The following is a 130,356-nucleotide window of genomic DNA, read 5'->3' as shown; positions in this document are numbered from 1 at the left end:
TGTCGAGAGGGTCAAAAACGTCCCTTGACTCTGAATCCCTTTAACGATAATCATCAAAATCCGCAACTGATGCAGTTCCCTAACCGCACGAAGTGTCTGGCTCGACATGCCCCTCGTAATCCGGTACAGCGTCGCGGTCCACATTCGCAATGCGAAAAGCATCACCTGCGCGACATACAGCATGACTCGCATTAATTCCATACCAACCACCCACATGGAAAAATACCTCGCTAGCAAGATAACCAATCGCAGTAATACCTGCCAAAGACAAATTCGCCAATATATCTGAAAACGGGGGCAACATGTAGCAAATAATATACCATGTGCCCGACTGGATCAAACTCAAAATAGAGAAAGACCGGAATAATCACCGTTTGCAGGGTGGACACAAAAATCAGCATTCCCGCCGTCAAGATGAGGCACATGACATCCACGATATATTTTCTAGAGGGACGACCTCCTCCTTTTATTCGCCCGTCCACCCTGTAGAACATCTTGATAAGCATGTTCAGCCCGGAAGTTAGGTCGTCCACGTAGTTTAGGAAGAGAAGATATGCCCAAAAGATGGCAAAAATTCCGATGGCGAGGGCAAACTGAAACAAAAGTCTAACACTGTACGTGATGTCTTGTGGGTCGTCCGCTATATTTTCCTGGATGCTGATGATAGCCACGAAGCAGCAGAATATCGCCAGAGTAAAGAGGATGAGGGGAACAAGATCCCAAAAATGTCCCTTTTTACGGTGAACGCGTAGTATCTGACATTTCAAGGGGTCCCATTCGATGGGAAGTTTGTAAGTGAAGATGTATCCGTCAGAGAATAGTTGTTGGTAGAGGGCAAGAACCTTCGCCTCCTGCCAGAAATAGTTCTTCATAGTTGAAATTATGCTTCTAGATAAAAGTAAGTGAAATAAAAATTGATGAAATAAATTTCTTCGGGTAGAAAGGAATAGTGAAAGCGGTCAACTTGACCAAGCAACGCAAAATATTCAAGTATTTATTGAGCACGTGTAATAAATTATTCATGCGTCTGGAAGAATAAATCAATCGTGCCGAGGTTATGTGCAAGTTAGAAAAAGATTTTTTATTAAATTATCAAACCGCTCTCCAAAAAAATCTAAGCAATAAATAATTAGGTGACTTAATCCAGTTTATTTTTCTTAGGTGAAGCAAATAATTTTCATGAAAATCAGAAAGAATACGTATTTAACTGTGCCATGTGTTGGCCTAGCTATTTTCAAGCAACTGTAACTATGTATGTAGGTAGATTAAAATAGATCTATTTATCTATGTAGGCGTTAACATCGCCCAAAAAATTACTTGGCGAGATAAGCATAAATGCTCACTTTACTATCTCTGATTATTTATTTGTGCCACGTTAAGACTAGAATTTTTTAGGATTTATTTTTCGCCTATAGTTTCCGTCTAGATATATGTATTTATTTATTTATGTATTTAAATATCTATAATCCTGGTCATGCTCAGGTTTAAAATTTACGGACCAAGATGTTTATTATGAGTTATATAAGGGATTAGACCGGATGGAGTTACCTGTACATAAATATATTAATTAATGCAATTTTATCCTTGAAAATAAGAAAACAAACTAAAAATAAGTTCACCTTTGCGATTGCGATGTCATTTTGAACTTGTTAATTTTACTTCTAAATCTAAATCTATACTACATATGTAGTAATGATACATACAGGGTGGTTCAAATGTCACGCAACAATGGAAAATTTTTCAATGGGAAAAATCCCTAAATCCCCAATAGTTACAAGATTTTGGATTAAGATTTTTTTTAATTATTATCAAAACTGATGGAAAACTGATGACGAAATTCTTAAAACATTGAATTTTAGAGACAAAATTTCGGTAACTAATGGAAATTTACAAATTTTTCCCATCGAAAAATTTTCCATTGTTGCGTGACATTTTAACCACCCTGTACAAGCGGTATGTATCAGTTATTTATTAACATATTTTACGCTTATCTACTTAAATATGTAGCCAGGTATTCAAGAAGATCAGCGCACCAAGTTCATAACATACATATGTACATATTTATCAAGCTTATAGTGCTTACATAATCATTGCCAAATTGCGTAAAAAATCAAAGTAAAAAAAATCGAATTCTTAATAGAAACATATTCATGTTATTTCATTAGAGAATTTAATCTTTAAGGTTCCCGAAGATTGTGTCTGTAGACGTATGTAAATATGTATGTTACTAAATATACCATCGTTCATTATGCTTCCCATAACTTCATATTCCTCCTAAATCTCCCCTTCCACCCCAATTTCTTAAAAATCTTCATCACATCCCTTCCAACTTTCAAAATCGTGTACACACCCAACCACACCGCATCCCTCAAACCAACCCTAACTTCCCATCCAAAAGCGCAACTCGCACCAACCATGGCACCCCCCAAAAGAACAAACACCGTCGCAATATTGCTCCCCATAGTGACCGCTTTCACGCCCCTTATTGACCTCACCTTTACCACCATGTCGCTATACTCCGACCTGAAATAGTACAATCTTCTCAACTCCCCCGCAATCCCGGATTCCTTCAATTGCCAAATCCTTATCAAAATCTCATTTCCCACAAATCCCTCAACATCCCAACCATTATATCTCGAAAAGAAGTCCTCTTCCCCCACAGAAATGAACGATCCTCCAATTTCCCGCGCATATCTCACCTTCCCCAACTCATTCTTAACCCTCCTAATGTCGTTCGACCAGCCGACATAAGCCACTCCTTTCTCTTCGCATTCATCCTGTATCAGGTTCCCCCAAGTGTAGTTATCCTTCCCCTCCAACAAATTCTTACAGCCCGGGAACATTTGAATTGTTCGTACAACCTTCGCGTATAAAAGTCATACTTGTCCCCACTCATTAGGCTTAGATTTAGGCCCCCACTTAATTAGCTGAAAGCTCCCACTTTTTTTGGCGGAACCTCCCACTAGCTGAAATCCTCACTATGTCGGTTTTTTTCGCCACCCAATTAGCTAGTGGTAGCTACTCATTTATCTGATTTCTCACTTAAAGTGATTAAGCCCAAAAACTACTATCTAAAGTTAATTTTATCACCAAAAGGTTACTCCTCTTCATTTACATAGACAACTCGCCTACCCTTGCCATTCACCATTCACCTTCTTCACCCTAGCCATACTAGTAACTTTGTCGATCCTATTTGTTTTCAAAACTAACTTCGATGTTCGAATTAAAATGGCTTGTTCTCAAGTTTTACTTTAGGATAAAGGAAGTGGCAGTCTTGATAGCATATCTGAAGATGAGAATATACCTCCCGCAAAGAAAATTGGTAAGATTAGTGATTGATCAAAAAAACGGAGTTTTGAGAGTAGAACTGAAGCTGAGATTTTTTTTTGAAACAAAGTGAAGATTGGGTGCACCAAGGAAAAAATACTACCCAACAAGGATTGATTCTCAGATACCACTGCCGCCATTCAAGAATATATTCTGCAAACCATAGAATTATTCTGCTGGCCAAATCCCCCGTGGTAGAACTTCAGAGTACCATGAAAGAACACGATCACATTGAGCAAAATAAGTCAAGGTGAATGCATGCCTCATTTAAAATTGTAATGTAGTTAATTTCGATATACTGTACTGAATTACGGAAAAAGGATGGTATTATCCCCACTACAGCTAAGCTGAAAAATTTCTTCGCCTATCTTAAATCTAAATCAAGAATACAATCCTTGTAGAAATCATACACCAGTCCCTATCGGAAACCATTTGTCGTTTCAACTTTTGATTGAGAAAACAAACGTTTCGTACTGGTGGTTTCAACTCCTCGGCTTTTGAATATATGTCAATTATCACCAGCCGTTCACTGCGATACTAGCAATCCAGGAATAATTACACGAAGTTCGCGCACAGGCCAAAACCGTACCTTTAGGTCAAAAGCGCAAGAGGGGAAGGGTTCCTCGAGCTCTCAGGACTACGATTATTATGTAATTTTTTTAAATGTAAATCAGAAATAACATTTTTGAGCTTTTTTATGAGAATTTTTGCATAATCGCTTTAAGTGAGAAATCAGATGAATGAGTGGCTACCACTAGCTAATTGGGTGGCTAAAAAAACCGACATAGTGAGGATTTCAGCTAGTGGGAGGTTCCGCCAAAAAAAGTGGGAGCTTTCAGCTAATTAAGTGGTGCATTAAATTTAGGCCCACTCATTACGTCCTTCCACTCTTTATATCGCCCATGATTATAAATGTATTTGTGATACTCACCCCTCGTTTGGGAATACGTTCGTCGAAAATTTTTATAAATTAGTGTGTAATTAATAAAAAATTCATGACAGTCAGCCACATGCCGTTGAAAAACCTGATCTACAGGAGTGTACACAGTAAAATTTCTTGCCACCAGTTCCGCAAATCCCTTAATCGGTATGGGTGGCAGGGGTGCCGCGATTTTTGAAATGTTCTCCCCCCTGTACGCATTACTTAACACGACTGCGCCCAGAATCCACGGTCCAAAAGTGCAATTTGTATAAATGTAGCTTATCTTCTTGTGACAATCCGAAATATCGATGCCTTGTTCGAGAAAGACCTTGACCCCCATGTAAAACGGGCCCTCCTTAAGGACCAACTTACCTCCGTCCTTCTGCCCAGTCAGAGAGCCACACTTGGTCGTCGTGAATGCCACAAATGCCCCAAAAATGATGTACGTCCCGACCAAGAATATCCAGGATGGGATGTCATACGCAGAAATAAGACCGGAAAATGACATCAATTCTATTTCTGGGATTGAACACGCTATACAATTCAGGACATCTTTCCGCTCAGCAAAAAATATTGTGTCGATGAGTAGCTCAACGCGGGGATGGGTGTGAAGTCGAACGGCGTTTGGAGGACCTAGTGCTGTTAACCTCTTTTGACAATAATCCTGTCTTACCTTGTAATAAATTTCTTCTAGGAACAGATAAGAAGCATTTTTTGAGATAGTGTTAAAAAATAGGATTAATTCTACCCCTAATTCAGCATTGCGAAGGGATTGGGTTAATAAATGCATATTTTGAAAGGTGAGCACGCCACGACGCACGGCATCCGCTAGTTTGTGCATGGTTCCGATATCTCGGCGAGGTTGACGCCCTCTGCCGTTGAGTAGAAGCCAAGGTAGGCTATTGGCGTCCAGGAGGGAACCCTGTTTTGATAAAAATTGCTCCATTTTTTGTGGGGATGAAGTTTCCCAGTTCGTGAAGGGGATCAGTTCTCCGAAGCAGTTCGTCTTACCATTCCGCCAGAGCAGGGATGATGACAAGATGGCGCTGGTTGTTTCTGAAAGTGTGAGAATGCCTACCGTTTGGGCTCCACTGCAGATAAGGTGATCATCCGTAATTGGTATCCAGAGTGACCTGTTGTAGCCGGCGTGTTCTACGAGAACTTCGAATCGATAAGGTTGATAAGTGTATGGTGTTTCGATGCCGATGCAAAATTGGAGTTGCAAATATCTGCAAAAAAAGTTGTTTAATACCAATATTTAAATTATTCGCTCTACCGACTTGGAAATTGGATAATTTAGGCTACATTTAAATATTCGGGGTTTAGTTTCGTCCGGATTTGGTTACTGAAACCCTGTTAATAATTTTACCCGATATAATTCCAAAAATTTTTAAACAGCTATGGAATCCGGAGGATATTTAGGCGATCAGAGTTAAACGGTGAGGTTTGATTTTTTGGCGGGAGAATGTAAAATTGTACGAAACATTGCCAGTTGTAGGTTGAAGAGCGTACTATGTAAGGATATCCCTCGATGGTACCATGATTGGAAAATATAGGTTGACCTGTCCTGGACTCTTCAATCGGGACTATTTCGTACACAATCTGTACCGTTTCATCGTAAAATGTTAAAGTTTCGTCGCCAGTATTGATTGATTTGTTGAACTGATTTGTCCCATTTTTATTTATTCCATTTTGGAATGGTTTCGTCCTTGGCTTCTTCCGAATGACGGTTTCGGAGAGGACGTCGTACCTCGAGAGGACGACAGGATGAGAAAAACCGTCAAAATCTATACCTTCGTAGTTAATCAGGTGAATGAGGCAAGTTGAGAATGGGGTCAGAAATTGGTTAAAGTTGGTAATTACAGATGCTGCCAGTGTCATGCTGCTCAGTAACAATAAAATTGTGTGTAACGAGTCATCAATTTTGGGTGCTTTTGTGTATGTGCATGTAAATATATTTTGGTAATGAATATTCTTTACTTCAGACCAAACGCTGTCTTGTAAAATGCTGATTTATATACTTGAAAACAAGGAAGCATTAGCCTAATTAATTACTTACTTACCAGGAATTAATGTTTCCTGCATGCATGCACTCAGGTTAGAAAATTGCGGAAATCCGTACGGCTGAGTCAAGGTCGAAAGAAACATTTGATTCGTGTCATATGTAAGTTTATTTATAAGTTAAGCATCAAACCGCTTTAAAAAATGCCAGCCAGAATGTCGGGGGGTTCGAGTCTAACATTGTAAAGGACAAATTAATAAAGGTTATTAAATATTTAAAATTTAGTTCTGATATGCATGCATCCCACGTGAAATTTGAAACAGTTCCTGTTTAGACTAATTAATTATGTAAGTTTTCATCTTCCTGCTTACATTTGGTATATTATGTAACAAACTAAAATACAGTAGGAAACCTTCCACATTTGTTTCCATGAAAAAATGAATACCGTAAATAGAAATGTATGCAAGTATACATATTTATGAATATATGCCTACTACATGTACACACATAAAGATATGTATTTTTCGCATCCATTAATACATATACAAAATTAGCCAAGTTTACATATATGTGTACAGTTCTTGGTATTAATTCCAAACCTCTTTACATATTTGTGTTATGGCATGGGTATAAGTGATTTATTTCATTTTGGGCATGGACCCATATCATACATATTCCATTAAATATGAAACCAACTTTAAAATAAGCACACGAAATAAATATCTAATTAAGTACAAATGTAGATATATGACAAGATGTCAAAACAAGGACTTTAAATGCCCACGTTAGTAAATATCTACAAGTTCGGTAGCCTAAGGCTTGAACCTACGTACAGTGTTCATCCAATCCACGTGCACATTTGTAATATCTAAATAGTAGCATTTATTCCTTTCATAAATAGTGCATGTACAGGTACTTATTTATATATGTGTGGGTCATACAGTGTGACATTCATATTGGTCAACTCGTATTCGTTACATGCAGTCCAACCAACTATTAATACAAACCGTTTTCCAAGAAATTTTAGAAAGTAGGAAAGACAGCTAAAAATATGCAGATTACGTAGCCCTTCATACTTAAATTCCAGTTTTTGTGTGTACACTGCATATGTATGTGTGTGCTGTAGGATATAAATAGGGCTGAATGTAAGGGTTAGCTAACCATTTAAACCTTTAAACCCTCCATTTCAACCTTCACTTCTTTGCCAACTCCAGAGCCGGAAAGTTAATTTTCTGCATAGCTCCAGTTAACTAAATAAATTTACGGTTTCATTTCAAGAGAGGCTGCTAATTAAAGAATCAAGAATGACTATTTGTACTATTTCGTAAGTTTTTTTTGTTTGTCAAATATGATAGATTGTTCCCTCTTACAAATATCTTAAAATGTTACTACTTTTCTCAACGTGTAGCCTTCGTTACCAAATCGCCAGCCCGGTGGAGGGATGGAATGTTACCATTCATGGATTGGATAACGAGCGGAAGGAAAAATTTCTTAACAAATTTCCGAAATTCCAGCAGAAAACAGAGGATGTCGCTGTATTTTTGGGACCGGAAGAAGAGCCTACATTTCGACATGGCAGCTGGCAAAATGACGAACCCATCCTTCACATTATTTCCGTCTCCTTCCTCAACACGCTTGCATTTTTAGGTAACAATTGACTTTAATGTGAAAAAATATTTGCCAATATAATCCCAGCACAGTATATTAATGATAATTTGCATATGTGTACATTTTTTTCCCAGGATTCCAAGTGAAGGACTGCATTTCCAAGAGGGACAACCAGACCGGAAAAACCACAATGTGGACACTAGAACTGCAGTAACTTTTTACAGCGATGATACAAAATTTCGACGTTTGCTAGATTTCGTGTGCTTAGATCCTTTCTATATCAAGTAGGTATTCAATTAAATTTTGGGAAGTGTTTCAAAATTAATATTCTTGAAGTTAACATTACAAAATGTTAGTATAATTACGTATTAATACTTTTCTGGAAATAAATCCCACATTCCTGCAACTATCTAAATATATACTGTACTTGCATAATTAATTATTATTTCCCGGGGGTCGGTAACCTTCCCGAGCTACACAGTATGTAACGATTAGGCGCCGACGAAAAGGTACCGAAATGCAACGCTACTTCGTTAATGAAAAGGTACCGAAATTTCGCAGTTAGCACCAAATCAACGCTATTTCATTGCCTACTCATTGGTACTGAATATTCCGTGCGGATTTGGCACCGAAATGTAGGTGTATAATCGGTGCTCGTTAGTGAACGTTGATACCCAACCTGATCGGTACCATTGATAAATTTCGGCGCCGAATCGTTACATTATGGTGTTCAATTTCGTTAGTTTTTCGGTACTAGGATTTGGCAGCTCGGGTTAGGTTTACACTTCAATTAATCACCTTCTTTCTTATTAAGTATTTCGGATACGTTACCGGATACGTTAAAAGAGTAACTTCCCTTTTTAGCATAACATATTAAACTATTCTATGTGTCATATATATATGTATATATGTATGTATGTCGTTCTCTTACATAACCTGAAAAACAAGTAAAAAATTACATGCGGGTAATGTACAGATACATGTTTTTTAATAACAAAGTCTGATAAGTACGTACTAATACTTGCTTGCACCCATATTAATGTGGGACTCTTATGTCTGGGTTAATAAGCAAGGTATTATAAGGTGTTAGATATTATAAGCAATTATCTAGCATAATGATTTCCTCATATTGATAAATATATTTCCCTTTCATCTCGACATTTCAAGTACTTATAGAAAAAATTTCAGAAATTGCAGCCACCTTTAGGTACAATTTAAATGCATAGTTTTCTTGAATCAAGTATGCATGATCTGTGTCAATCTTTTAAATATTCCATAAAATACTTAAAATGCAGAAATTACAACATACCACCAGAGATGGGCCCGGACTAATTTTGGCGTCATCAATTTTGATGATTTTTTCAGAGGCATGACTTCACAATGTTTAAGGAATGGATTAGGAATTCAGATTTATCGACGATGACGACAGCGCGAAAAATGCAGGCGTCACTAATCCGCCTCCAACTACATAGCTCCAATCTTCCATACCACAGTATTCGGCACACTCAACAAGAGTGTTATCGTGTAGTCAATCACACACTCAAAGTATTGTACTTTAGTCTCCTTATTCAAACAAAATAAATTGTTCCCGCCCATCCCAGCATACAACCTGTGCGCCCTAACAGACCTAATCTTCCTCCTGAGGAGTCTCACTTCCCCTCTCAACCCTAGAGCATACCCTCTCCCCTGCAATCTCAAAACCTCCCTCGAATCATCAAACAATTTATGAGTAAGGGGCCACGTAAGATTTACAATCGCCGCAACCACCGCAGATACCGAAGGGTTAAAGACAAACACCATAAACGGCAACAACTTGTAGAAACGTAGCGTAGCAAAATTCGAAAATACAAAGGCAAATAATCCGACCAGCATTAGCGCAATTGTTCCCAGCTCCTGGTATCGCGCGATTGGTTTGTACGCTAGTTGAAGGTGAATATGGGTCCTAAGCAAGCAATGAATTCGGTCCACGTGGTCTATTTTTTGCCGCGAAAGACCAATTCCTTTCGACTGTAGCAATAGGGTCGAGAGGATGTTGTTCATGACTCGCAACCCTGAAAGAAAGAGGAGGATGAGGAAGCTGAAAATGGAGCAAATTTCGAACACATTCATGATCACGACGACATATCGGAGGACGTGAAGGGCCATCATGGCGGGAAAGGTGAGATTTAAAACGGAGGAGATGTCGGTCACTACTAGGTACATTGAATCCCAGCTCATCAACATGTCAGAGACTACGCTGAGGTAGAAGTATCCAACGAAAACGCGAACAGTAGAAAGCAGGGTGATCTTTTCGAGGTCGAAACGCGGTGTGGGATGAGGAACTTGAATACGGCGAATTCCTGTGGATGCAAAAAAAATCTTGTTTTATGCTAAAGATTGAAGCAGGAAGAAATTGCACAACTACTGTTTCCAGGAATTTTTAGAAATTATCCATGTACATAAAATGTGAATATGTGGATAATTAAGTTGAAAACTGAAACTTAATTGAGAATTTTTATAACTGCGGAAAACAACTGTGTTCCACCTTCAAATTGTCTCAATCTGTGAAAATCATATGTTCACAAACAATTCAAATTCAAGTTAAATTTCCATGTACTAACCACAACCCTCAGCCCAGTCCTTTAGATCTCGTTCAATTTTATGCAATTGATTCCACCCAATCGCCGCTCCATCCCCGTAAAGCGTTGTCATTAGATACATCACAAAGCCGAACCAGTTTAGCACCCCTAGAATCGACCTGATCACAACTATGAATAAATGTCTTGATGGGTCAGGGCGAAATATTTGCTGGTAAATAAAGTAGAAAAATGTGGACTGATAAATTATGCTCACGCCCAGCATAAAGTTGACGTGCCAATAAAGGACAGATCTCTCCTTTCTCCAAGAATTTCACTTTCACTCACCCACTGCAACGGAGATTTCGAATAGAAGGTGAACAATTTTTCGTGCTCAGAGAATGCAAGAGCAATGTTTTTTGTCGGCACGTTGTTGGCAGTGGTGCAACATTTGGAATACTTGCGTTTCTTAAATTCACTGTAGAATCGAAATTTATTATAACTATAACAACCGGTTAATGGTAAGTTAAACGCTAAGGTCATAAGTTTAGTAATATGGTCTATCATGAGAGTAAAGGAAATATGCATTTTTCCGTGTTACATATGTACATAAGTACGTCCACCTTATAATATTGATAAAAGTTAAATTATAAAATCAAAATATTTACGTGCCAAAGGTGAATATGCAGTTACAGACGAATTTGATACACACTTATTTTATTTAGCTTGTGAGTTATGTATGTAAGTCGCGTTTTGATTAATCTGACCATGAGTGATACGTATGTAAACTGACGATCTTTATAACATTAGTATATTGAACGAACTGATCTTGAAGGGGTCAGTATTTGATTTAAAGATAGCTGATTTTGTCCACTTGCATTGTCAAGAACCAACGCTGAAAGAGACTAAAGCATTGATTTCAGGCCATCAAGATACACATGCATGTATGTACTTACATACATAATTGAGCCAAATGTTGGCATTTTTATCATAAGTATGTACATACTTACATAAATACACGTAAGCATACAGAAATATTTGTGTTGTATAAATATTTGCATATTATGTAAAAATGTCAACTTTTCTACGATGACTATATTTCTTTTCAATGCAGTCGACATAATCCATACATACATATGTAATTCTACATATATAAGTACGCAACTTTTATATAATCTGAATGCAGCAGTGGTCTATCTAGCGTAGCCTGCTAGAGAAATTATATGTACCAAATACAGATATCTATTTGTGTCTGCCATCTCGGATCAATATGCAAGTTATATATAAGATATACATATATAACTTCCTTCTATAATCTTATCTTATATAATACTTTGCTTGACTTATCAAGTAATTCAAAATCTACATAGGAACCTGCGTACTAATAAACTAGGCAAACATTTTTTTAAAAATAAATACATGCATCCGCTCTTATTGCATCAGTTAGGAATTACTTATTATAGCATCTTCTTCCATTATTTTACTTAAGACGCATATTACACTAAATGTGTTACGACTACATCGCCCCAACTTTCAGTATCACACTATTGGGCACACTTAACAATAACGTTATCGTGTAGTAAATCACATACTGAAAGTAATGCACTTTGGTTTCCTTATTCAAACAAAATATATTATTCCCTCCCACCCCAGCATACAATCTGTGTGCCCTAACAGACCAAATCTTCCTTCTCAGCAATCTCACTTCCCCCCGCAACCCAAAGGCACACCCTCCCCCTAACAATCTCAATACTTCCATAGAATCCTCAAACAACTTGTGGGTGTAGGGCAACGTCAGATTAGCAATTACCCCAACTACCGCCGACACCGATGGGTAAAAGGCAAACACCATAAACGGCAACAACTTGTAGAAACGTAGCGTGGCAAAATTTGAAAATATAAAGACCAACAACCCCATCAGCATTAACGCAATGGTTCCCAATTCCTGGTATCGCGCGATTGGTTTGTACGCTAATTGAAGGTGAACATGTGTTCTTAACAAGTACTCGATTTTGTTCATGAGATCCCCTTTTTGACGAGAAAGTACAATTCCCTTCGATTTTTCGACCAAAATTGAGAGGATTTTGTCCATTACGTGCAATGTTGAGAGAAAAAACAGGATGACGAGGGAGAAAATGGAACAAATTTCGAAAACGTTAATAATAAGGATGACATCTCGGAGGAGATGAAGGGCCATCATGGCGGGAAAGGTGAGACGTAGAAAAGATGAGATGTCCGTCACTACGGGGTACAAAGAGTCCATGTGCATCAATATATTGGAGGCCAGAACGAAGGGGAAGTATGCCGCAAAAACGGGAACGACGGACAGCAGGACGATCTTTTCCAGGTCAAAAAGCGGAGTGGGTGGAGGAACATGGAAGCGATGAATACCTAAAGATAGAAAAATACAATTTTTAATAAATAGAAAACGAGAAGTTCAAGCATTGCAGTTTATTCCAGTAAATTTTCTCAGTGTCAGTGACCGCGGAAGCGTGGGGGCAGAGGGACAATGTCCCCCCACCGTCCACATCATATGTTATACTAACCCCTCCTTCCTCCATCCTTCGGTGTCTCAACGGCTTCCGTGGCCACTGCTCAGTATTGCATGAAAATGTGAAATTATTCACTATAGAATTCTATTTCTCACCATGATTCTCTTTCCAATTTTTCAGGTCGCGTTCAATTTTTTGTAATTGGTTCCACCCAATCGCCGCTCCATCCCCGTATAACGTGGTCATGAGATGCATCACGGATCCGTACCAATTTAGGACCCCTAGCATCGACATGATCACAACTTTGAACAAATGTCTTGAAGGGTCAGGGCGAAATAGTTGCTGGTAAAGAACGTAAGCAAAGCCAGCTTGGTAAGTCACACTAATTGTCAGTATGCAGTTGATATGCCAATACAGGACAGATCTCTCCCTTCGCCACGACTTATATTCAATAATTTCACGTTCGCTCACCCACTGCATCGGACATTTGGAATAGAATTTGAACAATTTCGAGTGCTCGGAGAATGCAAGAACTATATTTTTTGACGACATGGTGTGTGTGTGATGAGTGGTGGAATTTTGGGAATAAATTGGTTTCTTAAATTCACCATAGGATCGAAATTTAGTAAGACGATTGCAGCTTAATAGTACTGAATTTATGTAGTTGGTTATATGATCGACCATCATGCTGGTTATGTGCAAGAAAGGAAAGTATACTATCCTCGCATTTAGGCGTGTCACCTCATTTGCATAAATCTCAATAGCCCATTTTCGGCGATACGAGCTTTCCATGTTGAGTAAACTCTATGACTCTCACGAATGCGTTAAAATATGCAAGTGAGGTGACAGAGCCGAGTACGAAGACAGTAAGTACTTATTTAGTTGTTAAATTCGCTACATATCGCAAGAACTTTGTAACTTGTCAGCTTGGATACTTGTGCTTATCTTAGAACAATATATTGAGGGTATTCATTAGTCCTTCGTATACTTCGTATCATACCCATAAAATATTTAGTTTACGAAGATAAAACAAGCGGTCAAGATTCGTAGAAATCGCAAGCTTAGGATTAATAACGCGATTTTTAGGACAAAACCTTCCGACGCTTACAAAATTTCCTACCTGTCGTAACTTATACGATACGAAGAATACTAAGGATACATACGAAGGAATAATGAATCCCCTCATTATATTAAGTTTCGAATCGATGTGAACAAACTTCAAAACTTAAACACTGATTTCTTGCCGTTTAGATAAATTGGCCAAGTGTTTTTAATTATTAAGGGCTTATCGACAGATCAACATACGTACATGTCTATGTACATTAAATATTGGCATGCAGGTAAAAATGTCCATTTTTGCTGCTTAAACAAGTGTAAATAATTCAGACAGACAAGTTTATATAATGAAGTAGAAGTATATATTATAAATACATATGTATTTATCTTGGAGAATGGGTATTTCGGAAATTAAGAATTTTACAATGCCAATCTTCTGGTTAAGGAAAATGGAATGTTGCTACGCCATTAAGTACGTACATATGTTAATATGTATATATCATGGCGATGATTATAGTTTTAAACATTTTGACTTGTCATGGCATTCAAATTATGCACAATTCTGGAAATAACCTTTTGAAAAAATAATTGCCGTAACATCCATGGTTTTTATTCTGCAAAACAAATTTTCATAATTATGACCAGAGGGCGGATATGTATGTACGTAAATTCCGCAAAATATGTATGCAATATGTGCTTAAAAAACTGGAAATATGCACGCACAAAATATTTTTCAACTAGAATTTTCTACTATATTGATAAAATATAATTTTCAGGTTACCTTAATATCTGAATGAAGAAAAATATTTTTCATTAAAAAACTTCGAAATTATGTACTACATATTTATATCTAGAGAAATACTCGAAATATGAAGGAAAATATGTCTATGCACGAAAAATCCTCAAAATATGTATGAAAATATGTAACATCTATGTACGAAAACCCGAACATATGTGAAATATGGAAAACTTTGTTTGAATATTTTCGATCGTGCTTAGATGGGATGTCGGTATGCGAAGTTTGATCTGATTTGGTATGAAAAAGTTATAAATACATACATATCCGTCCTCTGTTTATGACATGCATGGTATTAGTCTTGGAATTTTGTATAAGGTTAGAAAGTGTACAGTCTTGTATTTCAGTCGGGGTAGTTATGACGGTAATATTTCTCTAATATTAATTTACATTAATTATTGTAATTTATTATTGTTCTTTCCATGTTCATTTATGTATGTACATATGTATCTGCACATACGTAAATACGTCCATACATATGTACATATCTGTATGGATACAAGTTCAGCTTAAAATTCTATCTCATAAATATTTATTTATTTCCATCTGTGCTTAATATTTTGGGAAATATTTGATTGCTTTGCGTACGAATAAATAATATTGGGATTTGAAATCTCTACATACAATTAGGGTTGCCGCGGGTAGCGAAAATGCTGCCCGTTACCCGACCAGCTACCCGCAGCACAACTACCCGTACCCGCACGGGTAGAGTGCATACAAGTCTCAAGTGTCTCAGAAGTGAGCGCAATAGCTGATTGTACTTCATGTGTTAATCAAGTGGACGAGGCATGTTGAGACAAAGCTTCCTGGAACCGTTTTGCCATACCCCTTGAGACACTTGAGAGTTGTATGCACTCTACCCGTTACCCGCTACCCGTTATGAGAATTAGGTTAAAAACAAACCAAACTTCAGAATAAATTTGATTTGATGAATTGTTTGTTCAATTAGGTTAATGAATAGTTTGAGCTATGCAAGTAATGCTATGCAAGTAGCCCATGCCATAATTTGCTCGTCGATGTGACTCGTTATTTCTGAAACCAAAATTTTTGGCTTTCAATTGGATCGTTTTTCAAGCTATGCCGGTATTTCTTAGCCAGCTATGTATCTATCAAAAATTTGAGCCAAAAAATAGGAATTACATGGCACTTATTTTTCCGTTGAATGACAAGTTTAAAGGATACTATTGCAGGGACAGAGTTCAATGTCCACCATGGATTTCGTCCAGTGGAGGAAAAAGATACAGAACATTTACTTATCTAAAAATCAAAGTTTGCTGCCAATATATTTCTTCGAGGGGGCATTCAACGGAAAGTATCACACGATTCCTAATTTTTGGCCTGACATTTTGATACACTCGCTGGACAATCTTGGAATAAATATATATATACCAAAAAATTCAATCTTTAGTTTGATTTTTTTCAAATTTTGAATTAAATGAAGTTGTCATTCAAAAAAATTGTTTACAAATTATTTTTGAGTTTCAATCGGATTCTGGTTTTTCATCTTCAAAGTGCAAATTAAAATCTCGTCAGTCTTACATACTTAAATACAGACAAATATAGGTCAAATTATTACTGATATTTTCGAGCAGGCAAATTATGCTTGGGCAACAATAATTGCTCCGCATTTTCTGGACGTGAAAAGTATTTGAGACCCACATAGGCTTCTGTGGCTTCCGCAAAGACACGCTCGTTATAAATGCTTGTTGCTGGCAAATGACTTTGAAATGGAAAAATAATAAATTGACGCTTTTGTTGGTAAATGGACTAACTTGCTGGTAACTTTCTTTGTGAACATGTTTATGTCGAAAATTAAATCAAAATTAAACTACCCGTTACCCTTGCGGGTAGTTCTCGCTACCCGCAGATAACGGGTACCCGTAAGAATCGTGCGGGTATGCGGGTAACGGGTACCCGACCCGTTACCCGCGGCAACCCTACATACAATATATATATTTCGAAGTAGCGTGGTATGACTGACTGGTCATACGCTGGTTTCTCTATTAGTGATTAAAATTAAATAAGCTAAATATGATTTATTACGAGACCCTGAAACTCATCATGGCATATCCGAGGGTTTAAATTTACGTCAGGGGAAATAAATGCTACGATATACTTAATTGTATCTACATTGCATAAATGAAATGACAACAGAATCACTTTAAATCGATTCAAACTGTCGCCACTTTTCTGTCCGCACAAGCAATCCGTTTCGCACAAGTCTTTACCAAATACTTAACAAGCATGCATGTGCATACAAGCATGAAACTAAATAAACAAATATTCTGCACAAATGCCTTGTTTTTTTTACTCCAGTTTAGAGATGTGCAGGGCAGGCATTTTTTAAAGCCCACCCTACCCTAAGCCCTACTTGAAAAAGCCCTACCCTACCCTATAGGGTAGGGTAAAATCGAAAACCGGGCCTGCCCTACCCTGGAAAAATAAAGCCCGCCCTAGCCCTACCCTAGATTTTCTTAACCAATAAAAGCCCTACCCTACCCTATAGGGCTTCGGGCCCGGGCCCTATCCGTAATTGTTTGTGTTAATCGTTTAATGCAACTAATAATATAAATATATTATATAATGAGTGTAATATTTAAGATTAAGAAAAATTATAATGACAATAAAGCTCCAAAAATGATCTAGTAATTTTTATAAATCAAAGTTAATTTCGATACGGTTCCACCGGATCGTCTTGTTGTGGCTGGTTCTTCTGTGGTCGAACATATTCTTATATCTGTAGAATGTAACGCAAAGTCTTTTTGGCAACTTTCCGCAAAGAAGAAATTTTGTGGCGCCATACCAAGCACATGACTCAGGATGTAAGCATGAAATTGTAAATGTCCATAGAATAATATATTTTGCTTGTGAAACAAGTCGATTGATACAGCAGAAAGATGACAAGATTTTAATTCAAGTCGCGCGTCTCATTTTTGATGTCCTACTTGATGACTGACTTCTTTATAGTAAAACGGAAAAGCCCTACCCTGCCCTACAGCATATTTATGGGCACACAAAAAAAGCCCGCGCGGCCCTATACCCTACCTCAAAAAGCCCTACCCTACCCTACCCTAAAAAACTTTGGGTACTAAAAGCCCGCCCGCCCAAAGCCCTATAGGGTAGGGCAGGGTAGGGTTTTTTTAGGGTATACCCTGCCCTATGCACATCTCTACTCCAGTTGCAAATATCTGGATTCAGACACAAATGTCCATTTAGAAAAGTAAATGGATTGGGAAGACATATTTAACAGGACATCGCAATTCAATTTTCTGACTCCTAATCATTACTACATACCCGTAATTTGATATTAACTAAAGGTATGTTTACTCCATTTTCCACTGCAACAATTTTGACCGCCGCTTCGAAATGTATTTTATTGAATAACATGTATGTACATGCATACATATGTATGTACATGCATACATATGTATGCACAACAGCAAAATATGCAATACATTTGCGACTCGTTAGGCATCCTTGTAATGCAACATGAACAACAACTAAGCATACAATGGAACGGATACATACACTTTCATTGCTGTGCAGAAAATTATGGGACAAATTCTTAAGTCGAGCAAGTTAGCCACTTTCGCCACGCGAAAGAATATACACAGATGGCAGAGGACAGGAGAAGTTTTATAGTTCTAGCACGCGAACGTATAACGAACGAATGCCTAAGGAAAAAGTATGGGACTTGCTACCCCGCCAAAAAATTATCCCAAATACTGATATTTCTGCCTGCCATTCCGGGTCAATATGCAAATTACGTATTATATGAAGATGATTTGCATATTATGTAAGAATGACTACGACGATGACTAAATTTCACTTTTATATAATCTGAATAGAGTAAGAAGCAGTGGTCTATCGAGCATAGCCTGATAGAGAAATTATACCAAATACTGATTCTTATATCTGCCATGGCGGATCAATATGCAAATTATGTATTCTATATGAATAAGACGATACATAACTTCCTTCTATAATCTTATATAATACATTTCTTGACTAATCAAGTAATTTAAAATCTACCAACATATTTGCTAATAAATTACGTAAACCATTTTATAATAAATGCATGCATCCGCTCTTAATGAACCGGTGAGGAATTATTATGTCATTATATTCCATTATTTTGCTTAAAATTGTAAATTATCCGAGGGCGGCCCGAAGGGCCGGCCGACAGATAATTGTAATTATCTGAAGTAACACGGAATCTTGAAGTATTAGTCGTTAGTTATCAGTCAATGGTAGTTGTCTCTTGATATGCCCCAGTCTCCATCTATCCAAAGCCTAAAAAAGAGAAAAAGTAACATGCATGCCTGGGCCCGCTTCTCCCGTCACAGTCCAAAGCCAACATTTTCGAATGATAAGCGCAGTTGTTGGGGAGGTGGGAGGGCGACTAATACTTCAGGATTCCGTGTTACTTCAGATAATTACAATTATCTGTCGGCCGGCCCTTCGGGCCGCCCTCGGATAATTTACAATTATCTTTCAGTACACTTCATCTATCAGTATTAGTCGTTAGTTATCAGTCAATGGTAGTAATACAAAGCTTCATGAGAAAATGTGAAGTCGAAAACATTTATTTAATCAATAAGTTGTATCAATTACATATTCATAACCGCATTCGCAAACTCTTGCCTATCTATAATAGGTCTACGATAATGCTTCGCAAATATTTTAGAATTATTACACCAACCAGCAGCTTTAAAAATTGAGTCAATACAAGCACCTCGGTCATTAGCCTTGGATGTCGAAGAATGTCGAAAACTATGAGCTGAATAAATATTTACATCAATCCCTGCTTTAAATAATACCGTTTTTAACCATCGGCTCAACGTATCACGAGTCGCAGCTCGATGAGGTGGCCGTGTACACACAAAAAGTTTCTCATCCTGTCTTAAATCTTCAGTAACAGTTAAATAATGGGTTAAAGTGCTAACAACACATAATTCATTATCACTAAATTTAGGTAAAACCAGAACAGTTGAATCACCTGGCTTGGTGGATTTTAATTTAGTAATTTTTAATTTAGTATTTAGATTACAATTTCATATGACCCATCACCAAGCAGTTTCATATTAGCTACATTAATTGCAGACAAAGTCTGTACTCTCTGCCCTGTTGTTAGAGCAAGAAGGACAACTTATTTTAATGATAAGTCAATTAAATTTAATCCAGTTGTTTCACCTAAGTTTTTACAAAACCTTAAAACGACATCACAATCCCAAGTTTGTTGGTATTTCGGTTTAGGAGGACGAGAATTTGAAACTCCTTTTAAAAGTCGACATACCAATGGGTGAGAACCCAAACTTTGACCATCAACTTTTCCAATAATCGTAGACAGGGATGAGCGCATCGAATTAATTGTAGTGTAACCTAAACCACTATCAAACAAAGTTGCCAAAAATGATAAAATAGAATTAATCGTAGGGTTCCAAACAGAACACTCATTCTCTACACAATAAGCTTTCCACTTTTTAAAATTTGACTGATACTGCTTCCACGTTGAATCTTGGCAAGACGATTTTAGCAATTTCGTTACATTCTCGGGAAACTGGTTAGATTGCCAGATAAAACAGCTACTAGAAGATTCACCTTCCTACACATAGGATGAGAGGAATTAGTATATGGCGATCTTAAATCGTACGTATTTGCTTTTAATACAAGAATATTTGATAATAGCAGCCTTGAAAATTGAGGGTACCATGATTGCGTGGACCAATCAGGAACGACAACAATGCCAGTGGCATTGTCATTTCTTATTTTACGCAAAACTTTTGATATTTGAGAAAACGGAGGAAATGCATAGAAAAATTCTGACCAATCAATAGTGAATGAATCGACCACCTCGCAATTCGGATCAGGATACCAAGATGCAAATCGTTGACATTTAGTAGACATACTTGTCGCAAATAAGTCTATAAATGAAACTCCAAAAGTTTGGCAAATTAAGTCAAATGACCGGGAGTCGAGTGTAAAATCGCTTTCATCAATTGCTTGTCTCGATTGTCTGTCCGCAATAATATTATCTACCGATTTAATGTATGAGGCAAAAATCCAAATACTTCTCTCTTCGCACCACTCCCAAACGGCCTTTGCCGATTTTAAATTAATTGCGGAACGACAACCTCCAAACTTGTTTATGTATGCGATTGTGGTAGTGTTGTCACTGCGAATCAAAATACTACATCCAGTTAGATTACTGCACAAGGACTTTAACCCGTTCAAAACTGCAATTAATTCCAACGTATTAATGTGTAAGAGCTGTTCCTCTCGTGACCAAAAACCTCTCGTAACTTCGAGATCCGTGTGAGCTCCCCAACCAGTGGTGGAAGAATCAGTGGTCAGAACTACTAAATATTTTTGAAATCGTAAAGGATTATAGCAATGTGGTAGGACAGCCAACCACCATTTCAATTCAAATTTGCACTCCTCATTTAATTCGCATTTTGCCAAGTAATCACCGTTGGATTTTACTAAAGCTGAATTACGCAACATTTCTAAATCCCTGGTATGAATTGTGGAATAATTTACGGCCGGAGAGGCTGCAATTAACTGACCGGTCAACTTAAATAAATCATGAATGTTCATCTTTGGAATATTCAAGAACTTATGTACTTGGAATGAAATTTTTGAAATTTTACGGTCGGGCAACGAAACTCGCATTAATTTTGAATCATAAATAATACCTAAATAGTCTGCCACACGAGCAGAATTGAGCTTAGATTTCTTGACATTAATTTAAAACCCTAGCCATTTAAGTAGTATCTTGGTAGACCTAATGTTTTTCAAACATTCAAATTTAGATTTACCTAGTAATAATAAATCATCCAAGTACTGATTGGAAATATTTCCTTGATTTCTTAGTAATCCCATGATCGGTCTAAAAATCTTCGTAAACAATCTTGGCGCACATGAAATCCCAAAAGGAATACATGTAAATTGAAAAATTTTATTATTAAATTCAAATCTTAGATATTTTTGATGATCCGGATGCACCGGAATCGCATGATAGGCATCCACCAAATCAATTGTCGCCATATAAAAATCCCTCTCAATTAGAGATTCAACATGCTTATAATTTTCGATTTTAAAATGTGGAGAAATGACAAACTCATTTAAATGTTTTAAATTGATAACCAGTCGATTGGAACCAGGATCTCTTTTTGGAACTAAAAATATTCTAGAAATAAACTGACCATCACATGGCTCAACCTCAATAACGGCACCCGTTTCAATTAATTTTTGCACAGCTTTTTGTGCATTAGGAAACTCCTTTTTTGAAAATTTAAATGGTGTAGGAGGCTTATCTTGTACAGGTAAACTTAAAAAAGGAATCTTAAAATTTTCAGCTGCTGCTAATATCTCCTTATCTTTAGTAATTTTACGCCAATTAACAATATGTGAACTTAGCGACCTAGCTCTACTTACTACTGGTGGTGTCGGAATGGTCTCAGTTGAGGTCCTGTTCTGTTCTGTTCAATCTTTTACGTCTGCGGTATATGATATGTGAGCCACATCGTTTCCAATACCAAGACAGGGATAGATACTGACATCAACAACTACAAGGAAAGGTATAGTTAGGGCTGGCATGTCAGGTTTACTAGGATAGGTACTGTAGAGGAAAGGGAGTAATTATTGAAATTGAAAATTGGGGTGGACGGTGAAACAGGATAGGATGTAAATAAGGAGATATTCAAACTATCTTAGGATTTGGCCAGACAATCCTATGCAGATTATCTGCCGGCACCGAACAGTAATTTGTATTTCCATACCAGTTCGTTCCACACTTTTTGCTGCATAATACAACTCAAGAGGAATCGAACTCTCGGCTTTTTGAGTCATGACACTGATGGTCAAGCCTCTAAGCCAAGACGGCAGGTTCGATACATCGATCCCCGTTGGTTTAAATTGTGACGATATTGGGGACGAAGGCCTCCTCTGCCGAAGGAGGCCCGATTGAACTTTAAAGACGAGCCTCTATTAGAATGATAATAATTCCCTCTCGTCCTGTTTGAAAAAGTCGAACCGCCTGATGGCCGTGTAAAACTTGAAGACCTCATTACTGCCGCAGCTGACTTTGTTGCCTTAATGGTATCGCAAATATAGTCTCCAAAAAGAAGCTCTGGAGTGGAAGGCGTGTTGCACACTGCTGCGATGTCATTATTCAAACATGGTCTGATTTCTTGTTTCCGTTTCATATTTAATTCTTGAAATAGTTTTGAATTTAACGCAGCAGCCTGAATAGCGAGTCTCAAAATATCTTGACTTACATTGGTAGGCATTTGCTTTGAATTTTGCATAATTATCTCAGACAGTTTGGCTAATGCGACCGTCGAAGATGAAAGAGTATTTTGCATTTGTTGATTTTGAAAATCAGATTGCTTGATCTTAGGTGATAGAACACCCCAAATCTCTGGATTTACCCTCGGAACTCCCAGTTGTTTGCAATTTTGAGGAGTTAGGAAAAGGTTCTTAATTTCATCAAACTTTTCTTTAGGTAAGGCTGTCTTCGATAAGTTTGTAAAGGATTCAGCAACAGCGCCGTTCAAATCAGGACCAAATTCAGGTTCAAGTTGACTCACATTAAGTATTTCGAGAAGATCCTGAGATGCACCATCTTCAGGCTGGATTGTTATGTCTACAAAAAATGCTTTTTGCCTTATTCAACTCATTGCCAACAACAATTAATTGAAAAATTACCCTTATCTAAATTTAGTAGGTTCTGCATTGCGTCCCCGACCACGTCATCGGACTTTGGCTTTCCATCCTTAACTGGATTAATTAGGAGGTCTCGTATTTCTTGAATTGCTTTAGAATGATTAGCCAGTGTTTTAGCAATTTTATTCTTTTTCTTTGAAGGGTGGCAGGCAGCATCACCAACTTCATTGCTGATAAAAATAATGATACGAAAATTTCAATTTCTAAAATTTTGAAAATTAGGAGTGACCACGTCATCTCTAAAAATATGTGTGCGACCACGTCGTCACACTGGCCAAACAATATATATATATATTCAATTATTGGAGTGACCACGTCATCTCCCAATAAATAAATTTTAAAAAACAAACTTAGGTGAAGGACGCGCTTAAAATATTAAAACAAGAAGCATTACAAAATGTCATAATATCGTTTAATATTTATTAACTTTTACTTCACAGTGGGCCCAACTTTTTCATAATAATTAACAATAAATGTAACTAAACTAACGACTTGATTAACAAATAAGTGCACCGTTACAGGGAGAGTTACTAAAATATGCCAGAACATGAACAAATTTCCTCTATAACAGGTGTCGCGATTTATTGAAAGATAACCAATCACATCTTGCAAGCTTAATATACAAATACTACGTATTTCGAATAATTGTTCCAAATGCCTGAAAGTATAGCTTTTCTCCTGTATTAGTTGGGCCCACGGTGAAGTAAAGGTTAATAAATATTAAACGATATTATGACATTTTGTAATGCTTCTTGTTTTAATATTTTAAGCGCGTCCTTCACCTAAGTTTGTTTTTTAAAATTTATTTATTTAATTATTTTTAGTGATTTGTGAACTTAAATGCATAAAATAATATGCAATTATCAAATCTTAAAAGTTGATAATTCTCCTGTAGGTGGATGCGTGGTATACTAAAGTAATACCCCAGTGGGTGTGGACGTTTGGTATACTTATTTAATCCCCCAGTGGACGCTTGGTATACCAAATTAGTCCCGCAGTGGGTGTGTATGCGGCCCTACTAAATTAGTCTCCCAGGGTATGCATGCGTTAATATTTGTATTTCATGCAATTTGATCGCTGCTAATTGTTTCAGCCAAATATGCTATATGCTAAACACACCTTACATTTCTCGCACACGTTAGCAACCAGTAACCTAACACGTAAATATACATACGTAAATAGGTTGCTTAATGGAAATATTTCAAAAAGCTCTAATTCCGTGAGTTTTCATCCGATTAAGTCCAACAAAGGCTTAAAATTTGCGTATTATCCAGGAGAATAATAAAAATGGCAAGCCCCCGGTCGGAAACACTTCCTTGATGCCAAGAAATGGATTTGAAACTTAGGCATCGGACTTTCTACCTTAAGGAATTAAAATTTCGGAAAAAATAAAAAAAACGTATCTGTAAAACAGAATTCTCTGGTTTTTTTGTTTCAACATGTTTTCCATGCAACGAACGGTTTGGGCTACATCTCAGTGCGACCTTTTCAAAGTTGCAGCTGAATGCATACTTAGGCTTCGCCGTAACCATGGTGATCTTTTAACATGATCTCCTTTTGGTTACTTTTCCTTCACCTAAGAAAAATTGTGCGCGACCACGTCGTCACACTGGCCAAGACTATTTTTTTTGTTATAATTTTCCTCGCTTCTAATCATTAATGGCCCAAGCAAAATACATGAATAGTAGGCTTACCTGTTCCTCTTTTGGGGGGATGACATCTTGGACCGGAAATTTCAACAAAAATTCTGATTTTCCAACAAAAGTCAGGAAACTACGTTTTGGTGATGTGAACCGGGGCTGCATCAAAAAGACTGTGACGGGAGAAGCGGGCCCAGGCTTGCATGTTACTTTTTCTCTTTTTTAGGCTTTGGATAGATGGAGACTGGGGCATATCAAGAGACAACTACCATTGACTGATAACTAACGACTAATACTGATAGATGAAGTGTACTGAAAGATAACTCAAAATACAGTACCTAAATAAACTTAATACATATATCACCGACTACATTGCCCCGACTTTCAGTATCACACTGTTCGGCACACTTAACAATAACGTTATCGTGTAATAAATCACATACTGTAAGTAATGCACTTTAGTTTCCTTATTCAAACAAAATATATTATTCCCTCCCACCCCAGCATACAATCTGTGTGCCCTAACAGACCCAATCTTCCTTCTCAGCAATCTCACTTCCCCCGTAACCTAACGGCACATCCTGCCCCCAACAATCGTAAAATTTCCATCGAATCCTCATATAATTTATGAGTGTAGGGCAACGTCAGATTAACAATTACCCCAACCACCGCTGACACCGATGGGTAAAAGGCAAACACCATAAACGGCAATAACTTGTAGAAACGTAGCGTAGCAAAATTTGAAAATATAAAGACCAACAGCCCCACCAGCATTAGTGCAATGGTTCCCAATTCCTGGTATCGCGCGATTGGTTTGTACGCTAATTGCAGGTGAACATGTGTCCTTAACAAGTATTCGATTTTGTTCATGTTATCCCCTTTTTGACGAGAAAGTACAATTCGCTTCGATTGTTCGACCAGAATGGAGAGGATTTTGTCCATTACGTGCAATCCTGAGAGGAAAAACAGAATGACAAAGGAAAAAATGGAACAAATTTCGAACACGTTGATGACAACGATGATAAATCGGAGGACATGAAGGACCATCATGGCTGGAAAGGTGAGACGTAGAAATGATGAGATGTCCGTCACTACGGGGTACAAAGGGTCCAAGTGCATCAACATGTTGGAGGCCAGGACGAGGGGGAAGTATGCCGCAAAAACGTGAACGATGGACAGCAGGATGATCCTTTCAAGGTCGAAAAGTGGAATGGGTGAAGGAACTTGGAAGCGATGGATACCTGAAGATAGAAAAATACAATTTTTGTATGCATGGTCAGACGATAAGTGGGTCAGTGTTGAAAGGTTACGATTTTCAAATGTGTGTAAATATAAAACGAGAAGTCCCATCATTCCAGTTTGTTCCAGTAAATTTCCTCAGTATTGCCACAAAAATGTGAAATAATTCACAAGGAGGGTACTCACGGCAACCTTCGCATATGTCGAATATCTCGCAATTTGAGCATAGAAACAGAATTTGCGAGACTGTGAGATTTCGCAAAAAATTAGATATAAAGCCATGGGACTTTATTACCCAGCAACGGGACACGTTTTTATTTCGCAAACTCATCCTTACCCAGCAAAAGGAATTACAGAAACCACAATATCAAAATAGGTGTTTATCATAGATTTGTTAAGTTATATTTTTGCGAATCCCCTCAAAATATTTCTTTCTTCACAAGTTTTCTACGTAAACGAGTTGCGATACGAAATACATTATTGTCGTGAGTACGCCCAATACAATTCCATTTCTCACCATGATCCTCCTTCCAATCTTTAAGATCTCTTCCAATTTTATGTAATTGGTTCCATCCAATCGCCGCTCCATCCCCGTACAAAGTTGTCATTAGATGCATCACTGATCCGTAGCAATTTAGCACCCCGAGCATCGACATGATCACAACTTTGAACAAATGTCTTGATGGGTCAGGGCGAAATAGTTGCTGGTAAAGAACGTAAGCAAAGCCAGCTTGGTAAGTCACACTAATTGTCAGTATGCAGTTGATATGCCAATACAGGACAGATCTCTCTTTTCTCCAAGATTTGAATTCAATAACTTCACGTTCACTCACCCATTGCAAGGGGGATTTCGAGTAGAATTTAAACAATTTGTGGTGCTCAGAGAATGCAACAGCAATGTTTTTAGCTGACATGCTGTAGCCAGTAATGGAATCTTGGTAGACTAACTTTTTAAATTCACTACAGAATCGAAATTTAGTACGACAACTGCAACCTAATAGTACTGAATTTATGTACTTAGTTATATGATTGACTAACATGCTGGTTACCTGCAGAAAGGGAAAGTTTTTTTATTTAGTTGTTAAATTTGTTGTATAATTATGTACATGTCGATTTTCTTGATATTTAGATAATTATATTATGGAATCAAAAAAGCTGCCGATAAATACTTAATTATGTATTTTATTTGCGATATATGCAAATCGCATTCTAGTCTTATGAACTTTGGAACTTGCTTATCTTAAAACGTTAATTCGGAAGAAATGTTAAGGTAAGCACTTGATTTACATAAAACCAAAAGTTATCAAGTTTCACATCGATGAGAACTAACTTCAAAGGTATAAGCACTGATTTCTTGATTGTCGTTTATATAAATTGGTCAAATATTTTGAATTATTAAGAGCTTATCGATATATCTACCTACCTAATATGTATATGTATAATATGTGCACCTAGGTAAATGCCCATTTTTGATGCTTGTACATATAAAAAATTTAAATTCAGAAGGGCAAGTTTGTAAATATGTGCATAAATAAGTAAGTGCAATATAAATACTTATCTAGGGAAATGAGTCAGAAATCAACAATTTGACATTACAAATCTTCTGGTCAAGGCAAATTTTAGATTTCGCTATGGCATTAAGTATGCCCTGTTAATCTGTACATATTATCATGATCATTAAACTTTTAAACATTTTGACTACATATGTATGTATGTATATACGTCATGGCATGCAAACTGCGCAAAAATTCTGGAAATAACCTTTGGGAAATATAATTGCAGTAACAATAATCGTTTTTGTTCTACAAACCAAATTTTCATAACCATGACATGCATGGTTTTAGTCCGGCGATGTATGTAGGACGTGACATCATTATTAATATTTGTCCTGCCAAAGCAAACGGTATGTTAACCTCAGGAATATTTGTTCGCAGAACGTATTATATCAAATTTGCATAAAATGATGAGCCAATGGCTAATTAATCTCATAGTCTCACACAAACTAATTTATCCCCTGTAAATTTTTGGCATATTTTCAAATATCACACACCCCCAATCATTTACATATGTATGTCACATGTATGTATGTATTTATGCATGTAGGTGATAGACGCTCTTATCTCGTTCTCCTTGTGTACATATGTATGTAGCGTAGCTTAGCTATGAAAATACTATAATATAAACATGTCATATAATAATTATAAATTTGAGGAGGCTTCGTCGGAATACATGGGTGTGGATTGTAAGAACAACTTATTCAAGCTTCCCATGCTGAACTTGCATCACAATTAGGAAATCAGGATTTTTAACAATTTTTTGGAAGTCGAAAAAACAATGCTCTTCTCAAATTGAAAATGATATTTGTTGCTTTAAAATGTAGTTATGGAATCTAAAAAAAGGGGTATTAATAACATTAATGATGGCCATAGTTGAGGTTCGTGCCATTGTCTTGGTTTATGGCGTCGGAAGTATTTCCTACTTTCATAAATAGTTACTCATTGAACGTTTATTTACAACAAAATGCTACACGGGCTTTAGATGAGTCATTTCTTCCTCCTAGTCAATTCGCTTCGCACAACTCTTTACCAAACTCTTAGCATGCAAATGTACCTGTATGTATGTATAGAAGCATGAAAGTACGAAACTAAATAAATAAATACCATGCACAAATGCTTCGTTTTTCCCACTCTGGTTGAACAATTTAGATATTACCGATATGTCCATTAAGAAAAGCAAATGGATGAAGATGATAAGACCAAGTACAGAAGGGTTTGGCATTTTGGTGGATACGAATTTGACCTTGAATAACCCCGGAACAGTTTGTCGTAGCGGGTCAAAATTTTGACAAGACGAGCACGTTATCCTCAAATAGTTGTGTGCAAAAATTCAACTCTCTACTTTCAAAAATGCCTCCCCCACAGCCCCCAGAAGTTGAGAGAGTCATTTTAACTTTTTCCAAACTCCGTCTCAAAAATTTGGTCTCCATAGAAAAAAAATTTATTTTCAAGTCTTCGAACCCAAAAAAGTCTATTTGACTTATGTCAGGGCATTTTACAGGTATTTCACTATTCGAAATGATTTTATCCCCATTCTAAGTTCAAGGTCGTTTGCAATATCTTGAGTCAACGTTGTCGTTTTCGAAGTCGCTGAGTCATTATGAAAAATCACCTTATTTATTTTTTCACCGTGTAATTTAGGAAAATGTTATTCTAAAAGTGGTTTCAAAACACGGTCCACATCATACTTTGCAGATACGTTCACTTTTTGGGAGACTTTGATAAGTGGGAGGATACCACGACCGGACATTGCACCCACAACCATAAAATGTTTGAAAAAGTTCTCCTCACTGAAAAGCACCAAATTTCTTGAATTTTTTTTCGGCACTTGTCGTGTACTAAGCTCTTCGAACCCAATTAGTAACTTGTAGGGAAAATAGTTCTTCGTCAATTGTCACCAATAACGCACTCTTATTCCTGAACAGAAAATTTAAATAACATTTTTTGCAAACACGGGCGAGATTTTTTCTGGAACAAGTTGAACTGACTGTCTCAGCTTCTGGGGGCTGTGGGGGAGGCATTTTTGAAAGTAGAGAGTTGAATTTTTGCACACAACTATTTGAGGATAACATGCTCGTCTGTTCAAAATTTTGAACCGTTACGACAAACCGTTCCGGGGTTATTCAAGGTCAAATTCGTATCCACCAAAGTGCCAGACCCTGTAGGACATCACAATTTAATTTTCTTTTCTTAATCCTATTCTCATGTTACACATCGGTAATTTTGTTATATATTAACTAAAGGTACGCTTACTCCATTGTCCACTGCCGACTACGGTAATTTTGACCACCGCTTCCAACAATATATATTTTTTAATACCATGTATACATGCATATTTTTGTATTAAGCAGTATAATAGAAAATTTAGAATAAGTATTTGTAATACAGAGGGTTGGGACAGAAGAAGGAGCCACTTGAATTTTGGGGGTGGCGTGTGATACACACTTGCGGCATTTTCAAAATTTGCATATGTCATACCCAGATTGTTTACGAAAATTTTGCACTATTCACATTTTCCCTGTGGTTAAAAATGCCCCTACAGCACCCCCCAGAGTGCGAGGCACTAATAAAAGTGTTTTCCAAAGACATATTGAGCCAGAGAGCGATTGTTGGAAAATTTGCTGCAAATGGATTTATCGTCGATCGAAAGTACGTTTCTAATGTACTTAAAAACGTTGGAATCAAGAGGAGGGCAACAGCGGTTAGAGCTCCACCCACGGAAAGGATACCCAAGATCAGCCTGAACCAAAAAGTTGATCCAGAAAATCAATTTTTTTCGCCAAAACGGTAAATCCACCAACTAAAAGTTACATGGCGAAAATGTTAAACGTTAGTAGGAGAACAGGTTCTAGGGTCATTCGCAATGACCTACAGCGAGTGACTCGTAGGAAATCCCGAGATAATGCTCTCAACCAACTTATTTCTCACAAAATAGCAGCCTACGCGAAGGATTTTAAAAAAAGTTTGTGTATAACAATTATTCCTACTACAGAAACTCTCGATAGTTCCTCTGATATCAATCCGATGTTTTTTTTGGATTCGAGTACTTAAAACAGAGCCTTCTTGAAAGGAAAACGCGTGCGTTTTGATGGACTTTGGAAAAGTGTTCAGGACGAGTGGTACAGAATCACTCTGAAAATGGTGTCAAATGTCATGACTGGTTGGAAAAAGCGACTGAGGCTCGTTGGACAAACTAAAGGGCTTCACATTGAAATATTTACCAAACTTCACAAACGAAAAATAAGGCCGCAATAAATTCAGGTAACATGGCTCCTTCTTCTGTCCCACCCCTCTGTACCAGTATTGCATGTGATCATTGATTGAAACTAGCCAAATTTATCTATGTAAGTAGTAAGTGGTAAAAGTTACCTCAAGGTTAATCGATCCATAATCCATTAATAATGAATAATTTTGACTTCAAACGTTTAACTACAGGTAGCTATCATGATTTATCAAAGGTATAATGTTGCATGTATGTTGTATGTTCAAATGTTTATGCATACATGACATGTATTAAAGTCGGAGAGATGGTCGGATGCCATCGGTCACCAAAGAAACTTTTCTGTTGCTCACCGTGGGAACCTTGTCTTGTTAACGCAAATGTGACAAATACATACATATCTGCAATTTCGAACAGATGTTGATTAATTTTACCCAGAGATGTATATAAATTGATGAAACGAAATCGTATGTACATACATGCAAAATATCGAATACATTTGTTACTCGAGGGTCATCCTTGTGCACTTTCATTGCTGTGCAGAAAATTATGAGACTTCATGAGTCGAGCAACTTAACCACTTTTACCACGTAAAAGAATATACATAGAGGACAGAAGGAGAAGTTTTGTAGTTCTAGCACGTAAACGTACTATATAATGAGTGCCCAAGAAGAAAGTGGGACTTGCTACGCCAACAAACACAATGCCAATGCTCTGGCTGACTTTCACCTGGCCGGTCATAAAACATACATATTTCTTCTTGACTGCTGCAAATTTCCATCTAATTCTTACCGGCACAAATTTACAAAACAGTATTACGCTATTTTCCCAGGGAGACAGCAATGTCAGTAAAGAGCAGCCTACTGGGGGTCAATTTTGACCAGAACGTGCTAATTTACAAAGCAGGAGAGAACATTACTGGGAATCTGATGTTCAACGGGGAGTCAAAAGGGAACAAGTTGTATGGTAATTGATTGGCCACATCTTATTCTCTCAAAATAATCATATGAATTTTTTATAAAGAAATTAATTTTAGACGTTAAACTGACACTGATTCGAACAACGGACTACGTCTTTGTCCCAGAACAAGTGGGGAAAGGAAAAGCGACAAGTTTAAACCATTTTTTAGATACAATTCATTCCACTCCATGTGGATCTTGGAGCCTCCAAAAAAGTCCAGGTATGCGAAAAACACATTGCAATTTGTATGCAAATAATTCAGATGTGAAATAAAAATCCGATTTCCAGCCGACGGAACTTTCCTCCCTGCCGACACCCCCACCAAAATTTCCTTCTCACTCCCCCTCTCTCTCGACTTGTGGTCATCTTTCGTCGTGCACAACGCCTACTCCTGGTACGGCCTCATGCTAACTGCACGCTCCCAGTCGCAGTACGGGCGCAAGGAGACCTTCATCCTAAAACGGGACATTGTCATTATTGGCAACGTGGAAAAAGAAAAGGCCGAATTTTCCGAACCCATTAAGAAAATCAGCAACTCTGTCACCCCGTCGAACGAGGTGGTCAAAATGCGGGTTTGTCTCAAAACGGGGTGTGCCGTCCCGGGTGACAGGGTCCCATTTCGGGTCGAAGTGTGGAACGGGGGGACACTCCCGCTGACTGTGAAGGGGGCCTTGCAGCAGAATATCGGCTACAAATTTACGTCTCGGATGAGAGGACGGCACATGCGGACGAGTGAGGCGCATGTCGTGTGGCAAGGAGAAAGTGAATCATTTCCAGAGGGGAAGTCGGAATGGAGGGGGGTGATGGAGATACCGTACGTAGTGCCGACAGGCTTGGGAAGAGAGGGCACGCAGCGGTGGCCTTATGGGGCAGTTTCCAACAATTCCCCAGACCTCGTTCTGCATATATTTTTATATATTCTTCCGTCCTGAGGGCTGGAAGGACCGTCAGTAAAATTTCGTCGGACCACACCCCTTGGGGGGCGAAATGGCCCCCCGGTTGACCTTTGACATTAAAATTGGCTTAGGTTGTAGGTCAATGTGTGTGTAGTTTACCCTCCAAATTTGGAAGCATTTGGTCAACCACAACGCCGGGCGCCGTATGGCGACACTTGAAAAAACCCCCTTTTCGGCCCTTTTCAACGGCTTATAACTTCGCTACGTGGATCGATACAGCTTAGCGGTTAGGGGGATAACATGACACGTAATCTCGAGACTCATCCCCTGCAAGAAACTTAGATCTACTCTTGTCCCATTCGAAGTCATTGGCTTTTGAATTTTGGAGTAATTAACCATGTCGACATGCCCACATTGTCGACACTTTTGTGTCGATACGATCTAAAATATGTGCTGCCAACAACTTATACATATGGATACTATCCCACATATTTTTTATCATGTCGACACAAAAGTGTCGACAATGTGGGCATGTCGACATGGTTAATTACTCCAAACTTCAAAAGCCAGTGACTTCGAATTGGACAAGAGTAGATCTAAGTTTCTTGCAGGGGATGAGTCTCGAGATTACGTGTCATGTTATCCCCCTAACCGCTAAGCTGTATCGATCCACGTAGCGAAGTTATAAGCCGTTGAAAAGGGCCGAAAAGGGGGTTTTTTCAAGTGTCGCCATACGGCGCCCGGCGTTGTGGTTGACCAAATGCTTCCAAATTTGGAGGGTAAACTACACACACATTGACCTACAACCTAAGCCAATTTTAATGTCAAAGGTCAACCGGGGGGCCATTTCGCCCCCCAAGGGGTGTGGTCCGACGAAATTTTACTGACGGTCCTTCCAGCCCTCAGGACGGAAGAATATATAAAAATATATGCAGAACGAGGTCTGGGGAATTGTTGGAAACTGCCCCATAAAGCCACCGCAGCGTGGAGGGGTGTCCTAATTTCACGGTGAATTATATCCTGCAGGTAAAATTAAGAAATCAAAATGTTCAATATTTGCAATATTGCATAATTATTTATGTGCACCTAAAACTTGGCACAATGAGGATACTCATTACGAGTATTTTAAATAAAACATTGTGAATTACTTTGGAGATTCGCATATGAATTTTCAAGCCAATTGTTTTTGCGAACTTGTGAACTTCGTTTTTTTGCGAATTGGTAGCTCCCAATGTAGCATGAATAAAATTTGCAGGAGATTTTTTTTATAAAAGTGTGAACGAGACTTTGCAGATTTAATTAATTCTTGCAGTTTACCATCTCAAAGTTGGCCAGTTCAAAGATCGAGACGGAAATTCACATCGGCACAGCAGCCGCAGATGAAGGAGCATCTGCAGAATTGCAATCTGGTGGTGACGACATTTCCTTGGCGTACGGTTTGGAGGTGACGAGATCGATCAGCTCGTCACAATACTCGTTGGATTGGGATGCACAATCTTTGTCCAGTGAGGACAGTGGCTGCTGGACAATGCTGGAAGATGGAGACGGAAAATAATTCTAGTATTTACAATCTAGCACAGCAATCCGACCTCAATGTGAGCTTTAAGTTGCATAACCACAGAAATAAATAACTAACGAATTGATTAATATGTACACTATGCAATGCCTGGTTACAACTATTTGGTGACAACAGAACGTTATATGTATGTGCACGTTATACCTGCAAATATTCAATTAACTACTTTGCTCAAATTTACAAAAACTATGTACAACTTTAATCTCATGAAACCTGAATAAAAATCAAATTAAGTATTAAGTAAATTATGTAAATACTAAAGATATTTATCGCTTATATGTATAAATGCATCATTATAAATTACTTTGTCTCCCAGAAGTTCATACTAACGTCATGCCATATTTGTTATTAATAGTTGCATTAGGAAGACAAAGCTACTTAAAGAAGTACATTTTATAGTAATAACTGTCTCAAATGATAAAAAATAAACTCAGGATCAGAAAATAGATGCATACATACGATCGTACACAAAATTCTTGCCATGAACATCAACGTAGCGATCGCTACTTAATAATTTGCTAATTAGTCACGTGAAATGTTGCAAATATCAATTAATTGATTCCACTTAACCACTAAAGCTAATGAGATTACATAGCTTATTATCTACATTTCTACTTATCTACTTATTTATGATTAGTCAATCGTCCACAATTTCACAATTTATGTATACTACCTTCTCAAAAACTACTTTATAGCCATGGACTTAACTTCTGTCGAGGATTTACTCCTCACCTTACTAAAATACCCCCTCCTCGGCGTCCAGATCATCGGGTACGTCCCACTAACCATCACGCAAACCCCAGTACAAACCCCTTCAAAAATTAAATCCACCCCACGCTACACAAAATCCTTACAATTTCGCTGGCTCAGAACCTCCGTCCTCTCGCAACTTGTCCTTCTCGTCTTGTTTTCCGCATTTTCGTACCTCGTCATTGCACCTGACCAACAAACTGATGCGTTCGATCAATACAACAAACTTTCCACCGACTTGGTCATAGTTTCCGTAATATCTTTTCTTTCCCTAACTAACACAATGGGAAACCGGATCTATGGATATTTTACTGTTCGACGTACCCTCGCATTTTGGCAAATGCATTGCCATCAGTTACAAAAAATTGCAAACATATGGAGTCATCCAGAATTCACGAATTTGTTCCGAAAACAAGTCCGGGTTCAGTTTTGCTGGACCATTTTCTTCCTGCATTTACCAATTTCGACAACTCTCTTCGGCGACCTAATCCTTACAAAGGTGTTTGGCTTCCCGAGCAAAACCTCCGTGTTTAAAATTATGCAGACAGAAAATTTCGCCTTATTTTGGGGCCTCGTGTTCTGGATTTACCTCACATATTCACACATCCTTCTCAGCAATTGGATCACATTTTTTGTTAAGATTTACAACCTCGTGTTAAAATGTGTCATCAAGGAAGTGGAGAAAATTGCCAAAAGTAACGATGCGGCCGCGGGCAACTATGCACATGATTTCGTAACTCTTGACAAGATTGAGGAGGTCACTCGGGCATATGACGTCATATCGGGATTGGTGGATTATTTTAACGAAAAATTAAGTGTCCGCTTGGTGGGCGAGGTTTGGATTTGCATCATTTGGATCTTGGGCTGTATATATTTTTCCATAGTTTCCTATAAAATGGCGGAGATTGGGAGCATGTTGACCAACATGTTTGCAGCCGGTATGACGATGAGGACTTTGTACACGTATGGAGACGAGGGCGAGAATTTGGAACAAAATCGGATTCTGCTGATTAAACGGTTATGCGACGTGAACAATTTGGGGAAAGTTGGGACGAAAAAGGTTAATCAATTATTTATTTAGTAAGCAATATGTATTATGAAAATTACTCATGAATACGTATAACGTTTTTTACATATTTTTAGCTAAAATTTCTTAACCGGAAGGTGATCAATTGCAAATTAAGTATAAGTCCAGGAAATTTTTTCACCCTGAATCGGAGCTTCGTGTTATCTGTAAGGAAACCATGTCAGCATTTTTTTCAGTATTGTCGACAAACTTTTTTGTATCGATAGATTTGGTCTGTCCTGATTACTCTGATAATCGTAATGGCCCAGGTGAGAGATTCGGATGAGATGGGAATGCCAAATGCTAAGAGTGGTGAAATCTCCAACTTCAATGCTTCCAAAAAGTAGAATTATGGGAAAAGTGGTATCAGAATCTTAAACAAATTTTAATGAAGGGAGCACGGTGACCAATTGCAAGTCAAGAATTTAGCGGAATGTAGGTAAATGTGTAATAAAAAAATCTGTTATATACATACTTAAGTATGTATATGCAAAAATGCAGCATATGTAAAACGTAAAAAATGTAGACATGTGTAAAAAAATGCAATAGATTAACTAATTTCAAACCAGTTTTCCAAACTGATATCTAAGTACACTTGAATAAAGATTGACTTAACTTATACACACATCTGTACGTATATGTAATGCACGTTGTGCTTATTTTCAGCCATTCAGTCGTTCAGATATAAGTAAAGTGTTATCAAATAGAATCAAATTAGACAGATATTTTAGAGAAAAATCATTGCGTCAATTTTTTTACTAGCATAAATATGTATATAGTTGCGACTTATGTAAATATGTACACAAGTATGTTTAAATCAATTTTGCATTTATTACTTTAAAAAATTATTTGGTTTAGAATCATTGTCAAGGTTGACACATGTATCCCACAAATAAAATGTCGCGGGCATGTCTATAAATGGCTTGCACACAATACAATTCCAAGAAAGGCTGAAATAATTTTTGTGGCAAGAACTATGGAACCAACTGTGCAAACCTCAATTGAAAATGGCTTCACCGAATTGAATATGATGGAACTGATTATACGACAAAATTTCTAGTGAGATATCCTCGGGTATAAAAGCAAAATAATTTCACGTTTATCATCACATTCTCCGAAGATCATTTCCCAACTACATAGAAGACTCACATCAGTCAAGAAATCTCACTAAGAAAATGAAGTTCCTCTTTCCCACCTTGGCATTAGCTTGTATGGTGCTTGGCGCATGTGCACAGGAAACAACGCTTGACCCAGGGACAACCTCTGAACCAGAGACAACCCTTGCCCCAGAGACCACTACAACCACGAGGGCCCCCATCCCCGGATTTGTCCCAGCACCAGCCCCTTCATGGGGTAAGTCGACCAACTAACTCCTAAACTTTTATCGAAAGTAATATCTAGAAATCTTTACTAGTTTCAATCTTGTATAGGTGGAAATTTTCAATCTCCCTGGTTGGGATATGGTCGCTAATACGGATACCATCTAAATATATATTAAAATTCCGAACTTTCTGAAAATCTAAATTTATAAATTTCTTTTCTTTACCTGTTTATTTCTATGAAGTCAATACAACTATCTTTGCATCTGTAGCACAAGCATATTTAGATGTAGCCGACTGAAGACCAGTTGTTCATATTGGTATGCTCAAAACAAAATTCATGTATACTCATGCAAATGCGTATTTCAAGTAGGCATGTATAAATAATAAGTACTTAATGCATATGGACATGATGAAGTATTTGTAACTACGGATAATCATTAACACAAAACAGTACAAATCCAATTAATATTTATATATGCACCATTGAATTCAGAAAATTTTGAGACGGTAATACGCACGGAAATAAATAAATTACAGAAATATGTGAAATTTATGAAAAGTTGTTGGAAAATTAAGGGGTAAGTTTAAGTACATAGGTATGTATGTACGTGGACACAATTAATAATGCATGCAATTATGCACCTATATATTTGCGCATACGTAAATCATCAGCCAGACACGTGTATTATAGTGACAATTTTGCAGTATAGTCAATAGTATTCGTTTAATTCTGGGTGTACTTCAGTTCATTAATTTTGCATTCAATACTATACTTATCTTATAATGACAAGAATTATGAATACATAAAAACGACAGTCAAAATCTCTCTTGTACGAGCAACAAATAAATACCTGGATTATGTCTTTAACATCCTCCTTTAAAAATACATTTGCCCCACCCCCATAAATTTGGTAATATTAAAATTCGAGTCCGACAACAATTCCCACCTGCATATATGTATAAATACATCCGTACGAAAAGTACATACTCCACATACATTTGTACAACAAACAGAAAAAGTTTTACGTCTTACGAAATAAATTAAATGTGTATATAAATCGTATTTAGTTTAATTTTCTAATGTAACGTTGTCAATATCCTGTATTTGTGTGTCTTGGATAATCACATTCGCATTGTACAGATATGCAAATACGGTATTAATAGCACCATTAAATATATGTGTTTATCTCACGTATTATGTATGTGGATAAATTTCCACCAAAAATCGTACCAATAAATTTAGTCCCATAAATAAATATTTTAGCTCGCAATTTACACATTTCAGATTCGCCACAAAAATGATATATCCCACATTTGTAAATTTAACATAAATTAAAGAAAACCAGTATAAGAATTCGTTCAAAAAATAAAAATAATGTGATTCATATTTTTTTTTGTTTTTTACATATTTACATTTGCTAGTGGCATGTATACATACTGTCGCTAGATGTAAAAGTACTCAAAGTAAGTAAAAATTTCGTATTGAATTGAATTGTACAAAAATAAGTAAGAATAATTGAATCATTTTTTTAATCTTAGCTTTCATCGGCACGCTTAAACTTTTTACTTTCGGTGACACCTTCTTCTTCGCCGTGGTGGTCTTCTTTTTTACATTGGGAACGTTTCCTCCTCCCCCTTGCTACGGCAGCGACTTGCTTTTTCCTAACTCCTTCCTTGGGGTGCGGAGGGCTCTTTCTTTTTGAAGTGAATCGACTGGACGCAAATTTGTCCCTATTCTGACAGGAGAATGACATCAATAAAAATTTTGTATATTGCATGTAATCGCAACATGGAAAACGCATAATCACGGAAGATAAGTATGTACATGATCTTACCCATTACTGGCGTTTGCCGTTGGAGGTGGTAATTTTTCTGATTCCAAATCTGTAGAAGGCAAATGTTGCCTGGTAAAGTTAGTGTTACTTTGATCGCTAACTTCGTGATGGAACATTTGCACATCTTGTGACATCTGGGACTGCGATGGGGACACGATATTTTGGCTGGAACGGGGATTTTGTTGAAAAGTTGACTGTCTGCTGAATGTAGGAGTTGACGTGGACGAGTTGTCATCTGTAGTTCCATTGTGATAACTCGTATCAATTAAATCAGTTTCCTGTGGCGTAAAATCCGTGTCACTTCCTGTCCTCTCTTGATAAACTTTCTCCACCCCATTTCGAAGGTGCGCATCTTCAGGAAATGATTTATTTTCAAAAAGTTTGGACACAAGTAGAACGATAAATCCGGCCGCAAAAAATGTTAGAGCAATTGGATAAATCCATACGGAATCTGGGCCTAAAACTGTGAACCAAATTGGCAATTTATCATAGGTTTCAGGACATGATATTGGAAGACGCTCGGGGGGAGGACAGTGGACAACATTATCCTCAGGGACTTGTTTTTCTGCTTGTTTTGGAACGAATTCATGGCTTAATTGAATCAATCCTTTGTCGTTTTTGGAAAATTTATTCAAATTCCAGCCAAAAGCTGACCACGACACGTTATACCCGGCTTGACCATTTGGTTGGATGGTAATTGTCGAACTTAGACTACCGTCTTGTTCTTCGCGATTAGTTTCTGAGGGAGGAAAATGCTGCTTCATAAATTACAGAATTTTAAAGTCAGATAGGCAATTATTTAGTAATACGTACCATCCCATGCAAAATCTTTTGGCATTGCCCACTCTCCATTTTCTGGCAAGAAAAACCGACTCCATCTCACAGACACTGAACTCTCCGATTTGCCATTAATTTCTGCCATACCGCTTTCTTCAACAGGCTCCTCAATACTATCTGTAAAAATAACAAGATGTTGCATTTCGACAGTTATTGGTAATTTTGTAAAATTCTCAAATTTTGTAAAATAATTTTACAAACTTAAAAAGACGCCCTTGATCTTACAGTTATTTAGTAAATTTGGAAAAATTTGTAGGCTAATTTTCCATTTAAATATTTTCTTGGAAATATTGGTAATGTAAACGTACAAATTTACTGTTACTAAGGCGGTCATTAATGGCATCAATATATTCAATGGCTTAAAACTTACATAAGTTAAGGTTTATATCCGAGTAAAATAGTGCCTTTTTGACGATATCACCCCCATCCGAGCAGGTCGCCCAAAAACCACCAACTTTATTAAATGTAGCAGAAATGCATCCTTCCCCACACGATGAGATAATAAAGTTTCCAGCATCGTTGTGAATTTCAGTTTGATTGAACAGCAAACATTCGTCGTGATTCCGACAATACGATAATTTTAGGGAGGGTTTGACATCATCTTTACTTTTGGGAGATATCATGCACTCAATTCGTTTCCGGTCTGAAGATATCCTTTGCTTCACTTGATAATCTGTGTAGGATACAAGTTTACATTTTATTTTACGCCTAAATGATAAAAATTTGCGACATGTTGCTAATAAAATTAATTATTTTATTTGCAAAGTTGATGCTTTACATGATTTTGACTAGAATTTCCGTCCCTAAATAAAAACTTACCTTTCGCCACGAATTTCCAAGCGTGAACTGACCGCCCATTTCCCTCCGTCGCACAGGATATTTCATCCTCTTCATCCTTTTCCGGAATGTAGGAGGCCAACCCTCTGAATCTGAAACGATCTCCGATCCCATTATAGAAATACGTGACGTTAAGCGCTTTCTCCCTTCCATTATACAAACTAAGTTTGAAGGGAAAATTTGCCCCACAGGAAACCGTCATAGTTTCCAATCCCTCCACAATCATTTGTTCGGATGCTGGGTGAACCTCATATCCTACCATTGAAAAATTTGGTATGTAAAAATTTGTGTTTTAAAAACCACAAATTTTTGGATATATCAAAACGTGTTTTATATATGTACCAATTGGAGAACTAATTTCGACCGCTATGGCGTCTTCTGACCCGAACCCGATCTGCGAGCAGGTGAAACTACCCACATATTTTATGAGATCTGTATATCTTCCGGTGGCAGGTCGGATTACGAATCCGTTGCGGGACGCGTCGTACGGAATGTCGACACGTGACGAGGTAAACATCTACAAATTAAGAGTACATGATTTATTTTCACCAATGAATCTGGTCACATATGAATTTTTACCCTCATTTTTTCCACGAAGAGATCCGATGATATCGAGGAGACCGGACATGGGAGCACAATTGCATCATCACCCACAATAGGTTGGACAACATGACTAGATCCGGGTCGCAGATATAGTGACACGTCGGGATTATCGGCTTAATTCAAGTTACATATTCACAATGAAATTTATGTACTTTTTGTATGCAATCTGATTCATTTTATAATAAAAAATCGTTATATACGTTGAAGAAAAAGTTGTATTCCGATCCGGTCCGAATTATGATTAGATGAGCAAGCGTAACGACCTACGATGGAATTTGTGTAATTTGGCAGAGTTAGCCGTGACGTGAATAGAATTCCATTTGTATCATCTGAAATGGTTGATCTCTTAATGTCCCCATTTTTCTGTAAGACAAAGGCATTTTCGTAATCTTCAAATTCCAATTATGACTTCATTTACATTTTCTTTATTTGCATTTATTTAAAAAATTGACTTGTTTATGTACCAATTGGTTCTCATCCCCACTCAAATTTATTTTCCACCCGTTTGGACTTGAACTTGTGCATGATAACACAATCGGAAAATCTTCCCGTCTTGGTGACACTTCGCCACCGGATCCTTGACTAGTGAAGAGTTCTGTCCGTTCGAAAATTGCAAAATATTTTTCCATAAAAATTATTGTGCAAAATTACATATGTAAATATATTGTTTCTCACCCTTCCCATCCTTATCGTACAGCTTAATTACAGAGTCTGATATCACAAAATTTACTAAATTAAGAGATACAACAAAGACTGAAAACAATTTCATTATAAATATTTCCCACAACGACACGAGAGAAGTCGGATCACTTGTCGGTTATGAATATTGGAACGAATGAGCGATGTTGTTAACTCAGGATAAGTTTACATATTCTGGAGTATTACATACGAGTGAAGTATGTACATATGTATGTGTGTGATGATTATGGTAAAGTTAAACGTAGTTAAACCGTTTAACTTAAACGTACATGTAAATAAACTGGTCATGTTAATGTGGAAATAAGGCAACAAATACATACATAACTATGCATACATAAGATATATACGTACATATGCAAGTTTGTATCCAGACGAGGGTGAAAATGAACGCCTGACTTACATGCATGTTGAAAAATACGTGGACAACTACTAACCATCAAATCCCATAATCAAACACCAATCGTATAAATAATACAGTGTAGACAAATTCATTTCAAACCCCATGGAGTTTTTAACATTTTCTTATTATGAGTTCAAAAATGGTCTGCAGTGTTTTCGACGTAATTTATGAGAACGTGGGAAGTGTATCTTATTGAGATTTTCAGGTCAATCTAGCCCAAGATAAAAATTTGAATTTTGTATCTCGTATCGAATCCATAGCAAAGTAATGTTCATCTGTACCCTTGTCAAGGATGAAGTATCTAGCCGACCTAAATATGCCGATTTCGACAATTTTCGAACTGTCTAAATGTAACAATTTTAGAAAATCTGTATAAAAGGTAAAATTTCAGAAATTTACTTTAAATCCCCATTTGTGTACTACTTACATTGCGCTGAATTCAGAATATTATATTACCACGTACTTTGAAAAACTAACAAAATTTCATGAATCTATAACCATTTTTGCAGTGGCAGTAAAGAGAGTGAAAACGTAAACGGGTATGAATTGAATTTTTATACACTGTACATAAATGCATTCATTTTTGGGTACATAGATTCCGAGAATGGTTGAATTATCCATTCCACCGATCCTACATATGCGACCGTATCATACAATACAATCCAGCATACCTGATAAGCACAATAAATCAACAAGTTCCTCCAGACTACGTTTAAACCATTGTTTTATTCACTAAAAAATAATCCTATTTATCGACTTCACATCCGACTCATCCCTTATTTTCTATGCACCTCCCACTTTCCCGACTTAATCATCATATATCCAAACAGCACGGCCATAAAAACCCCTACCGCGCCGAACAGCAGGGGTTGGTAATTTTTCAAAAACTTGTTTGGCCTTCCAAAATTTCCTCTCATTAAAATCAACACAATTCCCATAAGTGGGATAGGATAATGAATCTCCAATATTAAACAATTGACTACCAAATTTAAATAAACCATTACCGCGGCAGCGTGCCCGACATATTTCTTACCCACGAAAAAGATCGACACGACATAAACTGAAAACATCCAGTGGTCGAGCGTGATATGTGTGGAACCTTGCCATCCTTCTCGGATCGAAATTACTAGCCTATGCAGTCCAAAGACAACGCCAATTATGGCATCTACTCCAAGCTTGTAGTGTTTATAGAAATTATCCACGTGTGACACGAGGATAATTAAGGAGGAGGCGATGCCCAGATAGGCCGTGCCGAATTCCCCTGGCGTCGCACCCTCGCCAGAGTTATCATTTTTGTACGAAGCCGCCACATCGGAGGCAAAGACGAGGGCAAGCATTAAAGTTTGAGTTAGGGAGCAGTCTGGGCATCCTAGTGAGCGAGTTGACTTTTTCTCCTCGCCACTTACCAGTAATGTAAATGATTTTTGTCACTAAGACTTCTAATTTGCAGCTAATACAAAATGGATTGATTTCGTTTTGGTGGCAATAAATTCCCAAGTTTGTGCTTTACAATTGCCATGTTGCATAAATTCCATAATAAATCTCGGTGAAAAGTATTGGACTGAAACATAATATGAGTCCATGTTTCAGTTCAATACTTTTCTCTGAGATTTATTATGGAATTTATGCAACATGGCAATTGTAAAGCACAAACTTGGGAATTTATTGCCACCAAAACGAAATCAATCCATTTTGTATTAGCTGCAAATTAGAAGTTTTAGTCGAAATTTTTCTCCTTTTCTGGTTCGCGATGCCCCGTTTGGAGAGTGGGAACGGTCACTCTCAAAACCCAAAGCAACTTTTTACATGCAACTGCCTGCATTGTTTACATGAAAATCAGCTGCTCTCTTCGCCCCGCCCCCCCCCCCCCCCCCTCATTAGCAATAAATCTCTCGGCACACAAGGAGACGCAACCGTCGTCTCTGTCTTTTAGTTATGAGATTTTTTCAACGTATATGCATTCTTAATAGCATCGCCGGCTCGTCGTAATCCCCGGTGAAGACTTTGGCGTATTTTTTGTGCAGGAGCTCTTTCAGCTCCGCCTCTTTATCTTGAAGGTGAGCGACGGCTAGATGTACTTGTTCCGGGATAGCATCGGGGAAGATATCTTTGACGTCAAGGGTTGAAATGACTGTGTTGAACAAGTCGTCATTATTCATCTCTGGGGATTCTGTCTCTTTAGAACGTTTAGATATCAGCAGAAAGATAAATCCGGCCGCAAAAAAGGTGACAGCAATTTGATAAGCCAATACGGAACCTTGTCCTGATACTGGGAACCAATTAATTTAGATTTAGTCTCTAAAATTTGGACTCAATTTTATAATCGCATATATTTGGCAATTTACCATTGACCTCATGACAGGACACTGGAGGACACTTACACTCGGGGGGAGGACAGTGGACAATATTGTCACCAGGGACTTGTTTTTCTGCTTGTTCCGGAACGAATTCATGTCTTAATTGAATCGATCCTTTGTCGTTTTTGGAAAATTTATCCGAATTCCATGCAAGAGCTGACCACGACACGTTATACCCGGTTTGACCAGTGGGTTGGATGGTTATTGTCGAACTTAGACTACCGTCTTGTTCTTCGCGATGAGTTTCTGAAGGAGAAAAATGTTGCTTCATAAATTACAGAATTTTAAAATTACTTATCGTTAGATATGTGGCAATATTTATGTATGCATTACCTTCCCAGGCAAAATCTGTTGGGATTGACCACTCTCCATTTTCTGGCAAGAAAAACCGACTCCATCTCACAGATACTGAGCTCTCCGATTCTCCATTAATTTCTGCCATACGGCTTTCTTTACTTGGTTCATCCATACTATCTGTAAAAGTAATACGATGTTATATTTACCAGAAATTATGTGTGTTTAATGAATTAAAACTTACACAAATTAAGGTTTAAATCTGAGTAATATAGCGATTTTTTGACGATATCACCCCCATCGGAACACGTCGCCCAAAAACCACCGACTTTCATAACTGTAGAAGAAGTGCATCCTTCTCCACACGATGAAATAGTAAAGTTTCCAGCATCGTTGTGATTCTCAGTTTCATTGAACAGCAAACATTCGTCGTGATTCCGACAATAAGATAATTTTAGGGAGGGTTTGACAGCATTTTTACTTTTGGGAGATATCATGCACTCAATTTGTTTCCGGTCGGAGGATATTCTTTGCTTCACTTGGTAATCTGTACGGATTTAAAAATTTTCATTTTATTTTGCGACTATCACACAATGGTGAAAATTTGCAACATATGTATGCATCGAATCGCAATTTTAAAAATTTCCTGCATATATATGTAAATAAATTGTTATTAGAATTTCCACCCAAAAATTGAAACTCACCGGTCGCCACGAATTTCCAAAGATGAATTGACTTCCCATTTCCCTCCGTCGTACAAGATATTCCATCCTGCTCATTCTTTTGCGGAATGTAGGAGGCCACACCCCTAAATCTGAAACGATCGCCGTGCCCATTATAGAAATACGTGACATTGAGCGCTTTTTCACCTCCACTGTATAAACTAAGTTTCAGGGGAGCATTTCCCCCACAGGAAACAGTCATAGTTTCCGATCCCTCCACAATTATTTGTTCCGACGCTGGTTGGATGTCATATTCTAACATTACAAAAAAATATATGTACAAATTTGTACTGTAAATTCAAGTCCTCGAAAATTTCAAAATTTCTTTTATATACCAATTGGAGAAGTAATTTCAACCGATATGGTGGCTTCTAACCCGAAACGGATCTGCGAACAGGTGTAACGTCCCAAATGTTTGTTGAGATCTTTATAACTTCCGGTGGCAGGTCGAATAACGAATCCGTTGAGGGATGCATTATATGGAATGTCGACTCGTGATGAGTAAAACGTCTAGAAAGTTAGGATCCATTTGGTTATCACAAATGAATTTTGATTGTATTTTTACCCCTATTTTCTCCACGTAGAGATCCGACGATACTGAGGAGACCGGACATGGGAGCACAATTGCATCATCACCCACGACAGGATGGACAACATGACTAGATCCGGGTTGTAGATACAGTGACACGTCGGGATTATCGGCTTAATTCAAGTTGTTCAAAATTAACTTTATATATTTATCTTTTGTATTATTTCATTTTCAAAATTGTTAAGTACGTTGAAGAAAAAGTTGTATTCCCATCCGGTCTAAATTTTGGTTGCATGAGCAGACATAACGACCCACAATGGAAGTAGTGTAATTTGGCAGAGTGAGCCTTGAAATGTACAGGGTCCCATTTATATCATCTGAAATGGTTGATCTCTTAATGTCCCTATTTTTCTGTAAGACAAATGGACTTTCATAATCCTCAAAATTTCAATTATGACTTCATTTACATTTTATTTATTTACACTGATTTTATGTAACTTGCATACCAATTGGTTCTCGTCTCCACTCAAATTTATTTTCCATCCGTTTGGACTTGAACTTGTGCATGATAACACAATCGGAAAATCTTCTCGCCTTGGTGACACATTTTTTATTTCGCCACTGGATCCGTGACTACTGAAGAGTTCTGTCCGTTCCAAAATTGCAAAATATTTTTCCATAAAAATTATTGTGCCAAATTACAGAAATATATTATTTCTCACCTTTCCCATCTTTATCGTTCAGCTTAATTACAGAGTCTGATATCGCAAAATTAAGTAAATTAAACGATACAACAAAGACTGAAAATAATTTCATTATAAATATTTCCCACAAAGACACGATGCAAGATGAATCGCTTGTCGGTTATGAACATTGGAACGAATGGGGGATGTTGTTAACTCAGGATAAGATCAAATATTCTATAGTATCACGAGTACCAGTACATATATGAGGACCATGATAAAGTTAAACGTGCATGTAAATAAACCGGTCATGTTATGTATGTATGTGGCGATGAGGCATCAAATACATAACTATGCAGATGCTAGATAATGATGTACAGTCCATGCAAATTCACTTCATACCCCGTGAATCTTTTTGCATCCTTGTATCATCAGTTCAAAAATTAGTTGCAGAATTTTGGATGTAATTGATGGAAACGTGAGAGACTGCATTTTTAGGGTCAGCCTAACTGAACATAAGAATTTTAACTCTTATTGGATTATTCGCTAATTAATCCTCAGCCTCATCTATACCCTTATTACGGATGAAATGTAGACAATTCGGAACTGTTAATTCCCAAATTGTTTATATATGTATACAATTTTAGAAAATTTGTACTAAGGGTATTATAAATTAAGAAATATAAATTTAAAAATATAAATTCTAAATTTCAGAAATTTAAGTTAACCCCCGAATGTGTACCAAAGTGTACATTTTGCTGAATTAAGAAGATGTAATATGCTATCAAATACTTAGCAAAATTATCAAAATCTGATAAAATTCTACAAACATTTTTGCAATGACAAAGAAAAGAGTGAAAACGTCAAGGTTTATGAACTGAATTTTTCTACACTGTGCATAAATGCATTTGTTTTTTGGTATACGGATTCTGAGAACTGTTGAACCCACATACATATGCGACCGTTTCATATTTACAATACGTGCAATCCAGCTCACCTGATAAGCATAATAAATCAACACGTTTCTCCACACCACGTTTAAAACATTGTTTTATTCACAAAAAAATAATTCTACTTAAATATATATAAACTTCACGATGTGAAGTTCACATCCGACTCATTTCTTACTTTCCACACCAAACCACACGTCCCACTTTACTGAATTGAGCAGCATATATCCAAACAGCACGGTCATAAACACGCCTACCGCCCCTTTTATTAGCATCTCATTCTCATTGTTTTTTAAATACTTGTCTACACATTCAAAATTTCCTCTCCTTAAAGCCCACACAATTCCAATAAGTGGGATAGGGTAAAAAATCTTCAATATTAAACAATTGAATACCAAATTTAAACAAACCATTGCTGCCGCAGTGTGTCCGACGTATTTCTTATCCACGAAAAAGATGGACACAACGTAAACTGAAAACATCCAGTCGTACAGAGTGATATGTGTGGAACCTTGCCGTCCTTCCTGGATCGAAATTAATAGTCTGTGCAGTCCAAAGGCAACCCCAATCATGGCGTCAATCGCAAGCTTGTAGTGCTTAAAGTAATTATCTGCGTGTGACACGAGGATAATTATGGAGGAGGCGATGCCAAGGTAGACCGCGTCGAACTCCCCTGACGCCGAGGTCTCGCCGGGCTTAACATTTTTGTACGAAGCGGCCAGATCGGAGGCAAAGGCGAGGATAAGCATTAATACCATCGCCGCCCAGTCGTATTCCCCGGTGAGGACTTTGGTGTATCTTTTGTCCAGGAGCTCTTTCACCTTGTCCTCGTCATCTTGAAGGACAGCGACGGCCAGATGTACATGTTCGGGTTTGGCATCGGGGAAGATTTTTTTGACGTCAAGGGTTGAAATGACTGTGTTGAACAAGTCGTCATTACTCTTCACAGGGGACTCTTTATGGGATTCCTTCTCTTCGATGTGCTGGACACGTTGTTTAACGTTGATGCCAAAATCTGAGATTTCTGGGAAGAATTACACAATGGGTGAATGTTCATTTGCATAAATAAATAGGGATAAATAGGGATAAATATGTAAAATACCTGCAGCCATTTTTCTGCAAAATTAGGCAAAATATTTATGTAGAGTGATGTAATTCCGACTCGTTTCTTCTCCTGTTGTGAGCCGTTTTGTCCACTGCAATTTTTGGAGAGTGGTGGTACAATTGCAATTCTTCCCTGACATTGGTTTACTTTTTGATAAGATAATATTTGTGGTGCACACACGTTTAAGAGCATATTAAAGTTAGGTCCTTTTTAACATTTGTGCTGTTGCATGCTCACTATACGTACATATTTATAAAGCACGTTCATTATTCGTCCAAATAATATGTGTAGGTAAGTATTTATGTGTGGGTGATATGAGTTTTGGTAGGATTCGGTTAGGAGATTACAAACTTATTAGCTTATGTAACTATACATTTGGTAATATAATATGTATTGGTATTTATGCTTCTTTAAGCGATCGATACGCATATATGTAGGTATGAAGCCGTGGGACTTGTTCGGATTGGATTAGAGGGAAGTCAGCAATTACCCTTAGTGACCGCGGAAGTGTGTAAATGTGCTACCGTTGGTCCGCCTGTATCTCCTATGTAATGAATACTTACAATTAGTATGCATAGAAAGCAAGAAGTAAAAGACAAATTTACACATTCATCAGACTTTTATTACGCTCATATTTAGTTCTTCAGTAAGTGGCCATGACAATCGATTTTAATCAACCATAAAAATTATATCTTTCACCAAAAACCCAAAAAATGGAACTCATATTCATACTTCCAGTCTATGAGTAATGGGTAATTATGCTATCACAGATAAGTTCCTATCCAAACAAGTTTATTTATTTTACAACTTGATACTCCTTGCAAAAAGGAGCAACATATTTCATAAACAATGGCAATTTACTACATAACTCCTTCCGTCTCATTTCTTCTTGCCATTTTCCGGATTCAAGAAATATATACAGAAACACGCCACCCAACAAGATATAAAACATAAATGCCCAAACCTTCTTATGCCGTCTCATAAAACCATCCACATTTTTAAAACTTACCCTAATGAAAATCAGTAGCAGAACCATAAAAATTACAGGATAATATTGCTCCAAAATAAAACAATACACAGCAAAATTGACCAAAACCATAATTGCCGTTGGCCAACTTACAAATTCTTTGCCTAAAAAGACCAAGCAAAAAATGAACAGATGAAACATCCAAGGAGGCAAATTGATATTTAAAGGTCCTCCCCTCATCCCCGTATCGATAGAGGCGATCAAGCTATGAATTCCCAACACTGCTCCGATCGCCGCGTCGGCGCCAAGATATGAACCTTTACACCAGGAATCCACATGCGACACGAGGATGATGATGGATCCCGTGATCCCCATAAAGACTTTGTTCCAGTCATTAGATGCGTTTGGATTTGTCGACATGGCGACACGGTCAACTATCACAGAGCCAAAAAACATGCAGATGATGACCAGCCAATCGTACGAGCCTCTCATAAAGCGACCGTATATTTGGCCATAGAGACCACGGGCGAGGTCGTCCTGCCCTTCAAGGACGGCCACCGCGAAATTGATACGCTCTTTGGAGACTCCTTTGTAATTTGCTGTAATGATGTCGACAGGTAAGTTGTCCTCCTGGGCAGGGGAATCTGAGGGAGAAGTTGGTTGCAGATTCGGTTCCGAAGTTTCAGTACTATTCGGAGTTGTTGAACTGGTATCCACGCCAGCGCCAAATGGGATGTCGGTTGAAAGTTTTTCATCTTTTGAATGCGTGGGAATTTGCTGGTTCACACGTTTTCTTGCGGTTGACTCCATTTCGTGGCGGAATGTTCAAAACAATACTGCTAAAAAATGAAACGCATACAAGGAATGTTCATTAATTCATTGAATAGTGTTTCGTACATACCAATTTATACCCTTGTGTTTGCTTTTGTATCCAATATACACACAATACAAAGAATACTCTACGTATCCAATTACAGAGATGAAGAAGAGCGAATTATTTCACAAAGTGCTGCAGAATCAGGAACCAGTCTTAAACTGGAGTAAATTATTTGTATTGGTATAAAAACATTCTCCAGTTTGCATATATTTATATACGTGGCTGAACTTCGTCCGCTGGAAATGATGTGAACTTATCGTAATGTATTTAGGTATTTATCTAGACATTTGTAGTGGTGAAAACTACGTGGCCATTTGATTTATGTGAAATGTATGTACTTATATACATAGTGCACATGGATTCTTTATTTACTACGCGGACCTTTCATACGTGTGATGTATACATCTTTGAGTATGCATATCAAAGATTATAAAAGTGCATACATATTTATATAATTACTGGCACAACATCGTACTACTGTTTCTGTTATATTAGTTAAACTATGTAATTATGAGTCATCTTATCTCATGAGGACTTATCCATGAAAGAAGATGAAAACGTTTTCACTCTTTCTAAATACTGATAAATAAATACATCATTTCATCACAAAAGCTCAGATAAATATGCATGTCTTAATATGCACATTTCAAGTTTCTTTTCTCTTGAAAAAATAAGTTTTCTTCAAATTATTGATTCTCATCGGTTGTTTGTTTAATGGTTATTTGTTTTTCAGAACGAATAACCGAGGGGACATGACATGGTCGTCTGTCCTGACGCTTCCGCAACTACTGTTCAATACCCATGCTTATATTACTATTTATTTAACTCTATGTCAAAACCTCACTTCATTATCAGAGCTGAGCCCTTACATATTTCGAGTCCAATTACCATCCAACATAAACTCACCATCGCTACGAGCGAGGTGAGATCAATCACATGATGATTACATGATGATAAATAACGATGACATATTACCATACCCCGGGTAAATATTTTTTTATAAAGCCCGAAATATTTATTTTATATTTTTGAAAAAAAACGTCGAATTATTTATAAAAAAATATTTTTATTCCAACCTCAAAAAACTCAAAAGACGAGTTTCAACTATAATTTATCACCCCATACATAAATTAGGCAGAGATAATTAGACTTTAATGATTAAAATCATCATTCAGAAGCTCAAAGTGAGAAATAAGACTTGCTGGGGTTAATCCATGGCTCTGGGGAGGAGAGACCCTCTGCATGTCATTCTTAGATCATGATGCCCTTTGCATATGTTGGAGTACTATATGAGTCTACTAAAGCCCAGAAGTGGTTGATTCCATGGCCCCATTTTCGCGCGCCACACCCACTCAAAGGTGTAAAAACACGAAAAAAGCTTGTTTTTATGTTTTTTAACTGTCACCAAAAATCCAATTCACATTTTTGTGATTCTAGATACTTGTGTGATCATATCCAGTAGATATCTCGAGTTTTTTTTATAATTTTCTAAATTATTCTCATGAATTATTCTAGAAAGTTCAAATTTTCAAAAAAGTTGAGATATCTACTGGATACGATCAAACAAGTATCTGGGATCACAAAAAATGCAAATTAAAAAAATCCGAGCAATATTGGATTTTTTGTGACATTTAAAGCACATGAAAACTGTTTTTTTTCCTGCTTTTGGCGCCTTTGAGTGGGTGTGGCGGGCGCAAATGTGGACATGGCATCAAACCAATTCTGGATTTTAGTAGACTCGTGTAGTACTCCAAAATAAGCAAACGGCATCAATACAGATATCTGAGAGGGTCTCTCCTCCTGAGAGTAAAAATTTGCGCATGCTAAAAATGCGCTCAGCTTCAACCGGTGTTATATGTTGTATTTCATGTCTTTCTTTAATGCACACATTAGTGTAATATAATATCGTGAAACTAAGAAATTAAGGACAAGCGTCAAGTACAAAAATCCAAAAATGCAAACAAACACATTAAAAACCCGAAAAAATACTGAAACATTCAAATATCACGAAAAAAATGTATTTTTTAAAAATATGGCGAAGTATTGTCAAAAATATTTATGTTTGCGAAAAGTCCAAAATAGTTTTTAAAATTGAAAACATTTTGTAATTTTTGATAACCACAAGTGTTGATAAACAACGCTACAAAGTTTGGGGGTCGACGTGATCGAAATGAAAAAGTCATAAATAAATAAATATTCGGGGTATGGATATTACATTCAATATGATAAATACACAACAATAATTAGATACAGGCCCGTAGCGACGTTTCGTCCGGCCTGGAGAGTTTGGCCGTGGTACGGCCTAATTTTCCCCCAAAAAACTTTGAAACCCCGATTTATCCTGTACATTCTATTGTGGAACCCGGCGGTACGGCCCCTCGGGGCGTACGACCTGGAGAGTGTCTCTCCACGTTTCTCCACCGTCGCTACGGGCCTGATTAGATATATTTTAGCAGCATGCAAAAAGCTGGAGCATGCAAAAAGCTGGAGAATGCAATTTTATCCCCACTTCACAATCACCCGCATCAGTGGACACTCGAACCGATAGTAATTTTCTCAGGATCAGTGAAATACAAATTATAACCAGAGGTGAATCTTGTAAATTTACAAGATTCAACTCTGTTTCTGAAAGCATTTGTGCGTTTTGAAACTCGGCCTAACCTAACCTAACTTGACCCCGGACTCCACTCACCCGACTGGGAAATTTCCCATGCCTAACCCCCCCAGGGTCGGGTTGGGTCCACCGACTCAAAGCAGGATCCGACTCATCTCTGATATAACCAAAACCTTTGTCTCTTGCCTCTTGGCTTCACATCATTTTTACTTGTCAATGACAGTCTGTCATTGTGGTTTAGAATTTGTTGGTAGTATTATTAACTCTCCATCGTCCACAATTCGTACCACAGCTGATTGACCCTCTCTACTTATATGTAAATACTTGTCCAAATTACTAATTGTATTAACTATTTGTCTAACTCGGTATCGCAATCTATCCACTTGGCATTTTACTGCTGCACAGTATAAAAAACAAAAACCTTGTGTTGTTTCAGGTTTTCAAAATTGCACAGAAAAATATGGAATACGAAGACGAAGATTATCCAATGCGACAAGCTCTACAGAATCCAGTCGTAAGTTTTCTACACATTTTGAATTGAATATATTTTTTTACTGTAAATGCACATCCAAAGTTACTTAACTCATTCCACAATTTTTTGAAAGATACTCCAGCAAATATTTAAAAATGGATCGGGTTCTTTAAGAAACCTACGACTTGTTTGCCATTTATGGAATGAAATCGCAGTCTCCCTTCCCCAACCAATTTTGCGCCTTGGGCTTTACAAACGACCGTACCCGTGGCATTCAGATTCATCAGGGAAAGTCGATTGTTGCAGTGGAACCCCATTTCAATTATTCTGTTTAAAAATGGAACCGAAATTAGCACGTCGGATAATAGAATACGGATGCAAAAATCAAGATAAACACCCACCTCTTTTACGAATTGCTGGCGCCTCATCCAGACTGCTCCATATTTGCGATAAGTTCAGTCAATACGTGGAAGACTTGACAATAACATTCGCCAATGAAGACTTGATCTCAACGCTTTACGAAACTGTAGAAAACCGTTGCCCAAATTTGAAAAGACTGGAAATCTGCTTGCAAACGGATGAAATGAATAATTTCGACGATAAAATTATTTATTCCGCGTCACAATTTGCCATCTCTTGGCCAAAACTGACCTCAGTTAAAATACTGGACATGACTGGACAAGCTCGTTTCCTCCAGATGACACAATGCATCCTCTATTCGACCCCAAACTTGAAATACTTTTGCTATCATGGCAAAAAGTATCCGGATCTCAGCCAGAATTTAAATGTAAAACGGATTAAGGTCGACTTACGTAAAATGAGAGCGAGTGAAATCCCCTGTTGTAATGGTCCCCACGGATTAAACAAAATGCTGGATCAAGTAAAAGATCGCCTTCAAGTTTTATGCGTTCAAAATGACATGTTTGATGATGATCTCTACAACGATTCCAGTGACGATGACATGGATGATGATCCCATAAAGACAGAAGCTGGCAGAATTGCTTTCAAAATCCCGAAAATGAAGAATCTTAAAGAATTTAGAAATGAAAGGTTGGACGCTTTTAGTTGTGGGGCTAATTTGCAAGATATTTGCGCAGCGAGGCTCCCAGCTTTGGAGACTTTAGAAATTTCAAAATTACATCACTGTGAGTTGGACGATTTACTACGAAATATTATACAGAAAAAGGGCTACTTTAGTGGGGTGAAAGTTCTGCATCTTTCATGTGTCCGCGATCCCGAATTAATTATACGATTAAAGACACCATTCCCAAATTTGGAAAACTTAACAATTGTACAGTTCGGAATTGATGAAAATGTGCCGTTTACCAACGTCGGAACAGTATTAAGATCGTGTAACTCACTCGGACTGAAATCTTTGACACTGGATGTTTCAATTGAAGATATACAATTGTCTAATTTTATTCAGTGTTTTTCAAATTGCGAGAAATTGTTGATAAGTATGTGCATACATTGATATGCATTTATGATCAATAAATTTCATCTCAACACATTAAAGCTACTATTTTTCGATACATTTTTCACAGGCGGTCTCAAAACTTTGGAAATAATTGAAAATGGAGTCGATGATGATTTAGACATGTTAGTTGATGGAGTCGCACAAATGAAGCAAATCCTTTTGCAAATGAATTCATTCGAAAATACAATTATTCGGGGGATTCAAGTAAGTCTGACAATAATTAAGAGCTTAATTCGGTTTTATTTAAGCATGCAGCATAAATTAATTTATGTCATTTTAACGTTTGAAGTTCAAAGAAGCTACATGGAAATGGGTTGAAGCCTTCATTCAAGAAAACAAAATCCCAGTTATTTTTCATTGTTAATCTATATATTAGCCATTCATGGAAATATAAAACTCAAACTTAGCAGTTATTATTAGTATAAATTGTATATCAAAGATGAATAAGTTTGGAAAATGTAAGTTTACATTAGCATTTGTAATCTTCATAATAAAAATTTATTTTGTGAGGTTTTCATGTTGTCTTCAACATTTGTTCGGAATCCCACTCTTGTTTTTACTGGATGCCTCTTTGAACCTCTTCGCGATTCGTTAGCACAACCGAGCCCAAGGTCGCAAAGATAAATCCGCTGATGAGTGCCATTCCCTAAAATAATTTCATAGTCATAAATATCTACATAAAAAATGTTAATATTATTTTCCAACCAAACGAAAACCTACCCCTGCACCCAATTTAACTTCAAACTGCTGACAATCATTCTCACGCGTGCAATTAATTTCGTACAGCTTCACGGCAGAAATTACGTACAAAACTCCCGAGACTGGCATGCATAATCCGGCCGCATATTGATAGAAGAAGTCCTGCATGAAAATAAATAAAAAATTCTACTGTTTTTTTACCTGACAATTTTTTGCTTAATTGATTCTTACAACGTAAGCCGTCTTCCGATTCAAGTACAATTTCTGGCTATAAAGATGCCCAATAAAATTGGCTGTCGATGCCACCATAGTAATTCCAGTGACGGCAAGAAATACCCATTCTCTCCACAAAGACCGGACTTCATTATTGGTAAAATCCTCTCGATACTTGTCTCTATTGCTGGTATAGTTTGACAAAAAATGACTGCAGTAGGCAAGAACCAGGGTCGGAAGTGTGAGCAAAATTGAGATCAGCTTCAACTTGCCAGAAGCGTGTTTCATGTATTGCAAATTTTCTGGCATTTTGCTTTATGTACAGCGTTTTAATAAGATTACTAAACAAGAGTAGCTCAAGGAATGGACTGACAAGTGTAATTGTAAACCCAACGAGAGAACAATGTATGTATCAAATCAATGCGTATGTTGTCACCTTTGTGGAATGTGGAACAATGGAAAAAGAAGTCTGTTGAGGTGCTTAATCTCTGTAAATGAGGTATCTGCTTTAATGTGCTTATCTCATTTACGCTGTTTTTGACCAACAAGCAATTACACACTTCCACGGAATTTTCTTTGTAATCTGATAAAATAAAGTAATTTTCCGTCGCCCACTCAAAACCATATGTCCAGCGTCTGATCAATTGTCAATTGTTGTGTTAGGTGCTAGGGGTACCAACTGATTGCATTTTCGTTGGGCAATGTGTGCATGTAAATTTGTTGTGAATGCTTGATTTGAAGCTAATCGGAATAACAAATTGATTGTCATATTTACATTGAATTTGTCACTGGGAAGTGGTGACTAATTTTGGGATCATACCTAATTATTTAATATATACACCCAAAATTGCATATTTATGTATGCATTTGGTTGTACGCCCTATGCTATGTACATATGCATATATGTAAATATATACTTATGTGTTCACTTATGAATTAGTATATATACCCCAAAATATGTTTTTTATTATTATAAAACATCAGATCTATTTACAATCTAGTCTGTACATAGGTAATTACAAACAAGAAGTTTGTAAATTTATGTTTGTGTGTGTATTCAAAAATAATTTGCTAAACAGGTTTATCAACTTATGTATTTATGTCCTATCTTCTTTCCGAAACCTACAACGGATTAAAATTTTATGCTCACATGTAATTTGATAAACCAGTAATTATATTTCGAAAAACCACCCAACCTGACTTATCTCTTCTCAATAAAACCCATTGGATTGTGATAATATCCTTGAGAAGATTCATCTCCGACCAATCGCGAGCAAAGCTTTAAACGTCCCTTTAACCGTGGACCTTATAAACTTGAGTACCGTCCGTCTATTTACCGTAAAGACTCCGCCAGCCCCAAACGCTAGTGGTTGACAAGTTTTTGCGTATTTCGTGAAACATTTTTTCTCATGCTTTGAAACAGAGTGCAAATTCTTCCACGACATTAGCGTAGTTTTTGACATTTTAGCATACCGCCCCACAACTTCGAGCCCCATGGTCCACCCGAACTGGAATGTGAAGGACCAAGTCAACAGTTGCGCCTATACCAAGAAACAATTAAATAAATAAAGTGAAATGCTTAAAAGGAAACCAAATTCGGAAATTACAACCAACAATTAATATCAAAGCCGAACTTCAAAATATTTTAATGGAGTTTCCCACTTTGCATATATCTTGTAACTACGATAATTACGAAATTTATGTATGGCATGCCCTATTTGCTCGAAATTTAAATTAATTCCAACTGTTGCCTAAAATGTCGGCCATTTTTTTTCTTGCTCTAGGCATTGTCCAACTTTAATTCAGAAGCCAGTAACTTTTTCAGAGTACTTAAGATTAAACCCATTCAAACCTTTGCGCTGCATAAATATGTTTGACATTACCTTGGCATAGATGTCCATCGAAGTCCAATTTCTTATCAGAATTACATTACATGATAGAATAAATTGGAGAAATTCGCTCTGTAAAATGGGAATCATATATCTGATAATTCCATTTGCATCTTTATGCAGCAGTTGGACGCAGTTGTACTCCTTCGGGAGGTGTCGAACAGTCCGAAGTAAGCTGATTGTGTTACTTGAGGGTTTCGAAGTTGCAATAAGTGGGACCCGAAACTCGTCATTGATCAAAGATAGCACCGAAACTGTGCGAAAAATTAACTGGGTAAAAACAAATTTCCGCCAAATTCAAATTTTCTACAATCCATTTCCTTCTGTCGGACTTACGTGTATACAGAAAACAAAATATGCTAAGGGCCAAGAAAAGCTGTCCAACCCACAGCGATCCAACAATTATGACCGAGCCGAAGACAAAATTTACTAAATAATTTTGTTTTAGGGCAAAGTCCCAAAGTTCGTGTTCCTCTGCTTGAGGGAGGATCGAAGGGAGTAAAATTGGAAGATTCATATTGTTGAGATAGATCGGAACACAGAATAAGGGAAAAACCGACATGACGCACAAGGAAAGTAGGAAGATATCCAAAATCCTGCCAGGAATGCAGGACAGTTTGTTTGGGTTGTATGACTTTGTCATCCATTTTTCTGTAAAGAAAAATAAAAATAGCATAAATTAACATTTTTAAGCTAGCAGTTTCAAAAAACATTTGAATTTGATGCGAAATTCCTCCTTATTGGTCGGAACGACACCGTAGCTACTGGACACGTCCAGTAGCCGGGGAAGCGTGGGGATAAGGGGACAATGTCCACAAGGTTATTCGATGTCCCTATCGTCGGCCCCTGTTATATAAACCCCTCTCTTCCCTATTCTGCAATATTGATGTCCCCATGGCATTGGCGGTCACTGCACACTTAATTTGAATGTGTTTCCCATTCACTTTCCCCTTTTAGTGCATGTCTGGACTTTATATTTTAAGCTCGCCCGTGATTAATTGCAAAATTGTCCCCATAACGTGAACATTCAGTGTGAAAAAGATTCGTGACGTCGATATATATAGAAATCTTACTTACTTCGAAATTGCAATCCAAAGCCATACAGGTGATTCATTAACCGGCAAATTTTATTCTGGCTCCAATTGGCGAATATTGCGGCACTATTCACCATGACCAAGGCGAATGAACCAATGTAGCACATATAAAAATACGGATTCTCGTGGCCTCCTTTAAAATAGAACAGTTCGAGTGTTCTTACAACCGCAAATATGTTCATCGCAACGGAAATTAAAGGGAATCCACGCAGCATTGAACGGGAAATAGGGGAAATGTAAAAATTTTTGGTTTTCTTGCTGAATTTAATGCCCGATGCACCAATGGATGATGCGACTAGAAGAGATGAATGCAAAATTTTTGGAAGATTTTCTGTATACATTTTAGGAAATGGATTCTTATTGGAAATGTTTTGGGAGATTAAAAACGTTTGACAAGTTGGTTGAATATTAAAACGCTAATACAAATAAAAATGGTTTGCCGTCATAGTAAAGGTCAAATTCAAGCCATAAAAAATGATTAGCTTGTGAACAATTTTTTTAAAAGAAATTAGTGATAATCTACCTCTGGAAATTGATAGGTTGCTGTCATTTAGTAAACCATGTTTCATACATGCATCTACCACTTTTCGGTCTAAAATTCTAAAGTGCTGTAATTTGAGGAATTTCCTAGCATAAGTTAATAGCACAGGATATGCCCTTTCAGATACCTACATATATACATATTTATGTATGTATGCAATATGCCTGCTAAAAATTTGGGAATGTATGTATGTACCTGCCACAAGTTATGAAAAATTGCTTGCACGAGGCAACACAATTTGAATTTTTGTATTTGTTGACTTACGAAATTATGAAAAACGACCTTCCAAAATTGTGCAGGTCTATTATCATGCAAATTTTATAATAGCATATGCATGCACGTACATATGTATGCATATACATACCTATATTTATGCGTACATATACAATTTAGGTTGTAACTACATAGATAAATATTTAATGGAGAGTCATCTTATCCGGACTGCTGACGAACAACATTCATTTCAAAAACAAGATACTTAAATTCAAAATTACATGCTGAATTTTCTAAAATCCTGGTTGCTAAAATTACTTATGTATATCTCTTATTATAGTTATTCCTGCTCCTCATAAACTGGGCATCTGTACAAACAAATAAATAGATTCATGTACTACTAATTACTTATCCACATGCAGGATAAACAAACGTAGCAAAATACTTATAAATAGAAATGCATTTATGTAAGTATGTACACTATAAGTAATAAGTTATTTCGCTAATGAACCATTTTTCCTCAACCCCAAAGACAAATAGTGAATTATCATCTGAAAAACTCAATTGCGAAAACACCACCTCATAATAGAATCTACCCACTAATCGATCACTTGCCACATAAAACCATTTCTAAAATGCAGAAAAACTTGCACCTTCAAAATAATCCTGTCAAATCCCCATCGCACCCTCAAAAATCCCTCATCACCTTCTGTGCCAATCTGCCCTTCAGAATCCTACAACTCTCCGGCTTCTTCCCCACATCGATAAAATCCTCTTCAAATTCTATCTCCCCACTCCCCACCCCGTTCTACTTATCACTTCCCGCCATATGGCTTATCACATTAATCTGCATAACCCTTTTTCCCTTATTCCTTGTATCACTCACTTACACCCAAGAGCGTGACGAAATCCCAGAATTTGTCATGCAAGGCCGTAACACGTTCCTCATGATCAACGTTTTTTACGGGGTTGCTTCCATCTTTTGTCCCATATTGTCTAGGCTGATTTTATTTTTGAGTCGCAAAAAATTTGCCACGTTTTGGCAATCTTTCTGCCTCTTGGTAGAGAAATTCCAAACGGACAATTTTGATAGGTCGATCCAGATCAAGTGGAGTCGTAATTGTTGGACGAAATTTGTCTTACATGGCACCCTACATTGGATAAATTCCATTCTCCAGTCCATACTTTATATGAAACAGGGTGTCTTATCCAAGTTTGACGACGGAGACATCCTGAAATTTTGGAATGTCTGGATTTTTTCGTTGAATTCAGTCCTTAGCTGTTTCGCTTTGCATGGGTTGATCTATTTCGTAGCGAGTTATGAATTAATTGTAACTTTGTTACTGCAAAGTTTATCGAATTTGAGGAATGATAAGGCTTTAAGGGTACAGGAATTGGTCGAAGTTTACATCGCGCTTGATCGCAATGTTACCGAATTTCTTGACTTGTTTGCAAAATATTTGAATATTAATATCATGTATTTATTCATTTACTTGCTGTATGTCGCATACTCCTCGTACAGCTTGATTAGGATTAAAGAATATGTTTTGTTTGGCTTGTCCGTAACGCAAATGGTGATCGGGGTGGCAAGTTTATATTGGTTGACGAGCTGCGCGAGTGGGGTGGAACGGGGAAGTAGGCAGTTTTGCAAACGTGTGAAATTTGAAAGTTTTGAAATTTCGAAAAAGTCTCGGGCAGTGGGTGGAGCAGGACTGGTGGTAAGACTTGCATTAAACTCAATAGATTACAACTTTTTTTGTATGAAAATGTTTCTAAATGCTTAAATATTTCGAAAGATGGAAAACGTAGAAAGATTACCTGCCTTGGATCCTATTAAACTTGATAACACTCTGTTAACGCTGGACCTGAGGTTACTAATATCAGTAAGTAAACAAATTACTTTAATTACACATGGATAACTATGTCAAAGATTTAGCTTGTGTACTTTCCGTTTTTCCCCTACATAGATTCTGGCAGCTATAGCGACATACATGGTCGTTATTGTCCAATTCCAAGCTATGGATAGTTCTTAAGTAATTAATTTAAGTGACAATCTAAAGTCCTAAATTCTAAACTAAAGAAAAACCGCAAACATTTATCTATCGGAAAAAATTGATTATTCACATCTTTCCTAGACACACGAGTACGGATAAAATAAAACTATGCATTTATAAATGTATATTAGGGAGTTTGCATGTATACTTCCGTAAACAATTTCCGTGACGTAGCAACGTGATTCCGTAGCTTTTCACGGAAATTTTTCAGGTCATCACGTTGCGGAGGGCGACAGTTTGCATAAAAACACTCAACGTGACCCGTAGTGAGACATCCGTAATTTTTCACGTATTTACGGTGTTTTCTCTGTCACTACGTATAAAAATCAACGTGAAAAACCATTTTTCACGGACGTTCTATGGACTCGAGCATTTCTACGAAACAAACCGGAAATGGTTGGAAAAAAACCACCAGCGAAGGTAAATTTAGTAAACACATCATTACTGCATTTCACTTGTATATTTAATCTTACGCAATTTACTAAAATGGGTCCTGATTGCAGGTTTTGGAACCGAAAAAAGTGCCGGCGAAATTTCGATTCACTCTGGAAAGTGATAGAAACTTACTTACTACCGCAATAAATGTAAATCCCTTCCAGCTAGGCAGACAAAAGTGGAACGATGTTTCTGCAAGTTTACTGCAAGTGTTTGGATATCAAGTTTCAGCTCGGACTGCTCGCGAAAGAGTTGAAAACCTTTCGAACAAATACAAACAGGAACAGTTAATTTACAAGTAAGATCATTTCCTGTTACTCTACAATGATATGGCTATTTTTCATGCAGTAATTCGATAAATTTAGAACTGGGACTGAGGAGGAGCAGTCCGAAATAGGAAAATGCATGGAAGAAATTGTTAAGCTCATAGAGGAGGAGGCCGCTCCAGTAAATATTTTTCATGGCGCTGATTCTGGTGACCCTGTACCAACGAGCAAAAGCGATAGAAAGGCCGAAAAAATCTTGGCAGATATAGATCGAGATGAAGTGCTCAAGCGAAATTGTAAGCACATAGCACAGTTAAATATTTAGATTCACATTTTTCATACTTACCTCCCTTATCCATCTTTAATTCTTATCTTCCTCTTAATCTCAGATGAAGACGTTCCGCCGCCCCCAAATAAAAATCGGGCAAAGAGGTCCAAATTAAGGTACGAGGAGGACTTGCTGACGAAGAAAGTGAACCATGACTTGGAAATTGAACAGAAGCGATTTCGTCTTGAAGAGGAGACCAAGCGGGCGGAAATTGCAAACGATACGAAGCGATTAGAGTTGGAACTTATACGTGAAAAGAGATTGCAGCAGGAAACTGAACAACGCCAACTAATGTTTGAAACTTTTCAGCAAACGTTGAAAGTACTCACGGACGCATTACAAAACAACAAAAACTAAGCTATTTTTCATATTTTAATTTTAATTCTGAAATATTTATTTTGCTACAAAATCGTGTTACGATTTAAATTGTTAAACACTAAAATTAAATTTAAAGTACACAATTGTGTATATTCATAGTTAACCAATTCTTGTACACTTTAGTTCCAAAATAAAAAAACAATTTTAGTGAAGATATTCCTCTAGTTCCGGTGGTGCACATCCAAAGTACTTCGTTACTTGACTTCCTCTTAAACACGTATGACAGTTTGATAGAATTACGGCAACATCGTACTGCTTCCTCAGACATTGAAGTAGAAGTTTCTGGTTTTTCTTATAGTCCAAGAAGACGAACAACTGAATAACTTTGCCAAAACCATACTCAACGTGAACTCTCAGTGCTGACATGTCTCGATTGAAATTTTTTTGCTGAATCGTCAATGGATTTCGGGAATTGTTCTTGTATCCAATTTTTATAAATTTTTGATTTGCATACCCGGGGTCTCCGTACAGAGTGTACCAGGAACCGTCGTTCTGTACAAATTTGCGTTCTAATTCTTCAATTAGACCACTAAGTCCGAGAATAGCGGAGTCATGCCTTCGTCCGTTAAAGGGCCCATCCAACCTTCCAATGATTCCATTTGGCAGCATTATTGATTGGTACTTCAGTGTGTGTGTTTTGTAATAACCACTGTAAACTTGTCTTTGATTGATACTTGGCCGGCAAATTGGGCGTGCGGTACCATCAATAAAACCTACTACATTTGGATAGGCACACCCAGAATTGACAAGTGTCTGAAAAGTGAAAAAATAGAATTATAAAATTACATCAAAATGTGTGGGAGAAATACTCATAATTACATCAGCAAATTCCTGCAGCTTCATCGGAGTTAGCCATTCGTGACTATTCAGTGACCTCAGAAGATGTGAAAATTGCCCGTGTATATATTCAGTCATCCAGTTTGATATCCTTGAGAGAAGGCTGTAGTCCCTGTTGAAAGTAATTTCTAAATCGTGCAATCTATTAGGGTAGCATAATCTTCTCAACAGTATCAATAGTCCTTCAAGCCCTTGAAAATTAGAAATATTATATAAAATATGAAGCCAAGATTAATGTTCAACTTCGAGAGTAATACCGGCGAATTTATGACCACATGGTAAAATACATATTTTTGGTATGCGTAATGCTACCAGGAGGCGTCGGATCTCGTGGCACTTGAATCTGAAGTTTATTTCACAGTCCAGGTCGCTTATCTCCGCCACTATCTAAGTTAATGCTGGGAAGGGTTTTGAAACTTCGTCGGACGTGGTAGTTTCTCAATTTCGTAAATCTCACATAATCTGGGAATGAAATAACTCCTCGAAGAAATAACGCTCTCAAGTTCTTTCGAGTAAGGTGATACATATTTAATTTTAAAATTTGCATCAACAAAAATTTTTGTTGATAATTCAAAAATAATTCACAACCAGGAGTAAAAATGAGAAGAAAACATAATTACGTATTTATTTAATTGTGGAATTGCAAACTATAATTCCGTAACCGTGCAACGTACAAAAAAGATGCGTTTTTACGTTACGGTTTACGCACGGACGTGAATTTGCAAACTGTCACAACGCAACGTCGACGTAGTATGAAAATCTACGGTTCTACGCCACGTTCAGGGTCCACGGAAACATTCATGCAAACTCCCTATTGTATATTTTTATTTCATATTTAGGATCATATTTCCTTAGCTGCACAAAATAAAAATGTGAAAAATGTGGTGTGCAATAACCATATGTTAATATAAATTAATTATTTAACACCCAGATTGGGAGCATTCACAAAAGCTGGATGTGCATCGATAGCATCGGTAGCCGAGCCAGTAGCAGGCGTTGCTGCATTCGGGCGCCGTGTAGCCCCCGCACCACGCAAGACTGTCCCCACTCACAATGTTCAGGAAGGCATTCTGGGCGGATGATGTGGGGGGTTGGTCGGCAGATGAGATCGAGTTGCTTACAGCCTTCCCATATTGAGAATTACCTCCGTGAAGAGATTCTGGTGCTGCGTGGGCCTTCATAAATACAAATAAAGTTCAGAATTCGAGAGTTTCTAGTTAATTTTTGTTCTCTTACCATGGCAACAACGGCTCCGAGCAAAATGATAACCTTCATGGTCTGCATGATTTTTTACAAAGTTTGGTGGAAAAAGTTTCCAAATGAAGTAGTTGAAAAGTAGTTGTTTGGCTGTTGGTGATTTGAATGTTTGTAATACCAAAATGATCCAAAACTGACTTTTTATACCCAGTCCACCGGATACATGTGTTTCAAAGTTGTAAACATTTCTGGATAAATTTATATGATGCATGAAGATCACCACGTAATGCTGTTGTTGTTATCATTTGCACGAAGATAACAGCGCAATCCGTGTTGTTGGCTGAGGTGACTGGATCAGTTAAATCAAACTTTAATCAGCATAAGAATTAACCCATTGCCTGCATAAAAAGTTGATATTTGCGCTGTGACTACGGATATTTACAGGTACAATCTGGAGTAACAATGCATCTATCTCATCCTCAGTATAAAATACTTTGAGGCGTGCAAATTTCCTGGTACGCGAATTTCATACGCAATAACCCTGTCTTCCTCGCAATTTGCGAGTCGCAAGTTAAAATCGAAACGTTATCTGAAGTTGATTGTGGATATTTGCGTTGCACAAAAGTGTATTGTTTCGCAACACATCTTGTGTCGATTTGGTCTAACACAGAAGCCTGCCTGCAAAATATATTAATTTTAACAAACAAATTTATTGTCCGAAGAAAGGTGAAAGTCAAATCTCGCATGACATGGGAAACTAGCATGTCAATTTTGTGACTTTGCATATCCGTCATTTTTGGAAACACTTTGTGGTTATCATACGTAGGAACAGAATATGCAATAAATCTGCATCGATGCTTGTCAAAAATATTTATTTTATCTTAAGTTGATTTTTATTTTATTTTAATTAACCTAAGTATGAATTTAGTTTAATTTAAAATTCAGTTAAACAAATTGCATGATGTTTCGACAGTAGTCCTTCTGGGATTAAAATATTTATTTATTATCATAACGTAGTCGACATCAATTGTTATGCTGATCATCCTCTGATTAAATCATAACAGCATTACAGCAAACACCACAACATTTGCTTTGTTACCAAAACTGATAACACCGGTATTATATGCATACGTTTGCACGTGTTGTTGTTTATGCATCAAAAATTTATCGATAAATGTTTTCGAAACGCTATTACGAATATCCGGTGGACGGTGTATAAAACAATTTCAAAAGTATCATAAGCATTTCAACCAGCAATAAGCCAACAAGTCCAGTTCATCACCCAATCCTCGTTTAAACTTCAAACCGAAAAATCATGCAAGCCATGAAGATTATCATTTTGCTCGGAGCCGTTGTCGCCATGGTAACAGAACAAAAATTAATTGCAAACTATCGATCAGATGCTAAACTTTATTTGTATTTATGAAGGCACACGCAGCACCTGAATCTCTCCACGGGGGTAATTTTCAATATGGGAAGGCCGTGAGCAACTCGATCTCATCCGCCGACCAACCCCCCACATCCTCCGCCCAGAATGCCTTCCTGAACATTGTCAGTGGGGACAGTCTTGCGTGGTGCGGCGGCTACACGGCGCCCGAATGCAGCAACGCCTGCTACTGGCTGGGCTACCGATGCTATCGCTGCACTTCCAGCTTTTGTGAATGCTCACAATCTGGGTGCTAAATAAATAATTAATTATATTGGTTTGTTTACATAGCCGTTACACCGTCTATTGTTTTATTAAACAAATTACTTTCTTAATCTGGTCTGTTACAATAATTCTAATTCATGTCGAATAATAAAATTTTGATACATAATAAATTTGATTGTTTCATTTATTTTTTATCTATGTACGTAAACATGCAAGATGCAAAAAATGATGTAACTTAAAACAACTTAAAATTTTCACACTGTAGGTATTTTGCATACTTACTTTATATACATAAATGACGTGCATCCACGTACTTAAAATCAATCTAACTACATATTTATGTATTATAGCTACGTTGTAAGGAAATTAATTATTACATGAAATTAATTTCATATTGCATGTCAATTTACATATATTCAACTTTTCGAAATGCACATCTTTTAGCTAACCTTTACCATTGTTTTGAAATATTTATTAGATCGCTGGTATCCTTCATAAAGCAAAAAAACTCTCTTGCACCCCTTTAAAGCAATTGTCCCGTGGATTTTGAATTCTAATCAATTTTCCCGCATCGGGTTCCCCTTGAACGGTGGTCAAGTCCAAATTTATTGACGTCGTGGTTACATACATTGAATCATAGTTAGGTCCACCAAAGCAGAGGGAGGTTACGTTCGTCGTCGGAATAGTAATTGTGTCCACAAGTATACCTTAATCAAATTAGATCATATTAATATAAATATACGCACTCACTACCAAGACTAAATTTCTAAATAATTATTACCCGTTTCTCCATCAACTTTGATCACGCTTTTTCCTTTCCAATTAGCAATCCAGACATTTCCATTGACATCGGTGCACAATCCGTCGGGAAAAGAACCCTCAAGTTGAGGGTAGTTTTTATAATCCAGCAATACCTTCCTATTTGCTATTGGAAAATATCGGTAAAATATTAAGACAACTGTAAGTTTAAATGGGTACACAATTTTCGAACCCAAATTAAATAATTACTAAAAAATACAAAAACACAATCGCATTTTCATAGATACCTATGAACCAAAACAATACTATACATACATATATAAATCAGATCTTAAATACTTACACAATTGTCCTGACTGGACATCAAAATCGAACACGTTTGTCACCCTTCGAGTCAAATCATTCCAAAAGAGCTTTGTCCCCTCTTTGTTCCATCCCAGACCATTTGGAACATCGTAGTTCCCTGCGGCTAATTTATTGTCCAGGAACCCGTCATGCTTTGCGGAGAGGCTAAAAATGTTCCCTATTCACGACTCAAATATTAGATTAGTCCATTAAACACAGATTGTCCTAAAATTTACCATTTCCTTCATTCACTTGTAATGAACCCATATCCTCAAATTTCGCAATTCCTGTCCAATATCTGCCCTGCGAGTCGCATTTGCCATCCTCCAAAGTTGCCTTTATGTCTCCCTCGTCCAACGTGTACAGTATTTTGGTCACTTGGCCCAAGTCCCAATCAAATTCGACCATACTTCCGGTTGATAAGGAGACTAAAAATTTCGTAGTGGACGATGAATACGGCATGGATACCCCAATCCAAGCAATTTCTCCATTCTCTAGTTTGACTTCTTTTGATGCAGTTTCTCCAGAAAGTGGATCAAATATTGAGACGGATTTGCCGAAGCAATTCGTGAAAATTAATTGTTGTCGGCGATTATCCCAGAGCGGAGATTCTCCGAATAAGACGGGTTTTGAAACGGGTTGGATTTTGTATGACATTTTTGTTAAATGTGAGGAGAATAATTCAAATAGTGCAGTAGAGAGGCTGAAGTATTTAAAGAAGATTGAGCATATCATCTGCACGTGTGGTGCTTTTGAACGAACAAGCACTTGAATCAAGGTCTTTTTTAATTAAACCTGATATGGATTTATTTACATATATTGCCAGTTGAGTACCTATAGTACTGAATATTAAACATTGTAACAAATGACAATGTCATCATGACAGAGGCAGATACGTGACAAGTGCATGCATACATAAATGTATTTATAGTTGACTTTTTGTAGTCACTAGTACAGTGGCAGCAAGATAACCTTACCCCGCCGAATCTCAAGGCCATGCGCGCACAACGACAGGCTCGATCCCGCACAAATCGCCTAAAAAACGGGGTCTCGTTTTTATTTTTTTACACTCTAGTGACCTTAATATTTGACCTTTTGAGGTCAAACTTTGCACACACATTGCCAATCATATTTCCCAGGGTGGTTTTCAAGGATTTTGACCTAGGTCACTTCAGTCACCTTCCAGAAATCACCAAACTTGTTGCATAATATTTGGTTTTTACACTCTAGTGACCGTAATACTTGACCTTTTGAGGTCAAACTTGGCACACACACTCACAACCATATTACCCAGGGTGGTTCTCAAGGATTTTGACCTAGGTCACCTACGTGACCTTGAAAACCACCCTGGGGAATATGATTGGCAATGTGTCTGCCAAGTTTGACCTCAAAAGGTCAACTATTACGGTCACTAGAGTGTAAAAACCAAATATTATGCAAAAAGTTTGGTAATTTCTGGAAGGTCACGTAGGTGACCTAGGTCAAAATCCTTGAAAACCACCCTGGGGAATATGATTGGCAATGTGTGTGTCAAATATTAAGGTCACTAGAGTGTAAAAACCAAATATCATGTAACAAGTTTGGTAATTTCTGGAAGGTCACTGAAGTGACCTAGGTCAAAATCCTTGAAAACCACCCTGGGGAATATGATTGGCAATGTGTGTGCCAAGTTTGATTTCAAGAGGTCAAATATTAAGGTCACTAGAGTGTAAAAACCAAATATTATGCAAAAAGTTTGGTAATTTCTGGAAGGTGACTGAAGTGACCTAGGTCAAAATCCTTGAGAACCACCCTGGGGAATATGATTGGCAATGTGTGTGCCAAGTTTGACCTCAAGAGGTCAAGTACTACGGTCACTAGAGTGTAAAAACCAGATATTATGCAAAAAGTTTGGTAATTTCTGGAAGGTCACGTAGGTGACCTAGGTCAAAATCCTTGAAAACCACCTTGGGGAATATGGTTGTGAGTGTGTGTGCCAAGTTTGACCTCAAGAGGTCAAGTATTACGGTCACTAGAGTGTAAAAACGAAATATTATGCAACAAGTTTGGTGATTTCTGGAAGGTGACTGAAGTGACCTAGGTCAAAATCCTTGAAAACCACCCTGGGAAATATGATTGGCAATGTGTGTGCCAAGTTTGACCTCAAAAGGTCAAATATTAAGGTCACTAGAGTAAAAACGAGACCCTGTTTTTTAGGCGATTTGTGCGGGATCGAGCCTGTCGTTGTGCGCGCATGGCCTTGAGATTCGGCGGGGTAAGGTTATCTTGCTGCCACTGTACTTTTTTTTAATTTTTAGTACATGGCGAATTCATACATACCATAGAAAATATGTACATATGTATCAATTTACAAACACACAAATAAATTTGATATCAAGGGGCTTACTGGGGTTTCCATGCATAATGCATAGACTATTTATAGAAAGGGAAAATATTTCTGAATACTATTGACTATACGGAATAATGTTCAAGAAGATTTTCTATGCATTTGGCTTGGAACTGTGCACTGTACATAAGTAGTACTGTATGCTTACGAGAATTCTTGGAATAAACAATTCTTTATTAAACCCCCCCCCAGACACCACACCCCCTTCCAAAAACTACAATAACCATATTTTTATGCTCCCCCACCCACATGGGTCCATTTTAGACCTTAAAATAATTGATCGTTTTTTTCCAAAAAACTCACTGTGCGAGAGGAAGCACATTCATATCGAAATCTACAATATCTGCATGAATGAATATTTACATAAGACTCGCGTGCTCGATCGCCCCCTTTGTTGTGCTGCTCCAGAGATTCTCTTTGCGTGAGATTTTAAAAGGATAATCATCAGTGTGTTTGCTTTCTCTTTAAAAAAATCTTTGTTGAAAATTGTAAACAAGAAATTAAGTTGAATTATAATCGACAAGAATGGAGAATGTCTATGAAAATGTCAAAAAGGAGCTGAAACCACAAGCAGTAAAAGGTAATTAAATTTATATGTCTTAACGTTATTAAAGGAATCACTTTAAAGCGAAATTGCTATTCAACTTAATTTAATTTAAATGTTATTTTACAGATGCATTGGAATTGATGTGGAGCCGAATAAATGAGCCAGGTAAATATTTTATTCTGAGTCCATAACTGAACAATTAAAATAATTATTTGATTTATTAGATAATTTGGATAAAATAAATGGAGCAAAAGAGGAAGCAGGCAACGATATGATTGAAGTTATGAAATTGGTATTTCCACTTGTTGTGGACATTCAAGTAGAAGCTGTGGGTAAATTTGGATTTCCTAGGAATAACGATGGTAAATTACAGCCTAAATTTTAATTAAGGCTGCTGTAATTCGACGATTAATCATAAAATGAATAATATATTTCCAGGTTTGCGAGATTTCCTAGTCCGAGCCAATGAATTACTTGAAAATGATAAGGACATTTCCGATATGTTAATTCGTATTCGATCCATTTATCTTCCTTCTTATGCATAGTTAACCTGTTTAATGATTTTTTAGTAATGATTTTTTATAAGTAACAATAAACACGCAATTACTTGTTGTAATAGTTAAAAACACGATTTTTCTATTTTATTAAGCGGATGAAAAGGATAAAGCTTTATAAATGCCGGTAGCTGAAGCTACTTAATCAGTTATAACAATCAACTCTGTATCGTTATAATAATTGTTTATTTCATTGAAAAATCTAGTAATCCATATAAAAAATGCTTAGCTATATTAAAACATCCATCAAATTCCTAACACCCATAATCCGTACACCGACACGAGCTTGAAGTGCACTGATAGCATCGGTATCCCAGCCAGTAGCAGGCGTTACTGCATTCGGGCGCCGTGTAGCCTCCACACCACGCAAGACTTCCGTCATTCGCAATCTTGAGGAAAATATTCTCGGCGGATGATTTGGGGGGTTGGTTAGCGGAAGAGATCGAATTGCTTACGGCCTTTCCAGCATTTACCAGAGGTTCAGGTGCAGCACATGCCTGTCATAAAAATTAAAACCTGAATAAGTCCGGTTATTAATTTTATGGTAATTGATTAAGAGATTTGACTTACCATGGCGACAATGGCTCCGATAATAATGACGATCTTCATGGTTTGCATGATTTTCTAGAAAGTTTTGTGGAAAAAAGTTTCCAATATGAAGCAGTTGAATAGTTGTTTGGTTGTTAGTGATTTGAATGTTTGTGATGCCAAAATGATCCTAAACAGACTTTTTATACCCAATCCACCGGATACATATGTGTTAACAGTGTAAACATTTCTGGATAAATTGATGTGATGCATGAAGATCACCACGTACTTAATTCTGTTGTTGTTATCCTTTGCACGAAAGATAACAACGCAATCCACGTTGTTGGCTGAGGTGACTGGATCACAGCGATCAAACACTAATCAGCATAACAATTGACCCATTGCCTGCTTAAAAGGTTAACATTTGCGCTGCGAGTAGTAATGATATTTACAGACTTCTGGAATAACAATGCACCTATGTATCTCATCCTTAGTTTACCATAATTTGAGGCGTGCGAATTTCCTGGTACGCGAATAATTTCAGACGCCATAACAGATTACATAAACCTACGTATGTGTCTGTGTTATATCTGTTATGACGAAAATGCTTTTTCGCAAACATTTCCGATTTTTATTAGGACGATGCCTTTAGGGATTAACCGAACTATTTGCCCAAAGAAATATGATAGTGAAATCGCGAATTTCATTTCAAGATGGAAAACTAATAATGCAGATCTCGCAACGTATCTCTGTATATATGCTACACTATTTTGACCAAATTAGTGATAATAAATTACAAACTTAAATGATGATTAACAATAATCAAAACCGGAAGTTCGAGGACACAAAAATTTGATTTTGTTAAGATGTGCACAATTTGTAGAGCTGATTTTTGTGAATCAAATTTTTTCAACAAATTTTTCAATTTTCTTTTGGAGTTTCTATCCGCAAAACATTATAGCCTCGGCAAATATGTAATCCATTTTACAGATTAAATATTAAATAAATTTGTGACTGATGCAAGTTCCATCAAAATCTGAGAGCATGCATTTGGGAGACCCCCATTGAAAGTTCGAGAGTAGTCAAAATTGGCTAAGTGATTCCCAGTGGGGGTTAATAGCCTAGATAACGTCGTTAGTGCAGAATACTGTTATTACAACAACATGTTCTTCCCAACATTTTGCTTCATAACAGGATTGCATGCTATCTCCGAATTTTAATTTCTGTAATTCATTTTTCATCCTGGTGCCACTCCGTTAAGAGAAACCACGGACAGATCGACAAGTGCTAATGAGTCAAGGAAAAGGGAGCAAACTCATGGTTAATATCCGTCTTAAGAATACTGCTCCACGAATATTTACTTCAAAATTAGAGAATAATAATTAGTAAGAAAAGTTGAAACGATTTGGTAAATGTAGTAAATATTTATAATCCGTGTGTCAGTTTCATTTTCATATAAATTTTTATTGTTCAATTTCGGTTAAAATTTATTATCACAAATAGGTTTAAAAAGTAATTATTAGCTGCACAAAAAAAGTTGCGAGGTAACCAGGTTAATACCAAATTAATTACTTAGCACCCAGATTGTGAGCATTCGCAAAAGCTGGATGTGCATCGATAGCATCGGTAGCCGAGCCAGTAGCAGGCGTTGCTGCATTCGGGCGCCGTGTAGCCTCCGCACCAGGCAAGACTGTCCCCACTGACGACGTTCAGGAAGGCATTCTGGGCGGATGATGTGGGGGGTTGGTCGGCGGATGAGATCGAGTTGCTTACAGCCTTCCCATACTGGAAATTACCTCCGTGAAGAGATACGGGTACTGCGTGTGCCTTCAAAAATACAAATAAAGTTTAGAATCCGATCGATAATTTGTAATTAAATTATAATCTCTTACCATGGCGACAATTGCTCCGAGGAAAATGATAATCTTCGTAGCTTGCATGATTTTTCGATTTGAGGTTTGGGTGATGGATTTGTGATGAACTGGAATTGTTGGCCTATTGCTGCTTGAAATGCTTATGATACTTTTGAGGAGGAATCGAAATTCTTTTATACCACAGTCCACCGGATATTCGTAATAATTTCGAAAACATTTACCGATAAATTTGTTGATGCATGAACAACAACACGTGCGTATCTATGTGCATACCTATGTAACACCGGTGTTATCAGTTTGAGTGATGTTTTGGTGTTACAAATGTATGTATGACTGGATCATAATGTCACAATAACAGGCTAATCCATGCAAAATTTGTTGATTGAGCTACGCAAAACTACAATGAAAGAACGTTCATTCACAAAATACATATGACGTTTTTTATATGAATTATACATAATCATAATTATTTGCATCTCATTAAGTCGCAGTTAGAAATTCCGTGAAACCATATTTCATAGTATAATGGGAATACATAGTTAATCAAAAGCTTGTTGTTCAGGATTTTGACATTTTAATTCTTGGTGCGAAATAATTATGAAGTGAAATTTACTAAATGAGAAGTCTTACAACTTTTGTATAATTATTGAGGTTAATTTAACCGATTAACTGGCTATATTGGTATTATTGATCCATTATTGGTATTACTTTAGTGACTAAACTTTCATGCAAAAATATACAAAATGAAACACTTCATGAAAAATGAGAGTCAAAACCTTGTACATCATGCCATTCACCTTTCACATTAACTGTTTTTATTTTATTGCAATAAATATGTTGTACATGCATAAATTGGCTGAAACGTCAGAGTTTGATATTACCCGCTACAATTTTTTCATACAAGTCGTTCGTAAAGGGAACATATTTCCCTTCTTCATTCGACCAGAAGTAAACATTTTTGTCACTTTTGACACCAAATCCTTCCTTTTGTAGCTCGGTTTTCTTCATTTTATGTGTGCCTAATTAAAGAGATGATTGCTTCACTTTGTCTCATTTTCGACAAAAGAAATATTCCATACAAATAATCTCACCAGTTATTTCAATGCTGGGCACAATTCTCAAGAAAAGTGGGATCGCATAAGATGGCAGCGTCTTTTTAATTTTTGAACTTAATTCATCCAAATTCAAGTTATTGTTTTCATCTGCTATCGCAGCCATGCCACATTTTCCATCCGCATTGGGAACTTCAACAGGGAAGACTACCACATCCAGCTTGTCTGTGAGATTGCTAATAATATATTCCACCTCAGTTGTGGACACGTTTTCTCCTAAAAATAAAACAATTCGAATGTGACCAGAAAATTAGATGGATTAGTGTATCTGAAATTTACCTTTCCATCGGAAGGAATCGCCTAATCTGTCCTGAAAGAGGAGGCAGAGAGTAAGTTTACTTTATTTTTCCTGGATTTTTTAATCCGGTTCGAGTTCGGAAATTAAAAATATTGTAGTTACATATATGCAGGTACATGAAAATCTTTGGTGCATTCCCGAACTTTTAATTTCTGAACTCGGACATGGATTAAGCCGAAAGAAAAATAAAGTAAACTTACCTTGAAGTAGAGATATCCAAGTTCATCCTTCATGAACAAGTCGCCTATGAAAAAGTATTTACATATATGAATAATTGCATAATTTTTTAATTGTTTTTTTTACATGAGAACAATGACTCGATTCTCTCACAAAACACACCTGTTCTGAATACCGAGTCGCCTTTCTTAAATACGTCGGATAGAATTTTCTTTGAATTTGCTGCTTTATCAGAGGCATATCTAAATATGTAATAAATATAAAACAACAAAAATATGGTAATAAATATGTGTTTTCATAATTGATTCGGAATTATGTACACATTTATATTGTCGGAACCGGTAATTACAGCTCATTAAATTTGGAAAATACTTTTTCAACTTTGATGGTACTGTGTAATTCGTGTCGTGCATACCCCTTAAAATCTCGGAATGCATGATCTTTCTGGATTTTGCCGACCAGTTCTCCCATCTCATAGGGTCCACACTGTACTAGAAATCCAGTCTTTGGATCTCGTATTGGTTCATAATTACTATCCAACTTGACAATGGTCATTGGGAATAGATTCTTGAATAAGATTGGGATGAATCCGCAGGCACCGACCTTATGTTCATAGTTCACTGTTGCGAATGTGAATATGCTTTTGTGGTTATTTGCAATGATAACACAAAAATGCAAGAATCTTAATTTTTTGCATATACTTATTTACCTGTACTCACGTTGCCTTCTGTTGAGCCATACAGCTCTGAGATGTCTTTGATACCGAATCGTTCCACAAATTCCTCCCATATTTCTCGCCTCAACCCATTGCCCAACATTAAGCGGACTTTGTGTTGTTTTTCTTCCGGCGTGACAGGCTGCCGCAAAAGATATCTGAAGAATCATTTTTAAGATATTGAGACAATTCACGCAGTCCTAGGTAACATTGTAAAATCCGCAAATTCTGTAAACTTACATATGTATAAGTAGAAATTTTACAAAAATTTACAAATATTTCTAAGAAAAATTAGCTTACAATTTTTGTAAACTTACTCAGGTCAAGGGATGTTTTTATTTTGTCAAAATTTGTAAAACTATTTTACAAAACTTACGGATTTTACGAATTACCAATAACTTCGTTAATTGCCTAATGACACGTTATATGTACACTTGTAATGCATGCGAAAAAATAATATCTATTTACCTAGCTGTTTCACCCATATACTGTGCTATCTACAGCAGAAACCATTATTGTTTGAATACTTATTATTATTGTTGTTTTAAATTTGCATGCATGCATACATAGAAAGAGCTAAAATAGAAATGTGTTACTCACTGTGACATTGTATTTTATACAATCTTTCCAGAAATTTTTGGCTGAAAATTTGTCCCTTAGAGCGAGCGTATAGCCGTTTACAAATGTCTGTGATACGCCTACAATTCCCGAATTTGTATGATAAAGAGGTAATGTTGCGTAAACGATGTCATCTGGTTGCATCTTGTTTGCAATTCTGCCAGCCACGCCAGCCATCAGAAATCTGTATTTTTTTGGAAGAACAGTTGTTAAATTGCTTTTTTTAGAACCACGAATATTACCCACTTACCTGCAATGTTTTATGACAGCTGCCTTAAATTAAAATTTTTATAAAAATTTGTAATTAACGGTTTTATGATTACAGTACATAAATTCATCCAACCTTGTTTAAACCGCTTGTGCCCGATGTGAATAAATAAAACAATTCGTCAAGAAAACCAGTATTTTCTTGTTCTTTTGGAGTTGAAGAGGCATGAGTGAGGATTTCCTTGTCAAGATAAATTCCAGATTTTAGAACATTTTGCTCTATATTACTTCCAGATACAAAAATAGGGACATTTGGAAGCTTGTCCTTATACGCCTCCGTTAATGCTGCCGGAATTAACATAAAATTGATATGCATCATTTTGTTTATATTGCAAATGTTCGCGTATTTAATTATGCATACCTTCTGTCAGCTCATAACCACAAATTATTGCCTTTGCATCCGCCAGCTCAAATGAATATTTCAAAGGCATTGAACGCAGGTTAAAGTTGACCAAGGCAGTTACAACTCCGATCTGATCAAAATTTATATGCAGAACAATAAACCCATAAAATTGTGCAATTTTTTAAATCAAAGTAAGCATTGCGTATTAAGATGTGTGACATCGATTTATCATTATTGCATACCTTGCATAAGCCAAGCCATGTGCATATGTAACGAGGATCATTCTCCATGAATAATGATACTTTGTCTCCTTTTTTCATCCCAAGATCTGCCATCATATTCCCGATTTTATTGCTCGTTTCAAGTACCTTTAAACAATAAAAGTAGGACTTTGATAATCTTTTAAATGAGAAATGAAGAGTTAATGGATTTTGCAATTATGTGATAATTGATGGACCTGCTGAAATGTCCAAACTTCATCCTTGAAAAGAATTGCAGGTTTACCAGGGTTCTTTTTTGCACGCTCGTCAAACACTTTTCCGACAGAGGCTCCATTCTTTTCTAACGTCCTCAATTCTAGTAAGGATTTTATGTGCCGTGTGATTATCCTGTAAAAAAAATCATGTAATCATCCTCGATGTATGAAATATGTAATTGTTAATCACATTTCTCACCTGCAATCCCGTGGGAGCGTTTTAATAATATTTACTAGCATTTTTTCACATGAAGATCTTGGACACAGAGTGAAACAACCACAAACAGATCATACGACATTTACAAGATTTTCATCCAGTCAAAACTTTGACACTCAAAATACCCTATACATGCCATGCATATGTAGGTTTACATTTTTATCCCAATTCCCTTTAGTTTTCATATCTGACTGTATAAACTGCTAGGAATAAGAGTAATTCAATCTTCCACTGACCATCAACTTCAAGTAATATTATCTATGTATACCGGATTACATAAAGAAACTTGTTCTATGCATATTCCTACGCAATCATTCTCATTCAGTGTTTCTTCAAAGTTCCAACCCTTGATTCAATTTTACTCATGAATAAAAGCTCAAAAGTCCAGTTTTTGGATTGTTGACATAGATGAGGATTGGTAAATGGGAAATATGTCTCACACAAATATGCATCATACGATAAATATCACATTTATCGCATGATGATTATTTACATACATACACATGTATGCAAATTTTTGAATTATATATGTGTAAATTATTTTTGTTTCCTATCAATAGCTAACTTTAATTTGTCATTAAAATATTGGAATTTTTACTGTATTAAAGACACGTGAAATGTAGATAATTTATGTCCTAATCGTGCAAGCTCTATTTTATTGGATTGTTTCACATCATTTCACCCCTTGACATACATACCAAATGAACAAAAATCGTTCGTTCGAGACCATGTATAGTTCGGGACGTAAATTTGCATTTACGTATGTATCTAGAAATAAACTAAAACTCTAAGACTGAAATAAGTTTGAGTTAGACCAATACATTTTTCTAAAAATATTTTGACCCAATTGTACATCAATTGTTTTATTATTTTTCCTTTCATATCATAAATCGCTGCTTTCACTTCACCGCAAAACTGGAGAATTGCATAAGAACGCGAAAATGTCCCGCAGACAAGTAACTTTCTTCCAGCGGAGTTCAACCAAGCCGAGTCCTCGATAGTATAGTGGTAAGTATCCCCGCCTGTCACGCGGGAGACCGGGGTTCGATTCCCCGTCGGGGAGGCGATCTAACTTTTTGCAGTTTTTTGCTAAAATTAAGGCTTTAGAACCATCTGCATTCATATTTTGCTCCTCACAGGCACTACGCCCCTTATTTTTCCTTCAAAACATCTACACGTAACATTTTTTGCATGTTTTAACGCTGATATGCATACATATTTTGCATTACATGCTTGTATTATTTGAGTGAATCGTATACGATTCACTCAAATTTATAAATTAATTTATAGATTAATCTGGGTTTTGTGTAAAGGTTTTAATTATCTATTTTTTTCGTTCTTAGCGCATGATGAGGATTATCATGAGGAATGAGAAAACCCCAATTATTTCATTTTGAGGATGGAATTCATAACGGAGAAAATTTGCGTATTCTATACTCGTTGATTTCAAATATATGCAACCACGAATTATGTATAGAAACCTTGGACAAATTGTTCAAGGTTCTACATAGAACCTTGAAGTTTTTATGTATGTGCATATAATAACGCCATTAAACACTTCGAATTTAAATATTAAGTTGGAAACAACAGTTAGGAAAGTTTTACTTCGTGGATTAAGATCACGAGAGGAATAAAATCGCCCTCCAATCGGTTCTAGAGAAATAAAGCTTTAATTTTAGCAAAAAAAAACTGCAAAAAAGTTAGAGCGCCTCCCCGACGGGGAATCGAACCCCGGTCTCCCGCGTGACAGGCGGGGATACTTACCACTATACTATCGAGGACTCGGCTTGGTTGAACTCCGCTGGAAGAAAGTTACTTGTCTGCGGGACATTTTCGCGTTCTTATGCAATTCTCCAGTTTTGCGGTGAAGTGAAAGCAGCGATTTATGATATGACAGGATAAATAACAAAGCAATTGGTGTAGTGGGTCAAAATATTTGTAAAAGTTTCACGAATAACTTGCATTCTTCCATCGACCTTATTGTAAACTTCTTGCACATTAGTACAATATGCATATACATATTTACTTATGTACATCATGCACATGCATGTCTAATTCGTTTCAATTTGAGTTTTTCGGGAGTTCTAAATGTATTTTTGTCCTGAATAAGCAAATTGTTCTCATGCGAATAGTATGTATGCATTTGAAAGTATATGCGATATGCAACATATGTAACTATTTATAATTATGTATGTATTTTAAATACATATTGAGATAATACCTCAATTCGCGAGAAATATTATGGCGAAGATTTTTAGCAAATCAAAAGTAGAGTTAACTTACAAGAGTTAAATTAAAACTTATAGTTAAAACTTAGAGTTAAATTAAAAGTAGTCTATATAAGTTTCATAAGTATATAGAAGTTCAAAATCTCTCCTCTTTAGTACATACATTGCCGAAGTACATACATTGTAGTTTGTACAGGGCTGCGCAATCGACACATTTTGCATGAATTAACCTTTTATTATTCAGATCACATTATCATCCAGTCATAACACCAAAACATCATTCAAACTGATAACACTGGTATTACATACATACGCACGTGTTGTTAAGCATGCATCACCAATTTATCCAGAAATGTTTTCGAAACGCTATTGCGAATATCCGGTGGACGGTGTATAAAAGAATTTCGATTCCCCCTCAAAAGCATCATAAGCATTTCAAGCAGCAATAAGCCAACAAGTCCAGTTCATAACCAAATCATCGCCCCAACTTCAAATCGAATAATCATGCAAGCCATGAAGATCATCATTTTCCTCGGAGCCATTGTCGCCATGGTAAGAGAATAAAAATTAATTGCAAATTATCGATCGGATGCTAAACTGGATTTGTATTTAAGGCATACGCAGCACCCGAATCTCTCCACGGAGGTAATTTTCAATATGGGAAGGCCATAAGTAACTCGATCTCATCCGCCGACCAACCCCCCACATCATCCGCCCAGAATGCCTTCCTGAACATGGTGAGTGGGGACAATCTTGCGTGGTGTGGGGGCTACACGGCGCCCGAATGCAGCAACGCCTGCTACTGGCTGGGCTACAGATGCTATCGCTGCACATCCAGCTTTTGCGAATGCTCACAATCTGGGTGCTAAATAATTAATTTGATACTACTAACTGCCAGTTAGTAACTGGTTATCTCTCACTCTTGTTTTATGGAACTAATAATTGTTTTTTTAAACCTGGTTGTAACCGAAATTTAACAATAAAAATTTAGACCAAACTGAAACTCAAACGGACATATTTGTATACATATTGACTACACTAAATTTACTAAATCGTTTCAATTTTTCACGCTATACTCTAAAATTTGAAAGTAAACATTCGCTGAGAAGTGCCCTTAAGAATGGGTGTTAACCGTGAACTTGCTCCTTGTTGCTTTTACTCATTAGCACTTGTCGTTGAAATTTAATCCCTGTTCGTCGTTTCTCTTGTCGGAGTGAAACAAGTAATACAACGATGAAAAGAAAAGAAAATTGAGGAATTGAAATTAGCGAATTGCGTGTAATTTTGTTATGCATTTGGTTGACAAGCGAATGTTACATATTTTGCAATATTCTGCACCAACGAAGTCATCCAACTTATTTACATATATGACCCCCACTCCACAACCACTTGGCAGATTTTGACTCTCGAACTTACAATCGGGGTTTTCCAGCGTATACTCTCAAATTTTGATTAAACTAGCATCAATCGGTCATCAATTTATTTAATATGAAACTTGGAACATGGACCATCTGCTGATTCTACATATTGTTTGGGAAAGATATCTATTTCGTTCCAACAAAAGAAGAGAAAATATCCTAAACTCCTAGAGTCCTAGAGTCATAAAGTTGCCGAATTTGACGCTTTCCAAATTTACTGATATAAGAATCATATTAATTAAATTTGGGATCTATGTACTGTCTCTAGTTTGATCAAAATCTGATATCATATATACGCTGCGAGATCTCCACTGTACATAAGTTGTCCAGGTCCGGCCGTTGTGCTTTATTTAACTTTCATATCCATATTTCTTCGGGCAACACATTGATTTAATTGTATCGGTCATCCATTTATTAAAAATTGTCAATGTTTGTGCGAAAACCTTAAGTTTTTCGTCATAATAGGTTTATTTAATCTGTTTTGGCGTCTGAAATTCGTGTAACAGGAAATTCGCACGTCTCGAAGTATGGTACACTGAGGATGAGAAATGTATGTATGCATAGGTCCATTGTTATTCCAGAAGTCTGTAAATATCATTACTACTCGCAGCGCAAATGTTAACCTTTTATGCAGGCAATGGGTCAATTGTTATGCTGATTAGTGTTTGATCGCTGTGATCCAGTCACCTCAGCCAACAACGTGGATTGCGTTGTTATCTTTCGTGCAAAGGATAACAACAACAGAATTAAGTACGTGGTGATCTTCATGCATCACATCAATTTATCCAGAAATGTTTACACTGTTAACACATATGTATCCGGTGGATTGGGTATAAAAAGTCTGTTTGGGATCATTTTGGTATCACAAGCATTCAATTCACCAACAACCAAACTACTATTCAACTGCTTCATATTGGAAACTTTTTTCCACAAAACTTTTTAGAAAATCATGCAAACCATGAAGATCGTCATTTTGATCGGAGCCATTGTCGCCATGGTAAGTCAAATCTCTAAATTATCTAATTACCATGAAATTAATTACCTGACTTATTCAGATTTCTATTTTTATCACAGGCATGTGCTGCACCTGAACCTCTGGTAAATGCTGGGAAGGCCGTAAGCAATTCGATCTCATCTGTCGATCAGCCCCCCAAATCATCCGCCGAAAATATTTTCCTCAAAATTGCGAACGACGGAAGTCTTGCGTGGTGTGGGGGCTACACGGCACCCCAATGCAGCAACGCCTGCTACTGGCTGGGCTACCGATGCTATCAGTGCACCTCAAGCTCGTGTCGGTGTACGGATTATGGGTGCTAGGAATTTGAGGGATTTTTTAAATATCACCAAGTATTTTTATATGGACTACTAGATTAGACAATGAAATAAACAATTATTATAACGATACAACACAGTGCTGAATATCTACGAATGTACAGGTTATCAAATACACATAACCCCAAGCTTAGCTACAGATATGAGCACGCAACAATACTTATTGCATGAAATAAATTCTCAGTGTTTCTATGAATGCTAAAATAACCATTTTACTGATGCTATTCGAAAAATGATTGTTCAATACAAAAAAAATCTCGCAAGTGTACTGTGACCAGCCAATCTTTCTAAATACCATAAACAATTTAGAAAGATATTCCACATGTAGTCCATAGACTTCAATAAACATTACTGCAAACAAATTGCATGGTTCTAGTATTCTGGATATTACATTTATGCATTTATGTATGTGTTATTGTTAAATGTATAAATGTGCCACAAGTGAGTACAGCAAGCCAAGTATACATACGTACATATATCCATTGGTTTCAACTAACAATAAATATAAGCCAATCCAAATCACGTTTTATTAAAAAGACCTTGCACGACAAGTTCTTGTATGCTAAAAAAGCATCACACGTGCAGATGATGTGTTTAATCTTCTTTAGTTCAGTCTCTCCATAAGACTATTTGAATTATCGTTCAAAAAAATGTCATACAAAATCCAACCGGTTTCAAAACCCGTCTTGTTCGGAGAATCTCCGCTCTGGGATAATCGTCGACAACAATTAGTTTTCACAAATGCTTTCGGCAAATCTGTCTCAATATTTGATCCACTTTCTGAAGAAATTGCGTCAAAAGAAGTCAAAATAGAGAATGAAGAATTTCCTTGGATTGTAGTATCTATGCCGTATTCGTCGTCAACTACGAAATTTTTAGTCGCATTGTCAACCGGCAAACTGGTTGAATTTGACTGGGATTTAGGTGTGACCAAAATATTGTACAGTTGTGAGAATAATGACAACTTGTCATTTTTGGAGGATGGAAAATGCGACTCGCAAGGCAGATATTGGACTGGGATTGCGAAATTTGTGGATATGAGGATGGCGGAGCTGGATGAGGGGAAAGGTAATTTATCTACATAATTAAGGAAATATGCATTTTTTTCCTATGAAATCTTACTATCTAAAAAAATTTGATGGTAAAAGGATCCATTTTCAGTCTCTCTGGGAACCTTGGTTATAAATTAGCAGAAGAAAACTACACTGTTCCAAATGGTCTCGGATGGAACAAAGAGGGGACAAAGCTCTTTTGGAATGATTTGACTCGAAGGGTGACAAACGTGTTTGATTTTGATGTGCAGTCAGGACAATTGTGTAAGTATGTACATATTTGGATGAGTTGATACAAATATTTAGTTATGATACAAAGAATAAATACGGCCAGTGTTTAATTAATTTAGGCTCTAAAATTACATTTTTAAATTGGTAGCTATTTTGTTTTTTATATTTTTAAAGCAAATGTATGTGGTAGCAAATAGGAAAATTTTGCTGGACTACAAAAACAACCCTCAACTTGAGGGTTCTTTTCCCGACGGATTGTGCACCGATGTCAATGGAAATGTCTGGATTGCTAATTGGAAAGGGAAAAGTGTGGTTAAAGTTGATGGAGAAACGGGTAATAATAATTATCTCGGAGCAAAATTAAAAATTTAGGCTTCTTAGTTAGTACGTATGTACATATGCATTCTAATTTCGTTAAGGTACCCTGCTGGACACAATTACTCTGCCGACGACGAACGTGACCTCTCTCTGCTTTGGTGGACCTAACTATGACTCGATGTATGTGACCACAACGTCAATAAATTTGGACTTGACCACCGTTCAAGGGGAACCCGATGCCGGAAAATTGTTCAGAATTCTAAATCCACGGGATAATAGCTTTAAAGGGGTGCAAGAGAGTTTCTTTGCTTTATAAATAAATCGAAGGAATACAAGAGTTCAAATATTGTTAAATTATGAATAGTTAAAAGTGTGAATCTGAAATAAATAACTGTAAATTGGTCCTCTTCAAAGTTTAACTTTAATAAATAGTGTGATTAATGTTTGTATGTACATGTTTACGAAGAATGCGTTCAAAAATATACAAAATATGTACCTGCCAAATGCAAAATTTGCACTGTGTGTAATTGTATTTCAAACTTTGTATTGCAATATTTTTGTATTGCAAATTATTGCAAATTATCAACTCTGTCAGAACTTAATCCCTATATTACTTTGCCCTAATTAAATTTATTCATTATTTTTATTTAAAACTGTATCACAGTTAATAATAACTCATATTGCGGGTGCTCCAATTAATAATAACTATATGTAAGTAATGCTCGATGAACCAATATTCTATGAACCTCCAATTGACCCAATTTTAAAAAATTGCTCCAAATTCTATACTAATTTTATCCGACTAGGGTGAAATATCTATGTACATACATACTCCATTTTCCTATACACAATAGCAAAACACTTCCCAGTGTGAACTTGGCATCAATTTGCATAAGCCAAATTTTTGCAAAATGTATTCAAACAATTTCTTCAAAATTCTACACTACTCTTACATTCTTCCTACCCGAATTGGTGCATGTAGCCTGCACATAAATGTAAAAACCAGGACATTTTACATCACGACTGCATCCAGAAGAATTTTCCCAATCTTAACCTTCATCATGGTTGCCCTGAACATCTTCGTCGTCCTGAGAACGCTCGAAATTCTCTATTACAAAGGATACAATCACCCAGATTTCAACCTTTGCTACGTCATCTCAATCGGGTACTTTCTCATCAACGTTTTTGCCATCTTCATGAGCTCGATGCAAAATGAGTGTTGCATATTGGCGAATCAGATCATTAAATATTGCCTCCTGTTTCAACGTAAGTTTCCCAACTAAAAAAGAAAAACCTACTCCAAGCAACTTTGCGGGGCCTTTTAAGATGGCATTATTACTGAAAGTCGGACTCCTAATAAATGATTTGCATATAATTTTGCGGTGCATTATTAACTTCATGCCAAATTTCAGCCTCTTACGGCAAATTTAGAACGTTTCTATGACATTTATATTTGTGTGCGGTCCATCCGATCCACCTAAATGACCCCCACCGGTCAACCTCTTGCCCGATCAGGCTCATCTTCAAACTCATCCTTACTTTTGACCCGAAGATCAAGTATACAAAATTTCAAGTCGATAGCTTGTGTTTAAAGAGAGTTATCGATCGCACAGACGGACGCACAGACGGACGGACGGACAGACATCTTGACGAATCTATAAGGCCATCTTAAAAGGCCTAAAACTGCAAAATTTATTTTTGAACTTTAAAACAATCCAACTTTTAGGAAGGTGGATGATCAAGTCGTACAATCCGAACGAATTGACCTGCATTCCTGGAAGATTTCTCGACACAGTGATCCTAATCCTTCATTTCCTCTCCGTCATAGCGTTTCTAAATATTTTGGTGTACTTTGGTAATCCCCACTTGCCAATTTTCCTCCCCACGTTACTCCCCCAAGCGGAGGAGGCCGAAATGTGGAACTTTGAAATAAAACGGAATAACTGGATTAATTTGGCATTTGGCTCTCTCATGATTTACATTACTATCTGGTCGGCCCATGTTGTACTTACGTGTACAATGCTTGGCTGCATTTTTGTGTGTAAGTATTTTGTTTATTTTACGTAATTTTAAGGCAAACTCACCTAAAAGCTATGCCAGTTTTAGTCGCACAGTGATCGGCATGACCGCTCGCCACCTTTAGTGAGGTTAAAAAATGGGCGATGGACAACCATTTTTGGTAAATTTTGTGACAAATGTTACCAAAAAAAGCATGGGTTTGGTAGATAATTAATGGTCGTCGATGTGCCGATCACTGGTCATATTTACACCACAGATATCTTATTATCCACCCAAAAATGCCCTTTTTAAAATTTCCATCAGGTTCCATCCTACCCTTGCTTGCGACTGAATTTCGTATCGGCAATTCACTCCAAGGGTGGAACACACTTTGGCTTTTACGGACTGCTGCATACCTTCCAAAGGAGTACAACTGCCTACAACTCTTGCATAACGAAGCGAACGAAACTATCAAAATGTTTTTTGCAATTTTACAATCCGTCATAATCCAGGTCATTGTTTCATGCAACTACATCCTTCTGCAAAGTTGGAATTCTTTAGACATCTTTGAAACGGTTAGTATTCATTTATTTTAATTAGTTCGAGAAATCGAACCAAATTACCAAATATATACATAGTCTCAACTTAAAAAGTGATAGTAGAATAGACGACTATATTAGGTTAGTTTTAAGGAATTTCAAATTTATTCTTATTCCATTGAAAAGCCAGTTAAATTTCGAGTAGAAAACATGTATTAGACTTGAAAATATATTCCTCCTGTGACCATGAAAAATTGGTCACGAAAGAGAAAGCTCCATCAAAAATACGCACGAAATTAATTGACAAACTGTGTCATTCCCGGGTCAGAAATTTTTTTGTGACCCTGACACTTATATGGGGCTCAGAACAGACCTTTTCCTCAATTTTAATCAATATTTGGTGGTGAAGTTGTCGGCGGTTCGAAAATTTCAACGTTAAACCTAAAGTGCAAATGAAGTCAGAAATATGGATTTTAATCCAGTTTTTCACAAATTTCGCTGTAAATTCTACTGTGAACGCCTACAAAAAGGTCGGTGGCTTTTCACCCAATATGGACTAGTTGAGAGGGTGTTCCTTCTTCACCAGGACATTTATCAAATATTTTTTAAAACTATCTCCTCTCCTTAATCAAGGACATTGGGCTGTTTTTGCTCAATTTCGCCGATTCCCGCCAAAACCATGAATGGAGCCTGATAAGATAACATTTTGACCTTTATTTTGTAATCAGCTAACCCTTAGAATATTTGACATAAAACGTGTTAGTTTTTTTGTTGAAATATGTTCCTGTCGTAAAGAAATTATCATCGGTAAATGGGATAGTTTTTTTGGTTTTTTCACCGTACCGTTTGGGGAGAGAGGTCGATTTTTTGACAATTGCTTAGGCTTGGGAAATCTGTAGCATGTGACGCTTTCTAATCTAAAAGACCTTCATCTTAGGGTCACTTTTCAGTGCTAATCTGATCTCTAAAGTTGAAAGGTCATTTCTATGGCCAAACTCTTCGGTGTCAGACGGAGATTTTGTGCTATTCTGGCGTTCAAAGCTTCGGACATCACTGTAGTCCTCCCTGACCTTGGACCACCGAAACCTTTATACCAAAGATAGACACTGTCTCTAGGATTACTTTAATAGTTTGGGCAACCAGATCGTAGTTGTACTTGGACTGCTACACTACATCAAACATCGTGCATTTTTTTCTTATGCAAAAAGTGAAAAATTATTGCCGCGCGCGTGTAGCTAAGCTTTTCCTACCTTTGACCTAGTGACGTCAAGTAAAAACGGTCAACACCAAGGGTAGGCACTGAATGTATGTACAAACCGCAACTGACCTTTTAATTTTATGTAGACCGGTTCAAAAACTACACTCTACTATCACTTCTTATGGCAAGACTATGTATGTACAGCTGTATAAATGGTAACAAAATTGTGTCCGAGTGTATTTAGACATGATATGAGGCTTTACACCATTGGTAACATTTTTCCACAATATTTTCTTACACAAATGTTCACCAGTTTTTGTGTCACACACTTAATTTTCTCTGATACATTTAATTGTTAAATTTTACCAACGCGTCTATTTATAATCGGTGATAATTTGATAATTTTGTTACCATCAATAATTTTGCGTGAAATCCATAAGGTCTAATAAATTTCAGGCCCAACTCCTCGCTTGGGCCGCTCTATTTCACGTTGGATGGACGGCATGGTTGGAAGTGATCGGGAGTTATAACCACATCTCTAAAAATACTTTGAGCAGTTGGAAAAATCTCAAATTTTTGACAAAAACGGAGAAAACGTATTTCCAGAAATATGCAAAAAGTTGCCATACATTAATTATAGGTAAGCGTGGAGTCTTCACGATTAAGAAGCTGTCCGTTCTCAATTTTACCATGGCTGTAACAAAGGGAACATTCAGGTCGTTGCTTACGATTGGGAGGAGACGGCAAATTTGCATGTTAACTTACGCATAAATGTGAATAAATGTAATTAAACAACAGTTTTTCAATGCATATATTCCCGAGAATGACACAAACATGAGTAAAGATGTCATTGATCGAAATTTTTTGGCCAAATATATGCATCGCATCCATCGTCGTATTATTGTGAATTTAGCAACAGGGAGGTTAAATTTACAAAAATTACCAAACTTTGCCTTCGCAGTTAATAATTTAGTGCACAAATTAATTTTAAAACATGCAAAAAATTTGCGCCCAACGTGGGGCTCGAACCCACGACCCCGAGATTAAGAGTCTCGTGCTCTACCGACTGAGCTAGCCGGGCTAAGATATGTGCAGTCGTGGCTTTCCTTTCCTTTCTTTCCAGTTCTTACTCATTTCTTAATTCGCCTCTAATTTGCATGTGAATTAAGTAAATACGATTTGCCAAATATTTTTATTCATGATCTGGACATAAGTTAGCTTAATACGCGAAAAGTTCTCCATGCATCAAATTCTCATTCAGTGCTTTATCTGGGATGAGCCATGGATGACTGAAGAAGCTACGCTTATATAGATGGCTACTTACATAAGCAAGTTTCTCGTCGGTCGTACGACCGGCAACTTAAAAAGCATGAGGATTGTCTCCCCATAGAGTTTTGTTTCCCCTTCCAGTTAGAGAGATTGGTATTTCATGGGGATGAGCAACCTTGGATGGGTTTCTGATATGGGAGAATTGTTCATGAGTGCAATTTCTGTCATGATTTTGCATGCTTGAATAAAATTTATTAATTGTGAACAAAATTAAGTGTAAAATTCAATTATAATCCCATATCCTTCATATTATGGGCAAGTTACATAAAATATTAGTTATCCCAGCTCAGAGATCATGAATAGATCCGTGAAATTGGTACATATATTATTTTCATGTGTAATTTTTTGAAATTTATTAAAGAATTGCTTTTTCAAAATTGAAATTCGTAAACTGTTTAAACTGATTAATTCATTCGGAGGTTCTAAACTCCTAAATTTTAGTGAAATTATATATTTCCATGAAATTCAATAGATTTTTGTATGCAAAAATTAATACCTAGTAGAAGTAAATATTAAACCATTACCATTAGTGTAATGAATACATATCAAGCGTAACAAGATTTTTGTAAATCAAGCTTGATGTGAATAAATCAAATCAAAATGTAAATATCTAGATTAATACATTTTTTATCAGTACAGAGGTATCCGTCCATTGGGGGAGGGGGAGCACTTAGCCAGTCAGTTTATACTCCATTGTTGAACTTTGTAAAATAATTTCATTTTCCGTGATAAACGTTGTAATTTTTATTTGTAACTTTCCACATGCATAGTTTAGCATACAAACAGAATAACAGATGCCGAAAGTAATGTTAAGATTATGATTGTAACAATACTAAATTGCGTTCTAGTTCCAGTCATTGAGCAATTGTCTTCGCTGAAAATCATGAATATTTTTATCAAATGAGCGTCAATTAAATTTAAAATGATGCTAAAACAGTCTTACCAGAATGCCACCCTTTGCACCATTTCATTCACGGCTTTCATTTGTCGACCAGTTTTAATTACTGAAAACGAATTGGCTGTCTCACACTTACATATCTTATTTTATAAATCCCTAAATTTTATAAAATTATATTGACTTACGGAAATTTTCATCGTTAAACCCCCACCTACAAAAAATGTCCCGTAACTCAGCTCAAAAATGAGTTAACTGAACGTAAATTGACTGTAGTAAAACATAACTTACCAGTCCCAGCAACCTTGTGAATGATAAAATTAATGTTATCATTAAATGCGATTATGTGAAGTACAAGCTTATTTATATTTAGATAAAAGATCAGGATCTTGGAAATAGGAAAGTGGAGGCATCATTTGAGATGGAAATGCATATGCCGGCATACGGAGAATTTAGTTAGTGAAAAGTGTTTGAATTCGGATAAAGGATCCAATGAAAAGTGAAAGAATCCGAATCATTCGGTTAGGTTTAGATATTTTTCAGCCCAAAAATTCGGATTCGGTTCTAATGAATATTTTTCCACCCAAAAAATTCGGATTCAGTCTGGATGGATATTTGTTTAACCGAAAAATTGGAATTCGGTTCTAATGAATATTTTTCAGCATACTATTCGGTTGGATTCGGTTCGGATGGATCAGAAAATGTGTACAACTCTGAATTTCCACCTCAAAAGTTTCGACCCTTTCCCACTTCCACCCAATGTCACTCACCATTCGGGTTATCCGTGGAATTTATAACTTGCGGAAAAATGAGGACAATCCCATTCTTTTCTGCAACCTCCAAATAGCCCGTTTTTGTAACATAGATCTCTCCAATGTTCCCACGGTACTGCTGGCAACCGTGGAAAACCACGTGGAACTTACAAGGCTGCTTGTCCTCACTTTCTAAGCCGCAAACCGTTGGGACATAAACATATCCAATTGAGTCCATCATTGCTGCAACACTACCAAATTCGACTTGGTCGTAGGAAATCAGTGGTGTGAGAAGTTCGGAGCCGGTTGGATATTGCAAAGTCTGGTTGTACAGGTGGTTCAAAGTTTCAAAGACTGAATGATATGAACAGTTATTGATAAACTGGGTTTCCGGAGAATACTGGTCACATGCCCCGCCGTAGTCATTTGTTGGCTGAGGATGCGAAAGGATACGTCAAATTAATTAATTATGAGACATGTCACGTCAGCCTTTGTAAGTTCGTAAACTTACGAATATTTCTCAGGTAATTTTTACAAAAAATTGCAAAAATAAGAGCCATATTTTTGGGTCGTAAGCCGATCTTCGTAAACTTACCTGGTTACGGGCTTACGAAGACTGACGTGAAATGCTCCAATAATTGGTAAAATATTTTGCCAGCAATATGTACTTACAAAACCGTGGGCAGCTTCTAATGTTAGTTCAGTCTTGATACTGGCGTTGAAATGTGCGTAAATATCTTTGACAAGTACAGCGTTGTCTGTAATTAATTATTTTAAGGTTTCAGAAATCTTGAAGACTAGCCTGATTTTGTCTCTGATACATACGAGGTTTGATTCTGTGGTCCAACAGTCCATGAAAGATGAAGACCGTGTCCCCGCTTATGTTGGAGGGATGATCGATGTTATTGATGGTTGCTTGTTGCGAAATGAAATCCAGGATGGCTGGGATGTCAGTTTCCTCCGGAAAGTCGAGACATGGAACAATGGCATATGCCCCGTCGCGTGTGCAGGCATAGGGGACTATAAGATTCATTAAATAGTATGGAATTGGAATACAATACGGAATGTATTTAATGCTATGATTTTTTTTATCTCATTCAAAGTTCTCAAGAATAGGTAGACATCTGTTTCAAAATTATTTTTATACCATTCACGTATTTAGAATATCGGACTACTTCATAGTGGCAATTTTTTGAAGGAATTGAGAGATAAAATTGTTGATTCCACAAATATTTTAGTTACAAAATATTGCTAATAATTGGTACGTCACATAATTAATGCTACGAAACAACCGGTGCTGTGAGATAAAAAATCGTAACATTAAATAAGTTGCATATTGTAGATATTTGTTGTAATAAAAATCGACCTCCAGCAAGGATTCCAGCCCCACGAATCTGCTCGGAGAAGGCCACGTGGTACTGCATCGCCATTATCGCACCGCTGGACAATCCTGAGATGGTAATTGTTGAGGTGTCGACCTTATAGCTGTCCAGTTTGACTCCGGCCTGAGTTGTAGCGACAATCGTACCGATTAGGAAATTGGATAAGGTAGCAATTAGTAAAATTTGGACGAAAGGCATTTTTTCACGAAATTATAATTTAACGTTTCCAAATTATTAATTGCTGGATAAAGAGTTGTGAGATCAAATTCGTTCGACTGGTCACTACAAGTCTACATTATGTAATATTTATTATATAATTGTTAGCATTCCTCCCTTATCAGGTGCCAGATAAGCTTAAATGAGAAGTTTACGAGGTAATGGGCGTAGCCTAACATGGGTCTAGATTGATGGACAATGGAGTTACTTAATAAGTAACTATAAATACATAATATGTAGTAACTACATTGTAGTTATAGCTATCTAAAGTGTGTTTCCAGATATATCGAAAAAATACATCTTGTCTAACACAAGCTGGGAATGTTATGCAAGATTTTTAGTCACTCTGTCGTTATGTAACACCCCATTTCTCCAAAATAAACTATACATGAGGATATTCATGATTCATTCTTAACCTTAGTTTAACCCCTTTCTGTTAAAGTTAAAACCCATTGTAGTTAAAGTCATAAATATTCAGTTTTTAATTTTTTTTATAAGTTCAGTGCTTTATTTTTTCTTTCGAGCTCTACGCAAATTCTACAATATTAGTTGCATGTTACCATACTCTTCGTCAATGTAGAAATTTACATTGTACGTACATAATACATACATATGCACATGCTCCACACACAAAACCTGTATCTAATCCTAAGTATGTGCTTCATTTCTCTTTCTGTCGCATGCAAATTTCGTTTCTATCTTTAACTTTTTGGGTTGAAAGTTCAGAATCGGGTATGTTGCACATTGATGGTATATTTTTAACATAACGTAACCCGGCTTGTAACAATACCTATGTACTAATAAATGTGAATATGCACTTAAAAGTTTACATATACATATGTACATAATATACTGTATCAATGCTGTGTGAATGGCTCGTAACATCTTCTTCGTGTGTAATTTTCTGGATTGCACGGTCGTCATATTTACCAAATAAAATAGTGCCGATTAGTTAATTACCTATGCACATTCGCCCAAAATGCAACCCACATATATCAAATCAAAATGTGGCCTAAAGAGATTTATTCGGTGTAAAAATTGCATGCATGAAAATCCGCTCACTATTAAGCTGGAGAGTTCTAGGCAAAGGGTTTCGGAAATGTTACCTTCGGTCGATTTATCCCATCACACTGAGAATAATTGTGAACAACTAGGTTTGGCCAGAATAGACATAGGTGTTCCTTAATAACTTGTTGATTATCCATAAATTTATCGCAATCCATAAGTATGGTACTCATTAAATGTGCCTAACGTCAAGATCCCGTAATGTGATGCTTACTATTCAAATTAAGCTTAATAAATTGATCGCAAAATATGTTTCAGTTTTTTACATAGACATATTAGAAGCATTTTCGCTTTATTTGCAAAACCTTATCCCAGTTGGATATTGTGGTAAGTACCAGTTATTCGCAGTGGTAATTTCTACCGTGATATTCTTACCCGGAACGCTGTTCGTGCGACTTCATATCAAACCATGCTCCGGTTCATCATATGTACATATCACCCGGCGCGGAGAATTCTGTTTCAATGCAAATCGTTACAACTTTTCTTCACGTACCTAATTTAATTTGTAATTACATTCGACTAATTCATATAGCATTTTTCAATGTACATTCGTACATTAATATATTTAACTTGTGATTCTGTGTTTGAGCCGTTCCAAATATAGGATAATGATCATCAATCTTCAACGTGCGTGATAAGTTATATTTTGCATTTTGTGTAAGGACATCGTGCATTATTGCATTTTCAAAATTTATTATTTTAAAATTCACTCCAAAATATGGATTACCCACAAAATAATTAAATGAGACAAGCTCTGGAAAATCATGTCGTAAGTTCTCAATTTTGGAGTGGAATTATATGTATGTATTGTCTATTATACATATCTACCAAATACATAAAAACCTCATTTCTCAACCTTTTTACAGATTCTGCAACAAATATTAAACAACGAATCTGTTTCTGGAAAAACAGCACGACTCGTTTCCCATTTTTGGAACGAAATTTTACTTTCACTTCCCCGACCAAAGTTGACTTTACCACTGAAGCCGTCTGTAGACTCCTCCTCAGAAAATTGCTGCCATGCCACAGAATTCCAATCATTTTGCGCAAAAATGGAACCAAGACTGGCGAAATGTGCACGTGTAGATGAATGCGATTGGAATGGTCACTATATATGGTCATCTACTCAAAGAATTTGTGGTTCTAAATCCTTCCTCTACTTTGGCAACAAGTTCAGTGGGTTCATACAACATTTGACAATAACTTTTATCGATGAGGATTTCAACCCAGCCATAAAAGCAATCAATGCAATCCTGCAATACTGTTGTGGGAACTTGAAAACACTGACAATTTATTTCCGAACTCCAAAACTCTCAATTAAAGATGCTAATCATGAATGTACCACACCATTACTTATCCGGCCCAAGTTGACCTCTGTCAAAATATATGATTCTACAGAACATTCTGACTTCCTAGAGATGACACAATTGATTGTTAACTCGGCCCCAAAATTGACCCACTTCACCTACCGTGGCTCAAAGTATCCAGATTTCAGTCGGAATAAGTCAATTAAATGGATTACAGTGGACATGTGTTGCTATGTGAGAGCAACCAGTGTCCCAAGTTGCAGTGGTGTTTACGGACTCAACAAGATGCTAGCCCACGTATGCGATCACCTACAATTTTTGCACCTGAAGAACAATATTGCCTTAGCTAATCCTAGAAATTATGGAAATGACTTTCCTCCAAATATTGAAGAGAGCAGAATCGATTTCCAGATCCCCAAAATCCAAAACCTGAAAAAATTTAGGAACGATATGCTCGACTGGTTTAGCTGTGGCGACCGGCTCCAGAATATTGCAACAGAAAACATGCCAAACTTGCGAAATTTACGTATTATTAAATTCAACAGCAATTTGGACGATATATTACGAAATATTGGGCAGAAGAAGGACTTATTTAGTGGAGTAAAAAACTTGCACGTAGCAAATGTCAATGACCCCGAATCTCTGATAGGATTAAGGACGCCATTCCCAAACTTGGAAAGTTTAACGATTCAACGATTCGGTAGGTGGCATGGATCGCGGCTTATCGAAGTTGGAGATCACTTGCAAGCGTGTGCTGCACTTGGATTGAAACATTTGAAGTTGGACATTTCAAGTCAAAATACAAAATTATCAGAATTTATTAACGGATTTTCAAATTGCGAGGAATTATGGTCATGTGAGTAAATCTATAAGTAATTGTATATGAATTTCATTCGATTCTTAATTAAGTTTTTGTAATGAAATTTTCAGGCCTCAAAACTTTGGAAATAAGATTGCTGTTCTGGCTGCACTATGACTTGAAGTGGGTCCGTGGTGGTGAAGACCACATGAAGAAGTGGCTCCTACAAATGAAGGAATTGGAGAAAGTTACTATCATGGGAATGGGAGTGAGTGATGGAAAAATTATGAATTTATGTATGTTAAAATTTATTTATCACGTGTTTAAATTGATACATATTTGTTGTTCAAAAGGAAATATGGCCATGGATGGAGTCCTTCATTCAGGACAACCAAATACCAATTTCGTTTGTTTAAGATTTGATCTATATGTATTTAAGTATTCACGAGACACCGTCAAATACGAATAATATCTCTTACAACATAATTAAATACGTAGTGCTTTAATAATTTTAGCCAAATTAAATGAAATACAATGTTGTCTATCTGTGTGTGTGTAAACATATGTACATATTTATGAAGGTCCTGAGTATCAATATATAATATGTAATTGTAACATTGTGCAAAAGCTATTAACTAAATAGTCTCTTTACTATTTAGAACTGTGAAAATTTATAAATACAATATCAAACATTGATCAAAAATCTTTGTTTTTATGCAGAACTCAGAAAGCACTTTTTGCATTTAAGGGCCATGAAAAAAACTGTACATTTGTTTTATACATTTATACTCGGTTTCAATATAGATTTCTACTCGAATTTTATGGAGCCTGATTTATGGTACTTATTCTTAATGTAGTCATTTAATAAGCTGAATACATATGTATGAATCATCACACATATAGTGATTCATCACTTATGTATATACACATTTGTAGTATTACAAATCGATATAAATACATACATAATTACTTGGTACCCAGTTTGTACATACATATCTAACCGTCCCTGATATGTCACGTCACTCAACCGTGTCTTATTTATTTAGGGTGGTTAATGGAATCTCCAAAACAACGTTACTTTATTAACTTGTGGTGATATTGGTTATATGCTACTCAAAAACTCGATGCAAGTAAATACATAAGAATACAAACACGTAAAAGTAATTAAATTCTACTAAAGTTCGACTAAAGGTAGTAATTTTATTCTGATTTTGAGCAAATTTATTATACAATGCGGAATCCAGACAAAATGGACAGACCAACATACTTAAATAACAGTTAATTGCCATGGATAGTACAAATTTATAAAAAAAATCGCATTATTAGATTTCTGAATGATGTACATACATTAACATTTGCACTCAAATTGTAGTGATGTATTTATATAGGTTAATAATTATATATTTACTTGTGAGCAGCTAAATAAATGCATATGTAGATACTTAGCAAAGTAAAATTTCAACAATTATCCCGATGCGCTGAGGTCACGATTCGATACGACCGCATCCCGTTTCGAATTAACAGTGTTCACAGCTTCGTGTATTTCTTCGTCCTGAAAATTAAATAAATAAATTTCCAATTTATAAATACATACATAATTGGATAGTGACAGCATATGCATGAATGTACAATAATGTACATATTTAGATACATACATGCACAAAAATAAATCATTGTATTTACACTGTTTCTTAAAATTTACACCTTACCGGAACTAATTTTATGACCAGATACGCCCCCAGTAAGGCCACTAGTCCAAGCACGACCGAAACCCCAAGTATCGATAAAGCGCCGTTCCACCATGCAGTTGTGTAATACCCACCAAATTCGTGCAACATGCAAATCCAGAATTCAGCTACGAATAGGGTCACGATTCCAAAGGTGATGCAAAGCACGAACGTTGTGAGAAATATCTGCCAACAAAATGATTCATTTTTTCATAAATCAACCAGCAACGGATATTACAAACTCGCACATTGTGCCACCGAGAAATCACTAAAATTGGTACCACGCATGCAGCAAAATCTGATTTTAGCTATGGCTAAATTAATGTGTATGTTTTATACATATGTAAAATCACTTACTTGGAGAACGGTGAGCTTAATCTTGCCCAAATACTTCATTTTCGGAGACATCTCCAAATTGTTCGAGACCCGTGACTTTACTTTATTAATATTTTCGTGAAAATATTTCTTTGCAAGTTTACTATCTAAATGTCTTTGGATGACTGTTTTCAAATTAATGGTGAACGCACATTTTGTGTAGTCGACACTTGTATGCACTTTGCCTGGATAAAAGTTAGGGAATTCGTAAGAAAGGGTTGTAGATATGAAAAGTTATTTATATATTTCTCGAAATGAGTATGCATTGTGGAATTTAAGGGCTGGAGTAGGTACATACGTATACACTTATGTGCCTATGTACATGAATATGTTGTGTGCAACGTATCTGTTTATGGTAGAAACAATGGAAACCATGCATAACAAATTTCAAGAGAAATAAGAATTTATTTATACCTATTTTTATCTATATCTTGTTTAAATACACATGTACATAAATACATGCTCTGGTTATAGAACACGTATTTATGTACAATGTGCATCTAATCACGATATATGTACATATGTTGAATACATGATTAAAAATGTGAAAAAAATTAATAGGATCACATATGCATACATAGGTAAAGATACTCCACACTGGTATTGATTATTTTTTAGATGCTACCGAATTGATAGTTTGATTTCAATTGGCAGAATTTTCATTACCACATCATTACTAAATCTTAATGCTCGTTATTACTCTGCCAGAGTCATATATGCAGATGCACTCCGGCCAATAATGATTCAATACCAATTGTATAAGAGTGCACATTTATTATTTTAGGGTGGTGCAACTTTGAAATAATTTAAGCCATGAATTGAAACGAGAAATCAACAAAGAGTCGTTTAAGAAAATTTGAAGGACTTAATTTCATCCTCGTAATATTATGGCAGCATTTTATTTTATACAATGATCATGGGTATGATGTATGTATCGTACATATGTTTGCATGGTCCAAGTAAATATTTATTTCGTGCTTGTAAAAATGAAGTGGGGATTTCCCATTTCATTTTTGTAGTTTGTGCCTTTATTAGCGATTTATATACCAAAGTAATAATAATAATTTTGTTAGACTATTATGCAATATAGTTTGCATACGAATAGATGTGGTAAATGTTGCTAGAGTTATGCAAAACAATGGAATAACGCATTTATCGAAATAAGCAGTATTTATGACGAGGAAAGTTCACCGTGGTCGTAAACCTCATGGACCGAGAGTGATGAAGGTACAATCAAGTACAATGGTAATTATTATGAGAAAGGGAATGTGTCGATGCTATCGCTTCGTTGATTATGTATTTTGTGCATAAATTCTCACGTAATGCACAGCAATCGCGACATAAATAGGTATTACCCCCAGACGTCTATATAGGGTTCATATGATTCTGCGAAATTTTAGAGCCATGTTATAGCTTAGATTTCAATTTTTGGCATAATAAGATCATCAGCTTTGTCGCTATTATGTTGACGTTGAGCCATAGAGGTATGCTCCATATTTCCAGTCATTACACCTGCTGCATGCTCATCTTGATTTTCTGAGAAAATGAAGAACACATTATAATCAAATTCTTGTGAAAAGCATGATGTTTTTGTATGAAGTGAAACATTTAATTAAATCAAGGTAGTTTAGTTATGAACTTAACAGCCAATGTCGAATCATGTGTGTTTAAGTAAAAGTCACAATTGTAACAATTGCACAAATTACTGGGTGTGTCTCAAGGTCATTGCATGTCTCACATGAGAATAAAGCAGACGGGTTCATGGCTGGGTTGACGGGTGTTACATAATATAAAATATTCATAATCTTATACACTACACATTTTAAGTTAGAAAATGAGAACCTTGATTTCGCCGGAACATTGGATAGTTCAATATACTGTCATTTATCGCATTAAAGTACAAATGAAAATTTTAGCGTGATTAATACGAGCAAATTATTTATTTCATGTGCATATGTAAATATGCAAGACAATTATGTAGTGAATTATGTAAAGCAAATGTGTTACTTTTTAAGCTTTCTTCCATGTAATAAGAGCAGTCACAGTATAATTTAACATGACATAAAAATACTCTGACCTGTTCGACCTACAACATTTGAACAATTTCAGCCCCATTAATTCACCATGAATACAAATCGATTTCATCGAATGTATCTTGCGCCACATATATTTTTTATCGTTACTTCTATTCATATGGAATTTACACTTTGCCAAAATCTCCTTCGTTGTGTCATTAATGGCGACAAGAAATGACAATATGAATTGGATCGTTATCGGGGTAAGTATTCCCGTCACGGGGAAAAATATAAAGATCGACATCGGAATTTCGTCCCTCAGTCGGATCGAGATGTAGTTGGCGATTACGGTCAGTATGAAAACCGTTGTCAATGAGAGGAATATTATTCCGCCGAATGCTTTGGCTATTGCAGTAATGCAAATTCTCAAGGCATTGTAATCCCGAAAATATATTTCAATTCGCCGGCGAAAATGGCTTGCCACTCGAAATGCTGTACTGTTCACATGGTTAAAACAGTTTAGGCATAAATGACCAATTATTATGCCTGAGAGGATCATGAAACACAACGTGCGGCATATTTGCGTCAATGGGATGATAAATCCGGGCCGAAAAATATAGTAGACTTGCATCAAGAATGCATTCCAAGACTGGGGTATGCAATGTTTTATCATTAAAAATACGGGATCCAACCTAATGTCGAGAACAAGGACGAATGCCATTCCTAACCAAGGAGTTGCTGTGTAGGCGATTAATAAAATGTGTACAAATATCCCCAAGCGATCCCAATTTGTCGTAGAATGAGTAGAAGAACGGTTACCTGAAACAAAAAAGTTGCATATTTTTAGATAATTTAAAATATTTAGAAATGTATTCAAATCTTTTTGACGCATTATGTACAGCACTCTACAAAGTTTTACTGAATAAATGACACCCAAGGTGTCTGAAAGTTGGCAATAAATTTTGCAAGCTAACTGTTAAGCTCGACATTATCACCATGTTCACATACATACTTGCATTCAGAAAACATTACCTGAAATATATTACGTCACTGCATATATGTATGTATGCGTCTAGTTGTGAACTTACGTAGTTGGACTTGGGCATCAAATCGTTTCAAGTAATTGCTGAAAAGTTCTAAATCATCGGCAAAGGCTGAAAACGACAATTCCGTGACCAATGTTAGCGTTACCAGGAATAGAAAATAGATGGCTTCGAGTACTTCGAAGAAGGCCAGATTGCTGAAACCAAACGAGTTAGCAGCCAATAGTGTAACAGAGACGATAGGTCCGCAACTCATGATCGCCATGGATAAAAAATAAAAAATTAACTTTTTCGATTTTGGATTTGCAACAAATTTCTTTCTTGAGGGATCCCACTCGAACGGGTGAAGCCAGAAGTGAGCGTAGTATTTCGAACATAAATCAAGCGAAGACCACATTAACGGAGTGACAATCATTTTTAGTCCTTATCCCATAAAACTGGGTGTACTATAGAGAAAACGTAATGTGAAAGACAGGTAGGTGCTGATACGCTACGTTTATTCTTGTATTATGAAAGACGGACAATAATTTAACTTCAGCTGACGTATTTACGTCATATATTTTTATCACAATAGTTTAAAAGTTAAACCTTATTTAAAGTATATAGCTGCTGGTGTGATTTTAATATATGTATATGACTTTCATACGTATACATACATACTTATATGTATTTACATAAATCCACCGAAAATACTTATATATTCCTCCGCATAACCCTGATACGTAATTAAATGCGAATGAACGATTGTGTACATATAGAAATATTCCTTCATACATACATACGTACATACATGCCTACATATATATACGTAACTCGTTAGCTACATGCATTCATATGTACATACATATATATAAGAGGGCTCTGTAGCTATAAGTATTTCTTTTCTAAACGGAGGACTAAAATTCAGGAAGGATTGTAATTAAGTAGATTAAAGTATGAATATACATGAGTTCCTTTTAGGTTAATAAATTTGCATACCTGGAACTAATCTAAATACAAATCCGAGGACGGCAATCCCACCCACAATGGGGCCGCCTTATGGTAGGAATTGGCATAAATTATTTTATGACTTTTTTTGAGCTATTTATGCATATGAGGTAGTTTGGGGACGGATGACACAAATTATATGACTGTAGTGCAACCACACCCCCTTAGAGGTGAAATGGATATCCATATTATCCAATCCATTTGGAATCCAATCCAATCCATGGATTATGGATGGATTGGATTGTCGGGGATCTGGATTGGATTGGATGGATTTTTGGTTATGAAAAAGTTAAGGATTGGATTGGATTGGATAATCGGAAATCTGGATTGGATGGATTTTTGGTTGTGAAAAAATTCTGAATCGTCACTGTGTGAATTTATGCATAGAAATTATAACCAGGACGTTATGTCATTCTTAATATTTTAAAATCTATTTATCTACTTAACTTAAATCAGGCGAGTGCATTGCTGGTTTGTCGGTAACATTAACATAGTTGTGAATTTGGCGTATGAAAGGAGAGCCAAATTCACTAATGCTTTCGTTTAGTTTTTGCCTGTTGATTGACGGTTGTGCATATGCGTATCAACTAGTTCTGTTATACCAAAAATATATCGAAATTTAACAATAGGTGTATATATCACGGTCGTATTTTTTTTAATATACATGATTTGCTGATTTTCTAAATACTTAATAAACGTTTTTGAACTTGATTTTATTGGTTTAATTTCAAATAGTGTGCGGTAATATAGATTTTTTTGTTATTGGTTTGCGTTTTTAATGAATTGAAAATTATGGATTGGATTGGATATTTTTAATCCGAAACTTAAAATGGATTGGATGGATTGGATAAATCCAAATGGATTATGGATTGGATGGATTTTTTTAATCCGAAGCTTAAAATGGATTGGATGGATTGGATAAATCCAAATGGATTTTGGATTGGATGGATTTTTCGTTTTGGTAATCCATTTCACCTCTACACCCCCTGTGGGAGGAGTTATCTCCATTTGAGGGGGTGTGGCTTTGAAAACGATTGCATTCGATAGATCTTTGAAAGCTAACCCAAATTCATATAAGTTACACCAACGTACGACGCTCGAGAGCAAAGTTATCGGCCTCCAAACACCGAAATTTTGCATTCTGCGCCCAGTTTGCGACCCTGTGGCGCAGTGCGCGACCTGATTTATGGTTTCGTAGATATCTCAAACGACGCTATCCATGAAATCCATGTAGGGGTGTCACCTCCAGCAAGAGATTTGATGACGTCACGCCTGGTTTGGCCGCAGGAATTTTTTGAAAATCGTCAAAAATATAACCGAAATAGCCTAAATCTGCACACTCAAAAATATTTGTGATAATTTATTTAGAAATCTTAATGTGTATTCCTTCCCTGCTGCTAGCATTAAACCTAGCAAAGCCCGGTATATGGCTGAAGGGTGAGAGACTTGAGGATGAGGTCCAGTAGAAAATTGTAAACTTTCGAATTTTCGTTAATAAATACAACGTTAATGTTAATAAATAAATACATCCTAATTATTTTACTATTGTTATTAAGTAACCAGTCCCTTTAAATATATTTTCCTGTTATACATAAATATCATTGAAGTCCATCTCAGATAATTGGATGTTTATCTTGAAATTAGATAGATAGATAGATAGATTTATTTATTTCTCATCTTATATGGCCGAGGCCCTCATCATTACAAATTACAGAGTTGTACATATGTGCAAATGTAGATAACCAAATAGGTAGGTAGTCAGAGGAATGGAGGAAAAACCTAACTATGGTGGAGAGTTAGGAAAACCTCCATCACCTCTGGGAATGTGGCCCAGAGGTCCATTCGGCTCTGACTACCTGGACACCAGATAGGACAATGAATGATAGAGATCATAGGTAGATTCCATGAGATAGTGGTGATATCCAAATGAGGACGGCGTCGTGACGGCGGAAGCATGATGAGTGAAGGTTGTTGGGCGGGGCGTCCACGGACCACGAACTACCTTAGCACCCTCTCGGGCACGGGCTACGTGTCCCCTTCACGGTCACACAGTGTGACCAGGGCCGAGTGACACTACCCACTTGCCCCTTCACCCCTCACAGCACAACCGGGTCATGGGACCCCCGTAGGCCCGACTACGCTGCCCACCGCCATGCACGACCCCGTCCTCACTCTTCCACCAACCACCCCCACAGTCACCACCCCGACATACCAAACAATGACCTACCTGGGGGAGTCCTCCATGGCGTAGATCCTCCCGTGCACTGGGTCCGGCGAATCCATCTTCGCCTGATGGCTCAGCTTGTCGTTGCTGGGACGGGTGTGGCAGGGGGTGTCACCAGGCACGCAGGTGGGGGGTGTGAGTGGACGAGGCTCACATGGCGAAAAGCCTGGGACACACTTCACTTGCCCTGGCACACCCGCGACCCAGATGGAAGAGAGAGAATCCAGTTGCAGAGCGAGAGAGAGACACGTCGTGCACGGTTGGAAGCCAAGGAGGATCTCTTTATCTTGAAATTATTCAGCTTATATAACTTATTAGTTATTGATTAAAAGATTTTCTCGTGATGCCCTTAATACCAAGTAATCACAATAAAACCCCAGAGCATAAGCCAGTTTATCCTAAGAAATCTAGTACAACGGTAATATTGTTAGGGCCGGATTTTCTCTTGTATAATTTAACATCACCAAAACATACTAACTATGTATGAGACCTATTTAATTTATTACGAGATTCGTCGACCTATGTAGGTTATGGAAATGATACAAATTATAGTGATGATATGCCAGTTTAATAATAATTTTAACCAGTTTTCATTCAAAACTTTTAATATTCCAAATATGGTGTTCTAAAGGCTCTAAATAATCAGTGTAGAAGTTTAGATAACTAAATCTTACCCTTATTTTATGTTAGGAAAATATAAAATTTCCTAAAAATATGAAATCCCCTGCATAAATTGCAGGGGATTTCATTTTACAATTAGTTATGCGATCAGATTGACTTCTTACTTTCATGGAAAACTTGTTTTTTGTGTACTCACAAAGATCTCTGTCTAGCCTGTCCAGCATTTATACATATGCTTAAGTATTTACATGTGAAGCTGCCCACTTATATGCATGCAGATGTACATATGTACATACGTATAACCATGTGTCCAGTATTCTTATTTCACACGCAATGCCCACAGCACGGTATCCTTGATTTGTGGCGAATTTTTTATTCTCCGTTTACAGGAAAACTTACTATTAAATTCAATATCTACGAAAAGATTACGAAAATCCAAGAGAATGTGATTATAAAATAAGTACTAACTAATCAGCCTCATGTGTAGTCAACTAATTAAAACTATTTCATTAGGTCTTCTGCTCGTGTATGGTACAACATGTTGCGGTTAAAAAACAAATATTTCTATTAATGAAAATACATTAGACTTCTTAAGATTTAAAAATTGTGTAAAATGGCTGTCGCAGTGAAAGGTGGTTATAAACGGTATGGTGATGGAGACTTCGTCCTTAACAATTTGGACATGAACGTCGGCGTGGGAGAAATGTGAGAAAAAAATAAGATTAAATTTGGAAATATGTACATATTTTGAGAATAAAATAAATTGTGATTCTCGATTTACAGTTATGGTCTACTGGGTGCCAGTGGGTGCGGGTACGTATGTATTTACTATTGACCTTTTATAAAATACGCCGGCTCTAGATTTCATGTTTTTTTTAATCAAGCGATGTGACCGATCTGATTTTTTTCATTAATCAGATTGATCCTTCACGCTGGTATATAAGTATTTAGTACGAATCATGATGACATGAAATCTGGAGCAGCAGGCTTTACAGTTACAGACATAGAGTATGCTACCCCGGGTTTTGGGGGTATTGGGGTATTGCGGGTTTTGGTGGGTTTTGGGGTAGCAAATTTGAGCAATACCCACGGGTAGTCGGGGTAGTCGGGGTAGTCGGGGTTTTCAAATTTTACAAAATATGATAACAGGGCATTACTAGCAATTCAACAAATTATTTAGTTATTAAAATATAATTAATAAGCAGTTTTCTTGCGAAATTACTGAAAAACTGATTTTTTTTATTAATTTCTAAACTTAATACGTGAGATGTTAATGTCTTAATACACTGACTCAGTTTGCCCCCAAAACCCCGACTACCCCGACTACCCCGACTACCCCGACTACCCGCAAAACCCAGGTAAAACCCCGGGGTATGGGTTTTCAATAGCAAAACCCCGGGGTTTTCCTTACCCTGGTTACAGATAAGTTATAAAATTGAGTCAATGTTAGAAGCGCAGGACATATTCAACTAAATATTTTCACAATTAAATTGTGAATGAATTTGTACGTATAACACTCTCACGATATTGAATGAGTTGCACTTTTTTGGACGCGAGAATTTTCCTTACTCCACATATTTACCGTTTGTACTGCAAATTTTAGCGTGCAATGGTTGCAGTTTCCTGGTCAAATTACTGATTATGAAGATAGCTACATACGAGAGTTGGAAGAATAACAGCTATATTTGAATTTATAATTAAAAACCAAAGAATTGAGGGTTAATGAAAAACGCGTGTTTAGTTTATTGTGGGAAGGCAGGTCAAAATCCTGGCGTGTGGGCAATAATAAACGATGAAGTTCTAGGTCAACCAGGCATCCAAGCCGTGCGATAAATATTTTGATTTGTATTGCAACGTAAACAAGTTTCGTAAGAACGTATGTAAAGACATACATGCTCACATCGCTGGAAAACCATGAGATTTTTTTCGTAAATTTACCCACCATGTTTTTATATTTGGTCATGTTTTTATCTTGATAGATTATTTTGCAAACTCACCCTCTGTATCAAATGCTTTAGAAATTTCAAATAATCAACAGAAATTAAATTTGAAAAGGAGGATAGCAGAAGTGTTTATGCAGATTTGCGAAATCATATTTTGTGAATCCCTTACACGACACATGAGTTTCGCAAATTTGCAAAATACAAAGTTGCGACGCTAAATAAGACGTAATCAAGAGTGCATACGCCCTATGTAATTTTGCAAACTTTGCAAAATATGCATGAATGGTACAATCGTGTACGTGGATTGACTTGAATCCTAACCTAACTCAACAATTTGTATGACAATTATTCAGAAAAACGACGCTTCTATCGTGCTTGGTCGGATTGCGCCAACTTGACTCTGGTCAGGTCACCATTTTTAACCAACCTCGTCCCAGTAATCTCGGCCGAATCTGCGGATTCATGCCGCAGGTAAGTAACATGCACAATTTTATCACACCCACCACACAGTAATTTAAAAATACGTATTCAAATTCTTAGGACATGGCCCTCTTGGAAATCCTATCGGTGGCAGAAGTGCTGAAATATTTTGGAATTTTGTTCGGCATGGATGCAAACGAGTTTAAGTCAAGACTAAATTTTCTTACCAATTTCCTCGACATTAAAGAGCTCCATACTCCAATTATTGAATTAAGGTACATAAAATTTTTACCGTGTCATATCGTCACATTAACTAAATCAATACGGTTACACGGAAGTTTTAGTGGAAAATGAGGAAAAGCTGATTTTATTTGTCAAGAGGCAATTCACGCAGTCCTTGGTAACATTGTAAAATCCGTCAATTCTGTAAACTTACAAACTTTTACCAAAATTTTACAAATATATCTATTCAAAATTACCTTACAAATTCTTGGAACTTTATTCAGATCGGGGGCATCTTTTTATTTTTAAAATGTTGTATTTTGTTAGCAAGAATTGCGTAAAAAAATTTGAAAAAGTATTTGTTATTGCTGGAAATTCCGAAGAATTGTTGACATGCTTGTGGCGTTGGATACTTGAATGCGTTGGATGCGTTGGATCGAATTTTAGAGTTATAAAAATGTAAATGTAGTGAATAAATAAATTTATTTATTTATAGCGGTGGGCAAAAGAGGAGGGTGTCCTTGGCCGCGGCGATGATTCATAATCCAAGACTGCTCGTGCTTGATGAACCAATTGTTGGATTGGATCCACTTTTAAGACAAAAGTAGTGCATTTTCCTACATTTTTTACTGTACCAATATATAGGCCTACTCACAACAACTTTCGCACATGTATCTATGTATCTCCTAAATAATAATATAGCTTTCAAAATTGCAGGCTGGTTCAAGTGCCGGGGGCTTGAAACTTAGGACAGGGGAAACGTCACCCAAAAGTTCCGATCCCCTGGACATTTTAGTTATGCAAGTTACAGGGAAACGGAACCCACTGGTCGCAGGATTTAGCGGGTTTCGATTCCCCGGTACCCTATTAGATAAAAGTTACCATTCCCCGGAACCCAAGATTTTTCTTAGATGTTTCATAAATTGGATATATTTTAGGAAAAAAATTTTATTGTCTCAAATTAACCTCCCACAAATGAGGAACATTGGATAAGAAACTTAGAATTTTTTATAGTCCCAGGCAGGTTCCTAAAATCACAAATTTCTGACAAATTTGAGGAGCGGCAAGCTCAAAAAGGTACGGGAAATCGTCACCCAAAAATTATTTTCTGGGAAAAATACGATTATTTTTCAGTTATTGTTACAATTATTACGTTATTATCGTGTTACAATTATCTTTCCCTCAAAATAATCGTATTTTTCCCAGAAAATAATTTTTGGGTGACGATTCCCCGTACCTTTTTGAGCTTGCCGCTCCTCAAATTTGTCAGAAATTTGTGATTTTAGGAACCTGCGCGACTATAAAAAATTCTAATTTTTTTATCCAATGTTCCTCATTTGTGGGAGGTTCATTTAAGACAATAAAATTTTTTTCCTAAAATATATCCAATTTATGAAAAATCTAAGAAAAATCTCGGGTACCGGGGAATCGAAACCCGCTAAATCCTGCGACCAGTGGGTTCCGTTTCCCTGTAACTTGCATAACTAAAATGTCCAGGGGATCGGAACTTTTGGGTGACGTTTCCCCTGTCCTAAGTTCCAAGCCCCCGGCACTTGAACCAGACTGAATTGGCAAAATTTCCTAAAACTTTGGCTGGAAAGCTACGGAATTTTAGAAGTTATCAATAACCCATTAATCTCTTTTTATAACTTATCGAAATCCACTTACACCCAAATTCTCTGAGCTTTCAAAATTAATTTGTTACGTGAGTTGTGACGCTGTGAGGATGTTGTTTCGAGTACGCCTAATGTTTTCTACACTATGGCTATGAATTCAAATTTTGTACTAAATAATTTAGAATTTGGAATTATCTGCTCGAAATATCCAGAGATTGTGGGACAACTATAATAATTTCCACGCACTATCTGGAAGAAATAAAATCCTGTGATAAGGTTTGTCGAGAAAATACTGAAATTTTATTCATTTTATCTTACCACCAAAATTTAAATTACAGATCGGCGTAATGCGTAATGGTCAACTTATAGCTGAGGAGAACCCTAATACGTTACTCGCTTCTCACAACTCTACCTCATTAAATGATGTGGTCCTAGAGCTGTGCAAAAATAATGAAGTGACGAGGAATGCGAATTTTAATTCGCCAAAATATAAAATATTGAAGGAAGAAGCTTTTTTCGAGTCGAAGCAGTTCATCGTCCCTTCAAGGAATTCATCGCCTTCGTTAAATGTACAACGTAACAACTTATCCATTATCTGGGCGCTTATTTATAAATGGATACATCGACACCGGAGAGATTTCAGGTTTTATTTTTAGCAATTTTTTATATGTGCATATGTTTATATTTTTTCGCTTGTCGCTTCACATTTCACTCTGATATTTGTAACTGAAAAATTTGTGTAACTTTCGAAAAAGTTTGGGTTTTAATTTCTTTAAGAGATTGCCTTATCTAAGTTTGGTCAAAGATAACGAGGCAATTCACACAGGCCTTGGCAACATTATAAAATTCGTAAATTCTGTAAATTAAAAAAAAAATTACAAATATTTCGGAGGAAAATCAGCATACACACTTTTGTAACCTTACTCAGATCAAGGGCGTCTTCTTATTTTGTACAAGTTTGTAAAATTACTTTACAAAACTTACGGATTTTTCAAGTTACAATTGACAACGTGAATTGCCTAAATATTTTATATTTAAATATTACGATAATCACATTATATGTATGTGCATATTAATATTTATTCTTGATATTTACAACTTTGCTTGCACACATAGGTTACATGATATCGCTTGGTATCATAACATGCATCCATACATATATTTATAAACGACTGATTTTACAAAACAACATGATTTAAGGGTTTATAAACATCCGCGTGAATTATTTCAATCATCAATAGTTTCATAGCCCATAATTGATTAAATAATTTTTCCACACCAGACTCCACATGTGGGAACTTCTTCTTCCAGTAATGTGCGTCTTTAATTTTCAAAACGTAATGGGCCCAGAACCGAAGCGAATAAAATTCGGACTTGCACATCACGATGATTTCAATTTCACCGACACTTTCGCCCTACGAGAATATTGTGGGAGGAACAGCACATTTCAATCTGCACCGGCGTGCTTCTCTAATATCGGGATTTGCCATTTTATCTCCTTATTTGGCGAAAACGAGTTCATTTGGGTACATATCTAATTAATCCCACGTGCTATTTTCTCATTAATCATGTAAAATATTTACGAAATTTTCACAGATTCCGACAAACTCATACAATGATGGCCTTGACCAAATTAAGCAAGGTCGAACTATGGGACTCGTATACTTTCCTCCTGATTATACGGCAAATCTAAAGAGTCGATTGTCGCAGGGGAATTTTGCGGATAACGAGACAATTCTTGGCTCAACGATATCTGTCCGGATGGACGAGGCAAGTAAGTGCTACATATGTAGATCATATACTTAATTAAATATCTACATTTTAAGACATATTGACCAATTAATTTGCCTCTACACTTGCTAGACATGTTGTTAACATTTTGGGCGAAAAAGAACATTTTAGACAAATATCTAGTCTATATGGAAGCCATCTTGTCTGCCTGTGATTATTATGGGGACGCTTTTCGACCACCACTTCACGTACATACGAAACTCAAATACATACATATTTCATTATTATCTATTTTTATGAATACTTGATACAATTAGTAATAATTTTTTCTTCCATAGTTTCACACAACTTATGGTTCTGCCCGAGTGTTTGACTACATTGAGTACATGCAGCCGGGTCTCATCATTATGTGAGTGCTTATCTCAGAAATTTGACTGCGTGGTGGTGGTGCTAAAATTGTATGAGACAGATTTTGAATGTATGTAAATTTGTAGGATGATGACGATCATGTCAATATCGGTCGGCGTTGTGTGGGTGCAGGACCGCGGGGCCGGGCTTGAGCAGAGAGACCACGTGGCCGGCGTGCTGCTATGGCATCGACTCGTGGCCGACAGTGCTACCCAAAGTATCATTATATTAATGCAGATTGGAATTTTTTTGGCCTTATTGTGCGGGTGGTATGGAATGGTGATACATGGTTCGTGGCTCGTCACGGTGGCCTTGCTGTACATGGCGTCAATTTGTTCAGTACTGATGGGTATGTCATAATCAGTATCCGCGGAAGCGTTGGGACAGAGGGACAATGTCCCCATAATCTGCTCATGTTATATACATAAACCCCTCCATCCCCTATCCTATAATGTTAATGTCCTCAAATGTCCCCACGCTTTCCGAAGCCACTGCCCATAATCAGCAGATTTCATAAAATAATACGTGTTTCTTTCAACACTAATTAATCTCAAACAACCAATCAGTATTTTAAAAAACTTCATAGGTTTCATGATCAGTTTGCTGCTGGATAGCGCAATTGAAACATTGTTCATGATCATAATGGTCACATACGTTGAGATGTATGCGAATGGTGAGGATTATTTATGCATTTAGATATGTAAATATGTTAATAAGTAAAGAATTAAAGCAATTCTACATAGGTTCTCATATGTTTTTTAGGTGTTATGTGGCCCATGGAAATGGCGATATGGCCTCTCCGCCAGTTGTACCAGCTTTCTCCTCTGACCTTAATGGTCGACGCGATGAGATCACTTTGTACGAGGGGCTGGGACATTACGCATCCCGTTGTCGCGGTTGGATTTACACCGGCATTTGGGTGGATATTGATTTCATTGGTTGTGTGCGTGCTTGCTGAGCGAAGAAGATACAAATAGAAAGATACAGATGTATTTTTAAAATTGAACAATTTAAATTTTATACGAGTAGATTGACAACGAGCAACATTTAGGCAGATGTTAAGATTTATTTAATTAGCAGGTATAAAATAAGTAAGTCTATTATTATGCATTTGGAGTTGAAGAAAATGGACAACTATTGTTATTCGCTGTAAATTTTAGTTTCCAATTTTTCTGAAATAATATTCGATTATCGGAGAAATGATGAATTGTGATATTTTAATAAATATTTACTTAAACAATAAAAGTTACGAGTTAAAAAAATATGTCTGCACAAAAATAAATAAATGTAAGTTTCCAATGATTAAAAATACAGACTTACGGTTTTTGAATATGATGCATTGATGTACCAATTAAATTTGCGGATGAAGCATTTGTATGCAAAACAATTTATTCAAACCTCCTACATGTCCATTTATTTAATTTAAAAATTATAGGTAACCTAGCATTATGAAAATGAAGTACGCGGATAAGTAATACTAAATTAATGTACATATTTAGAAATATTTGACAATTTGTTACAAAGATAACGACTAAATAGAATCCCTGCATTTTTGATAATCCCATTTCGAGAATTCTCACAAATTTTTGACCCAATTGGGACACATGTGTGTTCGGTGCCTTTGTTTGATGTCTTGCGCATTTTCTCTGCTGTTCCAGTCTTGTCGTTTGACAAATAAGTTATGATGGGTGATTGTTATCTATTCCAAAACAAGGAAGTTCTTAACTGATACCAAAATTTCTAAATATTTAATAATTGTATGAAATATACAATCAAATGTCACTAGAAACACTAAAGGCCATTCATAAATTATGTGACACAAAGGACCCCGACTTAAAACATAACAATTCTTGCCCTAAGTCTATGTGTTCCATAATTCATGAAAGGTTCCTCTTACCCTCGCCAAGCCCATATTTGCCACCGCCTTGACATAGTCCTCCATCGTCTCGACACGCCGTTGATGGCTGAGCTGAACATCCGCTGGCGCTTTGAAAGGCAATCGGTCAAACGGATATCCCATCGGAAGAGTCAAATCCGGGTACTTTCTCCCCCCAAAACCGGGCAGGCTGCAAAGAACGGGTGCCAATTTGCACCCACTGATTTTCTCATCTTTCTCCTTGTCAAAATCCCATACGTACTTTTTCCCGTCCGTGATGAGCACGATGACCTCAAATTGCATCCCGGACCCCTCCCGGCCTCTGGGGATGAGAAGATTGTGCGGAACGCCACACCCACATCGGTTGTCCTTACAGTTAAAGATGGACGCGCCATCGAGGGAGCCACCGATTGTTCGTGCCGTCGTAACCGTCGAATCGAGTGACGATCGCGTAATAGTTTGCTTGCCAGGTTTTACTGTAAAATTCAAGAAGCTTTATGGCCATTTTTTTGCTTATCCTCAGATGTTTGTACATAACCCGAAAAAATGGTGTACATTTTGCTCAATTAAGTATTCCATGAACTTGAAGAGTAGATTGTCTATTTGTAAAATTGGCAATGCAGACACTATTAGAAATCTTGCGTAGTCGCTCAAGTGTTGATTTTTTGGTAGTTATTATAGTTGCTACCGCTTGGTATTAAAACATTATCCGGACCGTAAAAATTTACTATCAATATGGTAAAATTTTCATATCGAGCTATTACTACATGATATTACTTATCGATATAACTTTGGGAGAGTCGCATATATAAATATGAATACCGCTGGTATATTTGAATATTGAATTTCTAAGAGTGTAGATTAAAATTATGATAAATAATTTTCAAAAAACTTACTATCAACGTTATAAATATCGAGGGGAAAGATATGTTTTCTCTGCTCTAACAATGACATCCGGCTCGACTCTGTGGTACCGATTCGGTGAACGGGTGCAATAAATATTCGCACTGTTCCCTTAACTTTCTGTTTCCCTTTGTTTTGCTAGCAACACATTTAGAATTTTTTGTCAAGGACTTTAAGAAATGCGTAGGAAACCAGTCTATTTTTCCTTACGACTTTGATGACGTAGTTAAAATCTCTGTGATCCAGAGACTTGAAGAGGAGCCGTTTCGTCGTGTTCAACCTCGGAATGGTTATCTTTACTTGTTGTTTTTTAAAAAAGGTGTTGAGCGAATTTGATGTTGTCAGGCAACTCTTAACTTCCTCTATGGCGACGGATTCCACCATAACGTCCTTCCAGAGAAAGGGAAATTCTCCCTATATAAAGAAAAGCAGGGTTTACTCCTTGCCCCTTTTCCATATTTCTTGCCAAGAAATTCTTACACTGCACCGCAAGAAATTGGAAGAAGTGCAAGTGAAAGGTACAAGAAATACAAGGAATAGGCCTCACCTGTCCAACACTAAATGATTGGGACCGTCCGTTAGAGGGCTTATTTCATGCATTTCTTGTACCCTGCAAGAATTTATTGCTGCAAAAAAATTTTGCAGTAATTTCTTGCAGGTGTTGTGTTGTTTTCACGGCAATGAATTAACTTATTTATGGAGGAGGAAACGTTGAGAAGTTATGTACGCAAAGGCTTGATAACTACCCATAATGAACACTGTGGATAGAACATTTAAGTGTACGATAGGGTGTCAAGCGTTACATAAATTCTGAACCTTTTTTAAATTTAGAAATCAATACCTTGTCAGCCTCATGCGGTGGCAGCGTGCGGAGAAATTCGTCGATGTTGTTTGACACAAAATAATGCCACCGATAAAACATTGGGTCTCTCATCGCGGTTGACGTATCCTATTTTTTAAAACGTGCCAGAGCTTAAATAAAATTAAAATTCCTCCCAAGTAAATTTAAAATTTACCCCCATAACTCCAGTCTGCAAAAAATTAGTTGTTTTATTATTGATAATTTATGCAAGAATTGATTGACTTGACTCACGGTATCTTTGCTATTAGTTAGTTGTGCAATGAACAAATGTCCCATATTATGCACGGTCCCATAAACGTCGAAATTCGGGGTTAGATCCGACCCTTCGTGCATGTTTCCTAACACGTCGAGGGTTAAAGCAAAAGATTTTTTCTTCTGCGATTACAGTTTTTTTCTTTTTCATATTTCAAATAGTTTAATAAATAATTTTTTTTAAAACCAACCGTATCGACATATCTGCCTTCATTGATGGCACCGTAAATATGGTACAAATTTCGTACGAGGTCTTCCGTCTTGAGAGTAGTTGTGTTACAAACGCCAGGCTTGGCGTCGTCGTTTGTAAGCACAATTGCCTCCTATATAATTTACCAGCTAAAATTTAGCATTTCTGACAATTCTTATAAATGTAGACCATACCGGCCATTGCATCCCTTCCGGTCTCTCGCCCCACACCGTGGTTCCGTCCGGTTTCAACTTCACGACAGGATAATATGCGGTATTAATAACGCCGCCAAGTGTTAATCGATATTCTTCCAAATCAGGGAGGCAAACAGCTAAGCGGTCCATGTGGTACCTGCAATTAATGTGTTGCATCAAATTATTAAGAAGCAGAGGGAGTCGACTATGTAGATCTCAATAAACTTATTGAGATCTATTCGTCCGTCCGTCCATCTGTATCTTAGCACGATAAGTCTCGCATCCATAAATTTTTTTGAGTTCTGTTTTAGGATATCGACAGCTACGTAATTTTGGTAAGAGAAAGTTCTTTAACTGACCTTCTAGGCATAAAAGGTTACGGCACCAGGATGGTGAGGTCAAAAGAGTCGAAATTTTAGCTTACACTTTTAGGCTTTATTAAGAACGGTGATTTCAGAAATTGCTATCATTTCTACGTTCGCCGACCTGATAGCTGGGTAAGCGAGGTCAAAGGTCAAGAAACGTTGACAAATCAAAAATATCAAAATTATGGGTTGCGTAGCATAACAATTCCTATCGATACTCTATTGCATATTTATTAAATACAGCATTTTCAGCACTTCGCTTCCGCTACATTCTTGTATCTGTTACTGATTGTAATGGCAAACAATTTGCAAAATTCAGTAAGGGTATCATGGACATGGTGCTGTTTATATAAACGCTAAAGAAAAATATCGCATTGTGAACGTTTTGAATTCAAGGTCAGGTCACACAAACCTTGACAGTATTGTTTTATGCATAAGCCAAAACAACTCTCCCCGTCTGTCCTCATGACAATTGTACACGTTCTTGTCCTTCGGGGTACATTTTCGTTTCGAGTCGAACGCGTGGGATAAGTGCCAATATTGATGATGTGAGTTCAATCCGATATCTTCGCGGAAATAGAACAACAGATTTTCTTTGCCATTTCGTTTCCCGAGGGATTCGTCGATAAGAAATACTTCCTGAAATTTTGATAATTTTAAGCTTTTGCTCTTTGAATTTCGGGAGTTAAATATGAATTTAGTATGTATTTATCTGCCTTATCACTGTCATCTTTGGTGGACGTTATTTGCGTCATAACTTCCGAGGGGATGAACATTTCCGGTTGAAACTCCACTCCCAATGGCAACTCAGCCCCTCTAAAGTCGTCTCGAACTTGTATCGCTTTCATAAAACTGTTCCAAAAGAGGTGATAATTCACGCGAGGATCAGCTTTGAAAGCGGCGGCCAACTTTTCCACGTCCTTCCTAGTTTTTTGGGCTGCAAGGTAAAATTCTTAATAAGTAATTTCTGGCGCGAAGTTTAAATTTATTCTCAACTCTACCCGCCAATGCGTTAACGATTTTTCTAGAAACGCTTCTGAAACCGGGATCCATATCTATGAAAGGTGTAGTTTTTTCGGTCGTTGGGCATCCGGCTAATGCATCGTCGACGATTTTATCCTCTTTAGTTTTTGCCCCGCCTCTTGTTCCGGTAGCGACAAAATCATTCGTGAGCAAGTGGATTAATTCGACATCTTGCGGTTTAGATAAGCTTCTCCCGTAAGGTTTCTTATTAATCGTGCAAAATTCGGACAGATCTTCCTCGTCGAAACCTGTACAAAAATGGGAGGGGTCAACGTTTAAGAGTATGACATTCAGGGTTCGTTTTTCCATGTAAAAACATTTTTCCTAAGACAGGTGAGAAAAATCGGGGAACATGGGACAAAGTGGTATTTATCGCCCAAATTGGCAAAAATTGGAAAACGGTGGGGTGGCGATAGGAAAAAGAAACCAGTTTCGCACGTATTTTTACTAATTATTACTAATCTTTACATTTTTATAATGGAAAAATGGAGAAAGATGAATTTCTTATGTTTTCCATTTTCGGCGTTTTCTACCTATTTTGGATGGGTGGTAAGTAAATGCATGTAAATATGTATATCTGACATATATGCCATGCCACAAATTTGAGTGCCCTGACCATTGTGCAACTCTAGCATTTAGCATAACTTATATATAACTATCAAAGGATTATAAAATTTTGCGCAATTTACCGTCCAGGTTATCACCACTATCGACAGAGTTGAGGCCTTGTTCCCAGTCGAAATCGGCGTCGTGCGGCTTCCCACATGCAGGAAGTAATAACGTTTGGGAAATTAGGACCAGGATTAAAACTAAGGTTATATATAGGCTAATTGGTGACGAATTTATGATACAGAACAGTGACATTATATGCACCTACTCGTCCGACACCTTGATAACAATTAATCGATTTGGAATGATTGATTCAACATTGCATAAAAATGGAAGGACACATTGACAATTGAACGGGTTACGTAGCACCTACTTTCTCTTACTCGGGCACATTTTGATCATTTTTGTAATCAGAAATAAAAAAGACAATTGTAACGTGACTTCAAAATTTCCAAGAGTCAATGAGAATTTAACAGAGTTGTACATAGTATTGGAATTTAATTACTGTAAATGTAAATAACGGCTCGAGATTGTGCAGTGCACGTGCACCTTCAATATTAAATTAATTTGAAGTTATTTATACACGTTTCCATGCAAGATGTAAAAGGTGTCACCCTTCAATAAATGTAAAGCGTTCATAAATATTGATTATGAAAACCATTTTCGCACATATTTATTTCTGACCTCGTCAGGCGGTCACATTATTTAGACAGTGTCATACATTACTACTACATCTATAAATCAGGTCACTACTCTATATTATTTTTATGTATAATCAAAATGAATAAGTAATTCAACATGTGTATCAAATATTTAACTCATAAAAATGGAGTTATACGGAAAATTTTAAACCAAAAAATGAAAGCAGTTATCCAGAAGGAGTCATCAATCAAAATCACGGTGATATTATTACCTGAAAACAAACACTAACTTAATAAACTTATAAAAAAAATATCGAAATCGTACATATATTTATATTTGAAATGCTTACCACTTAAACCCCATGGTTTTCAATCTCTTCAAAATATTAGGCGCCTGAATCCGCATCGGTTCGAGACATCCATACGCCACAATCAAATCATGCTTCACAATCTTGATCCACTTCTTAATAACTGACACGTTCGCCGCCTCACTGAGTAAATGAGCCCCCAAAATATTCGAAGATGCTGCCACAGCACTCATACACATTACCGAATCTTCAGTGACGAAGTGAATCTGGCAAAAAAAATACAAAACGCAATTATTTACTTGCATCATACTGATTTTATAAAATATTTCAAATCACCTTTTCCATGATAAACAAAAAATCTCGGAACATGCCTGCCTCTGCGAGTTTGGATCCCAAGTAGGTAAATATTTCATCGTTGAAAAAAACGTGCAACTTTGGGTAGATTTTTTGCAGTGACTCCAACTCTGAAATATTCTTGAGTATCTTCCTCACATTTTTTGGACACAAGTCCCCCAGCGCGGCAAACTTAATAGATTTCATGACCTGCTTCCTACGTTCCCTGGTTGATGCCTCTTCACCTTCTTGAATCTCACAGAGGAGGCAGGAGCATGTAAAGTCCAAATCTTTAAAATTAGCCTTCCTCGCTGAAAAATCCCTCTCTGTATTCGTATACGAAATGGTGACCTCTTCCCCTTCACGAATCGGCACCACGGCACGAACGAACATGAAATCCCCGTAAACCGTCCACAAAGCATTGGCGTCGATGCAAGAATGGTTAAAGTATGAAGGAGTAATCCAAACCCCGCTGATTTTTATGGTCGAATCGGTATTTCGAGGAGAGAAACTGTTGATCGCCACGATCCGGTGGATCCTATTGTCGTCATCTTCTTCTTGAGTTGTGTCAAAGTCTCGGCCAGCGAAAAGTTCATAAAATTCCGTCCCCAATTCAGCATCAAGTGAAATTTTCTGCGCGACTTTGCCCGCAATGACAAAGTCGTGATCTGATATCTTTTTCGCCAACGTGTCCACTGATAAATGAATATCCCCGTTGGGTTCTTGGTCGGGTTTGTAGTTAACGAAAGCTTTGCAGCACATGAGAAGATCGCCAGCCTTGAAGTCTTTCTTCGCCACGAGGCCGCGACCCTTTCCCGGAATCTCTGCAATTTCCAAGGCCCCCATAAATTCGGCCAAGTCAGGATTCTTATTATCATGATCACTTGTCTTGATAATGTTTGCCATGTCGTAGATCCCAGTTTCATGTTGGATGACAAACTGCTCCCCCAAATTTTGCAGATCGGATAGGACCGTTTCCTTCTTGAGAGCTGGGATTTTCTTAAATTTTCTTTTTAGAAAGGTCAATCCTTCCTCGTACCGACCGAGTCCCCAGAGAGCCCGCACATTTCGATAGATTCCTTTGATGTGGCCGGGATCTCGCTGCAGAACGGCGGTAGCATCGATAAGTGCGACCCGATAACAACCAAGACTGATATAAGCAGCGGCTCGATTTGATAAGAGTTCGATTTTCACCTCCACATCTTTACAAAGCTCCAGTCCATCCGTGTAGAACCGAATCGCGTCAAAATATTTCTTCTCGATGAATGCCTTGTTTCCAGAGTTTTTCGCTTGCACGACCTTCTCCTCATTTGCTGATTTCTTCGTTTTGAGCAGATATTTCGCCTCGATGGTCCCCTTCCAGCCGAGATTTGGAAACATGGTGGTAAAATTTGATTCCGAAATGATGATAAGGTTGGCAGGATTATCGCAACGGAGAAGGAGACCGCCGTCCATGCCCACCTTGAGGAATGGACTTTTCACAGCCATGATTAATCCCACGGGGAAGAGAAGATTCAAATTGTCACCCGTCAATTCAGAATAATTGTATAGGGCGAGTCGAAGAGCTTTTTCGCCTTCAGGATCCTCAACAATTAGCATGATTCCTGTCATCTTTGACGTGGGAGAGATTGTACGACAGAGAAAGAACTTGCCGTCAATCACGTTGTTGACATGATCCAACAAGGTGGCAATGTTGACACGATGTTTCTCCAGCAATTTTATTCCCTTGTTGCTACCTCCACGATGCGTGGGTGTGACTGTGGAGTGGAAGAGCTGTTCTGAATTAGCAGCATATTCATTTTCCAACTGGATAAAGTATTCCTGATGTGCTAAGAGGTTAGCCTTGTTAGTCCATTGGGATTTTACTGCCAATGTCGCCTCACCACCTCCTTTCAGGGCCAATTGGAAAAAATGTTTGATAATATTATCGTCCATCTTAAAAATCTACAAAAATGTAACAAACACAAAAATATTAAAACTAAGTTCTGCTAAATCCGCAAAGTGGGCTTGTTGATTGGAATGGTAATTTAAATTTATGCATGCTGCTGATAGACTAAAACTTACATTTCGTTCAACTTGTTTAGATATTTAGATTGCGTTTTTGCTTCGGAAGATTACAGGGATCCAAGTTTTGCCTGCAAAATATGAAATATAAAAATTGTCTAATTTAAACTTAAGCCCAATAGACTAGAAACCTTACCTTAAACTTGTGTTAGCTAAAATATGAAATAAATATTTTTCTTAATTGGGCACCACATCTAATACGCAAAGTCACAGGTTCTTAATGAATGACAGTACATATTAACTGATGGGCTTAGATTTTCGTAATAAGTAATTGTAATTAATTACCTTAAGTACATATATTTCCACAAGTATTTATTCCAGTGCGAATCAGTCTTGTAAAATGATTGACAAAAAATTAATGCCCGGTCATCTGTCCGTTGTGCTCACGGGTGCAAGCCGCCTAGGCAGTCAGGTAACTTGTTATTGGTTGGGGTACGTTGTGCCGTTTGATTTATTTGTATGCATTGACACTAAATAACTTCATATTTTAAACTGAAAAACAGACAGCATTTAACTTACATATTTATATCAAACACTAAATTGAGCGTATATTTAAGTTCCATGCCTCTGGCCTTCATTTTGTTGCATGCCTTTGATTTGGCCACGTATTTTCTTATGACGCCTAAATTTAAGAGTTTCTATACTTTTTGCCAAAATTAATGTCACCCTCTTCCTGATAATTGCCCCATTATATTTCACATATTCGAAAATCGCTAAACAAAAGCATACCACAAGACATGTGGCGAGCAGAATAAAAATAGTTTGCACACTGTCGACAAGTCTGACCGCCTGGACGGAGGTGGAATAGCGAAATTTCTTATCTTTTGCCTCCCTTTCTCGAAATAACGTTGCATTGAGAGTAACCAGGTTAAGGACTCGATTGTAAATCCCGGCATCCAAAAACATTCTAAAATATCGAACCATCCGTGATTCCCGTCCGACATGGAAGGTAAACCCGAACGACCTTTCAAGAATGGTTTTCTCTCCCCGATACCATTTTTTGGTGGGGTAATTTCTTATAAAGTAATCATAATAGGTCTCGATCTCACTCGATGGCCCGATATAAGCTGACTTCTCACACCGTAAAATTTCCTCCTCGATAACCTGATTTACTCTGTTGGCAGTTGTTGTGTCCTCTAAAAATTTCACTTTCTCCGGATACCAACGAATCTTTGGATTCATCATTGAATAAACTAAACGTTGTAAATGCGGTGGAAATTCTTCCGTCTGATAGAACACATTATTAAAGAAGTATGCCGCAAAATTGTAATTTATAAAACGATATTTTCTCCCAACATTTAGTACGAATTGAGACAAAATTGCGTAACAAGATCCCTCCAAATATTTTACTATTGGGGGAATATTCAAATTTGCGGCTTTACCGGCTTCTACAGATAAGTTCTCCCGTGCGTAGAATCTATCTTCGATCATCCCGCTTAAAATTGTCTTGGGTTTCTCGTAGCATGAAATTTTTTCATACGTATCGACCCGTTCCCCTGGGAGGGGTGAGTTTAAATTGGTGATGAAAAGACACAAGTAACAATTGCTTATCAGCATGCCTACAAGGAGCCAGATAACACTTAAGAGTCGGAAGGGAAGGAAATCCCTCAATATTTTCGGGAGGCAGCTCACTTCGTCGATGAGACAACCGAAAAAGTATAAGAACAGGTTAAACAGGTAGAATTGATTGTTCCAAAAGAAAACTCCCAATGATAAGAGAAGCATGATAACTGTGCCAATCCACACGAAAGGGTCGTACGGTGCTAAATACAGGGAAAATGACACCCCATTTGACTCCAGGTAGCAAGAGAAGAAGGACAAGCCTGGAAACGATGTAATAATAATTTGGGTACGAATTCCATAACTGACAAGATTTTCGAGACGGAACGTCGGGTAGTGGCAACGATCGTTACGAACAGAATGACACCCAATAATCCCAAGATGTCTGGTGGCATTAAGTTTATTTAGTGCCGCAGTAATTACAATTTCGGATAATTCTGGATTATTCGTACTATACGAGTTATCGCTCCAGTTTCCGTAGGGGAACTATATTTTGAGGCCATCTAAAAAGGATTTTTTTCCGATTTAAATGGATAAAATTCCTGAAGCTACTTTTGGCCATTAACAAATATTTTCGGACCCATCTAAATTTCTATATGGCCACTTAATAAGATATTCAAATTTATAGTAGAAACACCTTTATAAAAGCATGATAACCAAACAAGAAAGTACATTTTTTAAATTTTTGAGCACGTCTGCCCCAGCGAGGCACATACATTCTGTTCAGATTCCTAATATGTAGGAATATGTATGTATTTTTGAGTTGGAATGTGTAGATTGCATTTTTGTCAGTCTGCATTTAAAGATGCAGATTGAGCGCAATTTACATAGGCATTTTAGTAGAAACATGCAAATCAATGTATATGCGGAAGTGATGGCAGGTATGTTACGCTGCATCGCTTTCACATCTTGCAAACTCATCTTATGTAGATTGAGTTGTCCAGTTTTGTCCAGTTTTGCAGTTTGCTAAACAGGTAAAATGGTAGTAAGCTATGTATGCATGTATTGTTCCAATGTTGAACAAACAACGGTATTTATGTAACTTACATAACTTGCATAACTTGCAAATAGATTTATTTTTAGTGGAAAATGGAATGTATTAGTTAGCATACACGGGTGCTTCTCCGTCCGCTCTGCAGTATAAAGGTAGCCACGGACCAGAGCCTGCGTAACGCCCATTTAATATTTTTGTAACACAGGGTTGTTCTGCACAAGAGTGAATCGCAAGTCTCAAATTGCCTCAAATGAGAAATTGAGATTGCAAAATTATTTGTATCAAATTACCCATAGGAATTGTATCAGGTTACCCATAAGAAATAGTTGTATCACAATACCCCATATTAACCATTAATAATAGAAATAGTATCATGCAAGTCTGTATGTACTTATGAATTAAACCAGAAATAAACCAGTTACTATTAATTTAAAATTAACCAATTGAAGTTGTCTACGAATCATTTACACAACATAGAGCCTTATGCTAGAATTTGGTGCACAGTAATTCAAGTTTCGCTACACTCTAACATACACACACTCACATTTAACTAACGTGAATTTACAACTCACGCACCTCTTAGGAATTTACTTACGATTAAAAACACATTCAAAGGATAAGTATCATGTAATTGCTAATTATTGGCTGGCAGGATTTTAATATATTGATCGGTAGACAATCCCGGTGTAGCCTGAAAAAGGTTTTATTGTCAGTTGCTCATACATGCATACATTCATACCTGTTTATATTTTGACGAAAAAATGATAATCATGTATTCTTAGATAAATGATTAAACACGTGTTTCAGGATTTTTCATAATGCTCAGTTTAATTAAACAAAGTTATGATGGAAAACGTGAAAGAGAATTTGCATTTTCACCGTGAAATTTTACTCACATGGGAGAAAACGAAACATGATTACGTCAGAGCATTAGTTATGAATACCATTTTTGTAGTCATTTCTGAATACCACTTGGTACTATTTTAATACTGGATTTCTAAAAGTGCATACATGTACATACATATTTACATGTTTAGATATTTGCATATGTAAGTGCAGAGCTTACATGTTTCTATTGTGCTGGTTGCTAATAGAAACGAGTATTTATTATAAGTAATGAAGAAACATTACAAGTAACGTAACTGGCTGCACATGCTACCAAGAAAACTTTTTCATTTCTTATCCGATTTCGCTCGGGTTTGTTTTAAATGACGCGTTATAGATTTCCGCACATTAAAACATAGACGAGTCACAACCTTTGCATTGCAAAAGTGAATTTGCAAGTCGTTTGAAAGTTTAAAATCGATTTAAAATGGGTTAAAATAAGATTGTCATGTTTCTAGACCTGACGGGCATCATCTACCCAGCAAGGTCTGCACGATTGCCTTTTACACCATTTTGATATGATTAGCCGTTTTGCCACAATCTTGAGTGGAATTTTGGGAGGGGGGGGGGTCTGTTTGCATACTTAGGCTTCGCCGTAACCATGCATTTTTTCATGTGTTCATGGTTACTATTATGCCTCACCTAAGAAAAATCGAGCCAAAAATTAGGAATCACATAACGCCGTTTTGAAGCAAAATACTGTGGACCAAGTTCAAATTTTTAGTAAATTTTCTCTTCTTTACACTCCTAGAAATCCACAATTAAAATAATACCGGGTGGTATTCATATATGACTCTAGTAGAGTCACTCTACCAAGGTGGTGTTGATTTGATAAGTACATAATACCGTGTAGTAATAACTCGTTATTAACGTTTTACCATTTCGGTATTAAATTTTTACGGATTATAATAATTTTAATACCAACGGGTAGCAACTTTAATACCAAGAAATCAATATCTGCGTCACGCAGGCTGCGTGACATCACCAGATTTCTAACAGTGTATCGTCCACGGGTTACGTCATCGTAGCGTCATGTGGTTCCTAATTTTTGGCTCGATTTTTTGATGTAACTCGTTGCAAAGAATGTTCCAACAGGCACGGGCTTGGCCCTGGCCGGCCTAGAAAAGCTACAAAGGCTTTGTTAATCATGTAACGATGCAAAATTATCGAAGTAAATTTGGATACAAAAATTATACATTAATTATATGGCGAACCATTTAAATGGCCAACATGGGTTATTTAAATGGAAATCTAAGCATAGTTGATGGCAAAAGTATCCAATGGTAAATTTAATCCATTTAAATGGGAAATGAAGCCTTTTCTGGTGGCCCCTAAATCCGATGCCTTTCCGTAGGTGGCGGGTAGTCTAAATTATTTAATATATCTTCACTTGAAGTTCTAGTAGTGCAGGCAAAATTTTGTAAAATTGGGACACTCGGTAAACGTTGATGACATAACCGCACCCTATTTCCGGTGATAAATAGTAAAATTGAAAATTTGATAGCTAATTGGTACTCAAATGTGCCAGGTTGTGAGTACAGGGGTAAATTGATATCGGACAACAATAAGTTTGAGCTATCAGGAATTAAGATAAAGTAAAAATTATCGGGATAAATGGTCAAACTGATTTTATTATTTAGTCTGAAATAATAATCGCTCTGAGTAGTAATCCAGTATCCTAACGCCTCAGAATGAGATTTGGTAAACTTGTGCGAATTTATGGTGACAAATAGAATAACAATTTCGCAAAGCTATGAAATATCTGTGAAATTGTTCCATAGGGGACATTTCGTCATTGTAAGGGGAACATTGCGGGTAGTTGGTAAATCTGGGGTAGAAATATTGTTGAAGATGAGGTGATATCGGCAAGGGGAGTAATGTGTTAGAACGGAAGGCAAATTTATAGTAGATGGTGCTATCGTAGGTTCGACGAAATTTGAATTTGCAGTGTAATACGACACGAGCAAAGCCACAATTAAAAGGTAATTTGATTCAGTCATTGTTCAAGGGTCCAACTTTTCTGGAAATGCGATAAGAATTTAAAAAAAATATACGTAGAAATACCACACGAGAGCGGAAATGATACAAAGGAATGAGAAATATTGATCCTATTTTTGGTAAAATTGATGTAGTACATCCGATGTACATACATATATTATTCAAAGGTAATAGGCCAGAGGAAACTAGTTTGCCTGTATATGTATTAATTTGCCTGTTTGTCAACCTTGCATTTAAACATGTAAGAAGGTGTCTTAACAAACAAGCTCAGAAAAAAATTGTGACAATTGCGCAGCGTGTTACGATTGCTGGAATGGATAGAATGAAGTACTAAAAGTATCAATTTAAATATATGTACATATATGTACATATATAACTTCGGAATACTTTATGTGAAGATTTTGTCCGTCTGTTGTCCATAAACAGCATGACTTTGACAGGTTCATCGAAACTCATCTTGCTAGTTGCTATAACCTAATGAATGACTGATTTACTGAATTGATTGATTTATATTCAAATCTGCATATAATTATGTACAATAATATCGGTATTTGTTAACGGGTAAAGCCAATTTCATGAGAATATGCACAAACGGAACTATTTTTTTGTTGTCACACAATGCAAATACTAATGGACAAAATATACAATGTGATAATTTGCATCGGCATTCTACGTAAAAATTAACCCATGCAATTTGGACTCTCCCATCAGTCGGCCTATAGCATGTCCTCAGTCAGATATGCACCTAATAAAGATGGACATACTAATACCGAGATAATATTGTATCGTATTTTTCAGGATGTAAATTCGACAAGTGTATTCCATTTAATTCCATTATACCATACAAATCCCGTCAGGAATGCATCAACATAGATATTAACTACAGTCACACACAATGATCTCACACATCCAAAGATTAATTAGTAGATAAATTAACACGACGATCTTAATCATTGTCAGTCCGAATTTTAAACTCACTGAGCAACAAATCTCCATCACAATAATTGTTGCAAACTTGATTTATACACACATATCCCTGCTATTCTGAAGTTGAGTAAGTTCTCAAAAAGGTTCATACATACGTGCGTTGACAATTTTTTTGTCAAACCTAAACCTTTGAGTTATACATATTTATTTATTCATAAGTCGTCTACACAATCTTGCAGTTTTCTACATACGTCCAAAATGGTATCCAAACTTGGTTCCGCCATTCTAATCTTATTAATGTCAACGACAGTACAAAGTGGACCGACAGCATCCGGGATTTGCTACGCTGGGTGTGCGACCGTCGTTGTGGCGTGTTACGCCGCGGCTGGCGCCACGTTCGGTACGGTCACTGCTGGCGTTGGAACACCGGCGGCAATTCTTGCGTGCAACGGGGCCTTTGGTTCTTGTCAGGCAGCCTGCATGGTGGCATTTTTCTTACCAACGCCTTAAACTTGACATGCATATTTCCTACTGCAGTTGCTTCCATATTTGATCAGTGAATCTTCATTAGAATTTATTTAGTGCGTAAATTATCTAATTAATAAGAAATCGGATTTGATGAAGATTGTGATGACATGAACTCTGGGGCAGACTTTGGACATTTGTAGTGTCTTAAGAAATGTATATCTTAGTTTATTTGAGCTGCAATTTTTACACGTAACATACATAAGCCTGCAGAGGATTATATACGAATTGGGAAATAAATTTGTGTTGATCAGTAATTTAAATTATTGTCGTATTTATTGTAATAATAAATTGAAGAAGGGATGATGGTGATAAATTGTGTTATATACAGGATGCGATAACGATAATGATAAGTTAGATAATGGAACCATTCCATCCCAGATGTATTTATACATACGCCACAATTTACAACAGTATACTTATATTATATGTATATATGTATACATCTCGTGTCATATTATGATAGCAGTTTAAATTGAATTCATATGTAGATCATAACAAGAACAAACATGCATCATTGATTAAAATAGAAGTCGCAATTTTTTCAGGAATTAGTGTTTTCAGAATGGCAAATTTTAATACGTTGAAATTTTGCAATTGAATTTTGAATGCTAATATAGATAATAATCATATGGGTAGCATAATTTATATTGCAAAACATATACTTGCCGCATAAATTGTTAGGTTGGCTGATACTAACTCCTTCGACATTTACTAATAATTTCTAGCATTTATGCTAGACATTATTTATTTATTTGTTTGTAATAACCAAACAGATTTACCCAATCACGATTTTAATCGAATTTATAAAATGGTGAAACTTATAAAATTAAGATAGGTATGTATCATTTTTAAATATCAATATATTTACATGCATTTGTTGATCTTAAGTAAAATTCATCCATATGTATATCTATGTGCATGAAGAATCCTGGATAAATAGTATATGTTTGTTAAAGCAGAACAATAATTCAAATTATTTTGCAACTTGTACCTACTTATTTGTTTTGTTTATGAAAGAATTAAATATAACTTCAAACTCGTTACTTAAACTAGTGAAAGGTAATCTACTCATGATGCAAGAATAGGTGAAAATATTTACTCAAAGAACTCGGATTTGTCACGAAACTAAAGATTAGTACACATATGCACACATACATACTTACATAAAGCGTTCATAATTTTCACAGAATTACATATTTTCTTGCGCACCAAACCTTAAAATTATCAAAGTGAAAACTTTGCATGTAATTTTATTATTGTGAAAGCGAAATACATATGTGTTCATGCATCTTGGTAGAATACGGCGATAATGATCACGATGAGAAAGTACGTATATACGTATTGTACACATATATGTATGTAATACTTAAATAAGTATATATAAATTTGTACATTTTGCATGCCATGTAAATACATTATTTCATGACCGTGATGCCAATTCAGGAAACTCATAAGCTTAAGTATCTTACTTCATG

General features: G+C 36.8%; 21 protein-coding genes, 5 long non-coding RNA genes and 3 other non-coding genes across 40 annotated transcripts; 11 read left to right on the top strand and 18 right to left on the bottom strand.

Annotated features, from left to right (window-relative positions):
- Positions 1-7,413: 7,413 nt before the first annotated feature.
- On the top strand, positions 7,414-8,276 carry LOC110850095. Its single transcript, XM_022097578.2, has 3 exons — positions 7,414-7,575; positions 7,660-7,898; positions 7,994-8,276. Exons 1-3 carry the CDS (start codon positions 7,556-7,558, stop codon positions 8,071-8,073), a joined length of 339 nt encoding a protein of 112 aa, XP_021953270.1. The 5' UTR covers positions 7,414-7,555; the 3' UTR covers positions 8,074-8,276.
- A 23,503-nt stretch (positions 8,277-31,779) lies between these two features.
- Positions 31,780-34,649, top strand: LOC118435722. The gene is made up of 4 exons (XM_035852119.1): positions 31,780-32,106; positions 32,177-32,320; positions 32,389-32,914; positions 34,309-34,649. The coding sequence occupies exons 1-4, from the start codon at positions 31,983-31,985 to the stop codon at positions 34,442-34,444; spliced, it is 930 nt and encodes a 309-aa protein (XP_035708012.1). The 5' UTR covers positions 31,780-31,982; the 3' UTR covers positions 34,445-34,649.
- A 1,722-nt stretch (positions 34,650-36,371) lies between these two features.
- Positions 36,372-36,879, bottom strand: LOC118435964. The gene is made up of 2 exons (XR_004835081.1): positions 36,636-36,879; positions 36,372-36,553 (listed from the first exon to the last, which is right to left on the bottom strand). It is a non-coding gene; the product is annotated as an uncharacterized LOC118435964 (long non-coding RNA).
- Positions 36,880-37,485: 606 nt separating this feature from the next.
- LOC118435576 lies at positions 37,486-37,989 on the top strand. The gene is made up of 2 exons (XR_004834900.1): positions 37,486-37,741; positions 37,819-37,989. It is a non-coding gene; the product is annotated as an uncharacterized LOC118435576 (long non-coding RNA).
- A 418-nt stretch (positions 37,990-38,407) lies between these two features.
- LOC110849971 lies at positions 38,408-42,768 on the bottom strand. 2 transcript variants are annotated; one of them, XM_022097454.2, is made up of 10 exons: positions 42,498-42,768; positions 42,287-42,417; positions 42,023-42,185; positions 41,799-41,935; positions 41,562-41,736; positions 41,202-41,474; positions 40,753-41,055; positions 40,359-40,499; positions 39,546-40,284; positions 38,408-39,441 (listed from the first exon to the last, which is right to left on the bottom strand). In XM_022097454.2, the coding sequence occupies exons 1-10, from the start codon at positions 42,589-42,591 to the stop codon at positions 39,246-39,248; spliced, it is 2,352 nt and encodes a 783-aa protein (XP_021953146.1). In that variant the 5' UTR covers positions 42,592-42,768; the 3' UTR covers positions 38,408-39,245. The 2 variants fall into 2 exon arrangements, with proteins under 2 accessions (XP_021953146.1, XP_021953147.1); XM_022097455.2 differs by having other exon boundaries at positions 38,408-39,446; positions 42,498-42,766.
- A 2,019-nt stretch (positions 42,769-44,787) lies between these two features.
- On the bottom strand, positions 44,788-47,706 carry LOC110850357. Of its 2 annotated transcripts, none has more exons than XM_022097792.2 (10): positions 47,546-47,706; positions 47,330-47,469; positions 47,072-47,234; positions 46,860-46,996; positions 46,630-46,804; positions 46,277-46,549; positions 45,817-46,119; positions 45,612-45,752; positions 45,267-45,524; positions 44,788-45,190 (listed from the first exon to the last, which is right to left on the bottom strand). In XM_022097792.2, exons 1-10 carry the CDS (start codon positions 47,637-47,639, stop codon positions 44,868-44,870), a joined length of 2,007 nt encoding a protein of 668 aa, XP_021953484.1. In that variant the 5' UTR covers positions 47,640-47,706; the 3' UTR covers positions 44,788-44,867. The 2 variants fall into 2 exon arrangements, with proteins under 2 accessions (XP_021953484.1, XP_035707742.1); XM_035851849.1 differs by having other exon boundaries at positions 45,303-45,524.
- An 833-nt stretch (positions 47,707-48,539) lies between these two features.
- Positions 48,540-49,711, bottom strand: LOC110849823. Its single transcript, XM_022097277.2, has 2 exons — positions 49,559-49,711; positions 48,540-49,480 (listed from the first exon to the last, which is right to left on the bottom strand). Exons 1-2 carry the CDS (start codon positions 49,566-49,568, stop codon positions 48,624-48,626), a joined length of 867 nt encoding a protein of 288 aa, XP_021952969.1. The 5' UTR covers positions 49,569-49,711; the 3' UTR covers positions 48,540-48,623.
- A 450-nt stretch (positions 49,712-50,161) lies between these two features.
- Positions 50,162-51,651, bottom strand: LOC110849957. Of its 2 annotated transcripts, none has more exons than XM_022097440.2 (2): positions 51,430-51,651; positions 50,162-51,367 (listed from the first exon to the last, which is right to left on the bottom strand). In XM_022097440.2, exon 2 carries the CDS (start codon positions 51,336-51,338, stop codon positions 50,358-50,360), a length of 981 nt encoding a protein of 326 aa, XP_021953132.1. In that variant the 5' UTR covers positions 51,339-51,367; positions 51,430-51,651; the 3' UTR covers positions 50,162-50,357. The 2 variants fall into 2 exon arrangements, with proteins under 2 accessions (XP_021953132.1, XP_021953131.1); XM_022097439.2 differs by having other exon boundaries at positions 50,162-51,364.
- Positions 51,652-54,181: 2,530 nt separating this feature from the next.
- Positions 54,182-56,481, top strand: LOC110849684. The gene is made up of 5 exons (XM_022097118.2): positions 54,182-54,335; positions 54,456-54,533; positions 54,625-55,948; positions 56,036-56,172; positions 56,258-56,481. Exons 2-5 carry the CDS (start codon positions 54,480-54,482, stop codon positions 56,330-56,332), a joined length of 1,590 nt encoding a protein of 529 aa, XP_021952810.1. The 5' UTR covers positions 54,182-54,335; positions 54,456-54,479; the 3' UTR covers positions 56,333-56,481.
- LOC110849685 lies at positions 56,174-57,588 on the bottom strand. Its single transcript, XM_022097120.2, has 3 exons — positions 56,899-57,588; positions 56,689-56,829; positions 56,174-56,614 (listed from the first exon to the last, which is right to left on the bottom strand). Exons 1-3 carry the CDS (start codon positions 57,187-57,189, stop codon positions 56,525-56,527), a joined length of 522 nt encoding a protein of 173 aa, XP_021952812.1. The 5' UTR covers positions 57,190-57,588; the 3' UTR covers positions 56,174-56,524.
- Positions 57,589-57,816: 228 nt separating this feature from the next.
- LOC118435745 lies at positions 57,817-59,461 on the bottom strand. 2 transcript variants are annotated; one of them, XR_004834986.1, is made up of 4 exons: positions 59,106-59,228; positions 58,764-59,023; positions 58,077-58,421; positions 57,817-58,002 (listed from the first exon to the last, which is right to left on the bottom strand). XR_004834986.1 is itself a non-coding variant. In XM_035852148.1 (3 exons), the coding sequence occupies exons 1-3, from the start codon at positions 59,443-59,445 to the stop codon at positions 58,134-58,136; spliced, it is 888 nt and encodes a 295-aa protein (XP_035708041.1). In that variant the 5' UTR covers positions 59,446-59,461; the 3' UTR covers positions 57,817-58,133. The 2 variants fall into 2 exon arrangements, 1 of the variants encoding a protein (XP_035708041.1); XM_035852148.1 differs by having other exon boundaries at positions 57,817-58,421; positions 59,106-59,461.
- Positions 59,462-61,229: 1,768 nt separating this feature from the next.
- On the top strand, positions 61,230-64,077 carry LOC118435744. 2 transcript variants are annotated; one of them, XR_004834985.1, is made up of 4 exons: positions 61,230-62,335; positions 62,414-62,500; positions 62,585-63,668; positions 63,762-64,077. XR_004834985.1 is itself a non-coding variant. In XM_035852147.1 (3 exons), the coding sequence occupies exons 1-3, from the start codon at positions 61,253-61,255 to the stop codon at positions 62,648-62,650; spliced, it is 1,236 nt and encodes a 411-aa protein (XP_035708040.1). In that variant the 5' UTR covers positions 61,230-61,252; the 3' UTR covers positions 62,651-63,692. The 2 variants fall into 2 exon arrangements, 1 of the variants encoding a protein (XP_035708040.1); XM_035852147.1 differs by lacking the exon at positions 63,762-64,077 and having other exon boundaries at positions 62,585-63,692.
- Positions 64,078-64,166: 89 nt separating this feature from the next.
- On the bottom strand, positions 64,167-66,326 carry LOC110850356. 2 transcript variants are annotated; one of them, XM_022097791.2, is made up of 4 exons: positions 66,152-66,326; positions 65,173-66,090; positions 64,898-65,106; positions 64,167-64,831 (listed from the first exon to the last, which is right to left on the bottom strand). In XM_022097791.2, exons 3-4 carry the CDS (start codon positions 64,991-64,993, stop codon positions 64,223-64,225), a joined length of 705 nt encoding a protein of 234 aa, XP_021953483.1. In that variant the 5' UTR covers positions 64,994-65,106; positions 65,173-66,090; positions 66,152-66,326; the 3' UTR covers positions 64,167-64,222. The 2 variants fall into 2 exon arrangements, with proteins under 2 accessions (XP_021953483.1, XP_021952833.1); XM_022097141.2 differs by lacking the exons at positions 64,167-64,831; positions 64,898-65,106 and having other exon boundaries at positions 65,516-66,090; positions 66,152-66,312.
- A 988-nt stretch (positions 66,327-67,314) lies between these two features.
- LOC118435564 lies at positions 67,315-67,950 on the top strand. The gene is made up of 2 exons (XR_004834884.1): positions 67,315-67,475; positions 67,541-67,950. It is a non-coding gene; the product is annotated as an uncharacterized LOC118435564 (long non-coding RNA).
- LOC110849590 (regucalcin) lies at positions 67,821-69,619 on the bottom strand. The gene is made up of 4 exons (XM_022097019.2): positions 69,104-69,619; positions 68,866-69,045; positions 68,545-68,688; positions 67,821-68,470 (listed from the first exon to the last, which is right to left on the bottom strand). Exons 1-4 carry the CDS (start codon positions 69,600-69,602, stop codon positions 68,256-68,258), a joined length of 1,038 nt encoding a protein of 345 aa, XP_021952711.2. The 5' UTR covers positions 69,603-69,619; the 3' UTR covers positions 67,821-68,255.
- A 1,827-nt stretch (positions 69,620-71,446) lies between these two features.
- Positions 71,447-72,426, top strand: LOC110849586. The gene is made up of 4 exons (XM_022097017.2): positions 71,447-71,833; positions 71,927-71,965; positions 72,025-72,162; positions 72,239-72,426. Exons 1-4 carry the CDS (start codon positions 71,779-71,781, stop codon positions 72,343-72,345), a joined length of 339 nt encoding a protein of 112 aa, XP_021952709.1. The 5' UTR covers positions 71,447-71,778; the 3' UTR covers positions 72,346-72,426.
- A 95-nt stretch (positions 72,427-72,521) lies between these two features.
- LOC110849589 lies at positions 72,522-73,084 on the bottom strand. Its single transcript, XR_002547851.2, has 2 exons — positions 72,925-73,084; positions 72,522-72,851 (listed from the first exon to the last, which is right to left on the bottom strand). It is a non-coding gene; the product is annotated as an uncharacterized LOC110849589 (long non-coding RNA).
- A 1,237-nt stretch (positions 73,085-74,321) lies between these two features.
- Positions 74,322-74,931, bottom strand: LOC110849588. The gene is made up of 2 exons (XM_022097018.2): positions 74,775-74,931; positions 74,322-74,709 (listed from the first exon to the last, which is right to left on the bottom strand). Exons 1-2 carry the CDS (start codon positions 74,820-74,822, stop codon positions 74,455-74,457), a joined length of 303 nt encoding a protein of 100 aa, XP_021952710.1. The 5' UTR covers positions 74,823-74,931; the 3' UTR covers positions 74,322-74,454.
- Positions 74,932-75,548: 617 nt separating this feature from the next.
- LOC110850355 (long-chain fatty acid transport protein 1) lies at positions 75,549-79,067 on the bottom strand. The gene is made up of 15 exons (XM_035851794.1): positions 78,961-79,067; positions 78,744-78,894; positions 78,529-78,654; positions 78,305-78,416; positions 78,020-78,228; positions 77,927-77,949; positions 77,659-77,860; positions 77,527-77,555; positions 77,053-77,216; positions 76,759-76,963; positions 76,506-76,585; positions 76,367-76,410; positions 76,148-76,178; positions 75,848-76,084; positions 75,549-75,775 (listed from the first exon to the last, which is right to left on the bottom strand). The coding sequence occupies exons 1-15, from the start codon at positions 78,999-79,001 to the stop codon at positions 75,621-75,623; spliced, it is 1,809 nt and encodes a 602-aa protein (XP_035707687.1). The 5' UTR covers positions 79,002-79,067; the 3' UTR covers positions 75,549-75,620.
- A 902-nt stretch (positions 79,068-79,969) lies between these two features.
- Positions 79,970-80,041, top strand: Trnad-guc. Its single transcript has one exon. It is a non-coding gene; the product is annotated as a tRNA-Asp (tRNA).
- A 646-nt stretch (positions 80,042-80,687) lies between these two features.
- On the bottom strand, positions 80,688-80,759 carry Trnad-guc. Its single transcript has one exon. It is a non-coding gene; the product is annotated as a tRNA-Asp (tRNA).
- Positions 80,760-81,601: 842 nt separating this feature from the next.
- Positions 81,602-86,010, top strand: LOC110850172 (regucalcin). 3 transcript variants are annotated; one of them, XM_035851793.1, is made up of 5 exons: positions 81,614-81,758; positions 83,699-85,024; positions 85,105-85,272; positions 85,430-85,573; positions 85,659-86,010. In XM_035851793.1, exons 2-5 carry the CDS (start codon positions 84,607-84,609, stop codon positions 85,871-85,873), a joined length of 945 nt encoding a protein of 314 aa, XP_035707686.1. In that variant the 5' UTR covers positions 81,614-81,758; positions 83,699-84,606; the 3' UTR covers positions 85,874-86,010. The 3 variants fall into 3 exon arrangements, 2 of the variants coding, with proteins under 2 accessions (XP_035707686.1, XP_021953340.2); XM_022097648.2 differs by lacking the exon at positions 81,614-81,758 and adding an exon at positions 83,463-83,621; XR_002547850.2 differs by lacking the exons at positions 83,699-85,024; positions 85,105-85,272; positions 85,430-85,573; positions 85,659-86,010 and adding an exon at positions 81,821-82,215 and having other exon boundaries at positions 81,602-81,758.
- A 4,290-nt stretch (positions 86,011-90,300) lies between these two features.
- Positions 90,301-90,373, bottom strand: Trnak-cuu. The gene has a single exon. It is a non-coding gene; the product is annotated as a tRNA-Lys (tRNA).
- A 962-nt stretch (positions 90,374-91,335) lies between these two features.
- Positions 91,336-93,933, bottom strand: LOC110849958. Its single transcript, XM_022097441.2, has 8 exons — positions 93,635-93,933; positions 93,094-93,288; positions 92,941-93,026; positions 92,287-92,701; positions 91,808-91,820; positions 91,705-91,730; positions 91,565-91,625; positions 91,336-91,495 (listed from the first exon to the last, which is right to left on the bottom strand). Exons 1-8 carry the CDS (start codon positions 93,846-93,848, stop codon positions 91,393-91,395), a joined length of 1,113 nt encoding a protein of 370 aa, XP_021953133.1. The 5' UTR covers positions 93,849-93,933; the 3' UTR covers positions 91,336-91,392.
- Positions 93,934-98,240: 4,307 nt separating this feature from the next.
- On the bottom strand, positions 98,241-99,318 carry LOC110850354. Its single transcript, XM_022097789.2, has 3 exons — positions 99,122-99,318; positions 98,747-98,950; positions 98,241-98,589 (listed from the first exon to the last, which is right to left on the bottom strand). The coding sequence occupies exons 1-3, from the start codon at positions 99,170-99,172 to the stop codon at positions 98,503-98,505; spliced, it is 342 nt and encodes a 113-aa protein (XP_021953481.1). The 5' UTR covers positions 99,173-99,318; the 3' UTR covers positions 98,241-98,502.
- Positions 99,319-106,088: 6,770 nt separating this feature from the next.
- On the top strand, positions 106,089-113,609 carry LOC110850353 (ABC transporter G family member 23). 2 transcript variants are annotated; one of them, XM_035852064.1, is made up of 15 exons: positions 106,089-106,474; positions 106,543-106,734; positions 106,813-106,842; positions 108,326-108,443; positions 108,513-108,667; positions 109,111-109,218; positions 110,413-110,506; positions 110,569-110,873; positions 111,513-111,756; positions 111,827-112,004; positions 112,094-112,209; positions 112,300-112,370; positions 112,456-112,718; positions 112,956-113,042; positions 113,132-113,609. In XM_035852064.1, exons 2-15 carry the CDS (start codon positions 106,643-106,645, stop codon positions 113,344-113,346), a joined length of 2,076 nt encoding a protein of 691 aa, XP_035707957.1. In that variant the 5' UTR covers positions 106,089-106,474; positions 106,543-106,642; the 3' UTR covers positions 113,347-113,609. The 2 variants fall into 2 exon arrangements, with proteins under 2 accessions (XP_035707957.1, XP_035707956.1); XM_035852063.1 differs by having other exon boundaries at positions 106,089-106,734.
- LOC110850352 (phenoloxidase 3) lies at positions 113,520-119,036 on the bottom strand. Its single transcript, XM_022097786.2, has 14 exons — positions 119,027-119,036; positions 118,724-118,843; positions 118,013-118,282; positions 117,728-117,948; positions 117,424-117,650; positions 116,647-116,803; positions 116,454-116,585; positions 116,242-116,385; positions 116,165-116,179; positions 115,990-116,097; positions 115,359-115,562; positions 115,142-115,286; positions 114,267-114,721; positions 113,520-114,068 (listed from the first exon to the last, which is right to left on the bottom strand). The coding sequence occupies exons 1-14, from the start codon at positions 119,034-119,036 to the stop codon at positions 113,946-113,948; spliced, it is 2,331 nt and encodes a 776-aa protein (XP_021953478.2). The 3' UTR covers positions 113,520-113,945.
- Positions 119,037-119,287: 251 nt separating this feature from the next.
- LOC118435851 lies at positions 119,288-122,461 on the bottom strand. 3 transcript variants are annotated; one of them, XM_035852320.1, is made up of 6 exons: positions 122,275-122,461; positions 122,126-122,183; positions 121,990-122,060; positions 119,929-121,869; positions 119,635-119,858; positions 119,288-119,556 (listed from the first exon to the last, which is right to left on the bottom strand). In XM_035852320.1, the coding sequence occupies exons 4-6, from the start codon at positions 121,858-121,860 to the stop codon at positions 119,553-119,555; spliced, it is 2,160 nt and encodes a 719-aa protein (XP_035708213.1). In that variant the 5' UTR covers positions 121,861-121,869; positions 121,990-122,060; positions 122,126-122,183; positions 122,275-122,461; the 3' UTR covers positions 119,288-119,552. The 3 variants fall into 3 exon arrangements, with proteins under 3 accessions (XP_035708213.1, XP_035708214.1, XP_035708215.1); XM_035852321.1 differs by having other exon boundaries at positions 122,126-122,141; XM_035852322.1 differs by lacking the exon at positions 122,275-122,461 and having other exon boundaries at positions 122,126-122,233.
- A 5,815-nt stretch (positions 122,462-128,276) lies between these two features.
- On the top strand, positions 128,277-129,141 carry LOC118435626. Its single transcript, XR_004834926.1, has 2 exons — positions 128,277-128,480; positions 128,593-129,141. It is a non-coding gene; the product is annotated as an uncharacterized LOC118435626 (long non-coding RNA).
- The last annotated feature ends 1,215 nt before the right edge of the window (positions 129,142-130,356 follow it).

The sequence above is a fragment of the Folsomia candida genome, unplaced genomic scaffold (assembly GCF_002217175.1).
Source record: "Folsomia candida strain VU population unplaced genomic scaffold, ASM221717v1 Fcan01_Sc005, whole genome shotgun sequence".
Taxonomy (NCBI): Eukaryota; Metazoa; Arthropoda; class Collembola; order Entomobryomorpha; family Isotomidae; genus Folsomia; species Folsomia candida.
This window is presented reverse-complemented; position numbering and strand designations above follow the sequence as displayed.

Coding starts and splice junctions, on each gene's coding strand:
- LOC110850095 (XM_022097578.2), top strand. CDS start 7,556: ATGACTATTTGTACTATTTC. Junction 7,576..7,659: donor ATGACTATTTGTACTATTTC/GTAAGTTTTTTT, acceptor CTCAACGTGTAG/CCTTCGTTACCAAATCGCCA. Junction 7,899..7,993: donor CAACACGCTTGCATTTTTAG/GTAACAATTGAC, acceptor TTTTTTTCCCAG/GATTCCAAGTGAAGGACTGC.
- LOC118435722 (XM_035852119.1), top strand. CDS start 31,983: ATGTCAGTAAAGAGCAGCCTACTGGGGGTCAATTTTGACCAGAACGTG. Junction 32,321..32,388: donor GAGCCTCCAAAAAAGTCCAG/GTATGCGAAAAA, acceptor TCCGATTTCCAG/CCGACGGAACTTTCCTCCCT. Junction 32,915..34,308: donor AGGGGGGTGATGGAGATACC/GTACGTAGTGCC, acceptor TAATTCTTGCAG/TTTACCATCTCAAAGTTGGC.
- LOC110849971 (XM_022097454.2), bottom strand. CDS start 42,591: ATGAAATTGTTTTCAGTCTTTGTTGTATCTCTTAATTTAGTAAATTTT. Junction 41,936..42,022: donor AATACAACTTTTTCTTCAAC/GTATATAACGAT, acceptor ACTTGAATTAAG/CCGATAATCCCGACGTGTCA. Junction 40,285..40,358: donor AAAAGATTTTGCATGGGATG/GTACGTATTACT, acceptor TTCCTCCCTCAG/AAACTAATCGCGAAGAACAA.
- LOC110850357 (XM_022097792.2), bottom strand. CDS start 47,639: ATGAAATTATTTTCAGTCTTTGTTGTATCGTTTAATTTACTTAATTTT. Junction 46,997..47,071: donor AATACAACTTTTTCTTCAAC/GTACTTAACAAT, acceptor ACTTGAATTAAG/CCGATAATCCCGACGTGTCA. Junction 45,753..45,816: donor AGATTTAAACCTTAATTTGT/GTAAGTTTTAAT, acceptor TTACTTTTACAG/ATAGTATGGATGAACCAAGT.
- LOC110849957 (XM_022097440.2), bottom strand. CDS start 51,338: ATGGAGTCAACCGCAAGAAAACGTGTGAACCAGCAAATTCCCACGCAT.
- LOC110849684 (XM_022097118.2), top strand. CDS start 54,480: ATGGAATACGAAGACGAAGATTATCCAATGCGACAAGCTCTACAGAAT. Junction 55,949..56,035: donor TTGCGAGAAATTGTTGATAA/GTATGTGCATAC, acceptor CATTTTTCACAG/GCGGTCTCAAAACTTTGGAA. Junction 56,173..56,257: donor CAATTATTCGGGGGATTCAA/GTAAGTCTGACA, acceptor TAACGTTTGAAG/TTCAAAGAAGCTACATGGAA.
- LOC110849685 (XM_022097120.2), bottom strand. CDS start 57,189: ATGCCAGAAAATTTGCAATACATGAAACACGCTTCTGGCAAGTTGAAG. Junction 56,830..56,898: donor ATCGGAAGACGGCTTACGTT/GTAAGAATCAAT, acceptor ATTTTCATGCAG/GACTTCTTCTATCAATATGC. Junction 56,615..56,688: donor AAGTTAAATTGGGTGCAGGG/GTAGGTTTTCGT, acceptor AAATTATTTTAG/GGAATGGCACTCATCAGCGG.
- LOC118435745 (XM_035852148.1), bottom strand. CDS start 59,445: ATGCTATTTTTATTTTTCTTTACAGAAAAATGGATGACAAAGTCATAC. Junction 59,024..59,105: donor ATTTTGTTTTCTGTATACAC/GTAAGTCCGACA, acceptor TTTTTCGCACAG/TTTCGGTGCTATCTTTGATC. Junction 58,422..58,763: donor CGATGGACATCTATGCCAAG/GTAATGTCAAAC, acceptor TTCTTGGTATAG/GCGCAACTGTTGACTTGGTC.
- LOC118435744 (XM_035852147.1), top strand. CDS start 61,253: ATGCAGAAAAACTTGCACCTTCAAAATAATCCTGTCAAATCCCCATCG. Junction 62,336..62,413: donor TGGGTGGAGCAGGACTGGTG/GTAAGACTTGCA, acceptor ATATTTCGAAAG/ATGGAAAACGTAGAAAGATT. Junction 62,501..62,584: donor ACCTGAGGTTACTAATATCA/GTAAGTAAACAA, acceptor TCCCCTACATAG/ATTCTGGCAGCTATAGCGAC.
- LOC110850356 (XM_022097791.2), bottom strand. CDS start 64,993: ATGACTGAATATATACACGGGCAATTTTCACATCTTCTGAGGTCACTG. Junction 64,832..64,897: donor AGCTGCAGGAATTTGCTGAT/GTAATTATGAGT, acceptor TTCACTTTTCAG/ACACTTGTCAATTCTGGGTG.
- LOC110849590 (XM_022097019.2), bottom strand. CDS start 69,602: ATGATATGCTCAATCTTCTTTAAATACTTCAGCCTCTCTACTGCACTA. Junction 69,046..69,103: donor ACAAGTGAATGAAGGAAATG/GTAAATTTTAGG, acceptor AGTCGTGAATAG/GGAACATTTTTAGCCTCTCC. Junction 68,689..68,865: donor TGTCCAGTCAGGACAATTGT/GTAAGTATTTAA, acceptor ATTTTCCAATAG/CAAATAGGAAGGTATTGCTG.
- LOC110849586 (XM_022097017.2), top strand. CDS start 71,779: ATGGAGAATGTCTATGAAAATGTCAAAAAGGAGCTGAAACCACAAGCA. Junction 71,966..72,024: donor GAGCCGAATAAATGAGCCAG/GTAAATATTTTA, acceptor TTGATTTATTAG/ATAATTTGGATAAAATAAAT. Junction 72,163..72,238: donor ATTTCCTAGGAATAACGATG/GTAAATTACAGC, acceptor ATATATTTCCAG/GTTTGCGAGATTTCCTAGTC.
- LOC110849588 (XM_022097018.2), bottom strand. CDS start 74,822: ATGCAAGCTACGAAGATTATCATTTTCCTCGGAGCAATTGTCGCCATG. Junction 74,710..74,774: donor TCGGAGCAATTGTCGCCATG/GTAAGAGATTAT, acceptor GTATTTTTGAAG/GCACACGCAGTACCCGTATC.
- LOC110850355 (XM_035851794.1), bottom strand. CDS start 79,001: ATGCTAGTAAATATTATTAAAACGCTCCCACGGGATTGCAG. Junction 78,229..78,304: donor TGGTTATGAGCTGACAGAAG/GTATGCATAATT, acceptor TAATTCCGGCAG/CATTAACGGAGGCGTATAAG. Junction 76,586..76,758: donor GCATTCCGAGATTTTAAGGG/GTATGCACGACA, acceptor TTACATATTTAG/ATATGCCTCTGATAAAGCAG.
- LOC110850172 (XM_035851793.1), top strand. CDS start 84,607: ATGTCATACAAAATCCAACCGGTTTCAAAACCCGTCTTGTTCGGAGAA. Junction 85,273..85,429: donor TGTGCAGTCAGGACAATTGT/GTAAGTATGTAC, acceptor TGTATGTGGTAG/CAAATAGGAAAATTTTGCTG. Junction 85,574..85,658: donor TAAAGTTGATGGAGAAACGG/GTAATAATAATT, acceptor AATTTCGTTAAG/GTACCCTGCTGGACACAATT.
- LOC110849958 (XM_022097441.2), bottom strand. CDS start 93,848: ATGCCTTTCGTCCAAATTTTACTAATTGCTACCTTATCCAATTTCCTA. Junction 92,702..92,940: donor TAGAAGCTGCCCACGGTTTT/GTAAGTACATAT, acceptor TCGCATCCTCAG/CCAACAAATGACTACGGCGG. Junction 91,496..91,564: donor GTGCAAAGGGTGGCATTCTG/GTAAGACTGTTT, acceptor CATGATTTTCAG/CGAAGACAATTGCTCAATGA.
- LOC110850354 (XM_022097789.2), bottom strand. CDS start 99,172: ATGTCTCCGAAAATGAAGTATTTGGGCAAGATTAAGCTCACCGTTCTC. Junction 98,951..99,121: donor TTAAGCTCACCGTTCTCCAA/GTAAGTGATTTT, acceptor TTTTGTTGGCAG/ATATTTCTCACAACGTTCGT. Junction 98,590..98,746: donor TGGTCATAAAATTAGTTCCG/GTAAGGTGTAAA, acceptor TTTAATTTTCAG/GACGAAGAAATACACGAAGC.
- LOC110850353 (XM_035852064.1), top strand. CDS start 106,643: ATGGCTGTCGCAGTGAAAGGTGGTTATAAACGGTATGGTGATGGAGAC. Junction 110,507..110,568: donor AAATAAAATCCTGTGATAAG/GTTTGTCGAGAA, acceptor TTTAAATTACAG/ATCGGCGTAATGCGTAATGG. Junction 112,210..112,299: donor CTTTTCGACCACCACTTCAC/GTACATACGAAA, acceptor TTTCTTCCATAG/TTTCACACAACTTATGGTTC.
- LOC110850352 (XM_022097786.2), bottom strand. Junction 116,586..116,646: donor CGGAAGGGATGCAATGGCCG/GTATGGTCTACA, acceptor TAAATTATATAG/GAGGCAATTGTGCTTACAAA. Junction 115,287..115,358: donor TTAACTACGTCATCAAAGTC/GTAAGGAAAAAT, acceptor ATGTGTTGCTAG/CAAAACAAAGGGAAACAGAA.
- LOC118435851 (XM_035852320.1), bottom strand. CDS start 121,860: ATGGACGATAATATTATCAAACATTTTTTCCAATTGGCCCTGAAAGGA. Junction 119,859..119,928: donor TTTTGTTTATCATGGAAAAG/GTGATTTGAAAT, acceptor TTTTTTTGCCAG/ATTCACTTCGTCACTGAAGA.